Below are 144,179 nucleotides of genomic sequence, written 5' to 3'. Positions count from 1 at the left end.
TAGTTAACCTACCCATTATCATAACAGTGGATTGACCTGCTTGTAATGCCGAAAATGGTAAGACCAAAAAATAACTGAGTTTGCTTAATTTGCAACAATAACTTATTTTGTTTATTTTGTTTGATACTTATTTTATTGTACTTCATACATACTGTGTTTCCTTTTAACTGGCCTGTTTTTTTTTAGTTTAACTGCTCCCCCTCCCTCCATCCCCCACCCTTCCCTACCACCCCTGAACAACCCTCCCCCCGTCCACAGGCATTCAGACTCTGCCAGAGTCTGGGTGATGGAAAGCAGAGCTACACCTGAGCTATCTCCTTAAATTATTAGTATACAATCACCATAGGATCACCAACCACACGACCGATAGTGGAAATACATTCAGAAGAAAAACAAATCATTGAGTTTACCAAAACTACTTCAAGAACGAGAAAAAAATAAATAAAAACAACAACAAAGTTATGACCAAAGATCTGCTTAGTAGGTCTTGTTTTTAAATCTCATCTAGGTAAGCTTTGGCTTTAATCTCTGAAGTGAATACTTTAGTATGTCCTCCACGAACAACCTTCAGTTTAGCTGGATTATTCAAAAAGGCTTGAGCACCTTTAGCCTGAAAAGGCTTGATCAGTGAGCGTAATCGCCATCGTCGCTCCACCGTTGCGTGACAATAGTCAGGTCTTGTAAAAAAAGAACAGTCATTAAACTTAAGCTTACGATCGGGCCTGGCTTTCTCTGCAACTATCTGCCTCAGCAAAAAATTTCCAAAATAAACTAAAATGGCTCGTGGATATATACCAGGTTTAGTAGGTAAATTAAATGGAACCCGATGTGCTCGTTGTATTTCCGCATCCCAGTTCCAATCGGTTAATTCGGGCATTGATTATCTGAGCATTTTCACTACGAAGGTACGGATGTTCTCGCCCTCAATCTTCTCAGGAATTCCTAAAACGCGTAGATTACTGCGGCGTTGGCGATTCTCAAAGTCTTCGAGTTTCCATTTCATGTCCATCAATTCAGCTTCTTGCAGCTTAATTTTTTCTGTGTTAGCCATAACCTCGTTCTCATTAAGGAGCACTCTTGACTCAATCTCAGTTACCCTCTCCCCAAATGTAGTGCAACATTTAGTGAGCTTTCTAACTACCCCTTGGACTTTCCGAAGTGCAGCTCTAGATCTTTTACTATCAAGAGTCGTCTCCTCCCTATGAGCTGCAATAGCTTGCAGGATAGTCTCCACCGCTGTTGGTGGAAAATCACTGGGTTTAGGGGGCTCAGATTCTTGTGTGGGGGAGAGAGACAGCTTTGAAGGGGGATCCTCCTCAGTGCGGCTTTGCAGCGGTCTACACCCAGAGACCGGCTTGGCACGTACTGTATTAACTTTTAGATTTTCCTCAGGGTTACCTTCGGAGGAGCTACAGATATATTCAGATCCAGGCTCCTCCTCCTCCTCATCAGAACCACATGGAGACTCCGAATCAGAGTTGATCTCTGATTCTATAGAACCATCTGTGTCTATCTCTACCCCGGCTTCATCAGAAAAAGAATAGAATTCCGTAAGTTCTTTATCCCCTTCTACAGTAGAGCGCATTTCCTGCACAACGTTTGATAGCAATACAGGTTCTGGGATAACAGGGGGTAGGATGGGTTTTGAAGCAATTATTGATGGGCTAGTAGTGCAAAGTTCTGAAGTGGGATTGGGCGCCGTCAGAATCGAAATTTGTTCCAGGATAGGGGTATTCAAATTCCCAACTTGGCCCTCTAATTCTTCTTGCACTTCACCTCCGAGTACATTTGCGCTCTCGCCAGAAAAGGACATGCAGAGCCCTGCTGAGCCATGCTCATTCAGTTCGCCATTGGAAGCTACCCCTGCGCTCTTACAGATCTCACTGGGCTCGCTAGACTCTGCAACTGCCCCACTATTCAATGTACTTACAGTTTGCAGAGTCGTCAAAGATGGGGCAGCGGGCTCATCATTCGGTGAGAACTGCAGGGGATGAATATCACTCACAGGCTCATTCAGATCTATAGGGCTCACACCAGGCTGATTTCTGTCTTTAACACCTTGCTTCCGCATTAAAAGATCCATAACTGATCCACCAGAGGAAGGCTGTAACTGAAACTGATTGTTCATTTTCCTTCTCACCACAAGTGCCTCGTGCCTGGGGGAGCATTCGGTTATCGGTAGCTTCTTTGTCTTCCCTCTGCACCTCTCAGCAGGAGTGGATATGTTATCAGGTCCGCCTTTGTTTTTCTGGATCCGGTCCGTTTCTTCCCGAAGCTTTCGTGCTGCTTTCGCCAGTTTTGCACGAGCTGCAGCGGATGACACCGCTGATATCGTTTTCGGGGGCATAACACTGGATTCTGTCGTGCAGTCGAGGCAGGAGCTGACGAGACACAGTGATCGAAGAGCTCTGTGGTGAACCTTCGAGTCCGTATGAATCACCGGGCTTGACTCAGAAAAACATCCATGTGTCTGCGGCTGTGTCTGCGGCTGTAGCGTTCGGCTCGAGTCCACCGTGCAGGGAGCACACTGAGAGCACCTGAGCGGGGCGGCGCACAAAGTTTTCAGTATTGCACGGCTAAGCTGGACGAGGAACCACTGCTGCTGCTGCTTACAAACTGCACACATCTCCCATGAAGGTAAGTCGTTAATATTTGGCATCGTTGAAAGCATCGGAGTATTAGGTTTCTTTCCCTTTTCAAAAAGCCCTTCGATACCTTTTGCGTTTATGGGCGTTAACCCTCGAACTTCATGTAGTTCAGTCCATAATGATGCTAACACGTAGTTAATTCATTGTTGCCTCACTCGGTCGGGGAGTGATCCTTCATTTTCCTCCGGTCACCGGAGCTCAGGTGAGCTGCTGCTACACGGTCCTATGTCAGACCGCATTTTATGCCCGTGCCAAAAGGTGTACATCGGCAAAACTACACAAGAAGTCAGACAAAGAATAATTCAACACAGGTCCGGAATCAACAACAAAATACTTTACTGCTCCACCAGTGGCCCACTACCTACAGAAGAATCACAAGGCGGATGAATTAAAATGGACTGTGCTCTCCGTCATCAAAGCAGGTGGAGGTGGTGATCCAGACCTACGCCTCTCTCAGAGGGAAGCGTATCTAATATTGAAATTCTATACTGCAAACTCAGGTCTGAATGACCTTTCAGAATCAAGCAACCTCTGATCAGCATGAGATCCATGTCCTTCTACTGTACACTCAGAATCTTCCTTCTCAGCCCTTGCACTTCGGCAATAATGTCCGTTGCGTGTTTGGTTCTGGCGTGCTCCAACAAGTCTGAAAGTCTTTAGCAAACGCTGTTATCCCTGGGCCTCTCTCAGTCAGTTGAGACGGAATTGTCCACTTGTAGTCATTACTCAGTTGCACTACATGTCCCAGTTACCCTGTTGGTACACGTGACCTGTAGGGTTCCCTTTAAGTCAGCTTCAAACGCGCGCGGCTTGCGCAAGCTGAACGCCGCCCGTGAATGCAGGATACTGATCACCCCAATCTATCGAACTACGAGTAAGTCTTAATATAACTTCCAGCACTGCTGCGCGGCGCTCTAAGAGCCAGAACGTGCTGGGTCATTGACACCTGGTTTCTTCACCATTTCAGATTAATCAACATTGCTGACGAACATCTACACGAGAGCGGCTATCGAGCCTCAGCTCTGGGTGCCTTCTAAAACAGTGAGTTTCGATAACACTGAGCTTACAATGGGTTTGGCCAACCACGAACTGTGCTACATGTGTAGAGTTAATAGCCCGTAGCAAGCGTTATACGTGGACACAAACGTTATACCTCAACTTTTTTCTAGGTTAGTGCCAGCTCAGACTCGCCCCAAAAAAAACGTCAGCTGCGCGGCGCTCTAAGAGCCAGAACGTGCTGGGTCATTGACACCTGGTTTCTTCACCATTTCAGATTAATCGACATTGCTGACGAACATCTACACGAGAGCGGCTATTGAGCCTCAGCTCTGGGTGCCTTCTAAAACAGTGAGTTTCGATAACACTGAGCTTACAATGGGTTTGGCCAACCACGAACTGTGCTACATGTGTAGAGTTAATAGCCCGTAGCAAGCGTTATACGTGGACACAAACGTTATACCTCAACTTTTTTCTAGGTTAGTGCCAGCTCAGACTCGCCCCAAAAAAAACGTCAGCTCTGCCAAGCACAACTGCAACTCTGCTAATCTGTGCGAAAAACGCCTTCCCAAACAGGTAGGCTTTTATCCAAATAAGCGCAAACCGATTAAATTGTGTGAAATTCGATGGTCTTGATTTCCCCCCTCATCTGGTTACACAATTACGATATTGGAGAGGTGTTTCAGTATACTGCAACCTCCGCCTGACTGAGATCCAGGCTTGATCATATTGCAACCATTCACAAGTGACAATTAACCGTCATTCCCAGGTACTATTCATTTTCCTTTTGAGATATGAGTCACGAGTCTGATTTTTTAATTCTATTCAAGTTCACTATAGTGCACAACACTTACACCATTGTCCCTCACCATTATCATTTGCAGTTTTGGCTCCATCCAGTCCGTGTCCTGAGGAGAACCCTTACTAGCGTTGAGGTTCGAAACGCGTTGACTCTGAGCCTCGGAAAAAGAATTTGGGTGCCGCTAGGACCATTGAGACTTATACAGTGTTATCCCTTGTTGTGGAACCCTGTAAATTTGTTTTCCATACCCTTGGCTCAGTCAGACAGGCAGGCAGCTCTCTGTGATTAGAGGTCCGTTTGTCTTTTTGTACCCAATATAAAGGACTGGTTCCTAATGTTTAAGTCTTGTTAGGTAATTGATTCAACATTGTTTGGTGTTGCGTGTGTCAATGTATAGCATTTATTCTTGATCACTTGTATAGCACTTGTACATATTTTTGCACATTTGTATTGTCTGTATGTACCTTTCACTGTCTGATGACTGTTTATTTGATGACATATTTTAAATATCTAAATGTTTTTCTAAAAATACAAAAAACTAAAATAAAATAGATGACCCTCCAGAATTGTTCTGCTGTTTGGGATCATAAATTGTAAAATAAATCTGTCTGGCCCCTTTGGAAGGAAGATCAGCACAGGGTACAGCTGACAGAAGTCCTGCCTGGAAGGAAGATATGCACAAGGCTCAGCTGACAGAAGTCCTGCCTGAAAGGAAGATCTGCACAAGGCGCAGCTGACAGAAGTCCCTGCCTAGAAAGGAAGATATGCACAAGGCGCGGCTGACAGAAGTCCCTGCCGAGAAAGGAACATCTGTACAAGGTGCAGCGGACAGAGGTCCTGCCTTGAAAGGAAGATATGCACAAGGCCCAGCTGACAGATGTTTTGCCTAGAAAGGAAGATCTGTACAAGGCACAGCTGACGGAGGTCCTGCCTGGAAGAAAGGTCTGCACAAGGCGCTGCTGAGAGAAGTTCTGCCTGGCAATGACCTCAAAGCAGTGAGAGACCCACAAACCACAAGATCCTTCAAGCCCAGCTAGCCACACTGGGCACAATGTACATCAAAGGCCTGATTTAGAGATCAGCGGATGGTTTATTCCATCACAAATATGACCAGTATCCTGCCCGCCCCACTAAAAATGCATTGCATCCTGTGTCAATTAAAATAAGGCAGACAGGATATCTGTGACATTTTGATCAGGCCTTGGTGTAGTTCGCCGAGTTTTACTCTCCCGGAACTCCACAAAACTCCACACTCTACAAGACTTCCCTAAGTGGCAGAGTTTGTTAAATTGCGCTGCTCTCATTGATCTTTAGTGTCAGGAGTTTGTCCCGCATTGTAAAATCAGCATGAACGGCACTATGCGGTGAAGACGAGCGTGGGCTCACCCACGCTGCCCGCGCCCTTTATTGCGGATCTCCTCTTCGGCTCCGCTCCCTTGGAGGACAGTGCTCCGCTTGGGCCTCTGCGGCGCCCTTATTATCTGATGGGCAAGGGGGTCCTGTGACTCTGCTGCTTGTGGCCTCCAGGCGCTGCGAGCTTCGATGCGCGTGCCACGGGTCCGGGAGTCACTCCGGTGAGTGTTAGAGTGGTCTTCCGTTTTTTTTGTTTGTTGGGAGGCACTCCGGTGCCCCGTCACGGGAACGGGGTTCCAATGGGATTGGATTCCAGGCCTCTTGGCTGGGCCACCCCTGGACCCCTGTGTTGACTCCCTTGTGGGAGTCCGTTGTCTAGGGTATCTTGTATTTCATCATTGTCTTGAAATATATCTGGAAAAAAGGCCGCGACCGCACAGGGTCCCAACGGAGCTACGTCTGGCCTTTGCGGGACTTGCTTTGAAAAGAAACTACTTCACATTTGAGGACGATTTCTTTCTACAGGTGAAAGGATCAGAAATGGGCTGTCCTTTTGCCCCAGAAATGGAGATTCTGTACATGGGGCAATACGAGGAGAAGTTTGTTTACAACAATAACCCGTATAAATCACATATCCAGCAGTGGCTGCGATATATAGATGACGTCTGGTGCGTTTGGAATGGATCAATTGAAGCATTGGAGGCGTTTCATATCTGGCTGAACAACCGCAGTCCTGATATCAAGTTCAGCCTCACCTATAACTCCAAATCACTACCGTTTCTAGACGTGGAAGTTAAGGCCACGGCTGACGGACTCGCCTGCTCCCTGTATCAAAAAAAGACGGACAAAAACAACGCCCTGCACTTCAAAAGTTACCATCCTAGGAGCCTCAAGAACAACCTGCCCTATGGACAATTTCTTAGGGTAAGAAGGAACTGCTCTAGAATCCAAGACTTCGATATCCATGGCCAAGCCCTGGTTAAAAAATTACAGGACAGAGGTTATCCGAGAAAGCTTCTCAAGCACTCGATGAAGAGGGCTAGATGGACACCCAGGGAGCATCTGCTCGAAAAAAGACGCAGACCACCAACTCAACGCATGGTGTGTGTGTCTACATTCGGACCCCACACACACCCCTTACAGAAAATCATTCGGAATGCGTGGCATCTAGTTGAAGAAGTGCTCCCGGATGTGGGATCACTCCTCTTTGCATTAAAAAAGAATCGTAGTATAGGACAACTGATCACTACAACAAGACCACAAAAGAAGCGTGATACCCAGAGTACAATATTTGGCGCGAATCCAGTCAAGGGCCACAGAAAATGTGGCACCTGTTCGGTGTGTAACCTCACAGTGGAAGGCTCGCTATTCACAGATGGTAAGAAATTCTGGCGGCATGATGAACACACAAATTGTAAAACCAAGTACGTGGTGTATGCCATTTTATGCCTGTGCCAAAAGGTGTACATCGGCAAAACTACACAAGAAGTCAGACAAAGAATAATTCAACACAGGTCCAGAATCAACAACAAAATACTTACTGCTCCACTAGTGGCCCACTACCTACAGAAGAATCACAAGGCGGATGAATTAAAATGGACTGTGCTCTCAGTCATCAAAGCAGGTGGAGGTGGTGAACCAGACCTACGCCTCTCTCAGAGGGAAGCGTATCTAATATTGAAATTCGATACTGCAAACTTAGGTATGAATGACCTTTCAGAATCAAGCAACCTCTGATCAGCATGAGATCCATGTCCTTCTACTGTACACTCAGAATCTTCCTTCTCAGCCCTTGCACTTCGGCAATAATATCCGTTGCGTGTTGGTTCTGGCGTGCTCCAACAAGTCTGAAAGTCTTTAGCAAACTCTGTTATCCCTGGGCCTCTCTCAGTCAGTTGCAACGGAATTGTCCACTTGTAGTCATTACTCAGTTGCACTACATGTCCCAGTTACCCTGTTGGTACACGTGACCTGTAGGGTTCCCTTTAAGTCAGCTTCAAACGCGCCCGGCTTGCGCAAGCTGAACGCCGCCCGTGAATGCAGGATACTGATCACCCCAATCTATCGAACTACGAGTAAGTCTTAATATAACTTCCAGCGCTGCTGCGCGGCGCTCTAAGAGCCAGAACGTGCTGGGTCATTGACACCTGGTTTCTTCACCATTTCAGATTAATCGACATTGCTGACGAACATCTACACGAGAGCGGCTATCGAGCCTCGGCTCTGGGCGCCTTCTAAAACAGTGAGTTTCGATAACACTGAGCTTACAATGGGTTTGGCCAACCACGAACTGTGCTACATGTGTAGAGTTAATAGCCCGCAGCAAGCGTTATACGTGGACACAAACGTTATACCTCAACTTTTTTCTAGGTTAGTGCCAGCTCAGACTCGCCCCAAAAAAAACGTCAGCTCTGCCAAGCACAACTGCAACTCTGCTAATCTGTGCAAAAAACGCCTTCCCAAACAGGTAGGCTTTTATCCAAATAAGTGCAAACCGATGAAATTGTGTGAAATTCGATGGTCTTGATTTCCCCCCTCATCTGGTTACAGAATTACGATATTGGAGAGGTGTTTCAGTATACTGCAACCTCCGCTGGCCTGACTGAGATCCAGGCTTGATCATATTGCAACCATTCACAAGTGACAATTAACCGTCATTCCCAGGTACTATTCATTTTCCTTTTGAGATATGAGTCACGAGTCTGATTTTTTAATTCTATTCAAGTTCACTATAGTGCACAACACTTACATCATTGTCCCTCACCATTATCATTTGCAGTTTCGGCTCCATCCAGTCCGTGTCCTGAGGAGAACCCTTACTAGCGTTGAGGTTCGAAACGCGTTGACTCTGAGCCTCGGAAAAAGAATTTGGGTGCCGCTAGGACCATTGAGACTTATACAGTGTTATCCCTTGTTGTGCAACCCTGTAAATTTGTTTTCCATACCCTTGGCTCAGTCAGACAGGCAGGCAGCTCTCTGTGATTAGAGGTCCGTTTGTCTTTTTGTACCCAATATAAAGGACTGGTTCCTAATGTTTAAGTCTTGTTAGGTAATTGATTCAACATTGTTTGGTGTTGCGTGTGTCAATGTATAGCATTTATTCTTGATCACTTGTATAGCACTTGTACATATTTTTGCACATTTTTATTGTCTGTATGTATCTTTCACTGTCTGATGACTGTTTATTTGATGACATATTTTAAATATCAAAATGTTTTTCGAAAAATACAAAAAACTAAAATAAAATAGATGACCCTCCAGAATGAATCTGCTGTTTGAGATCATAAATTGTAAAATAAATCTGTCTGGCCCCTTTGGAAGGAAGATCAGCACAGGGTACAGCTGACAGAAGCCCCTTTGGAAGGAAGATCAGCACAGGGTACAGCTGACAGAAGTCCTGCCTGGAAGGAAGATATGCACAAGGCGCAGCTGACAGAAGTCCTGCCTGAAAGGAAGATCTGCACAAGGCGCAGCTGACAGAAGTCCCTGCCTAGAAAGGAACATCTGTACAAGGTGCAGCGGACAGAGGTCCTGCCTTGAAAGGAAGATATGCACAAGGCCCAGCTGACAGATGTTTTGCCTAGAAAGGAAGATCTGTACAAGGCACAGCTGACGGAGGTCCTGCCTGGAAGAAAGGTCTGCACAAGGCGCTGCTGAGAGAAGTTCTGCCTGGCAATGACCTCAAAGCAGTGAGAGACCCACAAACCACAAGATCCTTCAAGCCCAGCTAGCCACACTGGACACAATGTACATCAAAGGCCTGATTTAGAGATCAGCGGATGGTTTATTCCATCACAAATATGACCGGTATCCTGCCCGGCCCACTAAAAATGCATTGTATCCTGTGGCAATTGAAATAAGGCAGACAGGATGTCTGTCACATTTTGATCAGGCCTTGGTGTAGTTCGCCGAGTTTTACTCTCCCGGAACTCCACAAAACTCCACACTCTACAAGACTTCCGTAAGTGGCAGAGTTTGTTAAATTGCGCTGCTCTCATTGATATTTAGTGCCAGGAGTTTGTCCCGCATTGTAAAATCAGCATGAACGGCACTACGGGGTGAAGACGAGCGTGGGCTCACCCACGCTGCCCGCGCCCTTTATTACGGATCTCCTCTTCGGCTCCGCTCCCTTGGAGGACAGTGCTCCGCTGGGGCCTCTGCGGCGCCCTTATTATCTGATGGGCAAGGGGGTCCTGTGACTCTGCTGCTTGTGGCCTCCAGGCGCTGCGAGCTTCGATGCGCGATGCCACGGGTGCGGGAGTCACTCCGGTGAGTGTTAGAGTGGTCTTCCGTTTTTTTTGTTTGTTGGGAGGCACTCCGGTGGCCCCGTCACGGGGACGGGGTTCCAATGGGATTGGATTCCAGGCCTCTTGGCTGGGACTCCCCTGGACCCCTGTGTTGACTCCCTTGTGGGAGTCCGTTGTCTAGGGTACCGGTTCTTTCGCGGGTCCCGCTGCTGGATGTGAGAGCTGTCCGTGCCGTCGGTAGGGGGGGTTGAGTGGGGCCGTTCCGGACGATGTCAGCTGCACAAGGTGCAGCTGACAAAAGTCCTGCCTGGAAGGAAGATCTGCACAGGGTACAGCTGACAGAAGTCCTGCCTGGAAGGAAGATATGCACAAGGCGCAGCTGACAAAAGTCCTGCCTGGAAGGAAGATCTGCACAGAGCACAGCTGACAGAAGTCCTGCCTGATGGAAGATCCGCACAAGGCGCAGCTGAGAGACGTCCTGCCTGGAAGGAAGATCGGCACTAGGCGCAGCTGACAGAAGTCCTGACTGGAAGGAAGATATGCACAAGGCACAGCTGACAGAAGTCCAGCCTAGAAAGGAAGATCTGCACGAGGCGCAGCTGACAGAATTCCTGCCTGGAAGGAAGATCTGCACGAGGCACAGCTGACAGAAGTCCTGACTTGAAGGAAGATCTGCACAAAAGCAGCTGACAGAGGGGAACATCCTTTACAACGCAACTTTTGCAATGCACTACCATTACGACGCAACTTTTACAACGCAAGTTATTACAACACATTGCGCTGGGGGGCGCTCTAGGATAGGGAATAGTTTAATTACTATCCAACACCTTCCCTACTTTCCACGGGGACTGGAGTTGGAATAGTAAATTAAACTATTCACTATCCCGCACCCCCCAACGCAAGTCATTGTAACGACTTGCGTTGTAAAACCTGCGTTGTAATGGCATGCGTTGTAAAAGCATGCGTTGAAACGTCATACATCCCTGACAAAAGTCCTGCCTGAAAGGAAGATCTGCACAAGGCGCAGCTGACAGAAGTCATGCCTGGAAGGAAGGTCTGCACAGGTCGCAGCTGACAGAGGTCCTGCCTAGAAAGGAAGATCTATATATTTACAACAAGGGGTGGTGAGGGACAGAGTCTCTGAATTAAGCAGAATACTCTCACCCTGTCAAGAGATCAGGGCTAGATCCAACACCGTTTTTTAGCTCACTGCACCATCCCAGTTTCAGAACCTGGCTGTATGCAAATTAGTCTGTTCCTGTCCCAGTGCATGATGGGAACAGGGCAAACCAAACTACAAAAGCCAATTCTTACACTGGGAAGGAAACAGGCTTCCGGGGACCGGTTTCTGGCATTACAGCCGTCTTCGGCCCGGCTTGCTTGAATCCTGATGGTGCAATGAGCAAGGGACTCATGTCTGAGTATACCCTTCCACGCTTAGGGTGGACAAAAATATTTAAAACAAGGGGTGGTGAGGGACAGAGTCTCTGAATTAAGCAGAATACTCTCACCCTGTCAAGAGATCAGGGCTAGATCCAACACCGTTTTTTAGCTCACTGCACCATCCCAGTTTCAGAACCTGGCTGTATGCAAATTAGTCTGTTCCTGTCCCAGTGCATGATGGGAACAGGGCAAACCAAACTACAAAAGCCAATTCTTACACTGGGAAGGAAACAAGCTTCCGGGGACCGGTTTATGGCATTACAGCCATCTTCGGCCCGGCTTGCTTGAATCCTGATGGTGCAATGAGAAAGGGACTCATGTATGAGTATACCCTTCCACGCTTAGGGTGGACAAAAATATTTACAACAAGGGGTGGTGAGGGACAGAGTCTCTGAATTAAGCAGAATACTCTCACCCTGTCAAGAGATCAGGGCTAGATCCAACACCGTTTTTTAGCTCACTGCACCATCCCAGTTTCATAACCTGGCTGTATGCAAATTAGTCTGTTCCTGTCCCAGTGCATGATGGGAACAGGGCAAACCAAACTACAAAAGCCAATTCTTACACTGGGAAGGAAACAAGCTTCCGGGGACCGGTTTCTGGCATTACAGCCGTCTTCGGCCCGGCTTGCTTGAATCCTGATGGTGCAATGAGCAAGGGACTCATGTCTGAGTATACCCTTCCACGCTTAGGGTGGACAAAAATATTTACAACAAGGGGTGGTGAGGGACAGAGTCTCTGAATTAAGCAGAATACTCTCACCCTGTCAAGAGATCAGGGCTAGATCCAACACCGTTTTTTAGCTCACTGCTCCATCCCAGTTTCAGAACCTGGCTGTATGCAAATTAGTCTGTTCCTGTCCCAGTGCATGATGGGAACAGGGCAAACCAAACTACAAAAGCCAATTCTTACACTGGGAAGGAAACAAGCTTCCGGGGACCGGTTTCTGGCATTACAGCCGTCTTCGGCCCGGCTTGCTTGAATCCTGATGGTGCAATGAGCAAGGGACTCATGTCTGAGTATACCCTTCCACGCTTAGGGTGGACAAAAATATTTACAACAAGGGGTGGTGAGGGACAGAGTCTCTGAATTAAGCAGAATACTCTCACCCTGTCAAGAGATCAGGGCTAGATCCAACACCGTTTTTTAGCTCACTGCACCATCCCAGTTTCAGAACCTGGCTGTATGCAAATTAGTCTGTTCCTGTCCCAGTGCATGATGGGAACAGGGCAAACCAAACTACAAAAGCCAATTCTTACACTGGGAAGGAAACAAGCTTCCGGGGACCGGTTTCTGGCATTACAGCCGTCTTCGGCCCGGCTTGCTTGAATCCTGATGGTGCAATGAGCAAGGGACTCATGTCTGAGTATACCCTTCCACGCTTAGGGTGGACAAAAATATTTACAACAAGGGGTGGTGAGGGACAGAGTCTCTGAATTAAGCAGAATACTCTCACCCTGTCAAGAGATCAGGGCTAGATCCAACACCGTTTTTTAGCTCACTGCACCATCCCAGTTTCAGAACCTGGCTGTATGCAAATTAGTCTGTTCCTGTCCCAGTGCATGATGGGAACAGGGCAAACCAAACTACAAAAGCCAATTCTTACACTGGGAAGGAAACAAGCTTCCGGGGACCGGTTTCTGGCATTACAGCCGTCTTCGGCCCGGCTTGCTTGAATCCTGATGGTGCAATGAGCAAGGGACTCATGTCTGAGTATACCCTTCCACGCTTAGGGTGGACAAAAATATTTACAACAAGGGGTGGTGAGGGACAGAGTCTCGGAATTAAGCAGAATACTCTCACCCTGTCAAGAGATCAGGGCTAGATCCAACACCGTTTTTTAGCTCACTGCACCATCCCAGTTTCAGAACCTGGCTGTATGCAAATTAGTCTGTTCCTGTCCCAGTGCATGATGGGAACAGGGCAAACCAAACTACAAAAGCCAATTCTTACACTGGGAAGGAAACAAGCTTCCGGGGACCGGTTTCTGGCATTACATCCGTCTTCGGCCCGGCTTGCTTGAATCCTGATGGTGCAATGAGCAAGGGACTCATGTCTGAGTATACCCTTCCACGCTTAGGGTGGACAAAAATATTTACAACAAGGGGTGGTGAGGGACAGAGTCTCTGAATTAAGCAGAATACTCTCACCCTGTCAAGAGATCAGGGCTAGATCCAACACCGTTTTTTAGCTCACTGCACCATCCCAGTTTCAGAACCTGGCTGTATGCAAATTAGTCTGTTCCTGTCCCAGTGCATGATGGGAACAGGGCAAACCAAACTACAAAAGCCAATTCTTACACTGGGAAGGAAACAAGCTTCCGGGGACCGGTTTCTGGCATTACAGCCGTCTTCGGCCCGGCTTGCTTGAATCCTGATGGTGCAATGAGCAAGGGACTCATGTCTGAGTATACCCTTCCACGCTTAGGGTGGACAAAAATATTTACAACAAGGGGTGGTGAGGGACAAAGTCTCTGAATTAAGCAGAATACTCTCACCCTGTCAAGAGATCAGGGCTAGATCCAACACCGTTTTTTAGCTCACTGCACCATCCCAGTTTCAGAACCTGGCTGTATGCAAATTAGTCTGTTCCTGTCCCAGTGCATGATGGGAACAGGGCAAACCAAACTACAAAAGCCAATTCTTACACTGGGAAGGAAACAAGCTTCCGGGGACCGGTTTCTGGCATTACAGCCGTCTTCGGCCCGGCTTGCTTGAATCCTGATGGTGCAATGAGCAAGGGACTCATGTCTGAGTATACCCTTCCACGCTTAGGGTGGACAAAAATATTTACAACAAGGGGTGGTGAGGGACAGAGTCTCTGAATTAAGCAGAATACTCTCACCCTGTCAAGAGATCAGGGCTAGATCCAACACTGTTTTTTAGCTCACTGCACCATCCCAGTTTCAGAACCTGGCTGTATGCAAATTAGTCTGTTCCTGTCCCAGTGCATGATGGGAACAGGGCAAACCAAACTACAAAAGCCAATTCTTACACTGGGAAGGAAACAAGCTTCCGGGGACCGGTTTCTGGCATTACAGCCGTCTTCGGCCCGGCTTGCTTGAATCCTGATGGTGCAATGAGCAAGGGACTCATGTCTGAGTATACCCTTCCACGCTTAGGGTGGACAAAAATATTTACAACAAGGGGTGGTGAGGGACAGAGTCTCTGAATTAAGCAGAATACTCTCACCCTGTCAAGAGATCAGGGCTAGATCCAACACCGTTTTTTAGCTCACTGCACCATCCCAGTTTCAGAACCTGGCTGTATGCAAATTAGTCTGTTCCTGTCCCAGTGCATGATGGGAACAGGGCAAACCAAACTACAAAAGCCAATTCTTACACTGGGAAGGAAACAAGCTTCCGGGGACCGGTTTCTGGCATTACAGCCGTCTTCGGCCCGGCTTGCTTGAATCCTGATGGTGCAATGAGCAAGGGACTCATGTCTGAGTATACCCTTCCACGCTTAGGGTGGACAAAAATATTTACAACAAGGGGTGGTGAGGGACAGAGTCTCGGAATTAAGCAGAATACTCTCACCCTGTCAAGAGATCAGGGCTAGATCCAACACCGTTTTTTAGCTCACTGCACCATCCCAGTTTCAGAACCTGGCTGTATGCAAATTAGTCTGTTCCTGTCCCAGTGCATGATGGGAACAGGGCAAACCAAACTACAAAAGCCAATTCTTACACTGGGAAGGAAACAAGCTTCCGGGGACCGGTTTCTGGCATTACAGCCGTCTTCGGCCCGGCTTGCTTGAATCCTGATGGTGCAATGAGCAAGGGACTCATGTCTGAGTATACCCTTCCACGCTTAGGGTGGACAAAAATATTTACAACAAGGGGTGGTGAGGGACAGAGTCTCTGAATTAAGCAGAATACTCTCACCCTGTCAAGAGATCAGGGCTAGATCCAACACCGTTTTTTAGCTCACTGCACCATCCCAGTTTCAGAACCTGGCTGTATGCAAATTAGTCTGTTCCTGTCCCAGTGCATGATGGGAACAGGGCAAACCAAACTACAAAAGCCAATTCTTACACTGGGAAGGAAACAAGCTTCCGGGGACCGGTTTCTGGCATTACAGCCGTCTTCGGCCCGGCTTGCTTGAATCCTGATGGTGCAATGAGCAAGGGACTCATGTCTGAGTATACCCTTCCACGCTTAGGGTGGACAAAAATATTTACAACAAGGGGTGGTGAGGGACAAAGTCTCTGAATTAAGCAGAATACTCTCACCCTGTCAAGAGATCAGGGCTAGATCCAACACCGTTTTTTAGCTCACTGCACCATCCCAGTTTCAGAACCTGGCTGTATGCAAATTAGTCTGTTCCTGTCCCAGTGCATGATGGGAACAGGGCAAACCAAACTACAAAAGCCAATTCTTACACTGGGAAGGAAACAAGCTTCCGGGGACCGGTTTCTGGCATTACAGCCGTCTTCGGCCCGGCTTGCTTGAATCCTGATGGTGCAATGAGCAAGGGACTCATGTCTGAGTATACCCTTCCACGCTTAGGGTGGACAAAAATATTTACAACAAGGGGTGGTGAGGGACAGAGTCTCTGAATTAAGCAGAATACTCTCACCCTGTCAAGAGATCAGGGCTAGATCCAACACTGTTTTTTAGCTCACTGCACCATCCCAGTTTCAGAACCTGGCTGTATGCAAATTAGTCTGTTCCTGTCCCAGTGCATGATGGGAACAGGGCAAACCAAACTACAAAAGCCAATTCTTACACTGGGAAGGAAACAAGCTTCCGGGGACCGGTTTCTGGCATTACAGCCGTCTTCGGCCCGGCTTGCTTGAATCCTGATGGTGCAATGAGCAAGGGACTCATGTCTGAGTATACCCTTCCACGCTTAGGGTGGACAAAAATATTTACAACAAGGGGTGGTGAGGGACAGAGTCTCTGAATTAAGCAGAATACTCTCACCCTGTCAAGAGATCAGGGCTAGATCCAACACCGTTTTTTAGCTCACTGCACCATCCCAGTTTCAGAACCTGGCTGTATGCAAATTAGTCTGTTCCTGTCCCAGTGCATGATGGGAACAGGGCAAACCAAACTACAAAAGCCAATTCTTACACTGGGAAGGAAACAAGCTTCCGGGGACCGGTTTCTGGCATTACAGCCGTCTTCGGCCCGGCTTGCTTGAATCCTGATGGTGCAATGAGCAAGGGACTCATGTCTGAGTATACCCTTCCACGCTTAGGGTGGACAAAAATATTTACAACAAGGGGTGGTGAGGGACAGAGTCTCTGAATTAAGCAGAATACTCTCACCCTGTCAAGAGATCAGGGCTAGATCCAACACCGTTTTTTAGCTCACTGCACCATCCCAGTTTCAGAACCTGGCTGTATGCAAATTAGTCTGTTCCTGTCCCAGTGCATGATGGGAACAGGGCAAACCAAACTACAAAAGCCAATTCTTACACTGGGAAGGAAACAAGCTTCCGGGGACCGGTTTCTGGCATTACAGCCGTCTTCGGCCCGGCTTGCTTGAATCCTGATGGTGCAATGAGCAAGGGACTCATGTCTGAGTATACCCTTCCACGCTTAGGGTGGACAAAAATATTTACAACAAGGGGTGGTGAGGGACAGAGTCTCGGAATTAAGCAGAATACTCTCACCCTGTCAAGAGATCAGGGCTAGATCCAACACCGTTTTTTAGCTCACTGCACCATCCCAGTTTCAGAACCTGGCTGTATGCAAATTAGTCTGTTCCTGTCCCAGTGCATGATGGGAACAGGGCAAACCAAACTACAAAAGCCAATTCTTACACTGGGAAGGAAACAAGCTTCCGGGGACCGGTTTCTGGCATTACAGCCGTCTTCGGCCCGGCTTGCTTGAATCCTGATGGTGCAATGAGCAAGGGACTCATGTCTGAGTATACCCTTCCACGCTTAGGGTGGACAAAAATATTTACAACAAGGGGTGGTGAGGGACAGAGTCTCTGAATAAAGCAGAATACTCTCACCCTGTCAAGAGATCAGGGCTAGATCCAACACCGTTTTTTAGCTCACTGCACCATCCCAGTTTCAGAACCTGGCTGTATGCAAATTAGTCTGTTCCTGTCCCAGTGCATGATGGGAACAGGGCAAACCAAACTACAAAAGCCAATTCTTACACTGGGAAGGAAACAAGCTTCCGGGGACCGGTTTCTGGCATTACAGCCGTCTTCGGCCCGGCTTGCTTGAATCCTGATGGTGCAATGAGCAAGGGACTCATGTCTGAGTATACCCTTCCACGCTTAGGGTGGACAAAAATATTTACAACAAGGGGTGGTGAGGGACAGAGTCTCTGAATTAAGCAGAATACTCTCACCCTGTCAAGAGATCAGGGCTAGATCCAACACCGTTTTTTAGCTCACTGCACCATCCCAGTTTCAGAACCTGGCTGTATGCAAATTAGTCTGTTCCTGTCCCAGTGCATGATGGGAAAAGGGCAAACCAAACTACAAAAGCCAATTCTTACACTGGGAAGGAAACAAGCTTCCGGGGACCGGTTTCTGGCTTACAGCCGTCTTCGGCCCGGCTTGCTTGAATCCTGATGGTGCAATGAGCAAGGGACTCATGTCTGAGTATACCCTTCCACGCTTAGGGTGGACAAAAACATTTACAACAAGGGGTGGTGAGGGACAGAGTCTCTGAATTAAGCAGAATACTCTCACCCTGTCAAGAGATCAGGGCTAGATCCAACACCGTTTTTTAGCTCACTGCACCATCCCAGTTTCAGAACCTGGCTGTATGCAAATTAGTCTGTTCCTGTCCCAGTGCATGATGGGAACAGGGCAAACCAAACTACAAAAGCCAATTCTTACACTGGGAAGGAAACAAGCTTCCGGGGACCGGTTTCTGGCATTACAGCCGTCTTCGGCCCGGCTTGCTTGAATCCTGATGGTGCAATGAGCAAGGGACTCATGTCTGAGTATACCCTTCCACGCTTAGGGTGGACAAAAATATTTACAACAAGGGGTGGTGAGGGACAGAGTCTCTGAATTAAGCAGAATACTCTCACCCTGTCAAGAGATCAGGGCTAGATCCAACACCGTTTTTTAGCTCACTGCACCATCCCAGTTTCAGAACCTGGCTGTATGCAAATTAGTCTGTTCCTGTCCCAGTGCATGATGGGAACAGGGCAAACCAAACTACAAAAGCCAATTCTTACACTGGGAAGGAAACAAGCTTCCGGGGACCGGTTTCTGGCATTACAGCCGTCTTCGGCCCGGCTTGCTTGAATCCTGATGGTGCAATGAGCAAGGGACTCATGTCTGAGTATACCCTTCCACGCTTAGGGTGGACAAAAATATTTACAACAAGGGGTGGTGAGGGACAGAGTCTCGGAATTAAACAGAATACTCTCACCCTGTCAAGAGATCAGGGCTAGATCCAACACCGTTTTTTAGCTCACTGCACCATCCCAGTTTCAGAACCTGGCTGTATGCAAATTAGTCTGTTCCTGTCCCAGTGCATGATGGGAACAGGGCAAACCAAACTACAAAAGCCAATTCTTACACTGGGAAGGAAACAAGCTTCCGGGGACCGGTTTCTGGCATTACAGCCGTCTTCGGCCCGGCTTGCTTGAATCCTGATGGTGCAATGAGCAAGGGACTCATGTCTGAGTATACCCTTCCACGCTTAGGGTGGACAAAAATATTTACAACAAGGGGTGGTGAGGGACAGAGTCTCTGAATTAAGCAGAATACTCTCACCCTGTCAAGAGATCAGGGCTAGATCCAACACCGTTTTTTAGCTCACTGCACCATCCCAGTTTCAGAACCTGGCTGTATGCAAATTAGTCTGTTCCTGTCCCAGTGCATGATAGGAACAGGGCAAACCAAACTACAAAAGCCAATTCTTACACTGGGAAGGAAACAAGCTTCCGGGGACCGGTTTCTGGCATTACAGCCGTCTTCGGCCCGGCTTGCTTGAATCCTGATGGTGCAATGAGCAAGGGACTCATGTCTGAGTATACCCTTCCACGCTTAGGGTGGACAAAAATATTTACAACAAGGGGTGGTGAGGGACAAAGTCTCTGAATTAAGCAGAATACTCTCACCCTGTCAAGAGATCAGGGCTAGATCCAACACCGTTTTTTAGCTCACTGCACCATCCCAGTTTCAGAACCTGGCTGTATGCAAATTAGTCTGTTCCTGTCCCAGTGCATGATGGGAACAGGGCAAACCAAACTACAAAAGCCAATTCTTACACTGGGAAGGAAACAAGCTTCCGGGGACCGGTTTCTGGCATTACAGCCGTCTTCGGCCCGGCTTGCTTGAATCCTGATGGTGCAATGAGCAAGGGACTCATGTCTGAGTATACCCTTCCACGCTTAGGGTGGACAAAAATATTTACAACAAGGGGTGGTGAGGGACAGAGTCTCTGAATTAAGCAGAATACTCTCACCCTGTCAAGAGATCAGGGCTAGATCCAACACTGTTTTTTAGCTCACTGCACCATCCCAGTTTCAGAACCTGGCTGTATGCAAATTAGTCTGTTCCTGTCCCAGTGCATGATGGGAACAGGGCAAACCAAACTACAAAAGCCAATTCTTACACTGGGAAGGAAACAAGCTTCCGGGGACCGGTTTCTGGCATTACAGCCGTCTTCGGCCCGGCTTGCTTGAATCCTGATGGTGCAATGAGCAAGGGACTCATGTCTGAGTATACCCTTCCACGCTTAGGGTGGACAAAAATATTTACAACAAGGGGTGGTGAGGGACAGAGTCTCTGAATTAAGCAGAATACTCTCACCCTGTCAAGAGATCAGGGCTAGATCCAACACCGTTTTTTAGCTCACTGCACCATCCCAGTTTCAGAACCTGGCTGTATGCAAATTAGTCTGTTCCTGTCCCAGTGCATGATGGGAACAGGGCAAACCAAACTACAAAAGCCAATTCTTACACTGGGAAGGAAACAAGCTTCCGGGGACCGGTTTCTGGCATTACAGCCGTCTTCGGCCCGGCTTGCTTGAATCCTGATGGTGCAATGAGCAAGGGACTCATGTCTGAGTATACCCTTCCACGCTTAGGGTGGACAAAAATATTTACAACAAGGGGTGGTGAGGGACAGAGTCTCTGAATTAAGCAGAATACTCTCACCCTGTCAAGAGATCAGGGCTAGATCCAACACCGTTTTTTAGCTCACTGCACCATCCCAGTTTCAGAACCTGGCTGTATGCAAATTAGTCTGTTCCTGTCCCAGTGCATGATGGGAACAGGGCAAACCAAACTACAAAAGCCAATTCTTACACTGGGAAGGAAACAAGCTTCCGGGGACCGGTTTCTGGCATTACAGCCGTCTTCGGCCCGGCTTGCTTGAATCCTGATGGTGCAATGAGCAAGGGACTCATGTCTGAGTATACCCTTCCACGCTTAGGGTGGACAAAAATATTTACAACAAGGGGTGGTGAGGGACAGAGTCTCGGAATTAAGCAGAATACTCTCACCCTGTCAAGAGATCAGGGCTATATCCAACACCGTTTTTTAGCTCACTGCACCATCCCAGTTTCAGAACCTGGCTGTATGCAAATTAGTCTGTTCCTGTCCCAGTGCATGATGGGAACAGGGCAAACCAAACTACAAAAGCCAATTCTTACACTGGGAAGGAAACAAGCTTCCGGGGACCGGTTTCTGGCATTACAGCCGTCTTCGGCCGGCTTGCTTGAATCCTGATGGTGCAATGAGCAAGGGACTCATGTCTGAGTATACCCTTCCACGCTTAGGGTGGACAAAAATATTTACAACAAGGGGTGGTGAGGGACAGTGTCTCTGAATAAAGCAGAATACTCTCACCCTGTCAAGAGATCAGGGCTAGATCCAACACCGTTTTTTAGCTCACTGCACCATCCCAGTTTCAGAACCTGGCTGTATGCAAATTAGTCTGTTCCTGTCCCAGTGCATGATGGGAACAGGGCAAACCAAACTACAAAAGCCAATTCTTACACTGGGAAGGAAACAAGCTTCCGGGGACCGGTTTCTGGCATTACAGCCGTCTTCGGCCCGGCTTGCTTGAATCCTGATGGTGCAATGAGCAAGGGACTCATGTCTGAGTATACCCTTCCACGCTTAGGGTGGACAAAAATATTTACAACAAGGGGTGGTGAGGGACAGAGTCTCTGAATTAAGCAGAATACTCTCACCCTGTCAAGAGATCAGGGCTAGATCCAACACCGTTTTTTAGCTCACTGCACCATCCCAGTTTCAGAACCTGGCTGTATGCAAATTAGTCTGTTCCTGTCCCAGTGCATGATGGGAACAGGGCAAACCAAACTACAAAAGCCAATTCTTACACTGGGAAGGAAACAAGCTTCCGGGGACCGGTTTCTGGCTTACAGCCGTCTTCGGCCCGGCTTGCTTGAATCCTGATGGTGCAATGAGCAAGGGACTCATGTCTGAGTATACCCTTCCACGCTTAGGGTGGACAAAAATATTTACAACAAGGGGTGGTGAGGGACAGAGTCTCTGAATTAAGCAGAATACTCTCACCCTGTCAAGAGATCAGGGCTAGATCCAACACCGTTTTTTAGCTCACTGCACCATCCCAGTTTCAGAACCTGGCTGTATGCAAATTAGTCTGTTCCTGTCCCAGTGCATGATGGGAACAGGGCAAACCAAACTACAAAAGCCAATTCTTACACTGGGAAGGAAACAAGCTTCCGGGGACCGGTTTCTAGCATTACAGCCGTCTTCGGCCCGGCTTGCTTGAATCCTGATGGTGCAATGAGCAAGGGACTCATGTCTGAGTATACCCTTCCACGCTTAGGGTGGACAAAAATATTTACAACAAGGGGTGGTGAGGGACAGAGTCTCTGAATTAAGCAGAATACTCTCACCCTGTCAAGAGATCAGGGCTAGATCCAACACCGTTTTTTAGCTCACTGCACCATCCCAGTTTCAGAACCTGGCTGTATGCAAATTAGTCTGTTCCTTTCCCAGTGCATGATGGGAACAGGGCAAACCAAACTACAAAAGCCAATTCTTACACTGGGAAGGAAACAAGCTTCCGGGGACCGGTTTCTGGCATTACAGCCGTCTTCGGCCCTTACTAGCGTTGAGGTTCGAAACGCGTTGACTCTGAGCCTCGGAAAAAGAATTTGGGTGCCGCTAGGACCATTGAGACTTATACAGTGTTATCCCTTGTTGTGCAACCCTGTAAATTTGTTTTCCATACCCTTGGCTCAGTCAGACAGGCAGGCAGCTCTCTGTGATTAGAGGTCCGTTTGTCTTTTTGTACCCAATATAAAGGACTGGTTCCTAATGTTTAAGTCTTGTTAGGTAATTGATTCAACATTGTTTGGTGTTGCGTGTGTCAATGTATAGCATTTATTCTTGATCACTTGTATAGCACTTGTACATATTTTTGCACATTTTTATTGTCTGTATGTATCTTTCACTGTCTGATGACTGTTTATTTGATGACATATTTTAAATATCAAAATGTTTTTCGAAAAATACAAAAAACTAAAATAAAATAGATGACCCTCCAGAATGAATCTGCTGTTTGAGATCATAAATTGTAAAATAAATCTGTCTGGCCCCTTTGGAAGGAAGATCAGCACAGGGTACAGCTGACAGAAGCCCCTTTGGAAGGAAGATCAGCACAGGGTACAGCTGACAGAAGTCCTGCCTGGAAGGAAGATATGCACAAGGCGCAGCTGACAGAAGTCCTGCCTGAAAGGAAGATCTGCACAAGGCGCAGCTGACAGAAGTCCCTGCCTAGAAAGGAACATCTGTACAAGGTGCAGCGGACAGAGGTCCTGCCTTGAAAGGAAGATATGCACAAGGCCCAGCTGACAGATGTTTTGCCTAGAAAGGAAGATCTGTACAAGGCACAGCTGACGGAGGTCCTGCCTGGAAGAAAGGTCTGCACAAGGCGCTGCTGAGAGAAGTTCTGCCTGGCAATGACCTCAAAGCAGTGAGAGACCCACAAACCACAAGATCCTTCAAGCCCAGCTAGCCACACTGGACACAATGTACATCAAAGGCCTGATTTAGAGATCAGCGGATGGTTTATTCCATCACAAATATGACCGGTATCCTGCCCGCCCCACTAAAAATGCATTGCATCCTGTGGCAATTGAAATAAGGCAGACAGGATGTCTGTCACATTTTGATCAGGCCTTGGTGTAGTTCGCCGAGTTTTACTCTCCCGGAACTCCACAAAACTCCACACTCTACAAGACTTCCGTAAGTGGCAGAGTTTGTTAAATTGCGCTGCTCTCATTGATATTTAGTGCCAGGAGTTTGTCCCGCATTGTAAAATCAGCATGAACGGCACTACGGGGTGAAGACGAGCGTGGGCTCACCCACGCTGCCCGCGCCCTTTATTGCGGATCTCCTCTTCGGCTCCGCTCCCTTGGAGGACAGTGCTCCGCTGGGGCCTCTGCGGCGCCCTTATTATCTGATGGGCAAGGGGGTCCTGTGACTCTGCTGCTTGTGGCCTCCAGGCGCTGCGAGCTTCGATGCGCGATGCCACGGGTGCGGGAGTCACTCCGGTGAGTGTTAGAGTGGTCTTCCGTTTTTTTTGTTTGTTGGGAGGCACTCCGGTGGCCCCGTCACGGGGACGGGGTTCCAATGGGATTGGATTCCAGGCCTCTTGGCTGGGTCTCCCCTGGACCCCTGTGTTGACTCCCTTGTGGGAGTCCGTTGTCTAGGGTACCGGTTCTTTCGCGGGTCCCGCTGCTGGATGTGAGAGCTGTCCGTGCCGTCGGTAGGGGGGGTTGAGTGGGGCCGTTCCGGACGATGTCAGCTGCACAAGGTGCAGCTGACAAAAGTCCTGCCTGGAAGGAAGATCTGCACAGGGTACAGCTGACAGAAGTCCTGCCTGGAAGGAAGATATGCACAAGGCGCAGCTGACAAAAGTCCTGCCTGGAAGGAAGATCTGCACAGAGCACAGCTGACAGAAGTCCTGCCCGATGGAAGATCCGCACAAGGCGCAGCTGAGAGACGTCCTGCCTGGAAGGAAGATCGGCACTAGGCGCAGCTGACAGTAGTCCTGACTGGAAGGAAGATATGCACAAGGCACAGCTGACAGAAGTCCAGCCTAGAAAGGAAGATCTGCACGAGGCGCAGCTGACAGAATTCCTGCCTGGAAGGAAGATCTGCACGAGGCACAGCTGACAGAAGTCCTGACATGAAGGAAGATCTGCACAAAAGCAGCTGACAGAGGGCAACATCCTTTACAACGCAACTTTTGCAATGCACTACCATTACGACGCAACTTTTACAACGCAAGTTATTACAACACATTGCGCTGGGGGGCGCTCTAGGATAGGGAATAGTTTAATTACTATCCAACACCTTCCCTACTTTCCACGGGGACTGGAGTTGGAATAGTAAATTAAACTATTCACTATCCCGCACCCCCCAACGCAAGTCATTGTAACGACTTGCGTTGTAAAACCTGCGTTGTAATGGCATGCGTTGTAAAAGCATGCGTTGAAACGTCATACATCCCTGACAAAATTCCTGCCTGAAAGGAAGATCTGCACAAGGCGCAGCTGACAGAAGTCCTGCCTGGAAGGAAGGTCTGCACAGGTCGCAGCTGACAGAGGTCCTGCCTAGAAAGGAAGATCTGCACAAGGCGCAGCTGACAGAGGGGAACATCCTTTACAACGCAACTTTTGCAATGCACTACCATTACGACGCAACTTTTACATCGCAAGTTATTACAACGCATTGCGCTGGGGGGCGCTCTAGGATAGGGAATAGTTTAATTACTATCCAACACCTTCCCTACTTTCCACGGGGACTGGAGTTGGAATAGTAAATTAAACTATTCACTATCCAGCACCCCCCCAACGCAAGTCGTTGTAACGACTTGCGTTGTAAAACCTGCGTTGTAATGGAATGCGTTGTAAAAGCATGCGTTGAAACGTCAAACATCCCTGACAGAAGTCCTGCCTGAAAGGAAGATCTGCACAAGGCGCAGCTGACAGAAGTTCTGCCTGGAAGGAAGATCTGCACAAGGCGCAGCTGACAGAAGTCCAGCCTGGAAGGAAGATCTGCACAAGGCACAGCTGACAGAGTCCTGCCTGGAAGGAAGATCTGCACAGAGCACAGCTGACAGAAGTCCCTGCCTAGAAAGGAAGATCTGTACAAGGTGAAGCGGACAGAGGTCCTGCCTTGAAAGGAAGATATGCACAAGGCCCAGCTGACAGATGTTTTGCCTAGAAAGGAAGATCTGTACAAGGCACAGCTGACGGAGGTCCTGCCTGGAAGAAAGATCTGCACAAGGCGCTGCTGAGAGAAGTTCTGCCTGGCAATGACCTCAAAACAGTGAGAGACCCACAAACCACAAGATCCTTCAAGCCCAGCTAGCCACACTGGACACAATGTACACCAAAGGCCTAATTTAGATTTCAGCGGATGGTTTATTCCATCACAAATATGACAGGTATCCTGCCCGCCCCACTAAAAATGCATTACATCCTGTGGCAATTAAAATAAGGCAGACCGGATATCTGTCACGTTTTGATTATGCCTTGGTGTAGTTCGCCGAGTTTTACTCTCCCGGAACCCACAAAACTCCACACTCTACAATACTTCCGTAAGTGGCAGAGTTTGTTAAATTGCGCTGCTCTCACTGATCTTCAGTGCCAGGAGTTTGTCCCGCATTGTAAAATCAGCATGAACGGCACTACGCGTCACGCCAGAGGGCGCTGCTGCTTTCTGCCGCTCTAATTGACTTTCTAATTGAGTGGCAGCTTCATCAACGAGAATGGCAGATTTCTACACTCAAGTGGTCGCAACCTCCCTAAATGAGAAATCTCGCCAGGAGGTCTAGCGCATTATATTTTCTCACAAGCGCTCGCCACCTTACCGTTGGCGAACCGCTTGAGAAAAAAACCTCAGTTCTGCATCACTTTGTGGAGTTTTTTAGAACTCCGCACCTGTGGGCAAAACTTTGCAAGCTCCCCTGGCAGATCAGAATTCTTCCACCACCCCTAGTTTTGAGGCAATAATCTGTTGGACAAACTCCTAACTAGGCCCTATGTCTGCAATAAGTGTTGTAGAAGAAGTGAGATCCATGGCCTTGTGACTATCAGGCCATTATCTGACTTCTGATGAACCCCACAGAGTGAGTGGGTAGCCACAGGGCAGTAGGGAGACCGAAGGACAGGAAATTAGTAAGCTTGAATATGAGGAATATGGAAAGGTATAAATGCTGCATCACCTGTGGATAACTGGCAACTCCTTCCGATCTTCCAAGTGCCCATCCAGTCACAAAGTGGCATCCAGGGCCCCAAACGGACAACATCATGCCAGATGCCATGTATTGGTGGGACAGGGGGAAAAAGAGTAATATGCACACACCTGCTGCAGGGATATGTCAGGTAAATTATTGGTTGTGATGGATTCTCTATAAGTACAAAAAAACGGATATTGTTGATTATTAAATTATATGAACCAACGTTTGTTTGCCTTATATACGCTTATAATGTATAGGACAGGCCTTACAGTGAACACCTCGTTCTGTTTTACACAAAAGCCCCGTAAAGAGTTACTGGAAATTTTGCAGCCCCGCCTGATCTATCTCTTTTTCTAAAATCTATTGTTGTTTAAATGAAATCTTGACCCTATGCGTCTATCTCAAGCTATACCTCTAGCACTTGGGTGCCCCGGGAGCGCCCTTACTCTGTAAACCCTGGCAAATCGCCTCCTTTTCAGACATTATTAAAATGGCACCTGATCAAAATGACTTTTGTTAAATATCTGTGAATGAAGAAATATTCCTTGCTAAGTTTCAAAGGCGGTAAAGAAGAGGGGGGAGATTAACTAATAATTTTGCACTGTGCTTCACAAAAGTGGCATAAAATGGCGCAAAATCTTTTTTCCTAATTTACTTTCCAGAGCTAAACTTTTTTTGCGCTGGAAATAACGTAAAAATAATGTGACACTGCGAATAGCATTGTTTCGCATTACTTTGTGCCATGGTGGCCTGCCAAGGGTGGTGGATTGGCATTCCCGTGCAACCACCCAAGGTTTCTCTCGCTAAACCCAATTTACCAAAAACCGTAGATTGGGTTTAGCGTGAGAAAACTGCACCTTTTTAAACTAGGCGCAAGGAAGGAGAAATGCTTTCATTTCTCCTTCCTTTTCTAACTTTGCATGCGTGCTGCACTCTGCAACACGTATACAAAGTGGGAAAAGGTTTCCCTCATGTCTAGGCATAGTATTGTGTACAGGAAGGGTGTCCTTCCTGTACAAAACCTATGCTGGACTCACACACACATGCTAGGGCTCTGGTGCTAAAGTGTGTGCATGGAGCAGGGCTGCTGTAATCAGTGCCAGCGCAAGGGAAAGGGAAGGAGAGAGCCATATCTTTGAAAATATGCTCTCCTGCTCCCTCCCTGTCACACAGCGCAGCCTCGTGCGGGGGGAAGGGCTGCGCTGCATTGCGTGGAGATTTAGTAAATCTCCCCTGAAATGTCTTTTACAACCAGTTAAACATTTTGAATTCTCATTCCATTATGTTTCAATTTAGTAATGTTAAATATGTTTACATCCAGCAGAAAACAAGCCTTGAACGTATGAAATGACCATCAATAATGAAGCGAATGCTGTAAATCTTCAATAATAGCAGAAATAATGAGCTGCAGTATTCAGGAAAACATCAGCCCAGTCGGCGACACAGGAACCTGCACACAAACTGACAGATCCCGGATGAAGCATCAAGGGCAGTTCATTGATTGTAAGAACTGAGCTGTGCACCTCCACGCCACAAGACGAAGAAATGACCTTAGGAAAATTAAGGCAACAACAATAACAAACCGCCTCCTGTATAAACAAGTGTCCAACACCAGCTTTGATCATGGGATTGGTATGATGTGATTACCGCAGTGCTCAGTTTTCTAAAATGATGCCATCATTCAGTCCTCTATGTGAATTGTAAACTCTTTGTGGCCAAACAGTAACCAGAGAAAAGCACTACAGAGTGGAGCCGGACAACTGACGGGTAAAGGAAAGAGGAGTTCTTCTATCTACAATACAACAGACTGTCCCAATTTGCACCGGCAGAAGGAAGATACATCTTTACCCGCAAGCGTGCATAGCCATAATCCAATCTAAAGGCACAATCACCTACAAAGACACCTAATACGTATTAGGAGTGTGGCAAATATTTGGTGGCTATTGCATTTTATTGTTAAAACAGAAATCAAACGTGCTAAATGCTGCACACATATAAAGTGTGTGAGAAAAACACAAGTGCTTTATCAGCCATGTTGGTCCATCAGGAAATACTATCATGGGATATAGACAAATATATACCCAACCCACAGACACTAACCAAGAAAAAAGAATCATACGCATGCAGCAAAAGCTTTAGTTTGTCATCAGTACTCAAGCTTCATAAGCAAACTTACACAGGACAAAAACCATTCAAGTGCAGTAAATGTGTCAAGACATTTAGTAGGTAATCAAACCTACAAAATCATCAGCGAACACATACAGGGGAAAAGCCATTTAAATGCAGTGAATGTGTGAAAAGCTTTAGTCGATTAGATCTCCTACAAAGACATCAGCGAACACACTCTGAGGAAAAACCATACCAGTGCAGTGAATGTGCAAAGTGCTTTATTCGCTTATCAAACCTCCAAACACATCACCGAGTACACACAGGGGAAAAACCTTTCAAGTGCTGTGAATGTGCAAAGTGCTTTAGTCAGTCATCACACCTTCAAACACATAATCGAACACACACAGGGAAAAAAACATTTAAGTGCACTGAATGTGCAAAGTGCTTTAATCATTTATCAAACCTACAAAGCCATCAGGGAACACACACGGGGGAAAAACCCTATCATTGTAGTGAATGTGACAGTAGTTTTCACGGCTCTTCAGCATTAAGGTATCATCAGCGAACTCACACAGGAGAAAAAACATTCAAGTGCAATGAATGTGTGAAGACCTTTATTCGGTTATCAGACCTACAAAGTCATCAGCGTACACACTCGGGGGAAAAACCATACCAGTGCAGTGAATGTGACAGGAGTTATCGCTTCTCTTCAGCATTAAGGAATCATCAGTGAACTCACACAGGAGAAAAACCATTCAAGTGCAATGAATGTGGGAAGAGCTTTAGTCAGTTATCAGACCTACAAAGACATCAGCGAACACACACAAGGGAAAAGCCATTCAAGTGCAGTGAATGTATGAAGAGCTTTAGTCAGGTTTCAAGTCTTTATTTCGATTTTTGGCAAATCATAAAAGACACATTATAATACATTAAAAAACAGTAAGTTAAAAAACTCTTAGCAAAAAAAAAAAAAAAAAAAAAAAAGAAGAAGTACAAAACATTAGTGAGCAAAGGCTATATACATGTGAAGCAAACCATATAAACCACACAATAATAACCTAAGATAAATTGATTTTAAAGGAGTTAAGAAGTTAAGAAAAAGTATTAAACATCTAAGGTGAGAAACTTGACTAAGGACATAAAGGATTAATAATACATATCAAGTCATATCACTCAATGGGAAACCAATGCATGATATAAAATGCGACAATGCAAATAGTAGAAAATGAGTGTTTAGGCAGTAAACAGTATATCACTTTATGAAACACTATTTGCGGGCTCTGGCAACTTTGTCATAAGTTTTAACCTTATGAGCCAGGCCCACCCCAGATATTTAGCTAGGCTCACTACAAAGACCTCAGAGGTGTTAATCTTTAGCGCCCAGATGGCATCGGCAGATTTTCTAAATGGTAAACGCTGAAACAGTGGTTTTAACCATTTCTTTCGTGGCACCAAATAACGGGGGCAGGCAAAAAGAAAATGGCCCTCTGATTCTTTCTGGCCCGGGCAGCCTTCACAGAAATTTGACACCCCCGTAGACCATTTGTTTACAAAAGTATTCAAGGGAAGAGCACCCACTCTGAACTGATGGTACAGTTTCTTGTCCAGTGGTTTGGTTATTATATCCCAATAGGGCTCACGGGACAGGTCTAGCTTGAATGTAAGAAACCTGCCCGTGAGGCTAGTATTGCTGGAGAGTGAAACTCGATTTAGACGAACAGAGGCCCAATACAAGGCTTTAAACTCCTGTTTAGAAGGAAAAGCATTGGATGAGGGAGATATCCAAAGCTGTACTAACCCCATGTCAATGAGGATGTTTTTTACAGCTTGAAGCCATGGGATTTTTCCAGATCCACTGATTGACCTGACTTCTGCAAGTTCTTTCGCGAATAGAGACAGGTCAGGGGAGGTCCATATTCGCCTCCAAAGGGCCACCAGCCTAAATCTAGCCATCTCGTTAATCGGTAGGCACCCCAGGTCCAAACAGAGCGGGATTGATGGAGTCGACTGTGGTAAGCCTACCAGGTTCCCTAAGAACTTACATTGGGTTTTAAAGAGATTAAGGAGATCCATATGGCCCCAGAGATCCGCGCCATATAGGATAGCAGTGGTGATTTTGGCGTCATAGATCTTGAGAGCTGGGAGAACCCGCTTAGTGATGGATCTCTTTTGCTCTTTTATAAGACAGCCCGTTAACCGTGCAAGCTTGAGATGTTGAGTATTAATTTGATCTTTCCATCTCAAGCGGCTGTCAAGAGTAACCCCCAGGTAGGTCATAGTCTCGACTTGCTCGAGATTAACGCCATTCAAGCTCACAGAGCTCCGGACAGAATGATTTCTAGAAAAAACCATGAACTTTGTTTTACCCACGTTCACCGCAAGATTGTTAATGGCACAAAACTCCTCAAAGCGGTCCAAGGCCCGCTGCAGTCCGCTGCGTGTTCTAGAGAGGAGTAGGGTGTCATCGGCGAAGATGAGCAGTGGGAATCTCTTCCCAGCCAGCATTGGTGCATCAGTGGGGGTGTCCATAAAAAATTTCACCACTTGATCGATGAATAAGAGGAAGAGTGTTGGTGCCAGGACGCACCCCTGACGGACACCTCTAGTTACGGGAAATGTTTCCGTCACTTGGCCCTGGCCTCCCCACCTCACCCTCGCATAATTATCCCCATGGAATTTAATTATGAGGTCAAGTAGTTCTGGAGGACAACCTAGATTTTCCATCACTCCCCACAGTTTGTCCCTTGGCACTAGATCGAAGGCGGACTTGAGGTCAATGAATGCAGCAAAGATGGTACCGCCGCCAAGCAAGACCACTTTCCAATAGATCAGGCATAATCTAAACACCTGATCTATGGTGCTTATGCCTGATCTAAAGCCCGCCTGCATAGGAGATAATATGTCCTCAGATTCGATCCAGCCCTGCACCCGTCCCAAGACCATACGTGCGATGATTTTTTGTATGGAATCAATGAGACTGATAGGGCGGTAATTCCCTGGGTTGGACCTGTCACCTTTTTTGAATATTGGAATTATCTCAGCTCCCTTCCATGATTTTGGGATTGTAGCTCCTTTGACTAAAGAGTTAGCGATCATGGTCATGTAAGGGAGCCACAAGGCTGGGTTTGATTTAAACAGGTCCGCTGGGATAAGATCCATGCCCGGAGCTTTCCCTCGCAGGGTCAAGCCTAATGCCAGCTCGGTCTCTGATACTGAAAAAATGAGTTTCTCCCCGTGGGTGTTTAGCGGGAGTGTCGTACTCGTAGTTTTTAAGGGTTTGGAATTATCGGCTCTGAATTGGGCAGAGTAGAATGTTACCCACTCATCTAAGGGTACATGGTTGGCCGGGGTGCTCGAGTCTGGATCCTTCCCCCACTTGACTAGGTCCCAGAACTTTTTCTGATTATTCGAGGTGGAGGCGTCCAAGAGATCTAACCAAAACCTGTCCTCCCACTCCCGTTTAGATTCCCACTGGGTTTTTCTATAATGAAGCCTAGCCGCTTTGACTGCAACCATATCACGAGATTTGATAGTTTTAATAAGATCAGAATGGGCCTCCCTAAATTTTTTGTTATACCATTTTTGGCGAAGGGAATTGGCTTTGATGGGAACACTTCGACAAGGGAGGGAAAGTAGGGACTTTAGATGGTCAAAGCAACTAGTGTGGAGATTAATAACATTGTTTGCCAAGTCCGGACTTCCCCCCAACAAATCAATTTTTAACATGTCATTGTACACATTTTTGCCCATTGTGTTAACATTGTCCCATAAGGATTCATCCTCCATTATCCTGGACCATTTCAACCTCCTCCTGTCATTGGTTAACAAAACGTCCCCTGTTTGTGAAAAAGTAGGCTCCTCTAGTATCTTTATATCTGGCAGTTTCAATGATAATAACAGCGGATTATGGTCGCTTTCCGGACGTTGTATTACTACCATGTCTACTAGTGAAGGCCAATATTCCAATTTTAACAAAACGTAGTCAATGCGGCTCCGCCTTAGTCCATTATCAAAGGTACAATTAGCTTCTTTATCCGAACTTGTGCGGCCATTACAAGCTCGGAATCCCCTATTTAGGCATAGGGCCATCCAATTCACTGCTGCCTCAGTTGCTTTAGCCATTTTATCAACCATCAGATCAGGTATGTCCCAAACAGCATCCTCAGCCGAGCTCCAACTGTCCCCCATATCTAGCAATGGCTCTATGGTGCAATTTAAGTCTCCAGCTAAGATGATGACATTCCCACTGCCTATTTCAGCAAGTTTGTGGTCGATAACGTTCAGCAACGGCGGGCTACGCCACCAGGCATACCTCTGGCATATATGTTGAAAAGGTACAGATCATGTTGATTAGCCTTACTCAGTTTAATTAAAAGGAGATCCGGATGCTGGACATGTAACTCTGTTGGATAAAGGCCCAATGACTGCTTCACCCAAATCAATAAACCACCTGAGGCACGCCCTTTACCCCCTTTAATGGCAGGTTTAAAGAAATTTGCATAACCCAACTTAAAGACTGGTTCGATTGCCCAGGTTTCTTGGAGCAAAATAATGTCATATTTGTCCACAAATTCCAGCCAGTCTGCAGAGGACATGCGGGCCTTAATTCCTGCGATATTCCAAGATAAGATTTTTAGATTGTCAATGATTGGGACCGCAGGGGGAGGTTGCAAAGATGAAACTAGGATAGGTGCCTGCTTGCGCCCCCTATCCTTCTTGTTCTCCGTGAACTTGAAATTGTCCATGGAATCAGCATTTAACATAGCATCTAGATCATCTTTGGATGCAGGTGGATTAATCGCCCTTGTCTCAAGACCTCCCTTAACTGCATCTAAATTATCAATTGGATGCAAGGTCTCCATACTACACCTTATTGGCTCATGACCAACTACTTTAACAAGGGAGGACTCACAAAGCGTTGTGTGAAGTCAATCTATGGCCTCAAGGTCAGAAAGGGGGCCAAAATGATTGAAGAGGAATGGGCGTTGGCGGTCAAGAGGGGTTAATGCCAGGGGGTATCTTATAGCTGGGGGCCGACGGAAGGTGGGATATGGTTGGATGGGTCTTTGCCTATGTGGGTAAAAGTACGATAGGGCCAAAGTTTGGACATCCCCCTGTCTAGCAAATCTAGCTTCTCTGCAAATAGAATCAACCACCCATGGGTCTTTGAACGAGATCAAAATACAATCTACCTCCAGATCCTTGGTCCCATGGCCCACCCAGTCCACTCTTCTTACAAATAAGATTTCAGTAGGAGAGGAGGGGGGTAAGGGTCTATTTTTATTTAGCCAGAAAATTACTTTATTACGGAGATCCCCATACGACTCCTTACTGCCAGGTTTTAGTGGGGCAACACCTGTCAAAACTATTGTGTGTTGAGTTGCTTCAACAGGTAGATCAGCGCGAGGGGTGGTAAATCTTCTGTATCTCCCTTCCTTATGGTTATTGTTACTGCGTTGGCCAACTATATCTGTATGTGGCTGGAGGCCGGGGGGGGGGGGCAGGGTTTATTTTAACTTGTGGCGGTGGCCCAGTACTTTGATGCCCGCGGGGATTATGTCTCTCAGTAACCGTTGTCTTGGGTACCTGTGTTAAAGTGCTCGTAGATGGTTTAGAGGATGTGGCTTTTTGCTTCTCCCCCCCTGTGGGCATATTGATATTTGGCCTTGGTGTTTTATTATGGGCTGTGTTGCTTGTTGCCATATTATTACTAACTAAGTTTTTTGGGGCTATTTGTATTTTGCTAACTCCTATGTGACTAGTGCCAGATAATTTTTGTAGCATGGCATGGTTTGAACAGTAATCATATTATGCTCTGGTAAGGGAGAGGGAGTAGGAACCTGTTTGTGGACAGGGTATGCTTCATCAAGAAAGAACAGTATTCCGAGTATTATCAAGAATATTATAATGAACACCACAATAACCACAATTTAGCTTTTTCGTGGTAGGGCATGCCACGGTGAATCTGGTTCTGGTCTGCGAGGAGCAGCAAAAGGCTGTTCCTCCTCTGGGATAGGACGGCCAAAGGGATACATTTCACCTAATGAACGGAGCAAGGGATATCCTAAAAGTTCCAGGCACTAGGGGCACTACTAAAAAGTTCCAGACACTCCAAAACCGGCCAGAGGGGTGCTTCACCCTTCAAAAAGGGCTCTTCTCTCTATGTCCGTTAAAGCCTCATAGGTAGGCTTCCAATCTCGCAACCCTAATCCCTCGATGTAGTCGCACAACTGCAGCAACTTCAGGAGCACTGAACTTGGGCCCACACACAACTCTAGCGTCCCGTTCAGCAATGTCTCAAAAGTGCACCAGGGCTCTTTCAGCAGTCCATCCCTATTACTAGGCTAGTCTGTTTAATATAATCCACTTCTAATCCCTACCTCAGCCCTTCTTCCAGTGCTCAGTTCTTTCGCCTCTCCTTCCTGGGCCGCAAGTTATAACGAGTGCTCCCTCGCACGTCAGGATCTGTAAACAGAATTGGAGAATCACTTTCAAAAGAGGTGGTTGTCGTTGTTTGTGCACTGTGACCAAAAGAAGCCTCGCTACTTGTAATCAGGGCTGGCCTCCGCGCGGTCTCGTTGTGCTCCCCCTCGGTCAGTGAAGCATCAGAGAAGGGGATGTATTTAGGAATGCTTTCGGTCTCGTGATCTGCAACGCCACCTTGTACCCACGCATCATAGGGTAGAGGAAGGGGGACCTTCTTCACAATGGAGGTATGCGTCCACAACCTTCCGACCCTCCACTCGAAGTGCGGTGCGGTGCACCAACTTTGGTTCGGACCACCTAGGCTCCAGACAGGACTTCCGCTGGTATTTCTTCACCACGACCCAGTCCCCTGGGTTGATGTTGTGGCCAGGCCCCTCAGGCAGCGGCTTCAGTGTGTCTGCTACCTGCTGATGAATAGAACGAAGATCTTTAGTCAAAGCATACAGGTAATCTATCAACAAAGGGTATTCTATCTCTGAGAAACATTTAGGTCTAGGAACACACACATTGGCGGGCCTGCCAAATACAACTTCATGGGGAGAGACACCTGTCGTAGAATTCACTGTAACTCTTGTGGAAAGTAAGGCAAGGGGGAGAGCATCTGGCCAGCGCAGCCCTGTACTCTCCTGTATGTTGGCCATTTTGAGTTTCAATGTACCATTAAATCTTTCAACCAAACCTGCAGCCAGTGGATGTTGGGCTGCATGGAATTTTTGAGACATTTGTAATCCCTTACAGATCTGTTTCATCAGTTCAGCATTGAAGGACGTGCCGTTATCGCTCCAGATCACTCTAGGTAAACCATACCTACTAAAATACTCCTTGATCAGCATCTTAGCTGTCGATATGGCTGTACAGTCTTTTGTTGGAAAAGCCTCCACCCACCTACTGAAAGAGCACACCACCACAAGGACGTATTTAAGGTTATTCACCCTTTGCATTTCAATGTAATCCATTTGTATCACTTCAAAGGGGTAGGAGGGGGGTGCGAAATTTCCCACAGGGACAGGTGTTCCCTTCCCAGGATTATGTCTTATGCAAACCATGCACTGCTGTACCAAATGTGTCGCCACCCTGGAAATATTTTTATTACTCCACAACGGATCTAATAACTTGCATATTCCTTTGGCGCTTATATGAGCTGGTCCATGAGCCATTGTCACTACTGGGAGGACATATGCATTCGGGAGCAACCATCGTCTTTTGTCTGACACATGCGTCCAACATTCATCCGAGTCCAACCGCCCCCCTCCATCCTTCCATTGTTTCAACTCCTCCTCAGTCGCTTTCTCTTGTATATTCCGCACACTCTGCACAGTGTCTGCAAACATGTTAACATCTGGTACCCACCTAGCTGGTCCTGCCACAAACATTCGTGGAAGTTTTGTCCTAGCAGTTTCTTTAGCTGTTTGGTCTGCAAATGCATTTCCTCGTCATACATCATCCACCACTGCTTTATGCGCACTACACTTAATCACAGCTAATCGTTTGGGAAGTGTCAGGGCAGTCAACAGTCGTAATATCAATGGGCCATTCTGAATTTTCTGTCCATGCGATGTCAAAAATCCCCTCTCTGCCCACAGTCTCCCATAACTATGAGCCACGCCAAAGGCGTATTGGCTGTCAGTGTAAATGTTCACGTCCAATCCTTCACTCAATTCACACGCACGCATCAATGCTAATATCTCTGCAGCTTGAGCTGAGTTGTACGGGACTCTAGAAGTCTCCACCACTGTTTGTAAGGTCGTCACTGCATATGCTGCCGTTGTGGTACCATCTGCTAATTTAAAACAGGACCCATCAACATACAGCTCCCCATCAGGATCATCAAGGGGCTTATCTGTCAAATCTACTCTTCCTTTTGTTTCCTCCTCTGTCCGAAAAAAGAAATCATGAACCTCATCGTCTTTTTCATCTGAAGGAAGAGGTAATAGCGTGGCTGGGTTCAGGGTGGCACATCTTTTTATCGTGACATGTGGGGCAAATAATGTCATCTCGTAACCAGTTAGACGAGCACTAGTTAAATGCTGCGTCTGTGTCCTGTTTAACAGAATGTCCACGGCATGTGGTACCATTACTGTAAGAGCTGAACCCAGTACGAGCCCTGCCGATTGCCTTATTGAGACCGCAGCAGCCGCTGTAGCCCTTAGACAGCTCGGCAATGCTCTTGCCACGCTGTCAAGCATAGCAGAGAAGTAAGCACAAGGTCTCTGTTTCTCACCAAAACTCTGAGTAGACAACGCGCAACCTTCCGCCTCGTGCACGTAAAGTACAAAAGGCTTCTGGTAATCGGGTGTTCCCAAAACAGGGGCAGAACATAAAGCAGTTTTTAGCGACTCAAATGCTTCTTGACATGCTGGGTCCAAGGTAGGGGTTCGCGCACTACTTTGGTAGTCAGATACAGAAGGGGTTTTGTTAGTAAAGCGTAATTAGGTATCCACTGGCGACAGTACGATGTTATGCCCAAAAATGCGCGCACCTCTCGCTGCGTGTTAGGTACAGCCATGTTAGTTATCGCTTTGATACGCTCTGGCGTCAGCCTTCTCCCATCTTTCGATAGGAGATGACCGAGATAGGTAACCTCCTGTCGACAGTATTGGAATTTAGGAAGGGACACCTTGTGTCCTTTACGAGCCAAATGGTGTAACAATTTAACAGTAGACTCTCGGCATCCTTCCTCAGTGTCTGAGGCAATGAGAATATCATCCACATACTGCAACAAGACATTCCCCTGTGGGAGCTCCAAATCATCCAATTGTGCTTTCAAAGCTTGACTATAAATACTGGGACTTTCCGTATAACCTTGGGGAATTCTACAAAATCTAAAACTTCGGCCAACCAATGAGAATCCGAAAAGATAACGGCTATCTGGATGCACAGGGATACTAAAGAAAGCATTCTTAAGGTCCAGTACAGAATACTTAGCAGAGGGAGGTATCATAGTCAAAATAGTAGTGATATCAGAGACCACCGGATACTGAGGCTCAACCACTTTGTTAATGTGTCGTTAATCAATCACAAAACAATAGACGTCAGGTGTACTCTCATCCGCATCACATGAGGGCCTCTTAAGGATCAGAAGGATGGGGCTATTACAACTGTTAGAATCTGTTTCCTCGACTACTCCAGACCGAATCAAATCCTGTATTATTTGCAACAGAGCCCTTTCCCCATCCCTAGATATTTTATACTGGGGTATTTGAGGTAGCTTCGCTCCCACCTTAACTTTCATGGACACTGGGGCAATGTCCATTTTTCCCACATCAGTATCGCTGTTGGCCCACAAACTCACAGGAACACCCTCCAGCTCAACCGGGAGGGGCTCATCTTTCGAGAAACACTGCTGCGCACGCGCGACAGAAGGCCCCAACGTGAGGTACACACCATCTGGAGAACAGTAAATTGTAGCATTCAGTCTTTTCAACAAATCCAAACCCAGTAAATTCTCACCACAATTTGAAGTTAAAAGGAAAGGAGAGTCAACAGTGAAAGGGCCAATCGTAAGTGCCAGGGGCTTAGAGATGGGGCTAACCACTGGGGTACCGGAGAACCCTACGGAAATATTAGTCTTGCCAGACAGAGCCGCCCCTGGGACCTGGGAACGTGCCACAGAACATTTCGTAGCACCTGTATCCACTAAAAATTTCTGAGGGGATCCCGACAAGTCTGCCGTTACATTAGGCCCACGTTGATCAACATCCACAGAAACAGGTCCCGCGCTCTGCCCTACGCTGTCCTAGTTATAAGAGAATCCTGTCAAGTCATCCATAGCCTATGCATCGCTATAGAACTGTCGATCTCTGCAATCGTCACCCTCCTTTTGAAAGTGTTGCCTATCTCTTCCTCTGTCAAAGTAATTCGCTCCAGGTCTCCTGCCTTCCTCAGACTGTCTAACATCCTTATTCGCGTCTCCCCGACCCCGTCCTCTGCCAGGTCCAGCAGCGGACCAGAGCAGTGGACAGTCTTTCCACCAGTGCCCCTCCTGGGTCGGTCCCAAACGCTCTCTCTTCTCTCCCCTTCCGTAACTGCTTCCTCCTCGACCAGCCGTCACGGGCGGGGCTCCACGTCCCCGACCCTTCGCCACTTGCTGCAACAATACCCTCGTCTTCAAATCCTTTGCCTTCTTTTCTTGCCTGTCCTTATTCTCATTTTCTCTATGCTCGTAATACTGAGCCATACTCAAAATCCCAGAGGGAGTGGATGTCGTCCATGTGCTCTCTGACACCTGCAATCGGGCTGATATTTCCGGTAACAGATTTGTTACAAATCTGTTAACAAAAAGACGCAACCCTCCATCTTGAGATATATCCTGCCCGCTAAAATCCATGAACGTTTCCTCAAAACGGGTGAAGAAATCTGAAACTGCCTCATCCTTCTTCTGTCTGCAGGCCGTCAACTTGTCCCTGTCTACCTTCTTAGGTGGGATGAGTGAGTGCATGTATTTTATTATACGCCCTGGCAGTGCTAGTATCTCAGCCTTCGGCTTCTCACCTGGCTTTCGCTCCTTATCCCAATCCTTGAATTCTTCCCAAGTACCACCCAGCTCCTCTGTATGATCTGAACCCTTCACCTGTCTCCACACATCCACGGGAACCAATAATCCGAAAAATAATTCAATATCTGCTAGGGTCGTCGAGGAAGCTGCCTCTGTTAATTCTTTATAATAAGCCGTTGGATTTTTCCTCGAGTCAGGCAACTGAGCCTTCAAAGCTAATACCTCGCTCCTTTTCCAGGGCGTATACACCCACTGTTCCTGGAAATGAGCGTCGATACGAGCTCGGGTCACAACCTGTGTTGTCGGGTCTATTTTTTCAGGTACCTCAGGGTGAAATATAGGGTGCACTTCACACATCGGATGTATCCCAGGGAAATGGGGTTCTCCCGCTGCTGGTAACTCATTTCTGTATTCTAACAAGTACCTCAGACTACGGAACACCTCTTTTATTCCAGTGTTAGCCCTATAAGCATTATTCTTAATATCACGAAGAATCGCCGGCGCCTCCCCACCATTTCCCTGCTCCCACAACGCTATCAATGTCGCCCGCATGTGCCACAAAGCATGTTGCTGCATCAAAGGCTCATAGTCTTTCATGGTAGACCAAATGTCCTCTAATGAATAAATGTTATTCCTGGCCCATTGACAAGCTTGATTAGCTACCATTGTCTTCTCATCCAATCCAACATTAGAGCGTGTGAGTAACTTCCGTACCTGAGTAAATAGTCCGCCTCCCGCTCCTCTAGTGGGAGTTAGCAGCGCGCTCTGAGTGGGAGTACTGGCAGAAACAGTGGGGATAGCGGGACCAGCGGAGAGCACCAGGGAGAGCACAGCAGACGCAATTGGGCTCGTCGCAGAGGAGGAGAGCAGGGGTGCAGTGGCAGAGGAGGAAGTTCGTCCAACCACGGTGGAAGCAGGTGTACCGGACAAGGGAGGGGCACTGACTTGGGGAACTGAAACCACCGCCTGAGAGGCGGAATCCACCAGCACGGGGTACAAGGACTGCGGGGCATATGGGGGAGGGGGTCGAGTGTTCAAAATGTCCTCCATCTCATCTTGGTCATCTTCTCTCACTACATAGCTCTTATTATCCAGTAGCCTAAAACGTCTATCTGCGCGCTCAATTCGCAGCTCATTCTCTTTCTTAGTGTGTTCCCTGGCCTTCTGCGCCATGGTCTGCGCCGCTCTCTTCTGAGCCACCTTCTCCTCCCTTATTTGCCGTTCTCCTACCTCCTTCTGCCACATCCGCAAAGAATCGAACATGCTCTGGTGGCTGCGCCTAGCAAACAATCTGTCTTGTAAGTAATCTAATTTTGCTCCATCAAAAGAGCCAAGCAAAGGCCACTGCAAATCCACATTATCTTTTGTATACTTATGCCACAAAGTAGAAAACAAAATCGGAGGTAAGCCGTGCTTAACGTACATGTCGAAATTTGGAGAGCCCTCCGCCGGAGCGGGTTGGCTCTCAGCCAATCTAACATCTGAAACCTCACCACAGCACCCTAAACATCGTAATTTACTGAAACACGGCATCCTGTTCTCACACAATCACACACTAGCACAAAGACTCACACTCGCACACTTACTCACTTATCGGTAGATCACACTCATAGCTTCAATATACGCTACATGAAATCCGTACCAAAACACGTGCTACCAAAATGGGACAAGGCCCGTCGACCAAGTCCTGGGGAACCTGGACCCTACCGCAGACTGAACAGCGCACAACCGCTATTCCGAGACTGGGGAACAAATCCGTCACCTGGGCAACACTACAGATCGGCATGCGCTACACCACATGGGACTCGGCGCCCTTCCCGCGAACCACCACCCTAGGGGTTTGGGTGAGCCCCGAGATCCTTCCGAAGCAAGCCGCTCGCCGACTGCAGTATTATCCAGTCGGATTATTACAAACCAACGTTCACCCAATCTCCGTCAAGTCTGTCAGAGCGCCACTTGCGCTTTGAGTTCACTAGCCCCAGGAGCACACCGGCTCCTCCAATCACCAGAGACGCACCGGTCTCACGGAGCACTCCGGCTCCTCCAAGCAACAGTCGGACCACTCACCTTCTATGCGCGGTACCGACCTCTACCATTCTCCACCTCCGGCTGCCAGGACCAACACGGTCAGCTCCAAAGTTCCGCCTTCCGGACTCCTGCGTAGGATCATGGACCAGGACCTCTTCCGATCAGCAGGGCGGAGCAGCGCTGCGAGAACCAAGCTCGGCATCAAGTGGGTACCCGGGCCCACCGTGCCGACCAGAGGGTCTCCGGCCTTCTGCTACCCACTTACGGGTGAGAAAGGTCCTAATCGCGGAGTCCCTGTTCGGGCGCCATCTGATAAGCGTGGCTCAATTCCACCCGAGTGACTTACCGCACTCATCTATAATTACCCAATAATAAGTCAGCCGGACAGTGGAGAAGAATAACAAAAACAATTTATTAGGCCACAAACTCCCATATGAGAGGGCCCTGTTCGACCTCACCCCTAAGAGTGCGCCGAGAAGGACTGACTCATATCATTACAGTAACACATTATAATACGAAAAGCAGAGTAAGACACGCCCATTGTGGAAAAGTACTGGGCCCCTGAAATGGTGAACAATGGTCTCATACAAGAGGCATCTGCACCTGGAATTGCAACATTCCCCTATCTGACTCCAAGGACACGGAGCCAGGCCTTAGCATCTCCAGCACATGAGAACGAAGTGATGAGGGGTTTTGCTAGTAGTTTCAGTCACAGTGGGCCGAGAGGAGAAACTGCTGACATGTGGAATATTCTTATTCCTACGGGAGGGGGAATGAGCAAGTGCAACTCACACAGAAAGGGAGATGCTTCAAAATGGTGGCACACAGGCTAAGCTAAGAATAACTGTAAAAATGTCACACGAATAAATGAATAACTATCGTTAGAATAGAAACGAAAATGCATAAATGAATATATCATTTGTTAGACACACTCTGCTAACTTATAAGCATAATATGGAAGTGGGCGGGGCAGGGAAAACCGAAACCTATCACCTTCCCTGTCTTCGTTCTTGTCGATCACATTTTTTCTCTGTGCCTAGTTCTCAGGCGCTGTCTTCCCTTGCACCCAAGGCAGGACCCCCCTCCCCCTCCTTCCACCACACAAACAAAACTGCTGCATTTTTCCGTCTTTTCCGAGTTGTTTTGCGTGAAAGGCACGCACACACGCACGCGCCCCAAGGGCATGAGTTCAGCCCAGGCTTTGGCCCTTCAGACATGTTTAGGAATGTGTCATGTGGTAATAATGAAGAGGCCATTGATCGAAGCGCTTGATTCTGACTCCTGTCGGCCAAGAGTTCCAATCAGGGCCACCTCAGCCTTTCATCTTTCCAGATCGGCACACCGAGCGCCATTACCGCGTGTCACCCTGACACCTGCACTGTCCAGGGCTTAGAATCAATATAGCTCCTTCTTTAAACGATTTATTGGCCAAAGAATGGAGTTATTCATGGCCACCCATGTTTAGGAAATCAAGTGGAGTGTTTTTGAAAATAATAAATACAAACATGACTTGTCCAGGCAATCCCCTAATTGGGTGTTACACGCGTGAACATAGGCAAATACGGTGAAATGTTGTTAACTGACAACTGACCGAAAGAAAATCAATGAGTGTTTTTGTGATCTGCTTTTTTTGCACCCCCTTTTAACCTAACGTGACTTTACAAACAGACTTTTCTCTTTTCTACACAAAAGCAGATTTTGGGTGCATCTGAATTGAAGACTGCAAGTGTCTGTCCCACGTTAGTGTCACACAGGCCAGTGCCGTGAGTGTTGTACTGGTGTCAATCGAGCGGAACATCTACCAGTGCTTTAAATGGGCAGGTGCTGTCCGGTACTGAGCACCAGCACTTCTTTAATTGTAAGGGGAGAGTACTGGCACTTCTCAGTGCTACTCAGGGCACAAGTCACGGGTACACTCGGGTACACGGCGTCCACCCACTAGTTCTGCTGAGAAGTTGGGCCCCACCGAAACATGTTGAACTTGTGCCAGTGTCACTTTGAGACACCGGGGCACGTTAAGCAGTTCCTGCACCTGTCTGCTTTCCATTCCCAGCAGCAATGTGGAGGCATTGAGGGGGCTTTTTATTCACTTCCAGTGGGGCCAAAGATAAAGGCAGAAGTTAAGGGGGCCGTGGCCCTCCTTTTGATTGAGTATTGGACTGGAGGCGTTCTGGAACCTCACAAATGCAAATGGAAACAAAAGCACACAGCTTCTTATCTGTTCACAGGTACTTAAGAGATGCAAGCTTTTTAGGTCGAGGCTGCCGCTGTGCATGCAGTAGTGGAGTATGTATTTGAAGCTCCGCCCATTCTTTTAATTGGCTTGTGTCATTGTCTCTAGTAAACACTTGCTTCCGAGTCGTTAGTAGGCTTGTTAGTGCCTCATTGCTACCGCCTTGTCTCCATTTGTTTCCTCCCATATTGATTGGACCTCTTACCTGGCTTGTTACACGGTCTGCATTATAAGTGGGTGAGCATTATTTTGTTTATTGACTACACAGGACAATCGCGGCTGCTTGGCAGGAGTAATGGACCGGGCTCAAATTGTTTCCCCAGGGCCGGCATTGATCTTGTCAGCTCGTGCCTAATGGCGGAACTTTCAGTCAGCTGCGACCTTGATGACGTAGTATCCGTGAACCCCCACCCCTCCTCGTTCAACTCCCCGCACCCTGCGCCGTCCGCACAGATCTGCTGACAGAGGAACCCGTTTCCGAGGACGTACAGGGGGGCAGATTTACAAGCCCCTTGCGCCATTTTTGTGTCACTTTTCCCATGTTAAAAATGACGCTAAGTGGCGCAAGGGCCCTTTAAATCTGCCCCAGGGTGTTTACATGAACAGCCTTGATCTCAGGTGTTGAACCCCCACTTTCTAACATTGTTTCTGGGAAATGTGTAGTGTGGTAAATTGTGGTCTGCGGAAGTTGAGCTAGGAGATCCGAGTTCTAATCCCGCCCGGGTTGCCACCATACAAAGCATTGAATTGTGGACAATTCATTGTTTTGTTCCCTCCCTTTTTAGGTCTCGCTTACGCAACGCACATGTGTTGCATAGGAGAGAGACTTAAAGCCATTGATGTGCCTTTTCAGGTCAAACTGTGCACGCGTTCCATTGCCTTCAATGGCAATGCGTGCACGTCTGGGTATTCCCTGGCGGGAGCGAGCAAGGGCAACATATGTTTGTAATTACCTTGCAAACATATGGTGCCCCTGCTCGTTCCCACAAGGGAAACATGCGCAGGCCCCTTCCTGTCTCCCCTCTCCCTGCTGCCTCCTTCTTTAGCGTGACTTGCGCGCAGCATGCATGTTTGAAGTGTTTTGTTTTTTACTGTTTTCCTTTTCCAACTATTGCAGTTTTTCGTTCTGTGCATTTGTTTAAACTGACCATAATGAAGACTACCACTACGCAATTTTTACATGAATACCTTTAATAATTGTTTTTGCTCGCATGCGCGTGTTTTTTTTTCTTTCATGGCGGTGAAATAAAGCCAAAGTATCTTAAGCTTTTTCACTTCTTTCCGAGCGTGTTTGTTTTATTTGTACCGGTGGCACACGTTGAAAAATATAACAATGAAACAACGTTAACATAATTTTGACATGAATACCTCCAATAAATGTATTTGTCCGTGCGCACGTTTCTTTATTTTCTTTCATGGTGGTGAAATAAAGCCTGAGTGCGTGAAGCTTTTCTACTTTTTCACGCCTTACATCAGTCGGTATAGTTTCAAGACCACCTCCTGTGACGCTTCTGTTTTAAAACATCCATCTATGCGGTTTCACTGTTGAGGACGGTTCTGTTGCTTCTCTTTATCGTCCGCGATGTTTAGCTATTTATTTTATTTAATGTTGAAGATGGTTGAGCTTATACCCTTATTATAAGAGGACCCCTGTGGGGTGTCCGTGGGAGGCAGAGGAGAGGACTGGTGGCACTGCCAGGAGAAACGTGTGGTACCGTCTTGAGCTGTCTTTTCAGCCCCCGCCTGCCTGCTGGGTATGCAGATCATTGAAGTACCAAAACATCCCTTGCCATCCATCCTGATCACGTGCGAGCCAAGCCTCCCCTGTCTGTGTTTTTAAATGCAGATGGCAGCTTCGGCCGAGTCCCCTTGAATTCTGAGGAGTCAATTGCCTTAGAACTGGCTTTTAAATGAAGTAATTAAAACAAATAGTCAGAGAAAAGCGGCTGCAATTTGAGAAAAATACAGACATTCCCGCCCTTGGAAAGTGAAGATCTGCGGTTGGAAAGGAGAAGGGATTATTTCATTCGAGGGGAAGGGAGAAATTAAAGGTAATTAATCAACGAATCAATCAATAAAACTTTATTTCGATCTTTTAGACGGATCTATGACATATCGACAGACAGAATATCTGCATACAAAAATATCGACACAAAAATATTGACATAAAAATTTCGGAGTTATATCTTCATAAAGGTAAGTACAAAAATATCGAAAAAATAATATCGTACTACAAAAATATCGAAATTAAAAATATCTTTTTTTAAATGTATTAATAATAATGTAAAAAAAATAAAAAAAATATCTAATTTTACAAATATTAAATAAAAACATTAAAACATATTATAAAAATTATAACTAATACATATACATTTAAAATAAATTAAAAACTCTACATATAAATGTATATATATATACTTACTCCACATATTGCAACATTAGGGAAAGCGTTGGATAGCATAGGGGTTTAAATTACTATTCCCACTCCAGAGGGTGCAACAGTAGGGAAAGCGTTGGATAGCGTACGGGTAAAAATTACTATTCCAACTCCAGAGGGTGCAACAGTAGGGAAAGCATTGGATAGTGTAGGGGTAAAAATTTGTATTCCCACTCCAGAGAGTGCAACAGTATGGAAAGCGTTGGATAGGGTAGGAGTTTAAATTACTATTCCCACTCCAAAGGGTGCAACAGTAGGGAAAGCGTTGGATAGCGTAGGGGTAAAAATTACTATTCCCACTCCAGAGGGTACAACAGTAGGGAAAGCGTTGGATAGCATAGGGGTAAAAATTACTATTCCCACTCCAGAGGGTGCAACAGTAGGGAAAACGTGGGATAGCGTAGGGGTAAAAATTACTATTCCCACTCCCGAGAGTGCAACAGTAGGAAAAGCGTTGGATAGCGTAGGGGTAAAAATTACTATTCCAACTCCAGAGGGTGCAACAGTAGGGAAAGCGTTGGATAGCGTAGGGGTAAAAATTACTATTCCCACTCCAGAATGTGCAACAGTAGGGAAAGCATTGGATAGCATGGGGGTAAAAATTACTTCCCACACTACTCCCCCTTTAACACGCAACACACTACACATACAAAAAACACAATTAATATAAATTTCAATTAATCAATTAATAACAATTTATATTATTAAATTGATGTAATTATAAATGAACTAATTAACACATATCAATTACCAATTAATTAACAATAAATACCAATAAATAAATACAATCTCTTTAATTATTTACATTTAATTATATCACACCCTATTCCCCTATAAACACACAACCCACTTCACATAAATAAATCACATCATTTAATCACTTAATAATTATTAATTACCAATTAATTATTAATTAACAATAACTATAAATTAAATATATTAGTACATTAACTCTAATTAATTTATTTAAATAATTAATATTATTTATTTACCAATTAATTATTAATTAACAATGACAACAAATTAAATATATTATCACATTAACTCTAATTAATTTAATTTACTATTCAATATTATTTAATTACCAATTAATTAATTAACAATAACATAAAATTAAATATATTAGCACATTAACTCTAATTATTGTAATGAACTAATTAATATTATTCAATTACCAATTAATTATTAATTAACAATAACACTAAATTAAATATATTAGCACATCAACTCTAATTAATTTAATTTACTATTTAATATTATTTAATTACCAATTAATCAATTAACAATAACAAAATGTATTATATATTAGCACATTAACTCTAATTAATTTAATTATCTAATTAATATTATTTAATTCCCCATTAATTATTAATCGACCATATCAATAAATTAAATATATTAGCACATTAACTCTAATTAATGTAATTAACTAATTCATATTAATTAATTACCAATTAATTATTAATTAAAAATATTTACAAAAATATATTAATTACTTAATTATTATTAAATTACTTCCCACCGTATTCCCCTATAAACCCACAACCTGCTCTGATACTAAAACGCAAAATGTAAACAAAATGACTATTTTTCAAACATACATTACAAAACATATTTAACAAACATATAAACAACATAATAAAATACATAACACTAAACAAAATTTAAATATTAGTAACTTTCAATATTAGTAACATACATACCTTGAAAAACGATATTTTTTACCAAATACCAAAAATTTTACCAAATACCAACCAAACTGTTCTGCTTAATTCAGATGCTCTGTCCATCAACACCCCCTTTTATGAATCGTTTTGGCCACTATAGGAGTGGAAGATATGCTCAGACATGAGTCCCTTGCTCACTGCACCATCAGGATTCAAGCAAGCCGGTCTGAAGACGGCTGTAATGCCAGAAACCGGTCCCCGGAAGCTTGTTTCCTTTCCAGTAAAGAATTCGCTTGGTAGTTTGGTCTGCCCTGTTCCCATGATGCACTGGGCCAGGGACAGACTAATTTGCATGTAGCCAGGTTCTGAACTGGGATGGTGCAGTGAGCTAAAAAACAGTGATGGATCAAGCCCTGATTTCTTGACTGGGTAGGAGTGTTCTGCTTAATTCAGATGCTCTGTCCATCACCACCCCCTTTTATGAATCGTTTTGGCCACTATAGGAGTGGAAGGGTATGCTCAGACATGAGTCCCTTGCTCACTGCACCATCAGGATTCAAGCAAGCCGGGCCGAAGACGGCTGTAATGCCAGAAACCGGTCCCCGGAAGCTTGTTTCCTTTCCAGTAAAGAATTGGCTTGGTAGTTTGGTCTGCCCTGTTCCCATGATGCACTGGGCCAGGGACAGACTAATTTGCATGTAGCCAGGTTCTGAACTGGGATGGTGCAGTGAGCTAAAAAACGGTGTGTGATCAAGCCCTGATCTCTTGACTGGGTAGGAGTGTTCTGCTTAATTCAGATGCTCTGTCCATCACCAACCCCTTTTATGAATCGTTTTGGCCACTAGAGGAGTGGAAGGGTATGCTCAGACATGAGTCCCTTGCTCACTGCACCATCAGGATTCAAGCAAGCCGGGCCGAAGACGGCTGTAATGCCAGAAACCGGTCCCCGGAAGCTTGTTTCCTTTCCAGTAAAGAATTGGCTTGGTAGTTTGGTCTGCCCTGTTCCCATGATGCACTGGGCCAGGGACAGACTAATTTGCATGTAGCCAGGTTCTGAACTGGGATGGTGCAGTGAGCTAAAAAACGGTGATGGATCAAGCCCAGATCTCTTGACTGGGTACGAGTGTTCTGCTTAATTCAGATGCTCTGTCCATCACCACCCCCTTTTATGAATCGTTTTGGCCACTATAGGAGTGGAAGGGTATGCTCAGACATGAGTCCCTTGCTCACTGCACCATCAGGATTCAAGCAAGCCGGGTCGAAGACGGCTGTAATGCCAGAAACTGGTCCCCGGAAGCTTGTTTCCTTTCCAGTAAAGAATTGGCTTGGTAGTTTGGTCTGCCCTGTTCCCAAGATGCACTGGGCCAGGGACAGACTAATTTGCATGTAGCCAGGTTCTGAACTGGGATGGTGCAGTGAGCTAAAAAACGGTGATGGATCAAGCCCTGATCTCTTGACTGGGTAGGAGTGTCCTGCTTAATTCAGATGCTCTGTCCATCACCACCCCCTTTTATGAATCATTTGTAGAGTGGCGGTTGGCCATGGGTTTTTCCACTACTCTTTCTTGTTAACGTGAATTAGTAAGGCTGCAAAGCGACACAACTGTTGAGGTAAAAATGATGTTCTAGTTAGCAAGTTAAAAACAGTCTGTATTTAAATGTTCTTCGCGTTCAAGCAATGTCTTTGAAACAGTCAGTAATGCAGCGAGTTCAAAGAAGGGGAGAGTGCGGACAGGCTGAGTGCCACCGTTGTTTTTAAATATACACTGGTCGTGTGTACTTTAGCTGTGATCTTTGCATCCGCGTGCTTCCTCCAAGTTCAAAGTTAGCTGTCCTTCTTCACTAGCTGAAATGTAATTTATGATCCAGTGTGCCTTCCCCTGAACCTATTTCGAAAAGGTTCAATTAGTGGACATTCTTTAAGATGCAAGGATTTTTAGCTGCGTTGTTTCCTACCTAAAACTTTCCCAGCCTGCCAGCACACATGATGCCAACGTGTGTAATAGGCCTGGACGGTAAATTCCGTTTCACTCGTGGAATTTGAGGAATTTGGGTAATTTCGCGTTCCGTGGAGAACACAAAATTGCCCAAAATTCTGCGTTCCGCGACTTTGCGAATTTTTTTGCTTCTTCGCGTTCTCAAAATGCGTGTTTGCAAGACATTTCTCCCAGAGCATGCAAACAGGAAAAAAGCATCGCGAAAAAGCAATTCGGCGTGTTCGCGGGATTTCTGCATGTTCGCGAATATTTTTTTACCGTTTTGCAGAGATTTGCGTAGCGCGAATATGCAAATTCTGCCCACCCCTAGTAACGTCATCGCCTCACAGGGTCTCCTGGCGAAGAGCCGACATCAAACAAGGAGGGGATGAGCTGGAAGCCATGCACGGGGGGGGTTTCCAGCTCCAGTGGAGGCTCTGCATAGCTGATGCACACTAAGGCGTTGGCACCTTCAAACGGGCATGGCTGTTACTTTAGAATCTTTTCTTAGTGTTTTTGGGTGACGTCAGAAGGAACTGCTCCAATCAGTGAGTGCATGGCTCTAAGTCGCGCCCCTCCTTATTGCACCACCAGCTAGTAGCCCCCCATGACTAGTAAGACAGTGAATGACTCAATGCCCCGCCCGCTCCAAAGCCCCTCCTCCTCCCCACACCTCGGAAATATTTTAAAGGTTGGCAGGTCTGGTTGACCTTTAACAAGATTCTGCCTTCTTAGTGCTGGTAGAAGAACCAATCTGTGGTGGGATAGTGAAGGACAGGAAGTAGTCGTTGCTGCTTGTGCTTGACTCTGCAATGCCTAGTGAGCCCCCCACCGCCCAACCTTGTGTCCTTGGCAGCCCTTGGCCTGCCCCCTGAGCTCTGTCTGCAGAGCTCTGCTGCATTGATTCCAGTGCAGACAGCAGCCATATATAGCCCCCACAAAGGGTCACAATAGGGCAACACAGCATCAAAAACACTTTCTTGGAGCTGGATGCCCCAGGGCTAAGATGTTTTGTGCTGAGAAATCCCAAACCGACTGGCAGCAATGCCTTGTTCCAGAAGTTTTGGAAAATAGTACAAAAGCTAGCTAGGGGCAAACAGTGTGAGCAATGTTACTAACCATGCACTGACCCTTTTAACACTCTAATATTGGAGGACGAGGCCCCTAACCTGCGTAGTGTTCCTAGGAGCCGTAATGTGCCCCTTCACCCAACTAAGGTGGGCATTGAAGGCAAAAAACTATGGATTTAGGCCCAGATCTCTGTACTGGGGTGAATGTATGACATTGTTCTGCATTCTGTCCATCAACTGTGGTTTTTGCATTTGTCACCCCGAGTGGGATGGGTATGCTCAGACGTGAGTCCCGTGCTCTCCACACCACTGGAGTCAAGCTATCCAGGCTGAATGAAGGCTGATAGCCAGAAACCGGTCCTAGGATGCTTGATTCCGGTCCAGGAAAGACATGGCTTGGCAGTTCGGGCTGGACTGTTCCCATGAGGCACAGGGTCAAGGCTGATTTGCATATGGCCATGTCTGAACTGGGGTGGTGTGGAGTGCAAAAAAACGATGGATTTAGGCCCAGATCACTGTACGAGGGTGAATGTATGACATTGTTCTGCATTCTGTCCATCAACTGTGTTTTTGCCATTGAAGGCAAGCCTCGAGTGAATTATGATGTCCCTTCTCTCCTCAACATGGTAAATAAAAATGTATACACTGTGCATGTGCATACATACTTTGTCGTACTGTTCCTTCATGTGAAATCATTTCAACAGTCGGTATTTAACTGGACCATGACTCACGAAAGGCAAGCCTCGAGTGAATCATGATGCCCCTGCTCTCCTCAGCATCTCCTCTGCTGTACCAGGGCACAGGTTTACACCTCACATCCTCTACTCTCTTCCCATTAGCTTCATTTCCCACAAAAATGGATTAACTTCAAGTAAATAAAAGGCATAGTCATTTACAATGCCAATACCTGAAACTGTAATAATGCGAGACCTATTGCATTGCAAATGCTTGTTCTATATCTTCTGAAAACATTAGAGGCGCTTAGAAACAGGCAAACCACAGAAACGAAGCACTATACAGAAAATGGCGATTTAATGCAAAGAGGGCAACGCGTCCCAGCCAGAAGTTTTCAAGAATGTTATTAGAAAGCAGCCGCCACCAGTCTAGAAGAAACATGACCAGGCCAACAGCAAACAGCGAGAACATGTTTGTCTACTGGCAGGAAAGGTGAGGCACGAGTCGGCCTTGTGCCAGGCAGCAGTCACGGCTGTGCGGCTTGGACTGGTGCCAAGGCACGGTGCCAGGAGATGTGTACAGACAAGCCAATTAATGGCAAAGCAAACACGCTTCCAACTCTGGTGGTGGATGTGTATTGCATAGTGCTGTAGTTCCCTCAAGAAGCGCTTCAGCCCCCCCCACCCAAGAAGATGCCGAAGCGCAGGCGTTTTTCAAGCACTTGGTGAACAGCAGTATATACACATGATTACATGGGTTTCGCATATGGGAATAATCATGTTATAGCACATACCATAAGCTGAATTTTCTACTGGTGCTTAAATACAATGTGTTACCAATCAGTTCAAAATACTCTATCTGCCTCGGGAAGATGAGAGGCTGAGTTGGCCAGACAGCGATTCAAAGTGCAACCTGCTAGTTATACAAAGATCTCTATAGCAGGCTTGCAACTCCACAAGCTGCCATGCTGTGTCATACTGGCATCTGGCCCTCACAAAACAAAATAATAAAATAAATGCACAGCAAAACCTACATGATCAATCTCAATAGGACTGGATGCTGACTAGGGTGACCAACTGGCATGGGTGCAAATTCAGGACGGTAAGTGTAAAAAAAAATTTGGGACAAAAGGTAAGTTTTACAGACATATAAGAGGAAGTTGCGCAATAGTATAAAAGTAAGTAAATAGACATCCTCTTAAGCACAAGTCAAAATAAGTTTTATATTAGGTTGAGACAATCGTGCACTTCACGGTTACTCGGAATGCGCGCAGCTTTGAGCAATTGTGCAGGACTTTTTGTGGTATGCATATGATAATAATCTATTTATATGGTTACCGCACTGGATTGTCCAGTCTGATATTTTGTTTACAACCCACGGTCCTGAGCAGGGATGTTTGGTGAGAGAAGTGGTCAGAAAGATCTGCTGGGATAGGCTTTGTTACTAGCATCTCATATCTGAGTGCCATTGTGAGATGTAACGCGGCACGCATAGGTGAACTAAAGGGTGAATTGCTGTGATCTGACTGTGCTTACGGGGGTTTGCACAGAATTGCACTAGCTGACGGACGTCACAAAGGTGCTTTTCCCTGCAGCTTTCTTAAAGAAGGCACTGTTGATACACTATTACATAGTTTATTTGTGATGCCTTGCCTATTGCTACAAATATAATGTACATCACAAGCACAGCTCATGGCACTTTGAGGCGAAAACCTCACCCCTGAGACAAAACATTTAAATATTTACAGTTACTAGTGTAACATTCAAGAAGCAGTTGGGTATCACTCAAAATATCATCTATTAATCCTTTCATCCATCATTCATTCTTTCAAGATTCATTCTGTCCTTCCATCTGTCTGTGCTTCCATATCCAAACCTTTTCTACCATTTGCAAACCTATCCATCATCTATCCTTCCATCCATCATTTCACTCATCCATCCATCCACCCTTTCATTCATCCATGCATCCATCCATCCATCCATCCCCCCATCCATCCATCCATCCATCCATCCATCCATCCATCCATTCATCCATCATCCATCCATCCATCCACCCTTTCCCCCAATCCTTCCTTTCACTCATCCATCCACTCTTCCACCTATCCATCCATTCACTCATTCATTCAACCATTTACCCTTTCACCCAGCCATCCTTTCTCTCATCCCCATACACCCGCACCCCATTGCTTATCAAACAAGGCCTCTTCGCTTTGAGCGTATTTGATGCATCTTTGGTCCTTTGCATGTCCCGGCCTCAGACCGCTGTGCAGACATTGGTATATCCAACCCATGAACACTGCACGCGGGACTGGTCACTTTTAGGTTAACTGCGCTCCATGATGGCATTATATATTTTTGATAGTTTTTATAGCAGGAAGCAGTATTCAAGGAGAGTCAGAGTGCTTTACAGAGATCAGTTGCACAAGGATAAGATCCAGTGAAAAGTAGACAGAGAAATGTATTTACACAAATGTCAATTATTAAGAGTGTATAAATGAAAAGAAAATGTTACCTTTCAACAGAGAATAATGAGACAGACTACCCTATTGTTTAACACAGGATAAAAGTCAGGCATTAAGAGGGAATCGGAAATAGCTGTCTATCAAGCAAGAGACATTTCAGGTCTTTTTATGTCGAGCCTAGAGGCAGCGCACAGACGCAGCTCGCTCTGCGAGGCAAGCTGTATTGGAGCATGCACTGGAAGCGCCGCCCACTCTCCGCCCATGTTTGTCATTGGCCTGTGTCATTGTCCTTTGTAAATTCTGGGTTCTGATTCGTAGATAGGCTTGTTAGTCTCTCCTTGGTACTGCCTTGTCTGCATTTGTTACCTCCCATAACAACTGGACCTTGTACTTGACTTGTTACACGGTCTGCGTTTTAAGTGGGTGAGCACTATTTTGTTTATTGACTAATCGGGACAATGGCAGCTGCTTTTTAGGTCTCGTCTAGCATTTCAGTGCGAAGGCGCTGCATTCACTTTGCGAGGCATGCAACATACACTATAGTGTGGCAGCTTTGTGGAAGCTCCGCCCACACCCCGGCCCAGCTTTTTAATTGGCTTAGGTCCTAAATGCTGCCTTCCGATTGGTTTTAGGGCTGTTAGATCCTCCCCATGACGGCCATGTCGTCACTTGTATTCTTCCATGGCTACTGGCCCCTTTCCTCCAGCACTATTTTCTTCCCGTCTCGCGCCTCCTCCCGCTGTCCATGACTTCTTGCCTCCCCCGCTGTCCACCTCCCGTGCACTCCCATTCGCGCCTTCTATAACTGCTGCTCATGTAAAGCGCTGCAATGCCCGCTTGGGTTTGGGTACGCGCTACATAAAACTAGGAAGGTGGCAAATGGAGGGAGTGGGAGAGTGCGCCTTGATAGCTAGTACCGGCAGCAGGTTGGGGAGCCACCGCAGGTACGTACCCTATGTCATCTAGCTTCCCTCGCTAATATTACAACAGACTGCAGGGAGTTCCTGCATCATGTCTAGGCCCTTGCTGCCTGACTCCATGATGGCAGCCCCCATGGGGACGGACAAAGGGCTGGCAGGCAGCAGTCTGTCTTCCCTGTTCGCACCTTAGGGTCAGTTGATCGTGGGAATGGCTCGTGCTCCTACGCACAGTCTGGACAAGCTGAAGATGGCAGCGTAAGCGAGAGGTGGGTGCGATGGAAGTCCCGAGTGGGGAAAAGGGGGTGAGGGTCACCGAGGGCTATGAGAGCGGGAGGGGTGACAGAACCAGGTGGGATTTACCAAGTGAGTGAAGGGTCGCGGTGATAGTCACAGAGTGGGACTTGGGCTCACAGTGAGGGGTACATGGGGTGCCAGGTCACCTGTCTATCTTAGTGAGGGGACAGTGGGGATGTGAGGGGTACAGAGGGCATCACATTTCACAAATGAGCTTGGGGGCACTGGGTGAGGGTGTCAGGGTCACCTGTCACCAGTGCATGGGGTCATTGTCACGTGCACAGAGGAGTGTGTGGGGTACTATGGTGTGTCATTAATGAGGCCTAGGGTCTCCAGGTGAGTGTATTACAGACCCCACTAAGAGGCACACATGGGGTGTCAATGGGTCACCTGTCACCAGTGCATGCAGTCTTTGTCACAGAGTGGTGGCAAGGGGTAACCTGTCACAGGCGGGTGGATTGGGGTTTTTGAGTGAAGGGTGATCGTATTGAGAGGATGCGATAGGGGTGGAACCATTGATCACTTACTGGGCTCCCGTGAGGTAGGCGTTGGGTCACCGGGTCAGACACTGAGTGGAGAGGTAGACTTTGGCTTCTGTACAGACTCTGCTAGTAGGAGTCTCCTCCTCCAGCTAAGTGAGTAACTGCACTAGTCACACAGTTCCTTTTATTATATGCCCTTCATTAGTTACATTCCTAATGTAGAGCATTGGTATATATTGTCATCAAAGAGTTGCATGCAAGGTACAAGGTTCAGGGCTGATGGCACAGCAAGTGTGCAAGTTTTGCCATCTATTTCTGGGTGACTTATGTTAGATATAAGATTCTGATCCTGAAAGTTCAGGGTTTAAGTAATTTCTATCTCCATAGCTTTATGTCTGCTTGGTGGTCTGTTTTGTTATAATTTATTCTAGTACTCATCAGGATATGTAAAAGATGAATACATTTTTTGGAAAGCATAAGTGGTCTTGAGGGTTCTATCAGCTCTTTCATGATACATTTTTGTTTTGTGGAAAGTGCTAACTCTTTTCTTAGGACCAGGATGACCTGGAGAATCACTCTACACTTTACAGATACAGCTATTATGTTAAATTATGCTCACACTTGTTAATGTTTGTGAGCTATTTTCTCGAGAGGTTCTGGGTATATTGAGGAGAAAAGAATTCCAGGTCGTTGAGAAACTGAATCTTCAATTTATGGAGAAATACTTGTTTATTCCTTACTTATGGTCCCCTGCTAGATGTAAGGTGATCATTTATTTTCTCTAAATAAGTCATCTTGCTCTCCCTTTTCTCAGGAGGATACTATTAGAGGTTAAACAAGGGTACTATGGTGAAATCTTAGTTGTTCACTAAGTAGGTCTGACATTGGAAGGTGAGTATGCTCATCTAAGGCCTTTAGTTCATTTTTTAGGTTGTGCCTAGACAGCACAGCTGTGAGGTGATCTGTTGTATGTACTTTGTGGGGTCTGACACATCCCACCGGATTGGATTGGCTTATGTCTGTGTCCTTCGAAAACCGTAGCATGCAATTGGCTTATGGTTGGTGCATACCCCACTTTTTTCTGCAGGTTAACTCCCATGAAGTATTGCCTCTGGAATGAGCAGGCTGCAAATGTTGCTTGAGTGCCTTTACCTTCTTGTTTAATTATGTTTTTCTTTAGTGGACTACGCTACTGTAGTATGTGGCAAGCAGAGCCGTGCTCCCGAACACAGGGCTGCTCAGGATATTTCAAGTGTCCCACTCGTGATCCATGATGGTTTCTGCAGCAGACTGTCAGACCGCGACCTTGGTGCTTGTGAAGTACTGACCATGGGGGGGCTGCCTGGGCCACACTTCTGTTTCTTGGGGTTGGGCTGCTTGTACCCGCCTGAGCAGTGTTGTCACTTCTGCTGCTTGCAGGCATCACTTGGTGCCTACACACTGGGCTGCCGGGGCTAATTTTGCTGCAGGACCCCCGTCAAGAGCCTGTGTGCAAACAGCGGTGAAATGGAAATAAAAAGAAAAGGCATTCACTATTCCAGAGTACCTATTTGCTACTGAAGCATTCAGGTAGTCTTCCCATTAAAGGTATTGAACCCACACTGCGAAGTGCTGGCATTCTCCTTCTGAAGTTAAAGAAGTGTATGTACTCAGTACATGCTGATTTAAGCACTGGTTGGTGGAACAAATGGATGTTAAGTTAGGTGTGATGCGAAGCTTTTGCGGCTGTTACGGTGTAAGATCAAAGAGTTCATGAGTGTTAATTGAGAGCAGGGCCACCTAGTTGCATTTGGGATTTTGTGTGGTGTATGGAGTTGAAATGTGTTGCATTTCCTCCTATGTCACATAAACTGTTTGTTCAACATTTGTCAGACCACTAACTATACTAATTCTCTAAAGAATCAGAGGCACAGATTCGTTCTGACCACACAAGGAAACAGAACTTTGACCTGAATTTAATTACACATGTCCAAAGATTGGCTGAGACATCAGCTCTGTGTAGAAAATGTCACCCTCTGCTGTGGATGTAATGGGTGTATTGTAATGGGTGCATGCTTGTTGCTTGATTCTTGATAGGTGTCACAGAATGACGGTGCAGGCGAAAGCTCTGATGCAGAACTGACGGAACTGCAAGTGGGTAGCACCTACATTCAGGGCTATGGCACTGCAAGGGGGTAGCACCTGTATTCAGGGCTGATGGCACAGCACAGAGGTAGCACCTGCATTCAGGACTGATGGCACAGCATGGAGGGAAACACCTACATTCAGGACTGATCGCAAAACACCGGGTAACAACTGCATTCAGGGCTGATGGCAAAACAAGGGGGTAGCACCGACATTCAGGACTGATGGCACAGCAAGGGGTAGCACCTGCATTCAGGGCTGATGGCACAGCAAGGGTCTAGCACCTGCATTCAGGTCTGATGGCATAACAATGGGGTAGCACCTACATTCAGGGCTGATGGCACAGCAAGGGGGTAGCAACTGCATTCAGGGCTGATGGCACAGCATTGCGGTAGCAACTACATTCAGGACTGATGGCACAGCACGGGGGTAGCACCTGCATTTATGGCTGAATGCACAGAAAGGGGGTAGCACCTACATTCAGGGCTGATGGCACAGCAAGAGGGTAGCACCTGCATTTAGGGCTGATGGCACAGCAAGGGGGTAGCACCTACATTCAGGGCTGATGGTACAGCAAGGGGGTAGCACCTGCATTCAGGGTCAACGGCATTGCAAGGGGGTAGCACCTGCATTCAGGACTGATGGCCCTGAAAGGGGGTAGTACCTACATTCAGGACTGATGGCACAACAAAGGGGTAGCACCTGCATTCAGGACTGATGGCACAGCATGGGGTACCACCTGAATTCAGGACTGATGGCACTGCAAGGGGGTAGCACCTGAATTCAGGACTGATGACACAACAAGGGGGTAGCACCAACATTCAAGACTGATGGCACAGCATGGGGTAGCACCTGCACTCAGGGCTGATGGCGCAGCACTGGGTAGAACCTGCATTCAGGACTGATGGCACATCAAGGAGGTAGCACCTGCATTCATGGCTGATGGCACAGCAAGGGGGTAGCACTTACATTCAGGGCTGATGGCACAGTGTAATGAATACAGTTAAATAATCCAGGAAATTCAAGTATAGTTGGTACTGGTTTAATGGAAACAGCACAGTACTCTCTTCATCAAGTCCCAGCAGAGATCTGCCAGTACAATTACATTCACAGGTAAAGAATTCTAAAAAGAATCTACAGACAGGTGCATGTGCACAGAACTAAGAAACAGTGGATTAAAAGGGAAACACCTCATTATAACTTTAAAAGAGAAATAACATGTGAGAATAAGAATATAAAATGTAACACATTTCCCTTCTTAAGAAAATCAATGGTATAAAGGAATACATTTAGAAACACGTCTGACATTCCAAACTTTTCCATCCTGCGTGACAACACTGTTACGATTTACTTTCACAATTTTGATTGGCTTACCAAATTTTACTTCACCTTTGGAAACAAAACCAGGTTTGCGAATCCTTACCCAATCGCCACACTTAAACACAGGTGTCTTAACTTTGATTCAAACATCATAATCATATTTGATCTTGTCTTGCTTAATTTCAACTTTATGACTCACATCAGAAATATCAGGTACAGCATTATGAGAAACAGTACTCTTTTTGAACCACCAAGGACACAATTTGGAAATGGGATCTCTACCCCTCAACAACCGGAAAGGAGAAATCTCAGTAGTAGTATGAGGTGTAATCCTATAAAACCAAAGTCTCTCCCTCAACCTTTCTCTCCATAAGTTACCAAAAGTCCGGGCCCAAAGAATATCTTGTTTGAGTACCCTGTTGTACCTCTCAACTTGTCTGTTCCCTTGTGTTTCATACAATGCTGTTGTGATATGCTTCATACCACAATCTTTAAAGAATTCTTGAATTTCTGAAGATTTAAATTGCACTCCATTATCAGAAATCATCATTTCAGGATAACCTCCTCGAGCAAACAGTTCTTTTAAAAACAAAATCACATTTCCTGAATTAGGATGAGAAATTAGTTTGACCTCTGGCCACTTGGAATGATAGTCAACTACTACGATTGCAAACCTGCATTCAGTGGGTAAAAAATTAAATGGACCAGAAATGTCAATACCCAGCTTTTGCCATGGATACTCTGGCCATTTAACTGGAATCAAAGGAGCTGGACTACATTTGCAAGTCTTGTCACTTTCTATGCACTCCGGGCATTCTCTCACAAACCTATCTACTCCAGGCCACCAAAAATTAGATCTAATCAGCCTCTTCATGAAGGACATGCCTATGTGACATTCATGACTAAGTTTCAAAATAAACTCACGGATCTCAAAGGGAGGAATGCACTTCCCAGATCTAAAAAACAAATCTCCTTCAGTAATTAACCCTTCTTTAATATTTAGAAAAGGTATGAGATCACCAGACACCTCACCCTTAGCAGGCCAACCCTTATTGATAAGATCTCTCACTCGACAAAGTAAAACGTCCTTTTTCATACTCCTTTTCCACATCTCTTCGGATATCAATTTAAAATTATCGGACACAGACTCAGTAATACTAACTACAACCTCTTCATTACCGGGCTCATCAACACTGTCACATGGTAGTCTGGACAAACAGGCTGCAGTTAAATTAAATTTTCCTGGAACATATTCAATATCGAAATTATACTCCTGGAGACGTGACATAAGTCTGGCTATGCGAGCAGTAGCTCTAAACCCTCCACCAGGTAATAAAATATTCACCAAAGGTTTATGGTCTGTTCTAAACATGAACCTTGCACCCCAAATGTAATTTTGAAAATGTTCTGCAGCCCAAACACAAACCAAAAGTTCTTTCTCAATAACAGCATATCCTCTCTCAGTGGTGGTGAGTGTACGAGACGCAAATGCCACATTCTACTCCTCCTTTCCTGAACGCTGTGACAAAACACAACCTAAACCGTAAAGACTAGCATCTACCGTTAACAAACACAACTTATTCAAACAGAAAGGTCTGAGAGTAGGAGCAGCCACCATGTCAGCTTTTATGGAATCAAAGGCACTTTGTTGTCTACTGCCCCATATGAATTCCACATTCTTTCTAGCAAGTTCTTTAATAGGCTCCATCTTAGAAGCAAAGTCTTTGATAAACTTGCTGTAGTACTCACAAAGACCTGAAAATGATAGCAATTTATCTTTACAATCCGGTGCAGGTGCTTTTAAAATAGCGTCAACTAATGACTTTTTTGGAAAAACACCATCTTTAGATATTGTGTGTCCTAGGTATTCTATAGTTTTCTGAAACAATTTGCACTTTTTACTCTTGATTGTCAAACCAGAATCACTTAAAACTTTACATAAATTTTTTAAATGTTCACTATGGACTTAATTGTTTTTAGAGAAAATGAGAATGTCATCTTGGAAGCATTTAACGTAACTTCTCATTTCCCTGAATAGGTGAAACATTGACCTTTGGAAAACGGAAGCCGCAGATGCTAACCCAAACGGCATACGCTTAAATTGGTACAATCCTTGAGGAGTGATAAAAGCCGTTAGATGCCTAGACTCTTCCGTCAATTCGATTTGATGATATGCCGATCTAAGATCGAGAGTTGAAAAAACTGTGGCACCTCCAAGCATGCTCACCACCTCAATAATATTGGGCAGGGGATGGCAATCAACCACAATATTAGCATTCAACGCTCTCAAATCAATGCAAAGCCTCAAACTTTTATCAGGCTTACGAGCAAGAACAACTGGAGAAACCCACTCAGATGATTCAATCTCCTCTATCACTCCACTGTCCAACATTTCCTTAAGGGCATTATCCAATTCCTCTCTGACATTAAGTGGTACATTCCTAAGCATTTGTACTAGGGGTATAGCTCCTTGTTTGAGCTTGATGGCATGAGTAAAACCCTTCAACCTGCCTAAATTTTCTGAAAAAACTATAGGAAATTCTTTAGCTAAATTTTCCCACCTGCAGTCATCCTCTACGGTTACTATAGAACCCGTTTCTGAAAACATATCATTGCATAATGTGACTGGATCTTTACATCGTGGATTTAACATTATTCCCAACTTCCATTGATCCCTCCATCCAAGTACATCAATACCTTTTTTTGCAACATACAATTTAATAACTGCAGATCTCTCTTTAAAATAAATTGTAGATTGTAAATAACCAACAAAATCAATGTTAGATCCATTGAAGCATAGAGCATTAATATCTGGGGAAGATAGCTCTCTTTATGAAACCCTTGAACCATACTTCTCAGAAAAATAATCTCTTGTAATGATGGTCCATGGAGAACCAGAATCTGCCATTAATTCAAGATTTACTCCCATAAAACTCACCTAACATTTAGGTGAATTGAGTACTTCTCCATCAACAACTCCGATGTTCATTAATGAAACAACCATCCCACTTTCTCTCATCCTTTCTTCATTTTTTGAATGTTCACATTGAACACAAGAAATTTCAGAAGAAGGATAAGACCTCACACATGAAACTTCATTCTTCTTGAAGTGACTGACATTGCGATCAACACTCCCTTTTTTCAAATCCCTACATGCTTTAGAGAAATGACCAATTCTTCCACACTTGCTACACTCCTTACCAATAGCAGGACAGAATTTGAAAGATGCGACATGATTATTACTGCCACGTCTGTAACAAACAATTCTTCCCAACATTCTTATTGGATTGAAAATTGTTCTTTGCATTGCTTAAAGCACAAACTTCATCTCCCGTCTTGTCATTCTTCACACCCTTAGAATTCTCCTCAATAGTTTTCATCCATTTATTGGATTGCTCAAATGCCTTAGCCGAAGATATGCTTTCTTTTAACGTTGGATTCCCCAAAATCCATAACTGCTCTTGTGTTTTCTTACACTTCACATTCACTATAATCTGGTCTCTTATCATCTCGTCTGTGATTTCCCCAAAATTACAAGAAACAACTAAAGACCTTAAGGCAGTTAAGAAATCATCAACATTTTCAGAATCTTTTTGCGCCCTGGTGTAGAATTTATAACGGTTAAGAGCAATACTGGTAGTGGGTTTAAATCTTGTCTCAACTCGTAACATGGCCTCATCAAAATTTCCCAAATCACCAGGTACAGGAGGTAAAGTCCTAAAAATAGCTTGCCCTTCAGACCCCAGACAATGAAGAACATTTTTTTTCTTCCTTTCATTGCCCATCCTTTCTCCATCTATGGCTTTCAGATAAGTTAAAAATTCCTCCTTCCATCTATTCCAAGGTATGGGAGGGTCCCCTTTACTCTGAAGAAATTTAGTTGGAGGCTCGAATTGCATAGCTTCAATTATATATGAACAGTGAAATATGTAATTAATAAGAGTATACACACACACTCAAATATGTGTAGAATAAAAATATATGCAACCTGAAATAAAAGAGTTTGTTATATCATGTTAAAACAATTCACCAACACCTTCTTTTTTGTTTTTATCTAGTGAAAATCATTTTAAAACTGAGTATTTTAGAAAAGTTATTCAAACAGTCTTCCATCCTTCGGTTTAGTAACCTTAAAAATGTCGCTTGTAAACTGGAAACAACCTTCATGCCATATCTAGTGAAAACCGCTTTAAAATAGAGTATTTTAGAAAAGTTATACAAACAATCTTCAATTCTTCAGTTGTTCGTGAAATGTTTCCCGCGTTGCTATGGCAAAGCAAAATGGCGCTGCACGTCGCGTGCTGACGTCAGTACGTTTCTGTCACGTTCTCGCCTATGAATGTCCTTTCCTCGTAGCAGCCTCGCGTAGAACATTCAAGTTTGAGTTCAAGAGGCGAATACGTCAGGAGTTTGGGACGCGCGTGGCTAAAGAGCGGGCATAGCTGCGTGAATAGAAGCTCGTGAGGAGAGCGATTAAAAAAATGCAGATTTCGAGGTCGTGTGAATTGGCAGGTTGGTCAAACTCTGCAAATGTCTTTAAAGTTGTTCTAGTTGAAATAAAAAGTCCGATCTTCGACGCAGTGGGTCCTTTAAAAATTTACACGATGTAGAGCAACCGTTTCAAGAAGACACACGAAGTAGAGCAGGTAGAGCAGCATGAGCTCAAATAAGATGAAATCTCCTTACAAAAATATCCACCAAGGTTTAAAATTACGTTTTCAGAAAGCAGGCTCCAAAGAATGAAAATAAATAAAGATCATTGGAAAGTTTTCTCAATGATTAGAGAAATCCAAAAGCAGAAAAAATCGAAAATGTTCCAATGTACCACTCCTGTGCTGCAAGTTGTAGAGTAGGAAGGTACAGGTGACCCTCGTCGCCAATTTTGTAATGAATAAAGTTAAATAATCCAGGAAATCCAGGTATAGTGGGTACTGGTTTAATGGAAACAGCACAGTACTCTCTTCATCAAGTCCCAGCAGAGATCTGCCAGTACAATTACATTTACAGGTAAACAATTCTAAAAAGAATCTACAGACAGGTGCATGTGCACAGAACTAAGAAACAGTGGATTAAAAGGGAAACACCTCATTATAACTTTAAAAGAGAAATAACATGTGAGAATAAGAATATAAAATGTAACACACAGCAAGAGGGTAGCACCTGAATTCAGGACTGATGGCACAGTACGGGGGTAGTACCTGCATTCAGGGCTGATGGCACAGCACAGGGTGGCACCTGCATTCAGGGCTGATGACACAGTAAGGGGGTAGCACTGAATGCATAATGGCTATGGATGGGAGAATATTATCACCACGATCACCTAAGCTGCATCCTTTCTTGTACCAGTTTGGGAAGAAGAGAAATATATCACCCCCCTCCACTTGTAGGGGCAGATATACAATCTCCATGCGCAGCTTTTGCATCACGTTGCGTGACGCACCAGTGGCGCAGCCTGTTGAGGGATATTAACAAGCACAGGTAAAGTCCCCCTGCATGACTTAACTTGTGCTTTTAAATATCGCCCCTGTTCACTCAACACTTTGCGTGTTAGGGCCGGGACATGGGTGTTGCTTTGGGTGTTCCCACGCAACACCCATGTCCACTGATGCATTTCCAGGTTTTTGAGAAATCGTAAACCTGGAAATGCGTCAGTTTTCTGCGACACCCACGGGGTGGCGTAGGCAATCGAAACAAGGAGAAATGTTTTCATTTCTCCTAGTTTTTTTCTCAGTCAATGCGTGCTGCATACTACAGAACACATTGAATAAGGAAAATGCCTGCAGTTGTTGCTTTTGTGCAGGAAGGGGCCCCTTCCTGTACAAAACCAATCTCCCCATGGCGCAGGCCTCCTTGCACCATGGTGCAAGGGTGACTGCACCAGCGCATGGCGGCTGTTTCTGCACCAGTGCAGGGGAGAGCACAGAGATGTGACAAATCATTGTAGATATGTTGCATTCCTGTTCTCTGAAAGCGCCGCAGCGTGGCGCAGCCAAAGGGCTTGCGGTGCCGCGCTGCAGCACTTTCTTGTAGATCTGCCCTGCAGTCTCTTTGACACTGATTGCAAATTTGCCACCAGTGCTGTTGTAACATACCTCTCCATATAGTGCTGACATGTAACACACTTAAAAAAAAAAAACAAAGCGCTGGAAGCAGCACACACCCTGCCTTTGGCCAGAGAATGCAGGTACCTGATTGAATAACATGCTTGTACACCACAGAAGCCCAGAGGATTGCAGATCTCCCTGCACAAAGAATTCAAGTTTTCACTCGCGCCATATACGCGTCCATTCCAAAATACTCACATTGACCATTTATTCAGAATTTTTGCTTCGTAGAAACACTGACCGTCATAAAGACGGACACTGCACAATGACTTGCAATGAAATGCATGGTCAGGTGTAAAAAAAACAAAATGTAGCAATTTTAATAGACGATAGACTACGCAAAAAACGAGAAATGTACCCTTATATTGATTTTAATGATTGGAAAACACAAGATGAATGACTAAATGGTATAGGCGAAAATTACTATCAACCAACACAGAGGCCTGTAAAATGCACAGATAAACAGTGCAAATAATTTGGCAAGTACAGGATATCGCAGAAGTTCAAGGATGTGCGGAGTACGGGGAGTGATCAGTTGCTGGTGCTGTGCAATAAAGAAGCAGACAACGGGCACTTGCCTGCCTCTTGTTGCACTCTGCCATTTGTAAAGTGAAAGGGACGGATTTACGTTTCCTGCTGCATCCCTGCAAATCAGCAGGGATGCGCCAGGAAAGATTCATAAGACAAGTTTACCCTTGAGCCACCACAGATGTGCTGCATTTATAATCCGGTGCACCATGGCGCAAGGATAAACAGATGTGTGTTGCATCTGCTGGCGTAAGATTGCTGCAGTGCTGGTGTTGTGTCACCGACACAACTCCAGCACTGTTCCAACCCTGCCTATGTCAAACATGGTGCTTCAAGCGTTAAGCTTGCTTTAAGCAGGTGCAGGTTTTGACGCAGTGGCGTCGGAAAAGTGACTGAGTGAAGTCTTGTGGAATTCACTGCGTCACTTTTCCGAGGCCTTCCTGCGACAGAACACCCCTCCCTGTGCCGGAACGCACACCCTGCGACAGAATGTCCCCATGAAACCTGACTCAGGTTTCATGTGGCGCAGGGCTTTACAACGTGACGCATCTCCCTAAATGCGTCATGTTGTAAGTAGGGCGAATCATGGCGCATCGTGTACGCCACAGCTGCATCACAGAAGTGACACAACAGCGGCTCAAATCTGGCGCATGGGGCTCATAAATCTGCCCCAAATTACGTATACCGAGTGGGGGGGGGCTCTTAGGGCGAAGCAGGCTGGGGGAGAAACAGAGGGGCAGATTTACGATGAACTAATGCAACATGGTGCAGCAAGCCACTTTGTTGCGCCGTGCTGCGTTAGTTTGGAAAGCACAGAGATGTGCAAGAACTTCAAGGAGCATGATACGGCATGCAAAAGAAATACTGAGGTGGGGAATCTTAATGTGAAGCCCAAGGATGGAAGAAACGTGCAAAAGAAATACAGAGGTGGAGGTTCTTAATGTGATGCCTGAGGGAGGAAGAAAAAGAACTTCAAGAAAGAACTTCAGGGAGCACGCTGCGGCACGCAAATGAAATACCAAGGTGGAGGCTCATAATACAAAGCAGGAGGGATAAAGAAAAAGAACTTCAAGGGGCATGCCGTGGCATGCAAAAGGAATACATAGGTGGGGGCTCTTAATGTGAAGCCCGAGGGTGGGAAAAAAAGTACTTCAAGGGGCATGCTGCGGCGTGCAAAAGAAATACAGAGGTGGGGTTCTTAATGTGAAGCTGGAGGGTGGAAGAAAAAGAACTTCAAGCAGCATGCCGTGGCATGCAAAAGAAATACCAAGCTGGGGGCTCTTAATGTGAAGCCCGAGGGGTGAAGAAAAAGAACTTAATTGAGCATGCCCCAGCTTGAAAAAGAAATGCTGAGGTGGAGTAGCTCAATGTGAAGCCCGAGGGTGGAAGAAAAAGAACTTCAAGGAGCACGCCGCAGCGTGCAAAAGAAATACCAGGCTGGGGGCTCTTAATACGAAGCAGGAGGGGTAGAAGAAAAAGAACTTCAAGGGTCATGCTGCGGCGTGCAAAAGAAATACCAAGGTGGGGGCTCTTAATGTGAAGCGGGAGGGGGGAAGAAAAAGAACTTCAAGGAGCATGCCGTGGCATGCAAAAGAATTACCAGGCTGGAGGCTCTTAATGTGAAGCGGGAAGGGGGAAGAAAAAGAACTTCAAGGAGCATGCCGCAGCGTGCAAAAGAAATACCAAGGTGGGTGCTCTTAGTGTGAAGCGGGAGGGGTGAAGAAAAAGAACTTCAAGGAGCACGCCGTGGCATGCAAAAGAAATACAAAGGAGGGGGCTCTTAATGTGAAGAGGGAGGGGGGAAGAAAATGAACTTCAAGGAGCATGCCGCGGCGTGCAAAAGAAATACCAAGGAGGGGGCTCTTAGTGTGAAGAGGGAGGGGGGAAGAAAAAGAACTTCAAGGAGCATGCCGTGGCATGCAAAAGAAATACCAAGGTGGGGGTTCTTAATGTGAAGCCGGAGGGTGGAAGAAAAAGAAATGAATTGAGCATGCCCCAGCTTGAAAAAGAAATGCTGAGGTGGGGTCTCTCAATGTGAAGGTCGAGGGTGGAAGAAAAAGAACTTCAAGGAGCACGCTGTGGCATGCAAAAGAAATTCCAGGCTGGGGGCTCTTAATACGAAGCAGGAGGGGTGGAAGAAAAAGAACTTCAAGGGTCATGCTGCGGCGTGCAAAAGAAATACCAAGGTGGGGGCTCTTAATGTGAAGCGGGAGGGGGGAAGAAAAAGAACTTCAAGGAGCATGCCGTGGCATGCAAAAGAATTACCAGGCTGGAGGCTCTTATTGTGAAGCGGGAGGGGGGAAGAAAAAGAACTTCAAGGAGCATGCCGTGGCATGCAAAAGAAATACCAGGCTGGGGGCTCTTAATACGAAGCAGGAGGGGTGGAAGAAAAAGAACTTCAAGGGTCATGCTGCGGCGTGCAAAAGAAATACCAAGGTGGGGGCTCTTAATGTGAAGCGGGAGGGGGGAAGAAAAAGAACTTCAAGGAGCATGCCGTGGCATGCAAAAGAATTACCAGGCTGGAGGCTCTTAATGTGAAGCGGGAGGGGGGAAGAAAAAGAACTTCAAGGAGCATGCTGCGGCGTGCAAAAGAAATACCAAGGTGGGTGCTCTTAGTGTGAAGCGGGAGGGGTGAAGAAAAAGAACTTCAAGGAGCACGCCGTGGCATGCAAAAGAAATACAAAGGAGGGGGCTCTTAATGTGAAGAGGGAGGGGGGAAGAAAATGAACTTCAAGGAGCATGCTGCGGCGTGCAAAAGAAATACCAAGGAGGGGGCTCTTAGTGTGAAGAGGGAGGGGGGAAGCAAATGAACTTCAAGGAGCATGCTGCGGCGTGCAAAAGAAATACCAAGGAGGGGGCTCTTAGTGTGAAGAGGGAGGGGGGAAGAAAATGAACTTCAAGGAGCATGCCGTGGCATGCAAAAGAAATACCAAGGTGGGGGTTCTTAATGTGAAGCCGGAGGGTGGAAGAAAAAGAAATGAATTGAGCATGCCCCAGCCTGAAAAAGAAATGCTGAGGTGGGGTCTCTCAATGTGAAGGCCGAGGGTGGAAGAAAAAGAACTTCAAGGAGCACGCTGTGGCATGCAAAAGAAATTCCAGGCTGGGGGCTCTTAATACGAAGCAGGAGGGGTGGAAGAAAAAGAACTTCAAGGGTCATGCTGCGGCGTGCAAAAGAAATACCAAGGTGGGGGCTCTTAATGTGAAGCGGGAGGGGGGAAGAAAAAGAACTTCAAGGAGCATGCCGTGGCATGCAAAAGAATTACCAGGCTGGAGGCTCTTAATGTGAAGCGGGAGGGGGGAAGAAAAAGAACTTCAAGGAGCATGCCGCAGCGTGCAAAAGAAATACCAAGGTGGGTGCTCTTAGTGTGATGGGTGCTGCTTGAAGCACTGCCTGCCGCAATGTAAAATATGTGGGATGCACCTGCCAGTGTGGCAGTCGCATCATAATCGGCACAACAAGACCGGTGGGCAAGTATACAGTTACGGTGGCAGGCGGACTTCGTCCGTCTGCCATCGTAATGGTGCCCAAAGTGTCTTTTAATATGGGTGCATTTTTAAAGGCTGCCACGCAGGCGCAAACTTCAAAGCACTGAAGAGATATGCTGTTGCAGTTTGGCACTGTATGAGAAATATCATCCTTCTATCTGAGGCATTTTATATATTGGCCAAATCTAAATTGAAAATGTTATGATGTAAAATGTTTTTATCATTTTCTGTTTGTGAATATAGCCTTATAGCCCGCCGTAGAGGGCTATACCGGCTATTAAAGGCCCTCTCCAGCGTTAAAGGCCCCGAGCCGAAGGCGAGGGTCTTTAACAAGGGAGAGGGATTTTAATAGCGGTATAGCCCATCTACGAAGGGCTATAAGGCTAATAGAACATTCTGTCACTAGAGGTCAGAATGTTCTAAAAAAAAAACAAAGCCTTTTGGAAGGGTGAGGGGATTGGAATCCCCTCAGGCTCCCTGAGGTTTTTGTTGACAGCCAGAGCTGTGAACAAAGAAACATTGGAATGTTGGAGCTCCGGGCTTATACCAGCCATTATAAGCCCAGAGCACTCAGTTGTTTTCAATGGAGCTCCCAACATTCCAATGTTCTAATAACTTTTATGGCTGCCACAATGCTGCTGAATTAAGTTTTGAACTGATTGCATTGATTGATTCCAAATGACAAACCCACCGCCTCAAACAAACAAGACGAAAAGATTAAAAAGGCCTTATTACCAATGGAAATGCCAACCATAGCCGCAATTATAGATACGTTATGCAATAGAATACCCACTCATCCAATACAATTGCCTTTAGAACCTGCTGAGAAAGAGAACATTATTTGCAAAATGTTCACTCCACCCGGAACCTGGACCAGTAACAGCTGTTTTGATATCACCCAATAGAAATTCAATTGAATAATGAAGTTGCAGCGAAAAGAGAACAAGAGAAAAAAAAAAGCATTTTACAGAGATACATTGAAAAAAGGATCGGTTAGATCTGGTATATACTTAGTAATTCAAATGGTTAGCTGAAGACTTTGTCAATTGATACATTTTCTGAAAAAGATACATTATTATTTCAAATTTGACAGTTAAATGAAATTACACACACAGGTGTCCTCCTGTTTTCTTGCTAAAGGTGTTTTATGACAGTAAAATTAAGCGATGTATGTTGAACACCCCCAGCCTTCTCCTCCTCCTGTTCAATGTGTAAATGTGCCCCCTTGTCCTCTGGTTCCTATAATTTATGCACCCAGCCAGTCTCTTGCTTTGTGGGAGGGATAGGGGGTGCACCGGAGTTTGCAAACAATGCCTCCAGAAACCTCTCCAAAGGTTCAGTCTGAAGCACAATGCTCAGAGTTTATATTCTGAGCCTCAACTTTGGATTGGCTAATAAAGAGGGTGTGTTCTGAGCTTCAATTAGGGATTGGCATACAGGAAGGGGTGTGTTCTGAGCCTCAAATAGGTATTGGCTTACAGAGAGGGGTGTGTTCTGAGCCTCAAATAGGTATTGGCTTACAGAGAGGGGTATGTTCTGAACCTCAGTTAGGGACTGGCTTACAAGAGGTGTGTGTTCTGAACCTCAGCTAGGTATTGACTTACAGAGAGGGGTGTGTTCTGCAAGGAGAGCACAACAGTGGTAGTGGGGAAAGTCTAGATGTAAATAGAATCCAAGTTAGAAGCAGCACATGTGTTATTGCACTCATGGCCCTTCTCAGTAATGCCGCCATCCGGAGGCCAGGCCAATTATTGCAAGGTGTCTCCTGGTGAACATGCAGAGCTTTCTTCATCATTGATACCAGGCCAATTAGTTTGCTATTGTTATTGTCTATAGTTCTAATAATGAAACACAGGCTTTACATCAAGGTCTGCGCATACTTACAATAGTAGTCCTTCACTTTCATGCAGTAGGATCCCAGGTCGGAGGAGCAGTTGGTGTAGATCTTGCATGTGGGATCATTTGGCCGATCTGAACATGAGTAGCAACTCAAACCGTGGGCTGGGAAGGAAACAAACAGTTTGTTAGAGATGCTCCAAGGGGCGACAGGACCTCTCACCTACAGACCATCATGCTGAAGAGCATTTGAGGTCCATAAAGGTATTGTGTACATTTAACACAGAAGTGATATTTCCTCTGAAGTCCATACGACTCCCACCCTATCGTACGGCTTGTGGATACACAGTGTGTGCTAAGCAACACTAACAAAGACCAGATACCACCAGGTGGATACAGGTGCATACAGTTCAGTTTTAACGTACAAGACCATCACTGCATACTGTGGCTTAAGAGTGTCCCACACACCATCACCTTCAGGCTTTCCTGGGCACGAAGGGTAAGCCATGGTGCTGTGGGATATTAGAGGCCCTTAACATCATTGCACAAAATTAAAACATAAGGGAAATATCTTCCAGGGGGCATGAGGTTCCCACCCCTGCATCTCAAATAGAAAGAGGAAATAACAAGGAGAAATAAAGATATTTCTATTCATTATGCCTCGCTTTAGAAGGCGTAGCATTTTGACTCATTCCCAGTTTTTTGAGCATCAGTAAATCTGGGAATGCACCATAATCCATGGATGGATGCATGCTTCACACATGGAGCGCCTCCCACAGGCAGTGCAATGCCATGCAATGCAAGGGCTGCATTACTTAGCTTAGTAAATACCACCCATCATTTTGTGTTCTGCTGCTTCAAAATGAAGTAGCGCAACCATGGCATCAAATATTACTAAATCTGGGCACTAGTCCCCCAATCTTCCCATAGTCTTGAAGTTCCGTTTAAACATGGCGGACCACGGGGCGTGGTTTGGAGGTCAAGAATGATGGCAGCTTGAGCCTGCAGAGCCTCTCATGAAGACAAGGTTTTCGCGATAAATCTATGCTTTTAGGCCAATTGTAAGGCTATAATAATGCTGAAGGCTGCAACTTGATGTAGGGTGCCATTCCTTGAAAAGCCAACAACACCTGCTCAGCGCCTAGTACAGAGATACTAGAAAAAAGCACAATGGCAATGTGGGCACCAAATGGCACACTAGTGTGTAATTAATACCAATTCTGTTTCCTCCAACGCTCTACTTTTGTGACCCCATTGACAAGAGGCCATCCTAACACAAGGTCAAGAAATAACAAATGAAAAGGAGTGTTCAATTCTATACAGGATTATCTGTTGCAAAATTAATAGATGGTTAAACTGTTCTCCATCAATAGATCAAGTAACCATGCTGTGATGAATACATCACATCACTGCTGGGCCGAATGGATTGCTTCTGTCAGATTGGTATTTTTTAAATAAAATTGGAATCAGAGCAACTCGCAAGACACCTGAATAATTTTTAGTATCAACATCATGACTACTTGATCTATTGCTGGAGAACCGTGTAACCATGTGTTGGCCTAGTACGGAGACTTTGGAAGCAGACGGTTCTCTCCCGTCTCACCGCTTCATCGAGCAAGCTAAGCTACATCGACTGCAGAGGTCCCGACGGCCCAAGACTTGAACTGCCGATCATAGACTACAGACGGCAGCATCGCCATACAAGCAAGGTTGCCAGCGAGACCTTAGAATTGTTTTTAGACGATTTTACTAACTATGGCCAGCATATACCTGCCGGACTGCCTGCCTGACCCAAACATGGAGGCCTCTTGCGAATTCTAGAAGGGCGGCCGTTCACAGAAAACCTAGCACTGATCTGTTAAGCTGTTAAATACTGTGTACACTGAATTCAGCAGGAACTCTAACAGGGACTCTAACATAGTGGCCATTTGCGTATCATAAAATGGTGCCCATTAACAAATGCCAAAATGCTAGCAAAAATGTACAAAATATTCAGAAAAAAACACAGCGTCCTCTGTGCTCTCGGTATTTGATACCTGCTGCAACTAAAGAGATATGTCCATTAACGAGCACTGTGTAACACATCAACATGTACAAGCTTCCCGGCATAAGGTTTTTTATAAATACACCAGCTCTCAACTGGCTCTACAAACCTGGCTTTATCATCTGTCACGTGGCAGGTGGGGACATTGTTGACATCACTAACTTAGAATGAGCCTTTCAGCCATGATTCAGCTTTGCTCACGTTACTAGCTGTTTTATTTTGCAACAACTCAGTCCATGCCTTTCACATGGGAACTGTTCACTGTGTTCGTTCCCTGACTGTTCCTGAAGTTTAGTCTGAACATAGTGTGCAAGCAGGGAAGACCGCTTTATGTATGCAGCTGCTCTTGGAGTTCGGGCTGGCTTGAGTAACTGTGCTCCTGCGTAGCACCTCTTACAGCAGAGTACCATCATAGTTCCCACAGGTTACCCACCAATACTCCTCGAACCAGAGGATTATGAGGAGCACTGTTCATTGCTTGATTGGATGGCAAACATCTTTGAAGGACAGGATGCGGATGCTAATCACCTTCTACTGTACCCATGAACTTTTCGCTTTTGTTGGACAATCCGTGTCTAACTTGGGGATCTACCCACAAGACAGTCATTTTGACATTTTATGCCGCAACTTCTACATGTTTTTCCATTCAGTCCCAATCAGCCTAAAATGGATAAGAGCAATAAAAACACACAGGCACGCAAAAGACTTTCTAATGTCCGCTGTGCAACTGCTTTTGATGGGATTAAATAGTGTGTGTGCTGGGAGCACTAGACCGCTCCACCAGCACAGCAAACTCTGTGGCCAGAAGTGAGGTGGCCGGAAGTGATGCCAGAGACCCCAAGGTACGTCCCAGTGACCTCCGCTCAAACAGCACCAACCGCGACGGACCAGGGTGAGAGTAACTCTTGGGCAGAAGAAGCACCAAACAACCAAGCCCACAGTAAGTGTCCCCCCCCTGATTGGCAGTACCTTTCCTGGGATATGACATGAATAATGAAGGTCGGGGTTAGCCCCCCACTTTCTGGAGAAATGTGCAGAATTGCAACCTCCATCTACATTGAATTACATACATTCCTGATTATGCCTAGAGTATCAAATCGCTGTACGTGTTGATACAACCCACTTTCTCGTTAACAAGCTGGCAACCGGAACATACTGAAATTCTTTGGTCTTTGCATTCGGAGTTGCTTGCGACCAACTTGGCCATCAGAATAGTACCTGTAACAGTAGGGTTCACGTACTCAACTTCAATGAAGGCGACACAGTACCAATAGCATACAATTCGCAATTGTACACATCAGCTGAAATGCGCTTTTCCACAGTTGACATTTTTTTGACAGCTGGGCAGGTGGCGATTCTGAAGGAACGCTCAGTGGTGCAGGGAAACACATTCTTATGGCGTCGCCTGCTTTACTTCCCCTTTGGATTCAATGGGCTAGTTCTTTGGCATCGGTGGATGTCACTTTTATCTTTGATCCCTCTTTGCAGACACAGGAGTTTTTACAGCGTGAACATGTTCATCCTTCTCCATTGTCTTTTCTTCCTCTTGATCAGTACAAATGTATTATCCACACCAACAGGTCTGCTCAGTCAGCCGTTGGGTCTAAGCATTCTTATTCGGCAGCCTGTGCAATTGTGGGTGGTTCAAATGTTAATTGTGAGTTTAAGTTTTCCAGAGTCCATTCTCAGTCACTTGGTGACTGTAGAGCTCAATTTGCAGACTTGCGTGCTTTGATTTTTTCTCTAGAATTCGCTGATCCTGTTGTACACACTTTTGTAGTGTGCAATTCCTTTTACTGTGTGCAAGCTTTCAATGATAATTTATTTTTCTGGTCTCAGAATGATTATCGAGACTCTAAAGGTAGCATAATTAACCAGAAAATGCTTTGGGTTCGAGTGGGCGAACTTAAAGAACGGGTCCCACTCACACATGTTATCCATACTCTTGGCCATCAGCATGTGGGAGCACAGGTTGTTGGTAATTCTTTGACTGATGAGGCAGCCAGATCTGCAGTTGCCACATGTACAGTAGCATAATTTACTAGGTCAATTACTAACATTGATAATGATATTCTTGCCGCTATTGCTGCAACGAATTAAGCGAAGGAGTTCCCACAGGGTTTTCCTTCACATTATTCATATCCTTTATCTCCTGATCAAGTCCCATTTGCAACTATTCCTCCCTTGGGGATCGACTGATTCCCAACGAGGACCGCAGACTACCTTTTCAGTTTCTATTTTACAGCAACGTTATTGGTGGTTCACTTTCTTAGTGATCTCCACCAGGATTTAGCTGCAGTCATTAGGTTCACGCAGGATGGCAGATGTACTAGTAAATTTAGCTCCAGGCGGGGGGTTAGACAAGGTTGCATCTTGGCCCCTTTACTTTTCACGATCTACATCAACGGCCTGGAAAAATCACTGGCTGGGGTCGGTGCGGACATCCCGCATGCAGGGGGATCGGGTATCCCGGTCCTCCTGTATGCGGATGATGCCGTACTGATCGCCCGTACAGGCCTGGGCCTACAGAGGCTATTGGATAATTTCGGCACATTTATGGAGTCCCTAGATCTAAAAGTAAATAGCAACAAATCCCATGTCATGATGGTTGGGGCCCATAGGAGGGCCAGTAAGGTTAAAACTTTTAGATGCCTGGGTGCGGAAGTCTCTAGGGTTCCAGTGTTCACTTATTTGGGAGTACTGTTCGACGAAAAGGGGAACTGGGGCCCTCAGCAGAAACTGAAAAGCAACGCTGTTGTAAGATCTACAGTAGCCCTTCTTAGTTTTGCCAAGAGGCTAGGCTCTAGGCCCATGGAGGCCATGCTTCAAATTTTTGTTATGTTATGTTATGTTAATGGCATTTGTAATGCGCGCAGCTGCTCCAGCGAAGGAGCGTCCCGGCGCCCGACAAGGTAGCCACACAGCATAACTAAAGACCAGACTTTTACAAAAATTTAAGTTTAACAGAGCTATGGAAACAAAAAATTCTTAACGGCCCTGCGAAAGGAGAGCAGGTCGGCAAGGGTCCGGATTTCAAAAGGAAGTGCATTCCACAGAGCGGCTGCCCGCACCCTAAAGGAACGTCCCCCAGCTCGACTACGTTTGAAACGTGGAGCTGCTGCTAATTCGAGATCCGAAGAACGGAGGGAGCGGCCAGGGATATAGGGGCACAAAAGGTTATGCAGTATTGGAGCAGAGGGGCCTTTTAGGATCTTAAAGGACATACAAAGCACCTTAAAGTGAATCCGCTGCCTGACCGGCAGCCAATGGAGAGCACGCAAGGTGTGAGAGACCGAACAGAACCTAGGAAGGCCTACGACTGCTCTGGCTGCTGCATTTTGCACTCGCTGGAGACGAGTAAGCTCGGCCTGATTTAACCCTATAAAAAGGGAGCTGGCACAATCTAGCCGAGCCAGAACCGTCGCCTGAACCACAAGTTGACGGGTTGCGGCATCAAAATATTTGAGTCCAGGTCTCAAATTACGCAGAATGCCAAAGCAGCAGGCCGCCATCCTTTTAGTGTGGCCAACAAAACTAAGTGAGGGGTCCAGCCATACCCCCAGATTTTTAATCTCCGAAATCGGAGTGGGGGTGGGACCCAACTCAGAAGGCCACCAAGTATCTCCCCAGAGTTCCGTCTGTCTGCCAAAGACCATAACCTCTGTTTTTTTGGCATTCAGTTGGAGACAGTTGGCCGTCATCCAACTGGCCACCGCCCGCAGTCCGTCCCTGAATCTTGGGGCCGCCACCGCGGAATCCCCGCTGATCGTGACCGCTAGCTGAATATCATCTGCGTATGACACCATAGTTATACCGCAGAGCTTCACGACCTCAGCCAGTGGCCTCACGTAAAGATTGAACAACGTGGGACTCAGCGAGGAACCTTGCGGGACCCCAAGCGACAGAGGATGGAATTTGGACTGGTAGGGCGGGGCAGCCACGCAGAAGGAACGGTCCGCTAGAAACGATCGGAACCACTGGAGTGCGATACCAGTCACACCTGCCTCCTCGAGGCGCTGCAGGAGGATCTCATGCGAGACAGTGTCAAAGGCGGCGCTCAGGTCTAACAGAACAAGCGCCGCCGATTGACCTGCATCAAGCACTGTCCGCAGATGCTCAACCATAAATAGAAGTGCTGTCTCCGTACTGTGGCCAGCTCGAAAACCGTTCTGTGTATCATCCAGAACGTTAGTACGCGACAGATGGTCAGTGAGGGCGATGTTAACATGCACCTCCGCGAGTTTAGCTGGCCACGGGAGAAGCGAAATCGGTCGATAGTTCTCCGATTTACTGGGGTCGAGAGATGGCTTCTTCAAAATGGGCATTACTACTGCCTGCTTCCACTTCGAAGGCACCCGGCCAGATGTAAGCGAGATGTTAATCAGATCACGGACTGGGTGAGAGAGTGTCAAGTCTCTAAACATTACTGGCTTGAGCGGATCTGCCGGAGACCCAGATTTGACTTGAAGAGCCAAAGTCTTGAAAATCTCCGGGGTGAGACAGGGGAAAGAATCTAACACCACCTGTCCAGGCAAAATGTGCGGCCCGGCGCCGGTCTGCGCAACAGTAGGAAAGGCTCTATAGATGGTTTGAACCTTCTCCACGAAAAAGGCCGCCAGCGTTTCACAATTGTGTTAGAGCTGATGGTGTCAGTAGCGGGCTTTTTTGCCACAAGGTCCTTGAGAGCCTTGAAGGTAGTTTTAACAGGATTCGAACTGTTGCGAAATTCCAAGGCATAGAATGCGGCCCGGGCTCTGCAGACCGCTTGGTGATAAGACTTGACAGTAGCCATATAAAAGGCTTTTTTGCTTTTATCATACGTTCTCCGCCAGTCTCTCTCTGCACGTCTGCAAGAGCTTTTCAGTGCACGCAATGTACCATTATACCAGGGGCTGGGGTCACGAGGTCCACACGTACTCGATATCATCGGAATAAGGGAGTCAAGGGCTCTGGTTACCCATTCGCAGAAATGGTCATAACCAGATTCCACATTCTCCACTAAGCCCAATGGATCTTCAGTAAGAAGGCGGTGAAGGTCTTCCAGCTTTAATTTGCTCCAACGCCGCCTGGGCAAAGCTCGCAACGAGGACTTAAAAGGAGCCTCTATCAATGGACAGTGAATAGTCACCAATGAGTGATCTGTCCATGACATGGGAAAGGGAGGGGCCACCTTTACCCCCGCTAGATTAGAAAAGAAGGGGTCCAGAATATGTCCACCGACATGGGTGGAATCCGAGACCAGTTGAAGCAATTGAAGGGCCTCAAGATCAGACACCATCCCACCCACTGAGGGTAGGGCCAAGGTGTCAAAATGGAGGTTCAAGTCTCCTACGATGGAAAAGTTGGCACACCCTACTACCAGTGAACTGACTGCCTCAGGGAGAGCCTCCCGAAATGCCACATCGCTGCCCGGCGGGCGGTAGATTAGCAATCCTGAGAAAGTAAAATGAGATGTAACAGAAACCTTAAACAGGGCGCTTTCACAGCCCGCGATGTTTTGAACTCTCCAGGTACAAGGGTAACAAGATTTAACAGCAAGCGCAACTCCTCCGCCCCTGGAAGAGCGGTTGAGCGTATAGATGGAATACTCAGAGGGAAACGCCAAATTAAGAACAGCTGTGTCAGAGTCCTGGAGCCAAGTCTCTGTCAGGCAGAATATATCAGGAAGTTCCTTACCCATAAGGTCGGCTACGTCCAGATGGTGTTTTACTAACGACCTTACATTCAGGTTCCAGATGGTAATATGATGTAAGGAAGAGTTACTACAAATAGCGGACTTCGCTCCAATGGCCCCCGATAGGGAGGGTGTCTCAAGCAGCCACCTACCGCATGCGCACCGATAAGGGCCACACAAGGGGTAAACGCGGGCTCCGTCGCAGAATGGCAGACGGTAATTGATAGACATAAGGGCTTCCCTAGTAAAGCTGAGCATCGTGCAAAAGTTGACCAGAAACAGAGTCACCACCGGACCAGCGTGACCAAGCGCGGACGGGCGCAGACGGGTAGGACTCTGGCACGACTCAGGCTACGTGAAGGCGTCACCGCGGCGCGTTACCGCTGCGCGAGGCGGGGAACTTTAAGTAGCTGCCCCCGAGTGTCTCCTGCGCACTAGAGCGCTCGCCAATCGTGTCGCCTAACACCCCACCACTCCGCTCCAAGGAGGCGGCCAGAGTCTAAACAAACCCCTCCCAGGACCCGGACCCGCTCAAGCGGCGGTGCCAGACAATTAGAGTGCCAGTAGGTGGGCACCTAAAATCAGGGAATACTAACTCAAAGTAACACAAATAATAAACAGGAATTAGTTAAAAAAGCGCCACAGCAATAGAAAGCGCGACGCGCTTGAGCAGCGAACCGCTACCTTGTTAGGCCGAGCGCTGGAGCGACTCGCCTTAAGTAGCTGCCCCGAGTGTCTCCTGCGCACTAGAGCGCTCGCCAATCGTGTCGCCTAACACCCCACCACTCCGCTCCAAGATGGTGGCCAGAGTCTAAACAAACCCCTCCCAGGACCCGGACCCGCTCAAGCGGCGGTGCCAGACAATTAGAGTGCCAGTAGGTGGGCGCCTAAAATCAGGGAATACTAACTCAAAGTAACACAAATAATAAACAGGAATTAGTTAAAAAATCGCCTCAGCAATAGAAAGCGCGACGCGCTTGAGCAGCGAACCGCTACCTTGTCAGGCCGAGCGCTGGAGCGACTCGCCTTAAGTAGCTGCCCCCGAGTGTCTCCTGCGCACTAGAGCGCTCGCCAATCGTGTCGCCTAACACCCCACCACTCCGCTCCAAGATGGCGGCCAGAGTCTAAACAAACCCCTCCCAGGACCCGGACCCACTCAAACGGCGGTGCCAGACAATTAGAGTGCCAGTAGGTGGGCGCCTAAAGTCAGGGAATACTAACTCAAAGTAACACAAATAATAAACAGGAATTAGTTAAAAAATCGCCTCAGCAATAGAAAGCGCGACGCGCTTGAGCAGCGAACCGCTACCTTGTCATAAATCTAAGTGTTGTGCAATCGCATCTTACGGGGCATCGGTATGGGGCTATGCGCCTGTGGATAAAATACAGGTAGCAGAGAATAGGTTCCTTAGATCCCTACTGTCGGTCCCCCAGTCGTCACCGACTTTGTCTGTTCACTCAGAATTAGGCCTGGGCTACATAACAGATTATTTAAAAGCTGCCCCATTGCTGACCAGCAATTCTGTACTTTCTTGTGACTATGTCAACAAATTAAACCCTCTACTGTTGCACTTCCACCTCATACACAGCTTTTCATTTCAATCAACCATTTGGTTGTATTTATCTTGATCACTGCAGTCCTTTGATGTACGACATTCCAGATAAACATATCTTGGTTGCAGTGGATTTGTGCACTAGTTTCATTAGGGTTTGGCCACAACGCAGTGCTGATTCTCGAAATGTAATTTAAGATTTGCGTGTCTATGTCTGGACTTTTGCCTGTGGCACCTTCTGTTCTGATTAAGGTCAGGCCTTTGCCTCTAAGGCTTACAAGGATGCAAAGAAGTCTCTTGGGGTGCTGGGACAGTTTTTGCCTCCATACAGGCCTGGGGGCAATGCAGTAGTGGAGAGAATAAACTGTGGTTTAAATAAATCTTTGACAGCTAGAGTCTTAGGTACTGGCAGGGGGTGTCTAACTAAGACCTGTGATTCATTGGCTAAAGATCATTAACCCTCATCCACTGAAGCAGCAGTATGGCTTCCTGTTATTGGTTGGCTTCCTAAAGTTGATGATCTGGTACGATAAAAGTTGGAGAATAAAAAAGAATTTGGTCCCTCCTATCGTGCACCAATCCCAGTTCTTGGTATGAAGGGTACTCGTACAGTGATTTTGCCACCATTCCTGGTTGCAAGGAAAACTGGTATATTTCTATTGAACATGTCAAGCTACACCATATGGGCGATTCTGAAGAATGGGGCTACAACCATTCTTCATCAGGATTTTTCTATGAGTCTGATGACTTTGCCTGCTTCACCATTAACTACATAGCTTGAAAGTGATGTGGAGACTCGGATAAATTTTTTGTCAGGTCTTCCATCAGCATCATTTGCACATGAATATGCCTCTCCACCTGTCGAGCTTACACTTGAACTGCCTGGTACTGAAATTCGTTCCTCTTCTAATACAGAACAGCCCCCGTTGTTTCACCTGGGTGCAAGTGGTTATTATATGGACAGAAATAGTTTTTCCTCTACTTCTTCTTCATCTTTGGCTTCCCCAGAACAAGATCTCCCAACTCGGATTTGCATTTTCATCTCCGGGTTTCGTAGAACATATCTGGTTCCTTCTTGGACATACATCTGTATGGTACTAACAGTGGTGTTTATCTTCATGTGGATTGGTTTTGTGACAGTCTTTGTATTTGTTGCTAAAATGTATCACTAGGCAGTCCCCAGCAAATGTTTTCATTGAGTTACCCACCCACCTCACCCTCCTGGCCTAATGATTTTATTGGCTAGCTGATGTCTCACCAATCCCCCATCCATAGGCTGATTTGATAGCCAATGCAGGCATTTGTCCATAAGCTATTCCTGCTGATTGTCGCACAAAGGAGGGACGTTGGCCGAAACAATCACTAGAGGAGAAACTGGTGGTGGAAGGTGGAGCCACTGTTGTGGGTTATTATCTCCCATTACTGCAGAGAAGTGATCTGTTCCTAATAGATGAGGTGCCGTTCTTAATTCCCCCGGCCCTTGGGGCGCCTGATGCACCTGGTATGTCATCCCTCATTTATCCCTGAGTGATGGAGCTTGGGCCATTGGTTGTGTATGGGATTCATCATAAACTAGAGAAGCCAAACCAACCATTGCGGATGTACTTGGAGGGATGCTCGAAGATGGTAAAGTGGTCTCATCCCAGCCATCATGGGCATTTGTTTGTGGCTTGTCCATGACTGGATGAATAAAGTTTGCATTCTGGGCTGATGATCATGATGGTGCGGGTACATTTTGAGACTCCCAGCCAGCTAGTCTCTATTCAATCTTAGTCAGTTTAAGGAGAATGGGGTCAAGTGGAGCAGTCAGTAATTTAGTAAATTCTGCTCAAAAAGCGTTGTCCAGTGCTAGCTCTCGGGCAAGGTACTTGCAGTTTGTGGCGTTGGTGCTATCACAATGTCCACTCTGGCTGACTTGGCGTGGGCTGCCCTGGGTTTTGTCACTCTTACAGGTTTAAGTTGTTTAGGTTTAACGGTCCCACAGCCCCTACGTTGCTTTGGAGAAGAGTCATTTGCTATGCTAGTTGTGGGTGGGGATTCAGTATCCCCCGGGTTGGAAATGGGTAGCAATTGGGTAGTTTGTGGGGGCTCCCGCTGACCAGGGGGGAGATCATCGAGTAGTGACAATTGTGTCCTGGAGGTGAGAGGGGCATTCTCAACGATGCTTCCTGAGGATGACCTTTTGGCGAGGAGAAGTGGTTCCATAGACAGTTGTCTCTCTGTCAGGTTTATTACACGAGAGAGAACGCTCTCTGCTCTAACCAAGAATGCATCAAGAGCAGCCACACTCGAGGAGGAGCTTCGCGCGCACCCAAGATGGTCGCGTGAGCTTAGGGCTCCCGGACCTTCGCCACCTCCACCGACTATCCTGTACCCTATCCTGACTTAGAGGACGGGTTATTACTGGCATGGCCCTGCTGACCGTTTATCCGTTTTCAGACTTCGATTTGGACCCCGGGAGCCGAAGATATGGACTTTTGAACTTTTCTGGCCTGCTCCATGGTACTGCCCCGGGCTTGGTTTCTCTGCCAGCCGGACAGTAATTGAACAACAACGGATCATGCGAGTCTCCCCTGCCCGGTCGTCTACTTTCAGTTTCGTTTCTCGCGCTTAGACCTCTTTGACTTTGTCTCGATCGCCCTGGTGTGTTGCTTTCTACCTAACCACGATTCAACAATTGGCGACTCGGCCTCCTGCCACTCATTGCCTAGTGATAGGTCCTCATCTTATTCTCCAAATTGCTGCGGGCGCATCGAGTGTAGCCATTTTTATCAGGTCTCAGACTACCCTTCGGGGCGCACAACCTAAGAAGGCTGCCAAGCCTGAGGGAGAAAAACGCAAGACCAGACCGGCAATACGTGGGGGTTCCGTGCAATCAAATGTCATGGACAGATACACCCTCGCCAAGGGCTCTCCGGGTGGATCGACTAAATCCCCGGCCAATGTTGGAGAAGAATCCCCGATGGGTGAAGATCTGTCGTTGAGGGACGTCATGGGCGCCATTGCCGGGATGAAGGCCACACTGGGTCAACAGTATGAAGCCCTGGCCCACAAGTTGGACACGGTCGCTATCGATGTTACCCTGATCAGGGCTGACCTTGCGAAAACTAATGAAAAGGTCAAATCCCTCGATCTAAAGACATCTAGTCTTGTTACTGACGTCTCCGATTTACAGGCAGAAGTCGGTAACTTGCGATCCGCCCGTGACTACCTCTCTCGACGCCTGGACGATTTTGAGGGCCGTGCACGACGGAACAACGTCCGTCTAGTTGGTGTCCCGGAAACATCGGAAGCATCCTTGGTGGACCTGCTGGTGGAAGATCTAGTCCTGAATCATCTAGCACCCAAGGGCCTCAGCAAGTTTTTTGCTGTCGAACGTGCACACAGGATCCCGGGTGGCCCACCTAAGCAGGGAGCCACTCCGCGTCCCATCATTGCTCGGATCTTTAACTTTCAGGACAGAGATGCGATCCCGCGTCATGCCTATCTGGTCCTACGGCTTATGAGAACACTACAGTCAGCTTCCACCCGGACTTCACCCAGCAGGTTCAGAAACAGCGACTTGGATTCCAGGGGGTGAAAAAGAGACTGAGGAACAGAGACATGAAATATGCTATGCTTTTTCCGGCCCGGCTACGTGTGGTGTACAATGAACGAACATTTTTCTTTGATCATCCTGGGGCAGCAAGTGACTGGCTGGACACGCTGCCTCCGGGACAAGATCATTCTGAACACTCTGGACACTCCGGTGGAGCGGAGGGCGGCCCGGTGGAGCAGGAGTAGGGGCGGAATCGGCTCCCGGTCCATCGTATTGACTTTAGGCTGTGGTTTGATGCTATACCACTATTGCTTGCTAACATGCTGTCTTATTGGGGTGTGGGCGGGGGGATGGGTGAGTCTTCCTCCTCTGGGGTTCTTTTCGTAGAGTAGTTCTATGTTAGGGTGACAGGCACACTGCAAGTTGGGGTGGCTTTTGAGTCTCACGCAGGGGTGCGGGGTGGGGGGTGTGATGTATGGGGTCTCTTGGGGGGTTGGGGGTTGCAGTTCACGTTTCATTGTTTTCTTCAAGGCATAGTATCGATGATCTCCTGCTGTACAGTGTCGCATCTGGTGTGGGGTGGGGATGGGGTTGATCTCTGGGATGGGGGGTAGGGGACTTAAGTTACTGTGTTGGAACGTTAATGGGTTGGGGGATAGGATCAAGCAGGGCGTGGTGTTGCAGCTGTTGCGACGTTTGTCCCCTGATGTGGTTTTGCTTCAGGAGACGCACTTGCTTGGCAATACGTGCCATGCAATGAATAGGCGTGCCTATCGTCTCATTGCGCACTCAGGTTTCACTTCTGGCTCCAGGGGGGTGGGCATTCTGGTTCGAAACTCCCTCCCTCTTGCTGTTGACGATATCATCCTAGATGATAGGGGACGATACGCCGCCATTGTGGGGCGCTGGGAGGGGAGGGTTATTACCCTGCTCTCCGTCTACGTACCGCCGGGTCTCCAGACTACTACTTATGCTGATCTGGGAAGAGTGATCTTGGGAGTCCCCGAGGGTCTGCTTGTAGTGGGCGGGGATTTCAACTCTGTAGTGTCTGGGATGTGTGATCGCTACCCTCCACGGGAAATCGCGAAGTCTCAATCCTGGTTGGGGGACTTCCTGGAGGCTCTGGGGCTCACCGACTGCTGGCGCCTGCTTCATCCTGGGCAATTGTAATATACCTTCCACTCTGGGGCCCACGGCAGTCTTTCGAGACTAGACTATATGCTGATGCCCTCCTCCCAGGCCTCCTCCATAAGGGAGGTGAAACATCTTGCTAGGGGGATCTCGGATCATTCCCCACTATGGTTGGTTGTGGACGCGCACCTGGGGTCGGAGGGTAGAGTGGCCCCGATAAACCCCTGGTATCTCCGCGACTCCAAGGTCAGAACGGAACTAATTAAAATGATTGACCAGTACTTTGCTGAAAATGTGGGTTCAGTGTCTTCTTCTGTCTCGTTGTGGGAAGCATACAAAACTGTTATTCGGGGCCAGGCCCTCTCCTTGATTGCCAATGTTAAGAGACGTAGGCGGGAGGAGGTTGTCCGTCTTGAAAATGAAATCACCGTTCTTGAGGGGGAGTTGGAGTCCGAGGTCACCCCGGAGAGGCTGCACCTTTTGGGTCTAAAACAACTCGAGTATAGGGCGCTGGTGACTGACGCGGTAAAAGAGATGAGCAGGGAACAGCAGGGACGTCTGTATGATGTGGGGGATAAGGCAGGGAAATTGCTTGCTTGGCTGGATAAGAGGGAATGTGCGAGTCGGGTGGTCCCTGTCATTGTTGATGTGAATGACGTGAGTATCACCGACCCTGCTGACATTGTTGAATGTTTCGCTGACTATTTCCGGGAAGTGTACTCCCCTGTGTCTGATAGACCTGAGCACGACTCCCACTTGCTTCTGCGCGATATCTCGCTGCCACGTTTGTCCGACCCTGAAAGGGATCTCCTGGAGGCTCCGCCTACAGTTGAGGAGGTCGCGACTGCCATCCGCTCTGTTCGCTCGGGGAAGGCCTCGGGCCCTAATGGGCTCCCTATAGAGCTTTACAAGCTCTGTCCGGATGTGATAGCACCGTATCTACGGTCGATGTTCTTAGAATCACTGGAGACAGGCTCCCTCCCTCCTGACCAAAGATTGGCTTCCATAGTGGTGATTCATAAGGATGGTAAGCCACGTGACCGCTGCTCCTCCTTTAGGCCCATATCTCTGATTAACCCTGAACCGAAGATCCTGGCCAAAGTGCTTGCCAACCGCTTGGTCACTGTCATACGCGATCTGGTTCACCCGGATCAATCCGGATTCATACCACATCGCAACACGGCACTGAACCTCCGGCGCCTGCATGGAGTCCTTGCGCGGGCGGAGACTCTGCGTGAACCGGCCATCTTGGCGTCTCTGGACGCCACCATGGCGTTTGACACGCTGGAGTGGCCATATCTTTGGGCGGTTCTCTCTAAATTCGGCTTCGGCCCCACCTTCATTAACTGGGTGAAACTGCTCTACACCGACCCCTTAGCCCAAGTGGTGCTAAACGGTCGTGTTTCGACCTCCTTTGCTCTCGGTAGGGGAACGCGCCAGGGCTGCCCTTTGTCCCCTCTCTTGTTTGCCCTTGCTCTGGAGCCACTGGCGGCCTGGCTGAGATGGGAGCCGTCCTTGAAGGGCATTAGATGGACTCCGGGGTTTGAAGATCGTATATCCTTATACGCAGGCGATATACTCTTGTATCTTACGTCGCCTCGGAAGTCGTTGATCGTCCTTTTTGACGTTTTGACTTCTTTCCATAAAAACTCCGGTCTTGTCATCAACTGGTCGAAGTCTTGCGTCTATGTTCTCTCCGGTGGGGCTTCTCTCCTGCCTCGTGGCTGTCCTATCTCTGTGGTGCGGGAGGGATTCAAGTACCTGGGGATCTTTATCACCTTGGACCCTGTGCTTCGTTATGAACGCAATTTGTTGCCCCCTCTCCAGCGCCTCCGTGCTGATGTGACTGCGTGGGGTAGGCTCCCTCTCTCTCCTCTGGGACGGGCGGCGTTGTTTAAGATGATGTCGCTCCCCCGGTTCCTTTATGCGCTGCAAAACACACTTGACATTGTACCTGCCCGCTACTTCCGGGAGATTGAAAGTCTACAGAGACAATTGATATGGGGGCCGTTCTCGTATTGCTCTTGCGAAGCTGACGCTCCCGTGGTACGACGGGGGCATCGCGCTCCCGGACATCCGCTGCTACTATTGGGCCTCTCAGCTGGGGGCCATCAACCACGGCACTTACGGTCCTTTGCCGAGCCCGGCGTTTGAGATGGACAAATGGCTGCTGCCCGGTGGAGACTATAACAGGGCTCTGTATGCGAAATCTGCCAGCAAATCTGTCACGGGCCCCACTAGGACAGCAGTGCAGGTGTGGTATCGTGCTCCAGCGGCTCTGGGCTGGGCTGATAAGCCGACCCGTGCTACTCCACTTTATGCATCGGAAAAACTTGGATCCCTCTGGAAGTCGAAGGGTTTCGATAAGTGGGATGTGATCGGTATCAGCAGGGTGAATGATGTATGGATCAAGGGTAGAGTCAAGACGTTTGAGGAGCTGTAAGTTGAGTATGACCTGAATGATAGAGAATCCTTTCGATATGCGCAAATCCGACATGCGGTTTTGTCTGTCTTTCCCCTGGGCTCGGATATTCCGGAGGCGTCCCCGCTCGAAGATCGGATACTAGATGGGCACGTCCCTGACAGCACGATCTCGCTCACATACAAAAAGTTGATTAATACCAGAATTGACCTACTGAGTAACCTTCGAGAGGTATGGACTAGTGATGGTCTGGAACTCGATGACGAGGACTGGCAGGCTGCGATCTCTTCCCCGAAGGAAGTGGCTATCCCGGCGCGCCTCCGGTTTGTCCAGCTCAAAATTCTTCATAGGGTATACGTGACTGGTCCTCGTCTGGTACGCATGGGATTCTCTGCGGATGGACTGTGCAGGCGTGGTTGTGGTTTGGTGGGCACGTTTCTCCATATTATTTGGGAATGTCCTGCTGTGATGCGCTATTGGACTCGCGTGCATGAAGTTATGAGTGAGTCATGGGTCATGGGTGTGCAATCAATGCCTGAGGCAAGGAGGTGTCTGTTGAATGTCTGGGAGCCGAATGATTATGACCTGGCGCAGCTTCGATGGTTGACCTTGGATAATATGATTGCCAAGAGAGACATTGCCCAGTTATGGGGTGCCCAGAGGCCACCGACAGTTCTGGTGTGGCAACAAAACATGGACTGGTGCATGTTTAGGGAAAAGACAGTGTATGTTTCCCGTGGCACGCCCCGCAAATGGGGGAAAATCTGGAATCAATGGAACGCATACCGTGGTGATATATGTACTACCCCCATACAGAATTGGACACTGACCTGTCATCCTCCCAACCTAATGTTTCCTCCACGGGAATTTAGACATCTTGCTTGCTCCTGGTCTCCTCCCCCCCAATCTCATCGCATACTTCTGACATCTGATTTGCATATGTACCCCCCCAGCGCCGACATGACACATTTGTAATGTACTGCCTTGTTTTCTGTTTCTTTTCTATGTTTTTTGTTATTTGAATTCAATGAAAAGATTAAAAAAAAAATTAAAAAAAAGAGTAGCCACACTCCCTCCCTCTGCTTTCTCCAAAGCAACCTTTTGCCTCACCATAGTTATTAGAGGGCCCTACGAAGATGTAAAAGAAATAAAGGGACTGACAGTACCTTAGATCTGGGAACAAGATGTTAAGACGGTGGCCCAGCCTTCTCTGGGCTCAGACGGGAGTGGACGGGCCAGCCTTGGCCCGGGCTTAGCCCAGGAGCAGTGCGGTTGTGTTCCGGACACATCCCGCACCATGGGGCTCCGAAGGCGCTTTGATGCACGATGACGTGGGCGTTGGCGTTTGGCAGCCCAGGTACTGCTGGGATTCCGAGTCCCCTTCAAAAAGAGGTGCTCCCAGCGGGAGTTAGACAATTAGGGCAAGTTGTGCAGTCGGCTACCCGCCGTTGGGCTCCTGTGGCACTTTTTTGCGCAACAACGTGGTCTTTTGCTAGCCCAGGTGATGCTGGGACTCCGAGTCCTCTTCAAAAAGTGGTGCTCTAAGCGATGCTCCCATTGGTGCTCCCATCAGTGCTCCCAGCAGTGCTCCCAGCGGGAGTTCGACAATTAGGGCAAGTTGGGCAGGCTGCTGTATATCTGCTATGTGAGAGGAAGCGATACAAAAGGGGATGATGGATGGAGCATTTGAGAAAATCAAACACTCACCCCCAGTCAACTGATCTGGGTTAAATCCATCACCATTCTTTAGCTCACTCAGCCACCCCAGTTCAGACATGGCCATATGCAAATCAGTCTGACCCTGTGCCTCATGGGAACAGTCCAGCCCAAACTGCCAAGCCATGTCTTACCTGGACCGGAAACAAGCATCCTGGAACCGGTTTCGGATTCATAATCCTCATCAGCCAGGCTATCTTGAATCCAGTGGCCAAGTGAGCAAGGGGCTCACGTCTGAGCATACCCTGCCACACTTAGGGCGAACAAAGCGATACAAAAGCGGATGATGGACGGCGCATTTGAGCAAATCAAACACTCACCCCCAGTCAACTGATTTGGGTTTAATCCATCACCATTCTTTAGCTCACTCAGCCACCCCAGTTCAGACATGGCCATATGCAAATCAGTCTGACCCTGTGCCTCATGGGAACAGTCCAAAAGGGGGTGGTGATGGACGGAGCATCTGAACCAATCAAACACTCACACCCAGTCAAAAGATCTGGGTTTAATCCATCACCGTTCTTTAGCCCACTCTGCCACCCAAGTTCAGACATGGCTATATGCAAATCAGTCTGACCCTGTGCCTAATGGGAACAGTCCAGCCCGAACTGCCAAGCCATGCCTTCCCTTGACCAGAAACAAGCTTCCGAGGACCGGTTTCTGGCATTACAGCCGTCTTCAGCCCGGCTTGCTTGAATCCAGTGGCAAAGTGAGCAAGAGACTCACGTCTGAGCATACCCTGCCACACTTATTGTGGCCAGAAGCGGTACAAAAGGGGGTGGTGATGGACGGAGCATCTGAACCAATCAAACACTCACACCCAGTCAAAAGATCTGGGTTTAATCCATCACCGTTCTTTAGCCCACTCTGCCACCCCAGTTCAGACATGGCTATATGCAAATCAGCCTGACCCTGTGCATCATGGGAACAGTCCAGCCGAACTGCCAAGCCATGCCTTCCCTGGACCGGAAACAAGCTTCCGAGGACCGGTTTCTGGCATTACAGCCGTCTTCAGCCCGGCTTGCTTGAATCCAGTGGCAAAGTGAGCAAGGGACTCACGTCTGAGCATACCCTGCCACACTTATGGCGGCCAAAAGCGGTACAAAAGGGGGTGGTGATGGACGGAGCATCTGAACCAATCAAACACTCACACCCAGTCAAAAGATATGGGTTTAATCCATCACCGTTCTTTAGCCCACTCTGCCACCCCAGTTCAGATATGGCTATATGCAAATCAGTCTGACCCTGTTCCTCATGGGTACCGTCCAGCCCGAACTGCCAAGCCATGCCTTCCCTGGACAGGAAACAAGCTTCCGAGGTTCGGTTTCTGGCATTACAGCCGTCTTCAGCCCGGCTTGCTTGAATCCAGTGGCAAAGTGAGCAAGGGACTCACGTCTGAGCATACCCAGGCACACTTATGGTGGCCAAAAGTGGTACAAAAGGGGGTGGTGATGGACGGAGCATCTGAACCAATCAAACACTCACACCCAGTCAAAAGATCTGGGTTTAATCCATCACCGTTCTTTAGCCCACTCTGCCATCTCAGTTCAGACATGGCTATATGCACATCAGTCTGACCCTGTGCCTCATGGAAACAGTCCAGCCCGAACTGCCAAGCCATGCCTTCCCTGGACCGGAAACAAGCTTCCGAGGACCGGTTTCTGGCATTACAGCCGTCTTCAGCCCGGCTTGCTTGAATTCAGTGGCAAAGTGAGCGAGAGACTCACGTCTGAGCATACCCAGGCACACTTATGGCGGCCAAAAGCGGTACAAAAGGGGGTGGTGATGGACGGAGCATCTGAACCAATCAAACACTCACACCCAGTCAAAAGATCTGGGTTTAATCCATCACCGTTCTTAAGCCCACTCTGCCACCCCAGTTAAGACATGGCTATTTGCAAATCAGTCTGGCCCTGTGCCTCATGGGAACAGTCCAGCCCGAACTGCCAAGCCATGCCTTCCCTGGACCGGAAACAAGCTTCGGAGGACCGGTTTCTGGCATTACAGCCGTCTTCAGCCCGGCTTGCTTGAATCCAGTGGCAAAGTGAGCAAGGGACTCATGTCTGAGCATACCCTGCCACACTTATGGCGGCCAAAAGCGGTACAAAAGAGGGTGGTGATGGACGGAGCATCTGAACCAATCAAACACTCACACCCAGTCAAAAGATCTGGGTTTAATCCATCACCGTTCTTTAGCCCACTCTGCCACCCCAGTTCAGACATGGCTATATGCAAATCAGTCTGACCCTGTGCCTCATGGGAACAGTTCAGCCCGAACTGCCAAGCCATGCCTCCCTGGACCGGAAACAAGCTTCCGAGGACCGGTTTCTGGCATTACAGCCGTCTTCAGCCCGGTGAGCAAGGGACTCACGTCTGAGCATACCCTGCCACACTTAGGGCGAACAAAGCGATACAAAATACTTGTGAGAGGAAGGCTACTGCGCCTGCTATTTGCAAGGAAGGCTGCTGTATGCGTGCTATGTGAGAGGAAGGGTACTGGGCATGCTATCTGAAAGGAAGGGTGATGCGCATGCTATGTGCAAGGAAGGCTGTTGTATGCATGCTATGCGATAGGAAGGTTGCTGTACGCGTGCCATGTGAGAGGCAGGCTACTGGGCATGCTATTTGAGAGAAAGGCTGCTGGGCATGCTATGTGGGACCAAAGTCACAAAAAGAGGGGGGCCCCTTTGGATTGATACACACTTCTCACATCATTCATTCGCAATTCATACACAAACCTCCTCTTCACCAGTAGGATGTCACTAGACACAGGGGTTGCAATTGATGGAGCGAGGTGGTAAAAACAAAATTTTGTGTACCCCTCTCAAAATCAATGTTCCATAATGATAACATTTACTAATGGTATGTTATTGTGAATTAATCAACCATAGTATAAGATGCATACACTTTCTACTCACGGGAGTACAAATTTTGCCGGCATGTTGTTTATTTATTTATTTATTTATTTTTTGACATTTCTAAAGCGCAACAAATACCCGTAGGCGTCTCGGCGCTAAAACTGCCCTTATTTTCATTGGGGGAACTGGAAAACATGGTGGAAAATTATTGCTCAAAGAGCCAAGTTTTTAGTTGTTTACGAAACTGGAAGAGGGAGGGGCTTTGCCTGATATGTTGGGGGAGAGTGTTCCACAGTTTCGGTGCAGCCACCAAAAATAAAATAGCAATAAAATTAACCAATAAGTATTGTTATCGTGTTGTGAATAAATGCACAGCTTAAATATAAACAAACGCAGCTTAAATGTGCTTATTGTGCACTTTTCGTGCTAGAAAAGTCGTCAGATATGTAAGTATAAAACGCATTTATGTGGCTTATTTGCTAGGTAACAACTAATGGGAAACATTAGTATGGTGGGAGGTAAACAGAAGGGCTAAAGTTCCATATTTAACAAGAATTTGTGTTTGTTTCTATGATAGTTCTGAAAAGTGGCCTCCGAGGCCTACTAGAAAAATGGCTGCCTGGGTAAACTGTGAGCAAGTGCTGGACAGTGCATGCGCGCCTAAAGCCTGCAAGAGAGAGTGAACTGCCTGTGCTCGGAGAGGTTCAAGGCTGCCTTGCCCCGGAATTTAGGATGGGTGCCAAACATGGACGCTTGTATGTTATGATCCTGGGAAAAAGTCGTCAAGTTGCAAAGTTGGGGATGTGACTAGGCCACGGACTGTCTTAAACAAAGCCCATTTATTTTCCTGCTGATTCATTGTGAATACGATGCTGTAATGATGAGGAGACGCTCATCTACCCCAAATTTGTCCAATCAGATCCCGAGTTGGTATTGTTAGTAACATTTTAGATAGATTAAGTTAGAAAATTAGCGTATAAAAACCCCTGATTTTACTTAGAAGCACCGCTGTTTCTGATTTCTACACAAAGTGCTGCTGGACTTTCGATCGAATCCTGGATGTAAGGATAATTTATCTTTTACTTGTTTTCCTTTGCAGGACTGAAAGGATAAGATGAGGGCATTAGTTAGGGTTGTTAGGAGAGACTGAGTTGGAACTATCTGTTCTTTGCTAAATTTTGCACTGAATTTACTAAATAAATGTCTATATTTCCGAGCTTTAAATAAAATTATCATTTTGTTAAATAAACATTAAGATTTTACTGAATAAAGAATTAATAAATGCCAAAGTGTCAGACATACAAAATTTTGCCTTGCATACAAATTAGATAAATGGAGAATTAAAAGCTGGTCTTGTATTTTTCCTACGCCTGATTTTCATTCCAGCAGATCCATTGCACTATGGTGGTGTGTCTGAATAAAAGGGTGTTTAATGAAAACCATGGTAAATCGTTTTAAACTATAGATGTAAATATTAAATAGTTAAATAGTCTTAGACACTCCGCCAATGTTACAGCAATACTCTTTTGTGTTTCACCAAACCCTGAAGTTGAATTAAATGAACAGAGATTGTGTGCAGTGTTATGGGCCCCACTGGTGAATGTAGGTGAGTTTGGATACTTTAGGGAAATGGTGATACTGAGTTTTTAGAAAACATTTTTGGAGTTGCGCTGTAGCACAATCAAAAAGATCAATCTAGAAGAATACAAATTTAGAAAAGTACAAACGTATTCATTAAAAAAGCACTATAGATAATCATGATACATTAAAATTACTCACGTGGACTAAATCATAAGAATCATAAAAAGCAGACCATGTAGTCTGTAACACAATATAATCTTTGTTTTAAAAAAAACATTTGTGTACAAAACTCATTTATACACATAAATACTAGGGAACATCAGAAGGAAAAACTAATTCCTACTGCTAAAAGAAAGCCGGCAAATCATACGTGCATCAATTGTAACAGCTATAAATGATTTATAGAAAATGCTGAAATTTGAAACAATTGTCACCCCAGATTTTACACAGTTTTCTTCAAAGAGCATTGCCGCGTTTCGGCATGCGCTTATTTATGGCCAACACCTTCTTCAGGAAAGGTTTTTACACATAAAAGTCCCAATCCCAGTAAATATCTGATAAACATAAACATTACAGTACATATTTAAGACCCAAACAAATTTTATTTACAAATATTAGGACACAGTCTTCTTTTTTAATGCAACAGCCCACCGTCCACATCACAACCCACTAGTGACAAGAGTGAGGTCAACACATTCATTGATCATCTTTTTGTTATTGCTACAAAATCTCATACCCATATTTTAAATGAAAATAACATCTTTATTTTAAAGGGATGTAGGAATAAAGACAAGTTAACCATAGATAGAGATATCAATGTCATCATTATTCTAGTCTTTGTATCCATAAATTAGCAGTGTATCAGAAAATACATGCAATGAAAAATCTCAGAACAATCTAGCCATATAGTAAATAGTGCAGTCAATTCTGAATAATTATATTAATGGACAACAACTCATAATGATGGTGCTCCACGCAAAGGTATAGTATCTTCGCAGATATATAGGATCAACAGAATACAGCAAAGCTAGTTTAGTATGTTGTCCCTAGTAAACGCTCCCACTCCTCCCTGGAGTTCAGCCCCTTGCGTATGGTATTGAGATGGGAAATATACCACTGTTCCTGGCCCTTATGTTTGGATTGGATGTTTCCACCTCTTTTGCCCACTTTCACCTTTTCCAAAATGTACCACCTAAAATCATTCTCTCCGTGGCCATATTCCAAGAAATGGGGCACCAGGGGTGAGGTGATTTTTTTGGTTTTAATGGCAGATCTGTGTTCCTGTAATCTGATGTGAACCTCTCTACGAGTCTCCCCCACATAGCCCAATCCACATGGGCACAGTAGGAGATACATTTAATTTTTGCTTCTGCAGTTGTTTAAGGTTCTTGATTTCATGACACAACCCTTGTAGGTGATTTCTTTTGTTTCTAGACATTTTTGGCATATATTACATGTCCCACATCTGACAGTTCCTATTGCAGGGGTATTCAAGATTGTTCTCTGTGTTTCATGGTTATCCTCACGATACATATGCACTAACAAGTCTCTCAGGTTTTGGTTCTTTTTAAACGCATACAAGGGTTTCTCTAATTTAACTTCCTCATCATGGTTTAAAATGTGCCAATTTCTATTCACTATGTTTTTAATCTGATTGCTAATGTTTGAGAATTTACTTACGAAAACCACTTTGTTAGGTGGTTCTTTCTTGCATACTACTTTATTCACCAAAGCCTCGCGTTCATAAAACCTAGCTCGCTTGAGTGAATGGAGCAGAATTTTCTTCGGATAGCGTCTGTCTCTAATTTTGCGCTACATGTCTTCTGCGTGTTTATAAGAATCTTTCATATCTGAGCTGTTCCTCCTCAACCAGAGGAACTGGCTAAAAGGGATACTATCCCTTTGAGATTTTGGGTGAAAACTTGAGAAGTGGAGAAGTGTATTTTTCGCCATCGGTTTTGTATATAACTCCACTTCCAAAGCTCCATTCGTAGCCTTGATAGAAATGTCAAGGAAGTCTACCTTATTTTTACTGTAGTGGAATGTAAACTTCAAATTAGGGTCCCCTAAATTCAACCAACTTAAAAAATGTTCTAGTTCCTCAGTGGTTCCATCCCGAATAAGCAGAATGACGTCAATGTAGCGGTACCAGCCCGCTACATTTTTAAAAAAGGGAGCTACTCATTGTAGATATGTTTAGCTTCAAATTGACCTACACACAAACAGGCCAGACCGGGGCACAGGTGCCCCCTATGCTGTTCCCCTTCAACTGTTTGTAGTAGTCATCCTTGAATAAAAAGATGTTATTTTTAAGTATCAATTCGACACACCGTACAATAAATTCACTGTTAACATTTCTTACATCCTGACCCTCAAGCACATCACGAATCACTGTCACAGTGTCGTCCTGCGGGATGTTCGTGTAGAGAGACTCAATCTCCAGGGTAACCAGACACTGATTCTCTCCACAGAACACTTTTCCTTCAATTAGGGAAATAATATGGGCAGAGTCTCTCACATAGGATCTAAGACCACATACTATGGGACGTAAAAAGTATCTACATAATTACTGACAGGTTCCAGAAGGGAGTTGATGCTACTGACTACTGGTCTCGTTGGTGGGTCAGTGTGATTTGTATGTATCTTGGGAAGACCATATATAGCAGGGGTCCTAGGTTCAGTTTTATTAAGAAATGTAAACTTCTCTTCAAAGATCCAATGATTCTCTTTTGCCTCTGTAAGGAGAATAGACATTCCCTAGACACCATGTTCAGACTGCTAACATTAGTGCGTACATAATGTTCCTTTACATTGAGCATATTGAGCATCCTATTTTCATAGTCTGGAGACCACCACCCCACCCCCTTTATCAGCAGGCTTGATTGTTAAATTACTGTCTGCTTTAAGGGAGTTTAAAGCCAACCGTTCTTCTCTACTTACGTTGTGAGTTGTAGGTCTGCAGGTCTTGCTCAAGGCATTAGGGATATCACTTTCAACCGCTCTTTCAAATACTTCTATATTTCTCCCATTTCCATGTCACTAAGGAGTCTATCCAACAGATTAACTACTGGTGGTCTGTCGGTCGCCAATAGCGTTGACTCCTTGTCCGCATGTATTCTTGTTGTTGTGGCGGGGGTCCTCTGTTCAATTGACCCCTCCCCATATTCCTTTTGTACCGTTGGGGTCCCTTTGGGCGCACATCTAAAAAAGGCCCAAGGTCCCTCAAGATACCCCTGTTTGTTGGTTCCTCCCTTATGTTCTCATCCTCGCTACTTGACCCAGATGTCTCTGAAAAGGTAATCTGTTTTCTCCCTCCTCTATTATAAATGTGTCTGTTAGGAGGTCTTTCCAAATTGTCTCATTCCTTTGTTGATAACAACTCTCTTTAAGGAATGGGTAGGTCTTCTCTTGAGAGAACCTCTCTATATCCTTTCTGAGCTTGTTGGTTTTCTTATTTATGAGGTAATCTCTATACCCTTCCACATCTCTATTTATATCCTCAAGCGTTTTCTTTGCTTCATCAAGAGATGGACAATTTTTGAGTTCAAGCTCTAATTTATCAATGGCTTCCTTCTTATTCACAATCAAATCTTGGGCAGTCTCAATGATCAGGAGCATCCAGTCACGGCTGCATCTATTACTGATCAGTGTCCATGTCTCCAAGAATTTCCTATTTTCTGTGATAAGACCTGGCTCATTGCAGACTTGTAGTACAATCGGGATAGTCCCTGATTTCACATACTCAATTAGAAAGGCCTCATGAGCCTCAGTACGGGCAAGTTTCTTTTTGAGATTTAACAATTCCCCCCAATTTTTACCTTTCCCTGAAACCATTGTGATCTTGTTTCCATTTTTAGTATTGATGATTCTGTTTAGCTGATCTTCACTAAATCCTAAATCCAAATGTTCTAAATTGATCCATGGGCGGCCCCAGCTCAACCCAATATATTTAGACAAGAAAAAGCTCTCCAGTCACAAGGACTGTGCCAATATCTCAAAATAAGAGAGAGGGACCCAACATCCAAAGGAAGGGGTACCACGAAAGACCAAAGTCACAAAAAGAGGGAGGGCCCCTTTGGATTAATACACACTTCTCACACCATTCATACGCAATTCATACACAGACCTCCTCTTCAACATTAGGATATCACTAGACAAAGGGGATGCAATCAAAAAGATCAATCTAGAAGAATACAAATCTAGAAAAGTACAAAATTCATTAAAAAAAGGCACTATACATATCATGATACATTTAAATTACTGACGTGGACTAAATCATAAAAATCATACAAATCAGACCATGTAGTCTGTAACACAATATAATCATTGTTTTAAAAAAAATATTTGTGTACAAAACTTATTTATACACATAAATACTCGGGAACATCAGAAGGAAAAACAAATTCCTATTTCCAAAAGAAAGCCGGCAAATCATACGTGCATCAATTGTAACAGCTATAAATGACTTGTATAAAAAGTCTGACATTTGAAACAATTGTCACCCCAGATGTTCTACAGTTTTCTTCAAAGAGCATCGGCGCGTTTCGGCAGGTGCTTATTTATGGCCAACGCCTTCTTCAGGAAACAATTTTACACATAAAAGTCCCAATCCCAGTAAACATCTGAAAAACATAACCATTACAGTAAATGTTTGAGACCCAAACAAATTTTATTTACAAATATTAGGAGACAGTCTTCTTTTTTAATGCAACAACTCACCGTTCGCATCACAACCCACTGGCGACAAAAGTGAGGCCAACACATTCATCAACATATACTCAGATATCACATACTAAGGTCTATTTGTGGGCTCGAAACTCCTTAATCCTACATTAACATATTGCTGTACATATGTTGGATTTTGGGATACACCTGTTTTCACGCCCATATGTTCCTGGGGGTGTATTCCAGAGACTTTTCTCTGACTTAGATTTTAATAAAAACTAGCCCACACCAATAGCATATAATTGGAATAAGTATGTTAAAACGGCAAAGTTCATTGTTCTACCTGTAATTTCTGGGAACACAAAAAGTCTCCAGAAAAGCACTGCCACATGAGTGGGAGCATTTACTAGGAACAACATACTAAACTAGCTGTGCAGTATTCTGTTGATCCTATTTCTCTGTGAAGATACTATACATTTGCGTGGAGCACCATCAATATGAGTTGTTGTCCGTTTATATAATTCATTGGAATTGTCTGCACTATTTACTATATGGTTAGATAATTTTGAGATGTTTTATTGCGTGTATTTTCTGATACACTGCTACTTCATGGATACAAAGACTAGAATAATGATGACATAGTGTAATGAAGTAGGCAGCAGACAGGAATACTTCAAGACATGTGTTAGAACTGGCTATTTCTGGTAGGCTAAGGCTGATGCCAAAGCCAGGCAGAAACCACCATTCTAGTCAGGGCAAGGGAGTCACACGCCAAGATAACCCCTGCTCACCCCCTTGGTAGCTTGGCACGAGCAGTAAGGCTAAACTCGGAGGCAATGTGTAAAGCATTTGCGCCAGCACACAACAGCAACAACATCCTAGGCACACCACAAAAGGAACTCCACACAAGGTTATATTAAAATAACTTCTGTATTGTAAAAACACATCAGATAGAAATCACACATGTACATTGTGCCAACTGGCACGGGCAATATTCACAAGGGATTATGTACAGGACAGGGCCAAATGGGCCACTGTCAGAATCAGCACTTAGTAGAAATAGCACTTCTAGAACTTAGAATAGGTATAGCACAAAATAACAGTTATAAATCCAAACCAGTAACTACTAGTAACAGGTAAGTACCACCTACGCAACCCTAACTACCTTAGGAGTATGTCACGCAGGGAACCAGGACCTCACTAGGACCACCTGTACTGGAAAGAACAACCACCTAGGAATACAATACAATTAGGGGTATAAGCAAGAACACATTACACATGATGCATCACAACATTCATAGGTGTAGGGAAGGAAAAACACATGATGCATAAAACATACATTCAGCGGTGTAAGAACAAGGCACATGATGCATCAAAACATATTCAGAGGTGCAGGGAAGGAAAAACACATGATGCATAAACCAACACATTCAGAGGTGTAAAATCAAGGAAGACACATGATGCATAAAAACATTCAGAGGTGCCAGAACATAACTCAATAGCGCAAAAACACATGATGCCCAAAAACATTCAGAGGTGTAAGATCAAGGTGTGTAATCATATTAAATGCATTACATTTCCTAGCACCACATCACATTGCGCAAAACTCACATTAGGCAATTACCATCACATAGATAATCACATTGTGCCTAAATAAAATCACATACCAGCCCCCATCTAATAAAGGCTAAAGAGCCCTGTGTCCAGAATGTCAGGGCGCACTGCCAATGCAGCGCCAGTCAGGGGTGCGCCACCGGCGCAAAACCTAAACGTTGCAGGTGGCCACTACTTGCTGGGCACCTGGGAACATCACAAGACCTAAACGGTGCAGCTGCCAACTAATTGCTGGGCCGCTGGGAATTAAAACTTCAACAGGGTCCTCACTGACCCTAGAACAGAACTGCGCCCAATCGTTGGAGCCACACAGGCTCTGACACAACACTGCGCAGAACGTTGGAGCCACACAGGCTCTGACACCACCCATGCCCCAAACGTTGGAGCCTCGCAGGGCTCTAGAACAATGGTGGGGAGAAACACAGCGTGGGAGCCTCGGGGCTCCGACCACCTGACTGTGTCCCTCAAGATCCTCTCAGGGCTCGCAAAACAATGGCACCTCGAGGCTCTCTGGGCTCGTAAATCAACTGCCGGCGTGGAGCCTCTCGGGGCTCGAAGAACAGAAAATGCCCTCAGAGCCCTCGTGGCTCTAAATCGTCAAAGAATACCCCTTTTCAACATAGGAGCCCTGCTCGGGGGTTTGAAAACAAAGATATGCCCCCTGAACCTTGACCGGCTCTTAAACGAATATGCCTCTACGAGCCTCTCGGGGCTCGACAAACAACTGTGGGGTCGTTGGAGTCCTTCTTGGACTCTTGGAACAGTAATGCCCCCGGAGCCTCAACAGGCTCTGCACACTGGAGGGGAGGGGAGGGCACCGGCCATGACGCCCTCCTCCCCGATACTGCTCACCAGGGCCCCACTCACCGGTTTGGAGGACTCCTCGGGCTGCTCCTCTGCTGGCGGTGGGGGTGGCTCTCTCTGCTGGGCGGCGGGGCTCTCCTCCCTACGACGGAGCCCCGCCTGCACCTTCCGCCACCTCGTCTGATACCCGCACTTCTCCTGGGTGAGTGCACCGGGGTGCATAGTAGGCTCCTGCCGGCCCCGGTGCCCAATGCAGCCGCGATTCTTCCGTGGGAGGCGGGGTAGGCTCCCACCCTCCTACTTCCTGCTTCCGGTTGTCCCGTAGGCCCGCCCCTGGCCTGCCTGACTTCCGGTCCGGGCACCGGGCGGCGGCAGGGGCAATCTCGGCAGCAGAAACTCGGGGTAAAGAGATGCCGGGTGGGCACCGGCCAAAGCGCTCCCCAGCGCTAGAATCAAATACAGCGCTTCTGAGCGCTAGGGGCAAAGATAAAGCGCTCCTCAGCGCTAGGGGGAAATAAAGCGCTCTAAAGCGCTAGCAGGGCAATAAATCAGCGCTCCCAAGCACTAATAGCCAGATACAGCGTTCCCCAGTGCTATAATTACAATACAGCGCTTCCAACTATAACAGGTCCTGGGGGGCTGCAAAGAAAGGCGAAAGGGGTCTCAGGACTAAGGCAGAGTCCTCCGGCCATCCATCAGGTATCCAGGGGCTGGGCAGGGCTCAGGGAGGCAAGCCTTCCCCTGAGCCCAAGCAGCAGCACGCCCCTGGCAGATTCAAGTCAGAAACAAGAACATTTTGTAAGGGGACACAGCCCCTTTTTATACAGAGAAATCCTTTGTCTAGCAGGGTGCAGGCAGTGTGAGAACCAGCTAGAATTGGTTATAGGGAATTCCTTTCACTGACCAGGCTAGGGACATCAGACGCACCCCAGGGGGTGGAGCCAGCATTGTGTGGGGAAAACCCAGCCTCATTCAGGACCCTCAAACCAGACGGTCAATCCACAAGCAGGCCCAGGCTCACTCCTCCCCTCACATCAGCATGCTAAACACTCCATTCACCACCGGGGAAGACCCTCCCAGACTCTTGGAGCCAGGCTCACCAGCCAGCCTCAGCCAATCACACGCCAGACACAAATTACACAAATATGCCAACTTCTAAAAGTGGCACTTCTACACTAGACACAATCATGCCGCATATACCATTGCGCAGCATTCAATCTCACGAGTTTGTACATACAAAACTCGACCCTGCACTCCCCACACATCAGGAACTACCATGGTTACACACATTCCCCATTCACTCCTATGGGAGGGCAGGTCACTCACCACACACACTCTGAGAGCTCACGCACTTTACACTGTACCACAGTGAAAAAGTGCGCAGAGGCCTAAAATCACCAACACCAGGTTCCAGAAACAGGCTAGGAAAAAGCAAAACGTTTCGGGGTGAACCTGCCAAAAAGGGCCAGGTCCAACAACATGTATTTATTAGCCGCAACTGCAGCAGTCCAGAGTAACTGTTTAACATGGAATGACTCTCAAGAGCTCCACACATAACATTCTGGATTGCAAGGACACAGGGCTATGACGTAATGAAACCAAGATCACACATAGATATCTCCATCTGTGGTTAACTTGTCTTTATTCCTACATCCCTTTAAAATAAAGATGTTATTTTCATTTAAAATACGGGTATAAGACTGTCGGCTACAATGGTTCTTCAATTTTTGTATGTCCACATTTAGTAACAGATGACCGATGCCCCCAAACGACTTTTAATTATCAATGTGAACTTTAATTGTGGTAATTACTGGAGCATCCGAAAAAAGGACTGCATTTCACACCCCATCCCTCCCAGAGGCTCATTTTCGAAACCACAGTCAAGTAATATTTACAACCCTGATTCACCCTGGAGGGCTGCTTTCTTTGAGTGGATGCATCTAAATACACGTTGTTTTTTAAAATCATGATATTTGTTGTATTTGAGGTCAGATAAAAGCGACATTCCTTAGATCCCAGAACAGTATTTGAGTGACGCCTGCCTGTAACGTCGAGGACAGGGCGATGAACGAGCTCAGAGTAAAGGTTCAAGCAGGCAAAGAGCAGGGGTCACAGTCTGTAACCCCCACATTACCTGGGACATGTTTGGGTGTCAGGGGGAGTTATGCACAGAACAGCTCTCCATGGGGGGCTGCGGCCCCATGAACGCCATCACAGCTGAAGCAAGGTGTCATTGAGAGCAGGGGTCACAGCTTGTAACCCCCACATTACCTGGGACATGTTTGGGTGTCAGGGGGAGTTATACACAGAGCAGCTCTCCATGGGGGGCTGCGGCCCCCTGAACGCTATCACAGCTGAAGTAAGACTGTATGGGTTAAATGAGCACCATATAGTATCAGTCCTTGTGCACCCGTCAGCTGAGGCTGCCCCTCCCCCCACACACTCGCTGTTTCAGCCCTTTCAGCCTCTCTCGGCTCTCACTTCATTATTCTCCTGTCGCCCCGATCGGAGTTTACCAAATACTTATAAAGTATGTTAGACTAAAGACATGGGGATGTAATGCCAGACAGACAGCACAGGGCTAAACAAGCATTGGCAATGCAAGAGGTCTCTCTTTTATGTGAGTTTGAGCTCTTGGCATTGTATATGAAAAGGACTTTTATTCATGTTTTGGTTTTTAAAATGTAAATAAAAGGCTTGGTCATTTACAATGCCAAGAGCTCAAACGCGTGTACATGCGAGACCCTTTGCATTGTCAATGCTTGTTGAGTTCACTCCCCTCTCCTGCAGGTTCCTGTCGGATGAATGCTTTGTTTTCTGTGGTTCGATGTATCTTCCTTCCATGGCCGCTCTGGACAAGGAGTCGCCATCCTTTGAAGCTGCCGGGTTTGTATCGGTCTGGAAGGACACATGGACAACAAGCTTTGGCAATGCAATAGGTCTGGCGTTTGCGAGAGTTTAAGCTATTAGCATTGTAAATGTCAATGCCTTTTATTTATTTTATTTAAAACCAACACAGAAATGAAAGGCCTTGTCATTTGCAATGCCAATAGCTCAAACACTGTAAACGCGAGACCTATTGCATGGCAACTGCTTGTTCACTGAGACCTGCCACCTAGCGCCTGGATACCCTCACAGGGGATTAGCAGCGCTACAAAACACTGGTCGGTTGATTCAGCACCCCGCAAGGGAGGGTTTTAGAATCAAAACCCGTCACCAGCCCTACACATAGTTCCATATGTGACTAACAATGCACGGCTCCAGAGAGAGGCCCGTATGTAAATACCGGTACCCAGCCCACACCTATAGGATATCACACCTGTAGGACATCAGCCAATCACAGCTCCCCCAGGGGTGATGAACCCCGTGAAGCTCCGCACATGCTGACCGAAGGCGCCCAGCCTCGTGCATACAAGAGGTGAGTCCACAGGCGCTGGGTCCTGTGAGGCAGCGCTGAAGCACACAGGTCAGGCCTACAGGCTCAGCACTGTTGTACAGGTGAATCCACAGGTGCTGGGTCCTGTTAGGCAACGCTGAAGCACACAGTTCAGGCCTACAGGCTCATCACTGTTGTACAGGTGAATCCACAGGCGCTGGGTCCTGTGAGGCACACAGGACAGGCCTACAGGCTCATCACTGTTGTACAGGTGAATCCACAGGTGCTGGGTCCTGTGAGGCAGCGCTGAAGCACACAGGTCAGGCCTACAGGCTCAGCACTGTTGTACAGGTGAATCCACAGGTGCTGTGTCCTGTTAGGCAACGCTGAAGCACACAGTTCAGGCCTACAGGCTCATCACTGTTGTACAGGTGAATCCACAGGCGCTGGGTCCTGTGAGGCACACAGGACAGGCCTACAGGCTCAGCACTGTTGTACAGGTGAATCCACAGGTGCTGGGTCCTGTTAGGCAACGCTGAAGCACACAGTTCAGGCCTACAGGCTCATCACTGTTGTACAGGTGAATCCACAGGCGCTGGGTCCTGTGAGGCACACAGGACAGGCCTACAGGCTCATCACTGTTGTACAGGTGAATCCACAGGCGCTGGGTCCTGTGAAGGACACAGGTCAGACCTACAGGCTCAGCACTGTTGTACAGGTGAATCCACAGGTGCTGGGTCCTGTTAGGCAACGCTGAAGCACACAGTTCAGGCCTACAGGCTAATCACTGTTGTACAGGTGAATCCACAGGCGCTGGGTCCTGTGAGGCACACAGGACATGCCTACAGGCTCATCACTGTTGTACAGGTGAATCCACAGGTGCTGGGTCCTGTTAGGCAACGCTGAAGCACACAGTTCAGGCCTACAGGCTCATCACTGTTGTACAGGTGAATCCACAGGCGCTGGGTCCTGTGAGGCACACAGGACAGGCCTACAGGCTCATCACTGTTGTACAGGTGAATCCACAGGCGCTGGGTCCTGTGAAGGACACAGGTCAGACCTACAGGCTCAGCACTGTTGTACAGGTGAATCCACAGGTGCTGGGTCCTGTTAGGCAACGCTGAAGCACACAGTTCAGGCCTACAGGCTCATCACTGTTGTACAGGTGAATCCACAGGCGCTGGGTCCTGTGAGGCACACAGGACAGGCCTACAGGCTCATCACTGTTGTACAGGTGAATCCACAGGCGCTGGGTCCTGTGAGGCACACAGGACAGGCCTACAGGCTCATCACTGTTGTACAGGTGAATCCACAGGTGCTGGGTCCTGTGAAGGACACAGGACAGGCCTACAGGCTCATCACTGTTGTACAGGTGAATCCACAGGTGCTGGGTCCTGTGAAGGACACAGGTCAGACCTACAGGCTCATCACTGTTGTACAGGTGAATCCACAGGCGCTGGGTCCTGTGAAGGACACAGGTCAGACCTACAGGCTCATCACTGTTGTACAGGTGAATCCACAGGTGCTGGGTCCTGTGAAGGACACAGGTCAGACCTACAGGCTCATCACTGTTGTACAGGTGAATCCACAGGCGCTGGGTCCTGTGAAGGACACAGGTCAGACCTACAGGCTCATCACTGTTGTACAGGTGAATCCACAGGTGCTGGGTCCTGTGAAGGACACAGGTCAGACCTACAGGCTCATCACTGTTGTACAGGTGAATCCACAGGCGCTGGGTCCTGTGAAGGACACAGTTCAGACCTACAGGCTCATCACTGTTGTACAGGTGAATCCACAGGCGCTGGGTCCTGTGAGGCACACAGGACAGGCCTACAGGCTCATCACTGTTGTACAGGGGAATCCACAGGCGCTGGGTCCTGTGAAGGACACAGGTCAGACCTACAGGCTCATCACTGTTGTACAGGTGAATCCACGGGCGCTGGGTCCTGTGAAGGACACAGGTCAGACCTACAGGCTCATCACTGTTGTACAGGTGAATCCACAGGCGCTGGGTCCTGTGAAGGACACAGGTCAGACCTACAGGCTCATCACTGTTGTACAGGTGAATCCACAGGCGCTGGGTCCTGTGAAGGACACAGGACAGGCCTACAGGCTCATCACTGTTGTACAGGTGAATCCACAGGCGCTGGGTCCTGTGAAGGACACAGGACAGGCCTACAGGCTCATCACTGTTGTACAGGTGAATCCACAGGCGCTGGGTCCTGTGAGGCACACAGGACAGGCCTACAGGCTCATCACTGTTGTACAGGTGAATCCACAGGCGCTGGGTCCTGTGAGGCACACAGAACAGGCCTACAGGCTCATCACTGTTGTACAGGTGAATCCACAGGCGCTGGGTCCTGTGAGGCACACAGAACAGGCCTACAGGCTCATCACTGTTGTACAGGTGAATCCACAGGTGCTGGGTCCTGTGAAGGACACAGGACAGGCCTACAGGCTCATCACTGTTGTACAGGTGAATCCACAGGTGCTGGGTCCTGTGAAGGACACAGGTCAGACCTACAGGCTCATCACTGTTGTACAGGTGAATCCACAGGCGCTGGGTCCTGTGAAGGACACAGGTCAGACCTACAGGCTCATCACTGTTGTACAGGTGAATCCACAGGTGCTGGGTCTTGTGAAGGACACAGGTCAGACCTACAGGCTCATCACTGTTGTACAGGTGAATCCACAGGCGCTGGGTCCTGTGAAGGACACAGTTCAGACCTACAGGCTCATCACTGTTGTACAGGTGAATCCACAGGCGCTGGGTCCTGTGAGGCACACAGGACAGGCCTACAGGCTCATCACTGTTGTACAGGGGAATCCACAGGCGCTGGGTCCTGTGAAGGACACAGGTCAGACCTACAGGCTCATCACTGTTGTACAGGTGAATCCACGGGCGCTGGGTCCTGTGAAGGACACAGGTCAGACCTACAGGCTCATCACTGTTGTACAGGTGAATCCACAGGCGCTGGGTCCTGTGAAGGACACAGGTCAGACCTACAGGCTCATCACTGTTGTACAGGTGAATCCACAGGCTCTGGGTCCTGTGAAGGACACAGGACAGGCCTACAGGCTCATCACTGTTGTACAGGTGAATCCACAGGCGCTGGGTCCTGTGAAGGACACAGGACAGGCCTACAGGCTCATCACTGTTGTACAGGTGAATCCACAGGCGCTGGGTCCTGTGAGGCACACAGGACAGGCCTACAGGCTCATCACTGTTGTACATGTGAATCCACAGGTGCTGGGTCCTGTGAAGGACACAGGACAGGCCTATAGGCTCATCACTGTTGTACAGGTGAATCCACATGTGCTGGGTCCTGTGAAGGACACAGGTCAGACCTACAGGCTCATCACTGTTGTACAGGTGAATCCACAGGTGCTGGGTCCTGTGAAGGACACAGGTCAGACCTACAGGCTCATCACTGTTGTACAGGTGAATCCACAGGCGCTGGGTCCTGTGAGGCACACAGGACAGGCCTACAGGCTCATCACTGTTGTACAGGGGAATCCACAGGCGCTGGGTCCTGTGAAGGACACAGGTCAGACCTACAGGCTCATCACTGTTGTACAGGTGAATCCACAGGCGCTGGGTCCTGTGAAGGACACAGGTCAGACCTACAGGCTCATCACTGTTGTACAGGTGAATCCACAGGCGCTGGGTCCTGTGAAGGACACAGGACAGGCCTACAGGCTCATCACTGTTGTACAGGTGAATCCACAGGCGCTGGGTCCTGTGAAGGACACAGGTCAGACCTACAGGCTCATCACTGTCGTACAGGTGAATCCAGAGGCGCTGGGTCCTGTGAGGCACACAGGACAGGCCTACAGGCTCATCACTGTCGTACAGGTGAATCCACAGGCGCTGGGTCCTGTGAGGCAGCGCTGAAGCACGCAGGACAGGCTTACAGGCTCAGCACTGTTGTACAGGTGAATCCACAGGTGCTGGGTCCTGTTAGGCAACGCTGAAGCACACAGTTCAGGCCTACAGGCTCATCACTGTTGTACAGGTGAATCCACAGGCGCTGGGTCCTGTGAGGCACACAGGACAGGCCTACAGGCTCATCACTGTTGTACAGGTGAATCCACAGGTGCTGGGTCCTGTGAGGCACACAGGACAGGCCTACAGGCTCATCACTGTTGTACAGGTGAATCCACAGGTGCTGGGTCCTGTGAAGGACACAGGACAGGCCTACAGGCTCATCACTGTTGTACAGGTGAATCCACAGGTGCTGGGTCCTGTGAAGGACACAGGTCAGACCTACAGGCTCATCACTGTTGTACAGGTGAATCCACAGGCGCTGGGTCCTGTGAAGGACACAGGTCAGACCTACAGGCTCATCACTGTTGTACAGGTGAATCCACAGGCGCTGGGTCCTGTGAAGGACACAGGTCAGACCTACAGGCTCATCACTGTTGTACAGGTGAATCCACAGGCGCTGGGTCCTGTGAAGGACACAGGTCAGACCTACAGGCTCATCACTGTTGTACAGGTGAATCCACAGGTGCTGGGTCCTGTGAAGGACACAGGTCAGACCTACAGGCTCATCACTGTTGTACAGGTGAATCCACAGGCGCTGGGTCCTGTGAGGCACACAGTTCAGACCTACAGGCTCATCACTGTTGTACAGGTGAATCCACAGGCGCTGGGTCCTGTGAGGCACACAGGACAGGCCTACAGGCTCATCACTGTTGTACAGGGGAATCCACAGGCGCTGGGTCCTGTGAAGGACACAGGTCAGACCTACAGGCTCATCACTGTTGTACAGGTGAATGCACAGGCGCTGGGTCCTGTGAAGGACACAGGTCAGACCTACAGGCTCATCACTGTTGTACAGGTGAATCCACAGGCGCTGGGTCCTGTGAAGGACACAGGACAGGCCTACAGGCTCATCACTGTTGTACAGGTGAATCCACAGGCGCTGGGTCCTGTGAAGGACACAGGACAGGCCTACAGGCTCATCACTGTTGTACAGGTGAATCCACAGGCGCTGGGTCCTGTGAGGCACACAGGACAGGCCTACAGGCTCATCACTGTTGTACAGGTGAATCCACAGGCGCTGGGTCCTGTGAGGCACACAGGACAGGCCTACAGGCTCATCACTGTTGTACAGGTGAATCCACGGGCGCTGGGTCCTGTGAAGGACACAGGTCAGACCTACAGGCTCATCACTGTTGTACAGGTGAATCTTACCTGTGGCAGCGAGGAAAGCAGCGGCCAGCACGGCGTCCGTGACCCCCCTCATCTCTGCAGACGGACGGAGGCCCCCGGAGGAGGGATGTCGGTGAGTGAGGTCTGGGAGCGATGTGTGTTTTATCTTGACACGTGAGGTGCGTGCATGTATGTTGTCAGCGTCACGCAGACTGTGTGTGGGGTGTGTTGTGAGTCCCTCGGCTTCGAGTGACCCAGCCCAGCCCGCACAGCGACGACGGACAGGAGGCTTTACGACCAGAAATACAGGTTTTACTCCTGTGACGCGCCACCCGAGAACTGTAATTTCAAGGGGACGTTTGTTCAAACAGCCCCCCACCCCCCTAAAAAATGTGATTACAGACTCCAGAACTGAGGGTGTGGCGTAGCGACACGAACATATCTGAAATGACTTCATTCCAATCATTCAATGTTCAGAAAAATGTGACTCATTTTACTGTTTACATTTATAGCTTCTTGTTGCAGCGGGGGGAGGGGGGATGGGGGGTGCACGAGGTGTCTTCACCCCAGGGTCTGGAGTGCTCAGGGGGGGCACGGGGTGTCTTCACCCCAGGGTCTGGAGCGCTCAGGGGGGGCACGGGGTGTCTTCACCCCAGGGTCTGGAGCCCTGAGGTGGGCACGGGGTGTCTTCACCCCAGGGTCTGGAGCGCTCAGGGGGGGCACGGGGTGTCTTCACCCCAGGGTCTGGAGCGCTCAGGGGGGGCACGGGGTGTCTTCACTCCAGGGTCTGGAGCGCTCAGGGGGGGGCACGGGGTGTCTTCACCCCAGGGTCTGGAGCGCTCTGGGGGGGGCACGGGGTGTCTTCACCTCAGGGTCTGGAGCGCTCAGGGGGGGGCACGGGGTGTCTTCACCTCAGGGTCTGGAGCGCTCAGGGGGGGCACGGGGTGTCTTCACCCCAGGGTCTGGAGCGCTCACGGGGGGCACGGGGTGTCTTCACCCCAGGGTCTGGAGCGCTCAGGGGGGGCACGGGGTGTCTTCACTCCAGGGTCTGGAGCGCTCAGGGGGGGCACGGGGTGTCTTCACCTCAGGGTCTGGAGCGCTCAGGGGGGGGCACGGGGTGTCTTCACCCCAGGGTCTGGAGCGCTCAGGGGGGGCACGGGGTGTCTTCACCCCAGGGTCTGGAGCATGAGGGGGGCACGGGGTGTCTTCACCCCAGGGTCTGGAGCGCTCAGGGGGGGCACGGGGTGTCTTCACTCCAGGGTCTGGAGCGCTCAGGGGGGGGCACGGGGTGTCTTCACCTCAGGGTCTGGAGCGCTCAGGGGGGGGCACGGGGTGTCTTCACCCCAGGGTCTGGAGCGCTCAGGGGGGGCACGGGGTGTCTTCACCTCAGGGTCTGGAGCGCTCAGGGGGGGGCACGGGGTGTCTTCACCTCAGGGTCTGGAGCGCTCTGGGGGGGCACGGGGTGTCTTCACCCCAGGGTCTGGAGCATGAGGGGGGTACGAGGTGTCTTCACCCCAGGGTCTGGAGCCCTGAGGGGGGCACGGGGTGTCTTAACCCCAGGGTCTGGAGCCCCCAGGCGGGGGGCACGGGGTGTCTTCACCTCAGGGTCTGGAGCATGAGGGGGGCACGGGGTGTCTTCACCTCAGGATCTGGAGCGCTCAGGGGGGGCACGGGGTGTCTTCACCCCAGGGTCTGGAGCGCTCAGGGGGGGCACGGGGTGTCTTCACCCCAGGGTCTGGAGCGCTCAGGGGGGGCACGGGGTGTCTTCACCCCAGGGTCTGGAGCGCTCAGGGGGGGCACGGGGTGTCTTCACCTCAGGGTCTGGAGCATGAGGGGGGCACGGGGTGTCTTCACCCCAGGGTCCGGAGCATGAGGGGGGCACGGGGTGTCTTCACCCCAGGGTCTGGAGCGCTCAGGGGGGGCACGAGGTGTCTTCACCCCAGGGTCTGGAGCGCTCAGGGGGGGCACGGGGTGTCTTCACCCCAGGGTCTGGAGCGCTCAGGGGGGGCACGGGGTGTCTTCACCCCAGGGTCTGGAGCGCTCTGGGGGGGCACGGGGTGTCTTCACCCCAGGGTCTGGAGCGCTCTGGGGGGGCACGGGGTGTCTTCACCTCAGGGTCTGGAGCGCTCTGGGGGGGCACGGGGTGTCTTCACCCCAGGGTCTGGAGCCCTCAGGGGGGGCACGGGGTGTCTTCACCCCAGGGTCAGGAGCATGAGGGGGGCACAGGGTGTCTTCACCCCAGGGTCTGGAGCGCTCACGGGGGGCACGGGGTGTCTTCACCCCAGGGGCTGGAGCATGAGGGGGGCACAGGGTGTCTTCACCCCAGGGTCTGGAGCGCTCAGGGGGGGCACGGGGTGTCTTCACCCCAGGGTCTGGAGCGCTCTGGGGGGGCACGGGGTGTCTTCACCTCAGGGTCTGGAGCGCTCAGGGGGGGCACGGGGTGTCTTCACCCCAAGGTCTGGAGCGCTCTGGGGGGGCACGGGGTGTCTTCACCCCAAGGTCTGGAGCCCTCTGGGGGGGCACGGGGTGTCTTCACCCCAGGGTCTGGAGCATGAGGGGGGCACGGGGTGTCTTCACCCCAAGGTCTGGAGCGCTCACGGGGGGCACGGGGTGTCTTCACCCCAGGGTCTGGAGCGCTCAGGGGGGGCTCGGGGTGTCTTCACCCCAGGGTCTGGAGCATGAGGGGGGTACGAGGTGTCTTCACCCCAGGGTCTGGAGCCCTGAGGGGGGCACGGGGTGTCTTAACCCCAGGGTCTGGAGCCCCCAGGGGGGGGGCACGGGGTGTCTTCACCTCAGGGTCTGGAGCATGAGGGGGGCACGGGGTGTCTTCACCTCAGGATCTGGAGCGCTCAGGGGGGCACGGGGTGTCTTCACCCCAGGGTCTGGAGCGCTCAGGGGGGGCTCGGGGTGTCTTCACCCCAGGATCTGGAGCGCTCAGGGGGGGCACGGGGTGTCTTCACCCCAGGGTCTGGAGCGCTCAGGGGGGGCTCAGGGTGTCTTCACCCCAGGGTCTGGAGCGCTCAGGGGGGGCTCGGGGTGTCTTCACCCCAGGGTCTGGAGCGCTCAGGGGGGGCACGGGGTGTCTTCACTCCAGAGTCTGGAGCGCTCAGGGGGGGGCACGGGGTGTCTTCACCCCAGGGTCTGGAGCATGAGGGGGGCACAGGGTGTCTTCACCCCAGGGTCTAGAGCGCTCAGGGGGGGCCACGGGGTGTCTTCACCCCAGGGTCTGGAGCCCTCAGGGGGGCACGGGGTGTCTTCACCCCAGGGTCTGGAGCATGAGGGGGGAACGGGGTGTCCTCACCCCAGGGTCTGGAGCGCTCACGGGGGGCACGGGGTGTCTTCACCCCAGGGTCTGGAGCGCTCAGGGGGGGCACGGGGTGTCTTCACTCCAGGGTCTGGAGCGCTCAGGGGGGGGCACGGGGTGTCTTCACCCCAGGGTCTGGAGCGCTCAGGGGGGGCACGGGGTGTCTTCACCCCAGGGTCTGGAGCGCTCAGGGGGGGCACGAGGTGTCTTCACCCCAGGGTCCGGAGCATGAGGGGGGCACGGGGTGTCTTCACCCCAGGGTCCGGAGCATGAGGGGGGCACGGGGTGTCTTCACCCCAGGGTCTGGAGCGCTCAGGGGGGGCACGGGGTGTCTTCACCCCAGGGTCTGGAGCGCTCAGGGGGGGCACGGGGTGTCTTCACCCCAGGGTCTGGAGCGCTCAGGGGGGGGCACGAGGTGTCTTCACCCCAGGGTCCGGAGCATGAGGGGGGCACGAGGTGTCTTCACCCCAGGGTCCGGAGCATGAGGGGGGCACGGGGTGTCTTCACCCCAGGGTCTGGAGCGCTCAGGGGGGGCACGGGGTGTCTTCACCCCAGGGTCTGGAGCGCTCAGGGGGGGCACGGGGTGTCTTCACTCCAGGGTCTGGAGCGCTCAGGAGGGCACGGGGTGTCTTCACCCCATGGTCTGGAGCGCTCAGGGGGGCACGGGGTGTCTTCACCTCAGGGTCTGGAGCGCTCAGGGGGGCACGGGGTGTCTTCACCCCAGGGTCTGGAGCGCTCGGGGGGCACGGGGTGTCTTCACCTCAGGGTCTGGAGCGCTCAGGGGGGGCACGGGGTGTCTTCACCCCAGGGTCTGGAGCGCTCTGGGGGGGCACGGGGTGTCTTCACCTCAGGGTCTGGAGCGCTCTGGGGGGGCACGGGGTGTCTTCACCCCAGGGTCTGGAGCCCTCAGGGGGGGCACGGGGTGTCTTCACCCCAGGGTCTGGAGCATGAGGGGGGCACAGGGTGTCTTCACCCCAGGGTCTGGAGCGCTCACGGGGGGCACGGGGTGTCTTCACCACAGGGTCTGGAGCATGAGGGGGGCACGGGGTGTCTTCACCCCAGGGTCTGGAGCGCTCTGGGGGGGCACGGGGTGTCTTCACCCCAGGGTCTGGAGCCCTCAGGGGGGGCACGGGGTGTCTTCACCCCAGGGTCTGGAGCATGAGGGGGGCACAGGGTGTCTTCACCCCAGGGTCTGGAGCGCTCACGGGGGGCACGGGGTGTCTTCACCCCAGGGTCTGGAGCATGAGGGGGGCACGGGGTGTCTTCACCCCAGGGTCTGGAGCGCTCAGGGGGGGCTCGGGGTGTCTTCACCCCAGGGTCTGGAGCATGAGGGGGGTACGAGGTGTCTTCACCCCAGGGTCTGGAGCCCTGAGGGGGGCACGGGGTGTCTTAACCCCAGGGTCTGGAGCCCCCAGGGGGGGGGGCACGGGGTGTCTTCACCTCAGGGTCTGGAGCATGAGGGGGGCACGGGGTGTCTTCACCTCAGGATCTGGAGCGCTCAGGGGGGCACGGGGTGTCTTCACCCCAGGGTCTGGAGCGCTCAGGGGGGGCTCGGGGTGTCTTCACCCCAGGGTCTGGAGCGCTCAGGGGGGGCACGGGGTGTCTTCACCCCAGGGTCTGGAGCGCTCAGGGGGGGCTCAGGGTGTCTTCACCCCAGGGTCTGGAGCGCTCAGGGGGGGCTCGGGGTGTCTTCACCCCAGGGTCTGGAGCGCTCAGGGGGGGCACGGGGTGTCTTCACTCCAGAGTCTGGAGCGCTCAGGGGGGGGCACGGGGTGTCTTCACCCCAGGGTCTGGAGCATGAGGGGGGCACAGGGTGTCTTCACCCCAGGGTCTGGAGCGCTCAGGGGGGGGCACGGGGTGTCTTCACCCCAGGGTCTGGAGCCCTCAGGGGGGCACGGGGTGTCTTCACCCCAGGGTCTGGAGCATGAGGGGGGAACGGGGTGTCCTCACCCCAGGGTCTGGAGCGCTCACGGGGGGCACGGGGTGTCTTCACCCCAGGGTCTGGAGCGCTCAGGGGGGGCACGGGGTGTCTTCACTCCAGGGTCTGGAGCGCTCAGGGGGGGGCACGGGGTGTCTTCACCCCAGGGTCTGGAGCGCTCAGGGGGGGCACGGGGTGTCTTCACCCCAGGGTCTGGAGCGCTCAGGGGGGGGCACGAGGTGTCTTCACCCCAGGGTCCGGAGCATGAGGGGGGCACGGGGTGTCTTCACCCCAGGGTCCGGAGCATGAGGGGGGCACGGGGTGTCTTCACCCCAGGGTCTGGAGCGCTCAGGGGGGGCACGGGGTGTCTTCACCCCAGGGTCTGGAGCGCTCAGGGGGGGCACGGAGTGTCTTCACCCCAGGGTCTGGAGCGCTCAGGGGGGGGCACGAGGTGTCTTCACCCCAGGGTCCGGAGCATGAGGGGGGCACGAGGTGTCTTCACCCCAGGGTCCGGAGCATGAGGGGGGCACGGGGTGTCTTCACCCCAGGGTCTGGAGCGCTCAGGGGGGGCACGGGGTGTCTTCACCCCAGGGTCTGGAGCGCTCAGGGGGGGCACGGGGTGTCTTCACTCCAGGGTCTGGAGCGCTCAGGAGGGCACGGGGTGTCTTCACCCCAGGGTCTGGAGCGCTCAGGGGGGCACGGGGTGTCTTCACCTCAGGGTCTGGAGCGCTCAGGGGGGCACGGGGTGTCTTCACCCCAGGGTCTGGAACGCTCGGGGGGCACGGGGTGTCTTCACCTCAGGGTCTGGAGCGCTCAGGGGGGGCACGGGGTGTCTTCACCCCAGGGTCTGGAGCGCTCTGGGGGGGCACGGGGTGTCTTCACCTCAGGGTCTGGAGCGCTCTGGGGGGGCACGGGGTGTCTTCACCCCAGGGTCTGGAGCCCTCAGGGGGGGCACGGGGTGTCTTCACCCCAGGGTCTGGAGCATGAGGGGGGCACAGGGTGTCTTCACCCCAGGGTCTGGAGCGCTCACGGGGGGCACGGGGTGTCTTCACCACAGGGTCTGGAGCATGAGGGGGGCACGGGGTGTCTTCACCCCAGGGTCTGGAGCGCTCTGGGGGGGCACGGGGTGTCTTCACCCCAGGGTCTGGAGCCCTCAGGGGGGGCAGGGGGTGTCTTCACCCCAGGGTCTGGAGCATGAGGGGGGCACAGGGTGTCTTCACCCCAGGGTCTGGAGCGCTCACGGGGGGGCACGGGGTGTCTTCACCCCAGGGTCTGGAGCATGAGGGGGGCACGGGGTGTCTTCACCCCAGGGTCTGGAGCGCTCACGGGGGGCACGGGGTGTCTTCACCCCAGGGTCTGGAGCATGAGGGGGGTACGGGGTGTCTTCACCCCAAGGTCTGGAGCGCTCTGGGGGGGCACGGGGTGTCTTCACCCCAAGGTCTGGAGCCCTCTGGGGGGGCACGGGGTGTCTTCACCCCAGGGTCTGGAGCGCTCAGGGGGGCACGGGGTGTCTTCACCCCAAGGTCTGGAGCGCTCACGGGGGGCACGGGGTGTCCTCACCCCAGGGTCTGGAGCATGAGGGGGGCACAGGGTGTCTTCACACAGGGTCTGGAGCGCTCAGGGGGGGCTCGGGGTGTCTTCACCCCAGGGTCTGGAGCGCTCAGGGGGGGGCACGGGGTGTCTTCACCCCAGGGTCTGGAGCATGAGGGGGGTACGAGGTGTCTTCACCCCAGGGTCTGGAGCCCTGAGGGGGGCACGGGGTGTCTTAACCCCAGGGTCTGGAGCCCCCAGGGGGGGGGCACGGGGTGTCTTCACCTCAGGGTCTGGAGCATGAGGGGGGCACGGGGTGTCTTCACCTCAGGATCTGGAGCGCTCAGGGGGGCACGGGGTGTCTTCACCCCAGGGTCTGGAGCGCTCAGGGGGGGCTCAGGGTGTCTTCACCCCAGGGTCTGGAGCGCTCAGGGGGGCACGGGGTGTCTTCACCCCAGGGTCTGGAGCGCTCAGGGGGGGCTCAGGGTGTCTTCACCCAAGGGTCTGGAGCGCTCAGGGGGGGCTCGGGGTGTCTTCACCCCAGGGTCTGGAGCGCTCAGGGGGGGCACGGGGTGTCTTCACTCCAGAGTCTGGAGCGCTCAGGGGGGGGCACGGGGTGTCTTCACCCCAGGGTCTGGAGCATGAGGGGGGCACAGGGTGTCTTCACCCCAGGGTCTGGAGCGCTCAGGGGGGGGCACGGGGTGTCTTCACCCCAGGGTCTGGAGCCCTCAGGGGGGCACGGGGTGTCTTCACCCCAGGGTCTGGAGCATGAGGGGGGCATGGGGTGTCCTCACCCCAGGGTCTGGAGCGCTCACGGGGGGCACGGGGTGTCTTCACCCCAGGGTCTGGAGCGCTCAGGGGGGGCACGGGGTGTCTTCACTCCAGGGTCTGGAGCGCTCAGGGGGGGGCACGGGGTGTCTTCACCCCAGGGTCTGGAGCGCTCAGGGGGGGCACGGGGTGTCTTCACCCCAGGGTCTGGAGCGCTCAGGGGGGGCACGGGGTGTCTTCACTCCAGGGTCTGGAGCGCTCAGGGGGGGGCACGGGGTGTCTTCACCTCAGGGTCTGGAGCGCTCAGGGGGGGCACGGGGTGTCTTCACCTCAGGGTCTGGAGCGCTCAGGGGGGGGCACGGGGTGTCTTCACCTCAGGGTCTGGAGCGCTCTGGGGGGGCACGGGGTGTCTTCACCCCAGGGTCTGGAGCATGAGGGGGGTACGAGGTGTCTTCACCCCAGGGTCTGGAGCCCTGAGGGGGGCACGGGGTGTCTTAACCCCAGGGTCTGGAGCCCCCAGGGGGGGGGCACGGGGTGTCTTCACCTCAGGGTCTGGAGCATGAGGGGGGCACGGGGTGTCTTCACCTCAGGATCTGGAGCGCTCAGGGGGGGCACGGGGTGTCTTCACCCCAGGGTCTGGAGCGCTCAGGGGGGGCACGGGGTGTCTTCACCCCAGGGTCTGGAGCGCTCAGGGGGGGCACGGGGTGTCTTCACCTTAGTATCTGGAGCTCTCAGGGGGGGCACGGGGTGTCTTCACCCCAGGGTCTGGAGCGCTCAGGGGGGGCACGGGGTGTCTTCACCCCAGGGTCTGGAGCGCTCAGGGGGGGCACGGGGTGTCTTCACCTCAGGGTCTGGAGCATGAGGGGGGCACGGGGTGTCTTCACCCCAGGGTCCGGAGCATGAGGGGGGCACGGGGTGTCTTCACCCCAGGGTCTGGAGCGCTCAGGGGGGGCACGAGGTGTCTTCACCCCAGGGTCTGGAGCGCTCAGGAGGGGCACGGGGTGTCTTCACCCCAGGGTCTGGAGCGCTCAGGGGGGGCACGGGGTGTCTTCACCCCAGGGTCTGGAGCGCTCTGGGGGGGCACGGGGTGTCTTCACCCCAGGGTCTGGAGCGCTCTGGGGGGGCACGGGGTGTCTTCACCTCAGGGTCTGGAGCGCTCTGGGGGGGCACGGGGTGTCTTCACCCCAGGGTCTGGAGCCCTCAGGGGGGGCACGGGGTGTCTTCACCCCAGGGTCTGGAGCATGAGGGGGGCACAGGGTGTCTTCACCCCAGGGTCTGGAGCGCTCACGGGGGGCACGGGGTGTCTTCACCCCAGGGGCTGGAGCATGAGGGGGGCACAGGGTGTCTTCACCCCAGGGTCTGGAGCGCTCAGGGGGGCACGGGGTGTCTTCACCCCAGGGTCTGGAGCGCTCTGGGGGGGCACGGGGTGTCTTCACCTCAGGGTCTGGAGCGCTCAAGGGGGGCACGGGGTGTCTTCACCCCAAGGTCTGGAGCGCTCTGGGGGGGCACGGGGTGTCTTCACCCCAAGGTCTGGAGCCCTCTGGGGGGGCACGGGGTGTCTTCACCCCAGGGTCTGGAGCATGAGGGGGGCACGGGGTGTCTTCACCCCAAGGTCTGGAGCGCTCACGGGGGGCACGGGGTGTCTTCACCCCAGGGTCTGGAGCGCTCAGGGGGGGCTCGGGGTGTCTTCACCCCAGGGTCTGGAGCATGAGGGGGGTACGAGGTGTCTTCACCCCAGGGTCTGGAGCCCTGAGGGGGGCACGGGGTGTCTTAACCCCAGGGTCTGGAGCCCCCAGGGGGGGGCACGGGGTATCTTCACCTCAGGGTCTGGAGCATGAGGGGGGCACGGGGTGTCTTCACCTCAGGATCTGGAGCGCTCAGGGGGGCACGGGGTGTCTTCACCCCAGGGTCTGGAGCGCTCAGGGGGGGCTCGGGGTGTCTTCACCCCAGGGTCTGGAGCGCTCAGGGGGGGCTCAGGGTGTCTTCACCCCAGGGTCTGGAGCGCTCAGGGGGGGCTCGGGGTGTCTTCACCCCAGGGTCTGGAGCGCTCAGGGGGGCACGGGGTGTCTTCACCCCAGGGTCTGGAGCATGAGGGGGGCACAGGGTGTCTTCACCCCAGGGTCTGGAGCGCTCAGGGGGGGGCACGGGGTGTCTTCACCCCAGGGTCTGGAGCCCTCAGGGGGGCACGGGGTGTCTTCACCCCAGGGTCTGGAGCATGAGGGGGGAACGGGGTGTCCTCACCCCAGGGTCTGGAGCGCTCACGGGGGGCACGGGGTGTCTTCACCCCAGGGTCTGGAGCGCTCAGGGGGGGCACGGGGTGTCTTCACTCCAGGGTCTGGAGCGCTCAGGGGGGGGCACGGGGTGTCTTCACCCCAGGGTCTGGAGCGCTCAGGGGGGGCACGGGGTGTCTTCACCCCAGGGTCTGGAGCGCTCAGGGGGGGCACGGGGTGTCTTCACTCCAGGGTCTGGAGCGCTCAGGGGGGGGCACGGGGTGTCTTCACCTCAGGGTCTGGAGCGCTCAGGGGGGGCACGGGGTGTCTTCACCTCAGGGTCTGGAGCGCTCAGGGGGGGGCACGGGGTGTCTTCACCTCAGGGTCTGGAGCGCTCAGGGGGGCACGGGGTGTCTTCACCCCAGGGTCTGGAGCGCTCACGGGGGGCACGGGATGTCTTCACTCCAGGGTCTGGAGCGCTCAGGGGGGGGCACGGAGTGTCTTCACCTCAGGGTCTGGAGCGCTCAGGGGGGGCACGGGGTGTCTTCACCTCAGGGTCTGGAGCGCTCAGGGGGGGCACGGGGTGTCTTCACCTCAGGGTCTGGAGCGCTCTGGGGGGGCACGGGGTGTCTTCACCCCAGGGTCTTGGGCGCTCTGGGGGTGCACGGGATGTCTTCACCCCAGGGTCTGGAGCCCTCAGGGGGGCACGGGGTGTCTTCACCCCAGGGTCTGGAGCATGAGGGGGGCACGGGGTGTCTTCACCCCAGGGTCTGGAGCGCTCAGGGGGGGCACGGGGTGTCTGCACCCCAGGGTCTGGAGCGCTCAAGGGGGTACGGGGTGTCTTCACCCCAGGGTCTGGAGCGCTCAGGGGGGGGCACGGGGTGTCTTCACCCCAGGGTCTGGAGCGCTCTGGGGGGGCACGGGGTGTCTTCACCCCAAGGTCTGGAGCGCTCAGGGGGGGCACGGGGTGTCTTCACCCCAGGGGCTGGAGCATGAGGGGGGCACAGGGTGTCTTCACCCCAGGGTCTGGAGCGCTCAGGGGGCACGGGGTGTCTTCACCCCAGGGTCTGGAGCGCTCAGGGGGGGCTCGGGGTGTCTTCACCCCAGGGTCTGGAGCGCTCAGGGGGGGCTCGGGGTGTCTTCACCCCGGGTCTGGAGCGCTCAGGGGGGGCACGGGGTGTCTTCACCCCAGGGTCTGGAGCGCTCAGGGGGGGCTCGGGGTGTCTTCACCCCAGGGTCTGGAGCGCTCAGGGGGGGCTCGGGGTGTCTTCACCCCAGGGTCTAGAGCGCTCAGGGGGGGCACGGGGTGTCTTCACTCCAGGGTCTGGAGCGCTCAGGAGGGCACGGGGTGTCTTCACCCCAGGGTCTGGAGCGCTCAGGGGGGCACGGGGTGTCTTCACCTCAGGGTCTGGAGCGCTCAGGGGGGCACGGGGTGTCTTCACCCCAGGGTCTGGAACGCTCGGGGGGCACGGGGTGTCTTCACCTCAGGGTCTGGAGCGCTCAGGGGGGGCACGGGGTGTCTTCACCCCAGGGTCTGGAGCGCTCTGGGGGGCACGGGGTGTCTTCACCTCAGGGTCTGGAGCGCTCTGGGGGGGCACGGGGTGTCTTCACCCCAGGGTCTGGAGCCCTCAGGGGGGGCACGGGGTGTCTTCACCCCAGGGTCTGGAGCATGAGGGGGGCACAGGGTGTCTTCACCCCAGGGTCTGGAGCGCTCACGGGGGGCACGGGGTGTCTTCACCACAGGGTCTGGAGCATGAGGGGGGCACGGGGTGTCTTCACCCCAGGGTCTGGAGCGCTCTGGGGGGGCACGGGGTGTCTTCACCCCAGGGGTCTGGAGCCCTCAGGGGGGGCACGGGGTGTCTTCACCCCAGGGTCTGGAGCATGAGGGGGGCACAGGGTGTCTTCACCCCAGGGTCTGGAGCGCTCACGGGGGGGCACGGGGTGTCTTCACCCCAGGGTCTGGAGCATGAGGGGGGCACGGGGTGTCTTCACCCCAGGGTCTGGAGCGCTCACGGGGGGGGGCACGGGGTGTCTTCACCCCAGGGTCTGGAGCATGAGGGGGGTACGGGGTGTCTTCACCCCAAGGTCTGGAGCGCTCTGGGGGGGCACGGGGTGTCTTCACCCCAAGGTCTGGAGCCCTCTGGGGGGGCACGGGGTGTCTTCACCCCAGGGTCTGGAGCGCTCAGGGGGGCACGGGGTGTCTTCACCCCAAGGTCTGGAGCGCTCACGGGGGGCACGGGGTGTCCTCACCCCAGGGTCTGGAGCATGAGGGGGGCACAGGGTGTCTTCACACAGGGTCTGGAGCGCTCAGGGGGGGCTCGGGGTGTCTTCACCCCAGGGTCTGGAGCGCTCAGGGGGGGCACGGGGTGTCTTCACCCCAGGGTCTGGAGCATGAGGGGGGTACGAGGTGTCTTCACCCCAGGGTCTGGAGCCCTGAGGGGGGCACGGGGTGTCTTAACCCCAGGGTCTGGAGCCCCCGGGGGGGGGCACGGGGTGTCTTCACCTCAGGGTCTGGAGCATGAGGGGGGCACGGGGTGTCTTCACCTCAGGATCTGGAGCGCTCAGGGGGGCACGGGGTGTCTTCACCCCAGGGTCTGGAGCGCTCAGGGGGGGCTCGGGGTGTCTTCACCCCAGGGTCTGGAGCGCTCAGGGGGGCACGGGGTGTCTTCACCCCAGGGTCTGGAGCGCTCAGGGGGGGCTCAGGGTGTCTTCACCCAAGGGTCTGGAGCGCTCAGGGGGGGCTCGGGGTGTCTTCACCCCAGGGTCTGGAGCGCTCAGGGGGGGCACGGGGTGTCTTCACTCCAGAGTCTGGAGCGCTCAGGGGGGGGCACGGGGTGTCTTCACCCCAGGGTCTGGAGCATGAGGGGGGCACAGGGTGTCTTCACCCCAGGGTCTGGAGCGCTCAGGGGGGGGCACGGGGTGTCTTCACCCCAGGGTCTGGAGCCCTCAGGGGGGCACGGGGTGTCTTCACCCCAGGGTCTGGAGCATGAGGGGGGCATGGGGTGTCCTCACCCCAGGGTCTGGAGCGCTCACGGGGGGGCACGGGGTGTCTTCACCCCAGGGTCTGGAGCGCTCAGGGGGGGCACGGGGTGTCTTCACTCCAGGGTCTGGAGCGCTCAGGGGGGGGCACGGGGTGTCCTCACCCCAGGGTCTGGAGCATGAGGGGGGCACAGGGTGTCTTCACACAGGGTCTGGAGCGCTCAGGGGGGGCTCGGGGTGTCCTCACCCCAGGGTCTGGAGCATGAGGGGGGCACAGGGTGTCTTCACACAGGGTCTGGAGCGCTCAGGGGGGGCTCGGGGTGTCTTCACCCCAGGGTCTGGAGCGCTCAGGGGGGGGCACGGGGTGTCTTCACCCCAGGGTCTGGAGCATGAGGGGGGTACGAGGTGTCTTCACCCCAGGGTCTGGAGCCCTGAGGGGGGCACGGGGTGTCTTAACCCCAGGGTCTGGAGCCCCCAGGGGGGGGGCACGGGGTGTCTTCACCTCAGGGTCTGGAGCATGAGGGGGGCACGGGGTGTCTTCACCTCAGGATCTGGAGCGCTCAGGGGGGCACGGGGTGTCTTCACCCCAGGGTCTGGAGCGCTCAGGGGGGGCTCGGGGTGTCTTCACCCCAGGGTCTGGAGCGCTCAGGGGGGCACGGGGTGTCTTCACCCCAGGGTCTGGAGCGCTCAGGGGGGGCTCAGGGTGTCTTCACCCAAGGGTCTGGAGCGCTCAGGGGGGGCTCGGGGTGTCTTCACCCCAGGGTCTGGAGCGCTCAGGGGGGGCACGGGGTGTCTTCACTCCAGAGTCTGGAGCGCTCAGGGGGGGGCACGGGGTGTCTTCACCCCAGGGTCTGGAGCATGAGGGGGGCACAGGGTGTCTTCACCCCAGGGTCTGGAGCGCTCAGGGGGGGGCACGGGGTGTCTTCACCCCAGGGTCTGGAGCCCTCAGGGGGGCACGGGGTGTCTTCACCCCAGGGTCTGGAGCATGAGGGGGGCATGGGGTGTCCTCACCCCAGGGTCTGGAGCGCTCACGGGGGGCACGGGGTGTCTTCACCCCAGGGTCCGGAGCATGAGGGGGGCACGGGGTGTCTTCACCCCAGGGTCCGGAGCATGAGGGGGGCACGGGGTGTCTTCACCCCAGGGTCTGGAGCGCTCAGGGGGGGCACGGGGTGTCTTCACCCCAGGGTCTGGAGCGCTCAGGGGGGGCACGGGGTGTCTTCACCCCAGGGTCTGGAGCGCTCAGGGGGGGGCACGAGGTGTCTTCACCCCAGGGTCCGGAGCATGAGGGGGGCACGAGGTGTCTTCACCCCAGGGTCCGGAGCATGAGGGGGGCACGGGGTGTCTTCACCCCAGGGTCTGGAGCGCTCAGGGGGGGCACGGGGTGTCTTCACCCCAGGGTCTGGAGCGCTCAGGGGGGGCACGGGGTGTCTTCACTCCAGGGTCTGGAGCGCTCAGGAGGGCACGGGGTGTCTTCACCCCAGGGTCTGGAGCGCTCAGGGGGGCACGGGGTGTCTTCACCTCAGGGTCTGGAGCGCTCAGGGGGGCACGGGGTGTCTTCACCCCAGGGTCTGGAACGCTCGGGGGGCACGGGGTGTCTTCACCTCAGGGTCTGGAGCGCTCAGGGGGGGCACGGGGTGTCTTCACCCCAGGGTCTGGAGCGCTCTGGGGGGGCACGGGGTGTCTTCACCTCAGGGTCTGGAGCGCTCTGGGGGGCACGGGGTGTCTTCACCCCAGGGTCTGGAGCCCTCAGGGGGGGCACGGGGTGTCTTCACCCCAGGGTCTGGAGCATGAGGGGGGCACAGGGTGTCTTCACCCCAGGGTCTGGAGCGCTCACGGGGGGCACGGGGTGTCTTCACCACAGGGTCTGGAGCATGAGGGGGGCACGGGGTGTCTTCACCCCAGGGTCTGGAGCGCTCTGGGGGGGCACGGGGTGTCTTCACCCCAGGGTCTGGAGCCCTCAGGGGGGGCACGGGGTGTCTTCACCCCAGGGTCTGGAGCATGAGGGGGGCACAGGGTGTCTTCACCCCAGGGTCTGGAGCGCTCACGGGGGGGCACGGGGTGTCTTCACCCCAGGGTCTGGAGCATGAGGGGGGCACGGGGTGTCTTCACCCCAGGGTCTGGAGCGCTCACGGGGGGCACGGGGTGTCTTCACCCCAGGGTCTGGAGCATGAGGGGGGTACGGGGTGTCTTCACCCCAAGGTCTGGAGCGCTCTGGGGGGGCACGGGGTGTCTTCACCCCAAGGTCTGGAGCCCTCTGGGGGGGCACGGGGTGTCTTCACCCCAGGGTCTGGAGCGCTCAGGGGGGCACGGGGTGTCTTCACCCCAGGGTCTGGAGCGCTCACGGGGGGCACGGGGTGTCTTCACCCCAGGGTCTGGAGCATGAGGGGGGTACGGGGTGTCTTCACCCCAAGGTCTGGAGCGCTCTGGGGGGGCACGGGGTGTCTTCACCCCAAGGTCTGGAGCCCTCTGGGGGGCACGGGGTGTCTTCACCCCAGGGTCTGGAGCGCTCAGGGGGGCACGGGGTGTCTTCACCCCAAGGTCTGGAGCGCTCACGGGGGGCACGGGGTGTCTTCACCCCAGGGTCTGGAGCGCTCAGGGGGGGGCACGGGGTGTCTTCACCCCAGGGTCTGGAGCGCTCAGGGGGGGGCACGGGGTGTCTTCACCCCAGGGTCTGGAGCATGAGGGGGGCACAGGGTGTCTTCACCCCAGGGTCTGGAGCGCTCAGGGGGGGGCACGGGGTGTCTTCACCCCAGGGTCTGGAGCCCTCAGGGGGGCACGGGGTGTCTTCACCCCAGGGTCTGGAGCATGAGGGGGGCATGGGGTGTCCTCACCCCAGGGTCTGGAGCGCTCACGGGGGGCACGGGGTGTCTTCACCCCAGGGTCTGGAGCGCTCAGGGGGGGCACGGGGTGTCTTCACTCCAGGGTCTGGAGCGCTCAGGGGGGGCACGGGGTGTCTTCACCCCAGGGTCTGGAGCGCTCAGGGGGGGCACGGGGTGTCTTCACCCCAGGGTCTGGAGCGCTCAGGGGGGGCACGGGGTGTCTTCACTCCAGGGTCTGGAGCGCTCAGGGGGGGGCACGGGGTGTCTTCACCTCAGGGTCTGGAGCGCTCAGGGGGGGCACGGGGTGTCTTCACCTCAGGGTCTGGAGCGCTCAGGGGGGGCACGGGGTGTCTTCACCTCAGGGTCTGGAGCGCTCAGGGGGGGCACGGGGTGTCTTCACCCCAGGGTCTGGAGCGCTCACGGGGGGCACGGGGTGTCTTCACCCCAGGGTCTGGAGCGCTCAGGGGGGGCACGGGGTGTCTTCACTCCAGGGTCTGGAGCGCTCAGGGGGGGGCACGGGGTGTCTTCACCTCAGGGTCTGGAGCGCTCAGGGGGGGCACGGGGTGTCTTCACCTCAGGGTCTGGAGCGCTCAGGGGGGGGCACGGGGTGTCTTCACCTCAGGGTCTGGAGCGCTCTGGGGGGGCACGGGGTGTCTTCACCCCAGGGTCTGGAGCATGAGGGGGGTACGAGGTGTCTTCACCCCAGGGTCTGGAGCCCTGAGGGGGGCACGGGGTGTCTTAACCCCAGGGTCTGGAGCCCCCAGGGGGGGGGCACGGGGTGTCTTCACCTCAGGGTCTGGAGCATGAGGGGGGCACGGGGTGTCTTCACCTCAGGATCTGGAGCGCTCAGGGGGGGCACGGGGTGTCTTCACCCCAGGGTCTGGAGCGCTCAGGGGGGGCACGGGGTGTCTTCACCCCAGGGTCTGGAGCGCTCAGGGGGGGCACGGGGTGTCTTCACCTTAGTATCTGGAGCTCTCAGGGGGGGCACGGGGTGTCTTCACCCCAGGGTCTGGAGCGCTCAGGGGGGGCACGGGGTGTCTTCACCTCAGGGTCTGGAGCATGAGGGGGGCACGGGGTGTCTTCACCCCAGGGTCCGGAGCATGAGGGGGGCACGGGTTGTCTTCACCCCAGGGTCTGGAGCGCTCAGGGGGGGCACGAGGTGTCTTCACCCCAGGGTCTGGAGCGCTCAGGAGGGGCACGGGGTGTCTTCACCCCAGGGTCTGGAGCGCTCAGGGGGGGCACGGGGTGTCTTCACCCCAGGGTCTGGAGCGCTCTGGGGGGGCACGGGGTGTCTTCACCCCAGGGTCTGGAGCGCTCTGGGGGGGCACGGGGTGTCTTCACCTCAGGGTCTGGAGCGCTCTGGGGGGGCACGGGGTGTCTTCACCCCAGGGTCTGGAGCCCTCAGGGGGGGCACGGGGTGTCTTCACCCCAGGGTCTGGAGCATGAGGGGGGCACAGGGTGTCTTCACCCCAGGGTCTGGAGCGCTCACGGGGGGCACGGGGTGTCTTCACCCCAGGGGCTGGAGCATGAGGGGGGCACAGGGTGTCTTCACCCCAGGGTCTGGAGCGCTCAGGGGGGCACGGGGTGTCTTCACCCCAGGGTCTGGAGCGCTCTGGGGGGGCACGGGGTGTCTTCACCTCAGGGTCTGGAGCGCTCAGGGGGGGCACGGGGTGTCTTCACCCCAAGGTCTGGAGCGCTCTGGGGGGGCACGGGGTGTCTTCACCCCAAGGTCTGGAGCCCTCTGGGGGGGCACGGGGTGTCTTCACCCCAGGGTCTGGAGCATGAGGGGGGCACGGGGTGTCTTCACCCCAAGGTCTGGAGCGCTCACGGGGGGCACGGGGTGTCTTCACCCCAGGGTCTGGAGCGCTCAGGGGGGGCTCGGGGTGTCTTCACCCCAGGGTCTGGAGCATGAGGGGGGTACGAGGTGTCTTCACCCCAGGGTCTGGAGCCCTGAGGGGGGCACGGGGTGTCTTAACCCCAGGGTCTGGAGCCCCCAGGGGGGGGCACGGGGTATCTTCACCTCAGGGTCTGGAGCATGAGGGGGGCACGGGGTGTCTTCACCTCAGGATCTGGAGCGCTCAGGGGGGCACGGGGTGTCTTCACCCCAGGGTCTGGAGCGCTCAGGGGGGGCTCGGGGTGTCTTCACCCCAGGGTCTGGAGCGCTCAGGGGGGGCTCAGGGTGTCTTCACCCCAGGGTCTGGAGCGCTCAGGGGGGGCTCGGGGTGTCTTCACCCCAGGGTCTGGAGCGCTCAGGGGGGGCACGGGGTGTCTTCACCCCAGGGTCTGGAGCATGAGGGGGGCACAGGGTGTCTTCACCCCAGGGTCTGGAGCGCTCAGGGGGGGGCACGGGGTGTCTTCACCCCAGGGTCTGGAGCCCTCAGGGGGGCACGGGGTGTCTTCACCCCAGGGTCTGGAGCATGAGGGGGGAACGGGGTGTCCTCACCCCAGGGTCTGGAGCGCTCACGGGGGGCACGGGGTGTCTTCACCCCAGGGTCTGGAGCGCTCAGGGGGGGCACGGGGTGTCTTCACTCCAGGGTCTGGAGCGCTCAGGGGGGGGCACGGGGTGTCTTCACCCCAGGGTCTGGAGCGCTCAGGGGGGGCACGGGGTGTCTTCACCCCAGGGTCTGGAGCGCTCAGGGGGGGCACGGGGTGTCTTCACTCCAGGGTCTGGAGCGCTCAGGGGGGGCACGGGGTGTCTTCACCTCAGGGTCTGGAGCGCTCAGGGGGGGCACGGGGTGTCTTCACCTCAGGGTCTGGAGCGCTCAGGGGGGGGCACGGGGTGTCTTCACCTCAGGGTCTGGAGCGCTCAGGGGGGGCACGGGGTGTCTTCACCCCAGGGTCTGGAGCGCTCACGGGGGGCACGGGATGTCTTCACTCCAGGGTCTGGAGCGCTCAGGGGGGGGCACGGAGTGTCTTCACCTCAGGGTCTGGAGCGCTCAGGGGGGGCACGGGGTGTCTTCACCTCAGGGTCTGGAGCGCTCAGGGGGGGCACGGGGTGTCTTCACCTCAGGGTCTGGAGCGCTCTGGGGGGGCACGGGGTGTCTTCACCCCAGGGTCTTGGGCGCTCTGGGGGTGCACGGGATGTCTTCACCCCAGGGTCTGGAGCCCTCAGGGGGGCACGGGGTGTCTTCACCCCAGGGTCTGGAGCATGAGGGGGGCACGGGGTGTCTTCACCCCAGGGTCTGGAGCGCTCAGGGGGGGCACGGGGTGTCTGCACCCCAGGGTCTGGAGCGCTCAAGGGGGTACGGGGTGTCTTCACCCCAGGGTCTGGAGCGCTCAGGGGGGGGCACGGGGTGTCTTCACCCCAGGGTCTGGAGCGCTCTGGGGGGGCACGGGGTGTCTTCACCCCAAGGTCTGGAGCGCTCAGGGGGGGCACGGGGTGTCTTCACCCCAGGGGCTGGAGCATGAGGGGGGCACAGGGTGTCTTCACCCCAGGGTCTGGAGCGCTCAGGGGGGCACGGGGTGTCTTCACCCCAGGGTCTGGAGCGCTCAGGGGGGGCTCGGGGTGTCTTCACCCCAGGGTCTGGAGCGCTCAGGGGGGGCTCGGGGTGTCTTCACCCCGGGTCTGGAGCGCTCAGGGGGGGCACGGGGTGTCTTCACCCCAGGGTCTGGAGCGCTCAGGGGGGGCTCGGGGTGTCTTCACCCCAGGGTCTGGAGCGCTCAGGGGGGGCTCGGGGTGTCTTCACCCCAGGGTCTAGAGCGCTCAGGGGGGGCACGGGGTGTCTTCACTCCAGGGTCTGGAGCGCTCAGGAGGGCACGGGGTGTCTTCACCCCAGGGTCTGGAGCGCTCAGGGGGGCACGGGGTGTCTTCACCTCAGGGTCTGGAGCGCTCAGGGGGGCACGGGGTGTCTTCACCCCAGGGTCTGGAACGCTCGGGGGTCACGGGGTGTCTTCACCTCAGGGTCTGGAGCGCTCAGGGGGGGCACGGGGTGTCTTCACCCCAGGGTCTGGAGCGCTCTGGGGGGGCACGGGGTGTCTTCACCTCAGGGTCTGGAGCGCTCTGGGGGGGCACGGGGTGTCTTCACCCCAGGGTCTGGAGCCCTCAGGGGGGGCACGGGGTGTCTTCACCCCAGGGTCTGGAGCATGAGGGGGGCACAGGGTGTCTTCACCCCAGGGTCTGGAGCGCTCACGGGGGGCACGGGGTGTCTTCACCACAGGGTCTGGAGCATGAGGGGGGCACGGGGTGTCTTCACCCCAGGGTCTGGAGCGCTCTGGGGGGGCACGGGGTGTCTTCACCCCAGGGTCTGGAGCCCTCAGGGGGGCACGGGGTGTCTTCACCCCAGGGTCTGGAGCATGAGGGGGGCACAGGGTGTCTTCACCCCAGGGTCTGGAGCGCTCACGGGGGGGCACGGGGTGTCTTCACCCCAGGGTCTGGAGCATGAGGGGGGCACGGGGTGTCTTCACCCCAGGGTCTGGAGCGCTCACGGGGGGCACGGGGTGTCTTCACCCCAGGGTCTGGAGCATGAGGGGGGTACGGGGTGTCTTCACCCCAAGGTCTGGAGCGCTCTGGGGGGGCACGGGGTGTCTTCACCCCAAGGTCTGGAGCCCTCTGGGGGGGCACGGGGTGTCTTCACCCCAGGGTCTGGAGCGCTCAGGGGGGCACGGGGTGTCTTCACCCCAAGGTCTGGAGCGCTCACGGGGGGCACGGGGTGTCCTCACCCCAGGGTCTGGAGCATGAGGGGGGCACAGGGTGTCTTCACACAGGGTCTGGAGCGCTCAGGGGGGGCTCGGGGTGTCTTCACCCCAGGGTCTGGAGCGCTCAGGGGGGGGCACGGGGTGTCTTCACCCCAGGGTCTGGAGCATGAGGGGGGTACGAGGTGTCTTCACCCCAGGGTCTGGAGCCCTGAGGGGGGCACGGGGTGTCTTAACCCCAGGGTCTGGAGCCCCCAGGGGGGGGGCACGGGGTGTCTTCACCTCAGGGTCTGGAGCATGAGGGGGGCACGGGGTGTCTTCACCTCAGGATCTGGAGCGCTCAGGGGGGCACGGGGTGTCTTCACCCCAGGGTCTGGAGCGCTCAGGGGGGGCTCGGGGTGTCTTCACCCCAGGGTCTGGAGCGCTCAGGGGGGCACGGGGTGTCTTCACCCCAGGGTCTGGAGCGCTCAGGGGGGGCTCAGGGTGTCTTCACCCAAGGGTCTGGAGCGCTCAGGGGGGGCTCGGGGTGTCTTCACCCCAGGGTCTGGAGCGCTCAGGGGGGGCACGGGGTGTCTTCACTCCAGAGTCTGGAGCGCTCAGGGGGGGGCACGGGGTGTCTTCACCCCAGGGTCTGGAGCATGAGGGGGGCACAGGGTGTCTTCACCCCAGGGTCTGGAGCGCTCAGGGGGGGGCACGGGGTGTCTTCACCCCAGGGTCTGGAGCCCTCAGGGGGGCACGGGGTGTCTTCACCCCAGGGTCTGGAGCATGAGGGGGGCATGGGGTGTCCTCACCCCAGGGTCTGGAGCGCTCACGGGGGGCACGGGGTGTCTTCACCCCAGGGTCTGGAGCGCTCAGGGGGGGCACGGGGTGTCTTCACTCCAGGGTCTGGAGCGCTCAGGGGGGGGCACGGGGTGTCTTCACCCCAGGGTCTGGAGCGCTCAGGGGGGGCACGGGGTGTCTTCACCCCAGGGTCTGGAGCGCTCAGGGGGGGCACGGGGTGTCTTCACTCCAGGGTCTGGAGCGCTCAGGGGGGGCACGGGGTGTCTTCACCTCAGGGTCTGGAGCGCTCGGGGGGGCACGGGGTGTCTTCACCTCAGGGTCTGGAGCGCTCAGGGGGGGCACGGGGTGTCTTCACCTCAGGGTCTGGAGCGCTCAGGGGGGGCACGGGGTGTCTTCACCCCAGGGTCTGGAGCGCTCACGGGGGGCACGGGGTGTCTTCACCCCAGGGTCTGGAGCGCTCAGGGGGGGCACGGGGTGTCTTCACTCCAGGGTCTGGAGCGCTCAGGGGGGGCACGGGGTGTCTTCACCTCAGGGTCTGGAGCGCTCAGGGGGGGCACGGGGTGTCTTCACCCCAGGGTCTGGAGCGCTCAGGGGGGGGCACGGGGTGTCTTCACCCCAGGGTCTGGAGCATGAGGGGGGTACGAGGTGTCTTCACCCCAGGGTCTGGAGCCCTGAGGGGGGCACGGGGTGTCTTAACCCCAGGGTCTGGAGCCCCCAGGGGGGGGGCACGGGGTGTCTTCACCTCAGGGTCTGGAGCATGAGGGGGGCACGGGGTGTCTTCACCTCAGGATCTGGAGCGCTCAGGGGGGCACGGGGTGTCTTCACCCCAGGGTCTGGAGCATGAGGGGGGCATGGGGTGTCCTCACCCCAGGGTCTGGAGCGCTCACGGGGGGCACGGGGTGTCTTCACCCCAGGGTCTGGAGCGCTCAGGGGGGCACGGGGTGTCTTCACTCCAGGGTCTGGAGCGCTCAGGGGGGGGCACGGGGTGTCTTCACCCCAGGGTCTGGAGCGCTCAGGGGGGCACGGGGTGTCTTCACCCCAGGGTCTGGAGCGCTCAGGGGGGGCACGGGGTGTCTTCACTCCAGGGTCTGGAGCGCTCAGGGGGGGCACGGGGTGTCTTCACCTCAGGGTCTGGAGCGCTCAGGGGGGGCACGGGGTGTCTTCACCTCAGGGTCTGGAGCGCTCAGGGGGGGCACGGGGTGTCTTCACTCCAGAGTCTGGAGCGCTCAGGGGGGGGCACGGGGTGTCTTCACCCCAGGGTCTGGAGCATGAGGGGGGCACAGGGTGTCATCACCCCAGGGTCTGGAGCGCTCAGGGGGGGGCACGGGGTGTCTTCACCCCAGGGTCTGGAGCCCTCAGGGGGGCACGGGGTGTCTTCACCCCAGGGTCTGGAGCATGAGGGGGGCATGGGGTGTCCTCACCCCAGGGTCTGGAGCGCTCACGGGGGGCACGGGGTGTCTTCACCCCAGGGTCTGGAGCGCTCAGGGGGGGCACGGGGTGTCTTCACTCCAGGTCTGGAGCGCTCAGGGGGGGGCACGGGGTGTCTTCACCCCAGGGTCTGGAGCGCTCAGGGGGGGCACGGGGTGTCTTCACCCCAGGGTCTGGAGCGCTCAGGGGGGCACGGGGTGTCTTCACTCCAGGGTCTGGAGCGCTCAGGGGGGGCACGGGGTGTCTTCACCTCAGGGTCTGGAGCGCTCAGGGGGGGCACGGGGTGTCTTCACCTCAGGGTCTGGAGCGCTCAGGGGGGGCACGGGGTGTCTTCACCTCAGGGTCTGGAGCGCTCAGGGGGGGCACGGGGTGTCTTCACCCCAGGGTCTGGAGCGCTCACGGGGGGCACGGGGTGTCTTCACCCCAGGGTCTGGAGCGCTCAGGGGGGGCACGGGGTGTCTTCACTCCAGGGTCTGGAGCGCTCAGGGGGGGCACGGGGTGTCTTCACCTCAGGGTCTGGAGCGCTCAGGGGGGGCACGGGGTGTCTTCACCTCAGGGTCTGGAGCGCTCAGGGGGGGGCACGGGGTGTCTTCACCTCAGGGTCTGGAGCGCTCTGGGGGGGCACGGGGTGTCTTCACCCCAGGGTCTGGAGCATGAGGGGGGTACGAGGTGTCTTCACCCCAGGGTCTGGAGCCCTGAGGGGGGCACGGGGTGTCTTAACCCCAGGGTCTGGAGCCCCCAGGGGGGGGGCACGGGGTGTCTTCACCTCAGGGTCTGGAGCATGAGGGGGGCACGGGGTGTCTTCACCTCAGGATCTGGAGCGCTCAGGGGGGGCACGGGGTGTCTTCACCCCAGGGTCTGGAGCGCTCAGGGGGGGCACGGGGTGTCTTCACCCCAGGGTCTGGAGCGCTCAGGGGGGGCACGGGGTGTCTTCACCCCAGGGTCTGGAGCGCTCAGGGGGGGCACGGGGTGTCTTCACCTCAGTATCTGGAGCTCTCAGGGGGGGCACGGGGTGTCTTCACCCCAGGGTCTGGAGCGCTCAGGGGGGGCACGGGGTGTCTTCACCCCAGGGTCTTGAGCGCTCAGGGGGGGCACGGGGTGTCTTCACCTCAGGGTCTGGAGCATGAGGGGGGCACGGGGTGTCTTCACCCCAGGGTCCGGAGCATGAGGGGGGCACGGGGTGTCTTCACCCCAGGGTCTGGAGCGCTCAGGGGGGGCACGAGGTGTCTTCACCCCAGGGTCTGGAGCGCTCAGGAGGGGCACGGGGTTGTCTTCACCCCAGGGTCTGGAGCGCTCAGGGGGGGCACGGGGTGTCTTCACCCCAGGGTCTGGAGCGCTCTGGGGGGGCACGGGGTGTCTTCACCCCAGGGTCTGGAGCGCTCTGGGGGGGCACGGGGTGTCTTCACCTCAGGGTCTGGAGCGCTCTGGGGGGGCACGGGGTGTCTTCACCCCAGGGTCTGGAGCCCTCAGGGGGGGCACGGGGTGTCTTCACCCCAGGGTCTGGAGCATGAGGGGGGCACAGGGTGTCTTCACCCCAGGGTCTGGAGCGCTCACGGGGGGCACGGGGTGTCTTCACCCCAGGGGCTGGAGCATGAGGGGGGCACAGGGTGTCTTCACCCCAGGGTCTGGAGCGCTCAGGGGGGCACGGGGTGTCTTCACCCCAGGGTCTGGAGCGCTCTGGGGGGGCACGGGGTGTCTTCACCTCAGGGTCTGGAGCGCTCAGGGGGGGCACGGGGTGTCTTCACCCCAAGGTCTGGAGCGCTCTGGGGGGGCACGGGGTGTCTTCACCCCAAGGTCTGGAGCCCTCTGGGGGGGCACGGGGTGTCTTCACCCCAGGGTCTGGAGCATGAGGGGGGCACGGGGTGTCTTCACCCCAAGGTCTGGAGCGCTCACGGGGGGCACGGGGTGTCTTCACCCCAGGGTCTGGAGCGCTCAGGGGGGGCTCGGGGTGTCTTCACCCCAGGGTCTGGAGCATGAGGGGGGTACGAGGTGTCTTCACCCCAGGGTCTGGAGCCCTGAGGGGGGCACGGGGTGTCTTAACCCCAGGGTCTGGAGCCCCCAGGGGGGGCACGGGGTGTCTTCACCTCAGGGTCTGGAGCATGAGGGGGGCACGGGGTGTCTTCACCTCAGGATCTGGAGCGCTCAGGGGGGCACGGGGTGTCTTCACCCCAGGGTCTGGAGCGCTCAGGGGGGGCTCGGGGTGTCTTCACCCCAGGGTCTGGAGCGCTCAGGGGGGGCTCAGGGTGTCTTCACCCCAGGGTCTGGAGCGCTCAGGGGGGGCTCGGGGTGTCTTCACCCCAGGGTCTGGAGCGCTCAGGGGGGGCATGGGGTGTCTTCACTCCAGAGTCTGGAGCGCTCAGGGGGGGGCACGGGGTGTCTTCACCCCAGGGTCTGGAGCATGAGGGGGGCACAGGGTGTCTTCACCCCAGGGTCTGGAGCGCTCAGGGGGGGGCACGGGGTGTCTTCACCCCAGGGTCTGGAGCCCTCAGGGGGGCACGGGGTGTCTTCACCCCAGGGTCTGGAGCATGAGGGGGGAACGGGGTGTCCTCACCCCAGGGTCTGGAGCGCTCACGGGGGGCACGGGGTGTCTTCACCTCAGGGTCTGGAGCGCTCAGGGGGGGGCACGGGGTGTCTTCACCTCAGGGTCTGGAGCGCTCAGGGGGGGCACGGGGTGTCTTCACCCCAGGGTCTGGAGCGCTCACGGGGGGCACGGGATGTCTTCACTCCAGGGTCTGGAGCGCTCAGGGGGGGGCACGGAGTGTCTTCACCTCAGGGTCTGGAGCGCTCAGGGGGGGCACGGGGTGTCTTCACCTCAGGGTCTGGAGCGCTCAGGGGGGGTGTTGGACTTTGGCCCTTAGGGCAGGTTCACCCCTAGACTTTTTGCTTGAAATGGTGACCTGGAGATGGTGATTTTTGGATTGTGCGCACTTTCACTGTGTCCCAGTGGAAAGTGCGTGCGCACTCTGAGTGCATGTGCTGAGCTAGGCCTGCCCGCCCATAGGAATGCATGGGGAATGTATGTGTCCCTGGTAGTTCCTGATGCGTGGGGTGTACAGGCTTGAGTCTGGTATGTGTGAACTCGTGAGAGTGAATGCTGCGAGATGGTGTATGCAGCATGTATGTGTCTAGTAGCGAAGCGCCATTTCTAGACATGGCTGTACGTGTGCTGTGAGGGTGCTGGCGTGTGATTGGCTGGAGCTGGCTGGCATGCCAGGCTCCAGGAAGTCTGGATGGGTCTGCCCGGTGGTGAGTGGGAGATCTGCATGAGTAATGTGTGGGAGGAGTGTACCTGTGTCCTGGATGGGCTGGGTTTTCCCCACACAATGCTGGCTCCGCCCCCCTGTGGTGTGTCTAATGACCCAAGCCCTGCCAGTGAATAGAGAGGGTGGTTGAGGTAAACAGAGTACTCAAGAACCAGCTGCGACTGGTTCCGCCCCCACTCTACACCCTTGAACAAAGGAATGCACTGTATAAAAATGGGGCTGTGTCCCCACTGAAGTTGTTCTCTTCCAGGATCCTGAGGGGGCTGTTGCTGCTGCTGCTGGGCCAGAGGACCGCCACTTGGGCTGTCTCCCTGCCTGGAGACCCAGTGAGCTGGCTCTGGGCCCAGCCTTGCCCCCTGCCTGCCCTGAAGGACTTTGCTGGACTCTGTTGTCCCTAGCGCTGGTGAGCGCTTCCTGATTTTCCTAGCGCCTGGGAGCGCTTCGTTTTGCTTGTAGCGCTGAGCGCGCTTTATTGCGACCCCTGGGAGCGCTGTGGTCACCCCTCTAGCGCTGAGGGGCGCTTTGCTTTTGGAAGCCGGAGCCCACCCGGCGTTGACCCCGCTCCGTGACGAGTCTTGAGCCCCCTGGCAGGTGCCCACCCTGCCCGGGACATTGCCGCCTTTCGAGCGCGTGCCCACCGCGCTTTATGGTAATTAAGGCCGGTGCCCACCCGGCATTGCCCCTCGAGATTCACCGCCGCAGCCCGGAGTGTTTTTAAAACGTTGCCGGGCCGCTGCCAAGTGCGACCCGGAAGTGGTTGGCCGGCCGGCCAATCAGTGAGCAGGCCGACCGGAAGTCCCGCCCCGCAGCCGCGACCTGGAAGTCAGGCAGGCCGGGGGCAGGACAGAGAAACAACCGGACGCAGACGGGAGGCCACCCCGTGCTCCAGGAAGAGAGAGAAGCCGGCGTCTTCTCTTGTCCCCCCCGGGCTCCCAAAGCGAGGGAGAGCCCAGGAGAGTGAGGGCAGAAGCCTGGCCGAGAGGAGCTGACGCCTCGAGGAGCCGCCGCCTCCCCTGACAGCCGGTGAGTGCGGGCGCCCCCGGGGTCACTTTTCCACCCCAGCGAGGCTCCCGTGTGAAGAGGAGAGCCCCGCCCGTCCGGAGGAAGCCGGTGAGTGGGGCCCCGGGGGCATTTCCTTTGCAAGTCCCAGAGAAGGACTCTACTGTTGGGCTGCATTTCTTTTGAGCCGGTCGAGGCTCCAACCGGCACCTTTGTTCATAGAGCCACGAGGGCTCTAGTGCCTCCCTGTTCCGCCGGGTCCCCTGAGAGGGACCCCACGACCCGCATTGGTTTCTGAGCCCTGAGAGAGGCTCTAGGCACCCCCATTTTGCTACGAGTCCGCAGGAGGGGGATTCCAAGGGGGCACAGTGGTTTTACGAGCCCTGAGAGGCTCGGGAGGGCCAGTCATTGGTGTAGCGCCCTGAGAAGGGCTCCTGAGTGCCTTTCCATTTGTGAAGAGCCCAGTGAGGCTCTGGAGGGCCACCTTTATTTCTTAGGGCCCGGAGAGAGGCTCCAGGCGCCAAAGTCGTTGTGAAGGGCCCAGAGAGGCTCAGGGGGCCATTTTGTTGCTGCAGAGCCTGTGAGGCTCCAGCGTTGGCCCCATCATTGTGCTACCCAGTTGCCCAGCACTTTGTGGGCAACTGCCACGTTTAGGCCCTGACTTTGGACACAGGGCGTCCTAGCCCCAACAAGGCCAGAGGGCCTAGGGACAGTCACAGGTGGTGACTTACGTGAGTTTGGCGCAATTGTTATTGTTTATGCACCTCTGAATGTATTGTGATGCATCATGTGTTTTCCTCCCTTACACCTCTGAATGAATGTTATGCATTGCATCATGTGTTTTCCTCTTACACCCCTACAGGTATTGTAATACATAGGTGGTTGTTTTCTCCCTAGTACAGGTGGTGCTAGTGAGGTCCTGGTTACCAGTGATTACTGGTTGTGTGCTATTTTGTGCTACATTCTATGTACTAAGTGCTATTTCTGAAAGTGCTACTTCTGATTCCTGACAGTGGTCCAGGTGGCCCTGTCTTGTAAATAATCCCTTGTAAATTCTGCCCGTGCCTCTGGCACATTGTAAAGTGTGTGTTTTATCTAATGTGTTTTGGTGTAATACAAAGGCTATTTTTATATAACCTTGTGTGGAGTTTCCTTTGTGGTGGGCCTTTGGTTGTTGTTGCTGGGGTGCGTGCGCAAATACTTAACCTACATCGCCTCCAAGTTTAGCCTTGCTGCTCGCGCCACGTTACCTAGAGGGTGAGTAGGGGTTATCTTGGCGTGTAACTCCCTTGCCCTGACTTGGGTGTGGTGGTCTCTGACTGACTTTGGCGAAAGCCCTGGCCAGCCGGGGATCCCATTTCCAACATTGGCGGCAAGCGGTGGGATAAGGATTTGTGTTTGCGTTGTACCTTAGTAGTAACTGGCCATACCACAAAACTCTGCATTTTAGATGACCACATTTTAGGGGATTGTATTGTTTTTGAAATTCCATTGTTTCTTCTCCTGAAGAGTGTCATTTGATTGTGTTCAGTACATTTGTCCCCCGCCCTGCTTCCAGAGTTTGGTACCTGTGTCGCTTTTGGTCAGGTTGAGAAGTCAGGGGTGGTAGAAACTGCCTTACCGATCAGGGGAGGGTGTGTGTGGATGAATGGTGTGTTTTCCTGGACGCATGAGTATGAGTTCTCTTTGATAAGGAGATTGTTGAAGTTTTGGAATTGTGTCCTCTTACTTCAGATTGTTAAGTCCCCTGTGTTGCACGTGTCTGTGATCATCTTGCCAAGATGGAGTCTGCTTTTAATGTCTGGGGTCTGTTTTTGCATGAACTGAGAGAGTTTTGCGAAGAGAGAGACATTGCAGTGAATGAGTCAGACACCCAGTCCCAACTTAGGGGTAACCTGATCCAATGGCAGAAGGATGACTGGGAGCGTGAGCACAGTGCGGAGAGGGCCCGGGTCTCACACCATGAGGGTGGTGGGTCAGAGGGGAGCCCTGAAGAGTCTGAGGAGGAAGAAGATGATAGCACAGGGACGCCAGCAGAGAGTGAGGACCCCATAGATAGGGAGTCCCTTGCTGGGTCCAGTTTAGGAGGCAGCGCCTCATCCCTTTCCCTGTCCCCAGAGGAGCTGGAAGATAGGAGGAGAGAAAGGGAGCACCAGCTGGCTTTAGAGAAGCTCAGGTTGGAGCATGCCCAGGCTATGGCACAGCTGGGCATTAGAAAGCAACAGCTGGAGGTTAAGAAGCAACAGCTGGAGACCGAGAGGGTCTTAGCGCAGGACAGGATAGAGGAGGCTGAGAGGGCCGCCACCAGAGGCAAAGTAGCTCTGGAGGGTAGACTATCCCCTGCGCGCAGTGTTGAGTGTCTGGATCCCCCAGGGTGGGTTGGGTCCAGTGGTGGCAGCTATTTAAATCTCAGTCTAGAAAGTCCCAGTTCCCAGAGTATGGTTCCTGTTTCCCCAGAGGAGGAGAATAGGTTGAGGTTTAGGAACCTTAGGAAACCGTCTCATCAGTCTTGGGAAGACTTTGAGGATGACTGTTGTGAAGCCCTGTGTGATTGGGTACGGGAGCCCACGAAATGTGATTGGGACCTATTGCTCGATATGTTTCTCAGAGAGCAGTTGCTCAGTTGTTGTTCACCAGGGTTGCGCCAACACCTGTTAGGGTGTGGATTGTCTGAACCATGTGAGCTGGCAGAGGAAGCAGACCGCTGGGAAGGGACCAGAGGTTCTGTAGAGTCATTGGTGAGTGACTCCAAAAGTAGTGGGTCAGGGATCTTCCAGCCCAGCGTGGTGGAAGAGGCTCAGTGTAGCCCAGCTAGGTCCCTGGTTAGTGAGAAGGGTGTAGGGGCTGACTGCCTGGCTCAGTGGAGCAGGAGTCAGTGGGTGGCTGAGAGCCCCCAGAGGCCCGAAGCCCTGTCTCAGAACCTGGGTGGTTTCTTGAGGGAACACCAGGTTGGGGACCTAGGCTGTCCTGTTAACCCATTTGAGGAGGATCTCCTAGTGAGTAGAGGACCTGGAGCGTCTGTAACCAGAGCTCCTATGGTTCTAGAGTCTGGCAGTACCGCTCCGGTAGGGAGGGTACAGGAGTCCAGAGTGAGGAGTGATTGGGGGAGTTCCCCAGTGGAAGGACCAGTGGGTCAGGGACTACCCAGTTGGGCTAGGTTCCCGTGTAGTGACCATGGTGACACCACTTCTGGTCTGGGGGATCTTCACGCACTGTCAGGTGGACAGAGGGCGGGAGATCTGCGCCAGACAGACAGTCACGCAACAGATGTGACATTTGTTAGCCTCAGGGGGATTGCGTGTGAATCCCCAGAAGTCCGGGAGTGCCAGGCAATTGTTCCACCGAAGGTTTTAGACCAGAGGTTGGAAGGCCAGGTTCAGGATCAGCCTGACCTGAAGGGTAGGACGACTGTAACCAGTGTCCTGACCGGTTCTTCTTCCAGAGGAACTTCTCCAGGTGGGAGAGGGCAGACCTCTGGAAGGGGGTGCAGAGGGTGGGAGAGCCCACCTCTGACCCCGGTGCAACCGGAGTGGATAAGTCCTGGGTTGGAATGGCGTTCTAGGGGTACCCCTCGCAGAGGGAGGAGGAACCCTAGGAGAAGAGGTAGGGGGAGGAGAGCCTTCCCCGAGACTCCTGGTCCGCCTGAGGTTGTAGGCCCTAGGCTGAAGTACCAGTGGCAGTCTAGTCCTGTCTTGCAGACAGGAAGAGTGGAAAATGGCTCCTATGTGCCAGGGGTTACTACCCCCCGCTCTGCGAATTGGCATGGACCAGTGGCACCTGGGTGGCCCAGGGCCTGGTCCTGGCCGCGGACAACTTGGGAGTACCAGTGGGGTAGCCCAGTTGGTCCAGACAGTGTGTTTAGAAGGAATCCCATGGGTTCACCGTGGCGTAGAACAGGAGGGTGTCCCTGCAGTTGTGGGCCCGCGTCCGTGTTCTATCGCCCCAAGCAGGGAAGTCCATCACGGTGGTGATTGGTCTCCCCTGCGTTTTGGCTGGAAGGGGGTTATGTTGGACTTTGGCCCTTAGGGCAGGTTCACCCCTAGACTTTTTGCTTGAAATGGTGACCTGGAGATGGTGATTTTTGGATTGTGCGCACTTTCACTGTGTCCCAGTGGAAAGTGCGTGCGCACTCTGAGTGCATGTGCTGAGCTAGGCCTGCCCGCCCATAGGAATGCATGGGGAATGTATGTGTCCCTGGTAGTTCCTGATGCGTGGGGTGTACAGGCTTGAGTCTGGTATGTGTGAACTCGTGAGAGTGAATGCTGCGAGATGGTGTATGCAGCATGTATGTGTCTAGTAGCGAAGCGCCATTTCTAGACATGGCTGTACGTGTGCTGTGAGGGTGCTGGCGTGTGATTGGCTGGAGCTGGCTGGCATGCCAGGCTCCAGGAAGTCTGGATGGGTCTGCCCGGTGGTGAGTGGGAGATCTGCATGAGTAATGTGTGGGAGGAGTGTACCTGTGTCCTGGATGGGCTGGGTTTTCCCCACACAATGCTGGCTCCGCCCCCCTGTGGTGTGTCTAATGACCCAAGCCCTGCCAGTGAATAGAGAGGGTGGTTGAGGTAAACAGAGTACTCAAGAACCAGCTGCGACTGGTTCCGCCCCCACTCTACACCCTTGAACAAAGGAATGCACTGTATAAAAATGGGGCTGTGTCCCCACTGAAGTTGTTCTCTTCCAGGATCCTGAGGGGGCTGTTGCTGCTGCTGCTGGGCCAGAGGACCGCCACTTGGGCTGTCTCCCTGCCTGGAGACCCAGTGAGCTGGCTCTGGGCCCAGCCTTGCCCCCTGCCTGCCCTGAAGGACTTTGCTGGACTCTGTTGTCCCTAGCGCTGGTGAGCGCTTCCTGATTTTCCTAGCGCCTGGGAGCGCTTCGTTTTGCTTGTAGCGCTGAGCGCGCTTTATTGCGACCCCTGGGAGCGCTGTGGTCACCCCTCTAGCGCTGAGGGGCGCTTTGCTTTTGGAAGCCGGAGCCCACCCGGCGTTGACCCCGCTCCGTGACGAGTCTTGAGCCCCCTGGCAGGTGCCCACCCTGCCCGGGACATTGCCGCCTTTCGAGCGCGTGCCCACCGCGCTTTATGGTAATTAAGGCCGGTGCCCACCCGGCATTGCCCCTCGAGATTCACCGCCGCAGCCCGGAGTGTTTTTAAAACGTTGCCGGGCCGCTGCCAAGTGCGACCCGGAAGTGGTTGGCCGGCCGGCCAATCAGTGAGCAGGCCGACCGGAAGTCCCGCCCCGCAGCCGCGACCTGGAAGTCAGGCAGGCCGGGGGCAGGACAGAGAAACAACCGGACGCAGACGGGAGGCCACCCCGTGCTCCAGGAAGAGAGAGAAGCCGGCGTCTTCTCTTGTCCCCCCCGGGCTCCCAAAGCGAGGGAGAGCCCAGGAGAGTGAGGGCAGAAGCCTGGCCGAGAGGAGCTGACGCCTCGAGGAGCCGCCGCCTCCCCTGACAGCCGGTGAGTGCGGGCGCCCCCGGGGTCACTTTTCCACCCCAGCGAGGCTCCCGTGTGAAGAGGAGAGCCCCGCCCGTCCGGAGGAAGCCGGTGAGTGGGGCCCCGGGGGCATTTCCTTTGCAAGTCCCAGAGAAGGACTCTACTGTTGGGCTGCATTTCTTTTGAGCCGGTCGAGGCTCCAACCGGCACCTTTGTTCATAGAGCCACGAGGGCTCTAGTGCCTCCCTGTTCCGCCGGGTCCCCTGAGAGGGACCCCACGACCCGCATTGGTTTCTGAGCCCTGAGAGAGGCTCTAGGCACCCCCATTTTGCTACGAGTCCGCAGGAGGGGGATTCCAAGGGGGCACAGTGGTTTTACGAGCCCTGAGAGGCTCGGGAGGGCCAGTCATTGGTGTAGCGCCCTGAGAAGGGCTCCTGAGTGCCTTTCCATTTGTGAAGAGCCCAGTGAGGCTCTGGAGGGCCACCTTTATTTCTTAGGGCCCGGAGAGAGGCTCCAGGCGCCAAAGTCGTTGTGAAGGGCCCAGAGAGGCTCAGGGGGCCATTTTGTTGCTGCAGAGCCTGTGAGGCTCCAGCGTTGGCCCCATCATTGTGCTACCCAGTTGCCCAGCACTTTGTGGGCAACTGCCACGTTTAGGCCCTGACTTTGGACACAGGGCGTCCTAGCCCCAACAAGGCCAGAGGGCCTAGGGACAGTCACAGGTGGTGACTTACGTGAGTTTGGCGCAATTGTTATTGTTTATGCACCTCTGAATGTATTGTGATGCATCATGTGTTTTCCTCCCTTACACCTCTGAATGAATGTTATGCATTGCATCATGTGTTTTCCTCTTACACCCCTACAGGTATTGTAATACATAGGTGGTTGTTTTCTCCCTAGTACAGGTGGTGCTAGTGAGGTCCTGGTTACCAGTGATTACTGGTTGTGTGCTATTTTGTGCTACATTCTATGTACTAAGTGCTATTTCTGAAAGTGCTACTTCTGATTCCTGACAGTGGTCCAGGTGGCCCTGTCTTGTAAATAATCCCTTGTAAATTCTGCCCGTGCCTCTGGCACATTGTAAAGTGTGTGTTTTATCTAATGTGTTTTGGTGTAATACAAAGGCTATTTTTATATAACCTTGTGTGGAGTTTCCTTTGTGGTGGGCCTTTGGTTGTTGTTGCTGGGGTGCGTGCGCAAATACTTAACCTACATCGCCTCCAAGTTTAGCCTTGCTGCTCGCGCCACGTTACCTAGAGGGTGAGTAGGGGTTATCTTGGCGTGTAACTCCCTTGCCCTGACTTGGGTGTGGTGGTCTCTGACTGACTTTGGCGAAAGCCCTGGCCAGCCGGGGATCCCATTTCCAACAGGGGGGCACGGGGTGTCTTCACCTCAGGGTCTGGAGCGCTCTGGGGGGGCACGGGGTGTCTTCACCCCAGGGTCTGGAGCGCTCTGGGGGTGCACGGGGTGTCTTCACCCCAGGGTCTGGAGCCCTCAGGGGGGCACGGGGTGTCTTCACCCCAGGGTCTGGAGCATGAGGGGGGCACGGGGTGTCTTCACCCCAGGGTCTGGAGCGCTCAGGGGGGGCACGGGGTGTCTTCACCCCAGGGTCTGGAGCGCTCAAGGGGGTACGGGGTGTCTTCACCCCAGGGTCTGGAGCGCTCAGGGGGGGGCACGGGGTGTCTTCACCCCAGGGTCTGGAGCGCTCTGGGGGGGCACGGGGTGTCTTCACCCCAAGGTCTGGAGCGCTCAGGGGGGGCACGGGGTGTCTTCACCCCAGGGGCTGGAGCATGAGGGGGGCACAGGGTGTCTTCACCCCAGGGTCTGGAGCGCTCAGGGGGGCACGGGGTGTCTTCACCCCAGGGTCTGGAGCGCTCAGGGGGGGCTCAGGGTGTCTTCACCCCAGGGTCTGGAGCGCTCAGGGGGGGCTCGGGGTGTCTTCACCCCGGGTCTGGAGCGCTCAGGGGGGGCACGGGGTGTCTTCACCCCAGGGTCTGGAGCGCTCAGGGGGGGCTCGGGGTGTCTTCACCCCAGGGTCTGGAGCGCTCTGGGGGGCACGAGGTGTCTTCACCCCAGGGTCTGGAGCGCTCAGGGGGGGCACGGGGTGTCTTCACCCCAGGGTCTGGAGCGCTTAGGGGGGGCACGGGGTGTCTTCACCTCAGGGTCTGGAGCATGAGGGGGGCACGGGGTATCTTCACCCCAGGGTCTGGAGCGCTCAGGGGGGGCACGGGGTGTCTTCACCCCAGGGTCTGGAGCATGAGGGGGGCACGGGGTGTCTTCACCCCAGGGTCTGGAGCATGAGGGGGGCACGGGGTGTCTTCACCTCAGGGTCTGGAGCATGAGGGGGGCACGGGGTGTCTTCACCTCAGGATCTGGAGCATGAGGGGGGCACGGGGTGTCTTCACCCCAGGGTCTGGAGCGCTCTGGGGGTGCACGGGGTGTCTTCACCCCAGGGTCTGGAGCCCTCAGGGGGGCACGGGGTGTCTTCACCCCAGGGTCTGGAGCGCTCAGGGGGGGCACGGGGTGTCTTCACCCCAGGGTCTGGAGCGCTCAGGGGGGGCACGGGGTGTCTTCACTCCAGGGTCTGGA

The sequence above is a fragment of the Lissotriton helveticus genome (genome assembly GCF_964261635.1).
Source record: "Lissotriton helveticus chromosome 1_1 unlocalized genomic scaffold, aLisHel1.1 SUPER_1_unloc_2, whole genome shotgun sequence".
Classification (NCBI taxonomy): Eukaryota; Metazoa; Chordata; class Amphibia; order Caudata; family Salamandridae; genus Lissotriton; species Lissotriton helveticus.
This window is presented reverse-complemented; position numbering follows the sequence as displayed.